Here is a 113,155-nt window from a genome sequence, read left to right on the forward strand (position 1 = left end):
AAGTAGGACTGTCCCACACTTCAGGCTAAGACATTATCCTAGCCATTTGCAAGTCAACAGGGAATCTACATAGGCCACAGCTACATTATCTGGAAGATTGACTAGCTACAGGTCGATCTTCCAGGGTTTGATTTTGTGTGTCTGGTAGGACCATGCGAAATTGACCTATCAGGGTCAGCAGTCAACCCCTGTACTCCTTGCTATTATGAGGAGTAAGGGAGGTCAATGGGAGAAACTCTCTTGTTGGCCTTCCTCAGTGAGGATGGCCAGGTAAGTCAATTTCGGATAAGTCGATTCTAACAATGAATATCAACTTATTTTCCTAGTGTAGACCTGGCCATAGTCGAAATGCAAAGCTAGAGTTTATCCAGAACTCCAGGGTTAATGAAGTTCAGGCTCAGTGACTGAGGCTGAGCTAATGTGATTGCTGCTCTGGTGTCTGTATTTTCCGTAACTGCCTCATGTTGTCATGCACGAATGTTATTTTTTACAAAGGAATATTTGAGACTGGGGAACACTTGACTTGTCTCTGTGGCTTGTGCTCCCTGAGGCACATATACCTTATCCATAGAAAAGTGCGTGCTCTGTATATAAATAAGTTTATTGTACAAGCAGTGTGGAATTAAATGACAGGAAAACTACTCTTTAGCATAAACACTCTGCAGCAGCCTGTTTATCTGGCTTTGTTGGTTCGGTGAACATGTGTGCTCTCTGGGATCCCTTGTGTTGAGTAAGATTTCCCCTTGGACATTTATAGCTGATGAGTCTGAAGGTGAGAATTTAGGCCAATTGTGGCAAGGAAAGGATAATTAATAATTAATTAATTAAGCATTACTTAATTCTGGCAATGGCTGCATGTGAGGTCTCTGTCTCCAGCGGCACTGATGTGGGCTCCTTATGTCAGGCTCTTTGGTCTTCTTCATGGAGATGACGCTTGATCGCAAAATGTCAGGCACCATTCTTGATGGTGGTCCTCAACTTACCTGATCCTTCACCTGCCTTACCCAGGTGTCAGCATCAGTGCTGCATGTTACCCAGGTGCTCTTCAGGACATCTCTGTAGTGCTTTCTCTGCCCACCACAAGACCTCGCCCTGGTTCTCAGCTGAGCATCAAGAATCTGTTTAGGCTGATGTTTGTCAGGCATCCATATCATTGCAGCTGGCTGTGGGCGATTGTTCCTCGATGCTGCAGGAATCGGCCTCTGCGAGGATGCTGGCCCATCTGTCCTGCCCTGTGATGCCCAATACAGCTCCCTTAGAGGGGAAGAGGAGGCAGAGGGGGTTTCTGATGAGCAATAAGCCATATTCCTTTCACATCTGCGTTATTATTTGCATCCTTGCATCCAGTTCAGCTGGGGACACATGTGATATTTGTCGGGTGGCCTGTGAGACTTATGGGTTTGTATTCTGCAGCTTCTGTTCCTGATTGACTGATTATCACCATACGTAGATGCTGTTATTCCAGATTATTTTAATCCACTTCCTGTTCTGGATGATTGTAATCTGCTTTGAAAGTAGATTGAGCTAATTTGGAGTAAGTGTGTCCAGACGTGAAGTGAATCAAAATAGTTAATCTGCACTAAATTCACATTTTGCCTTATTCCCTACTGCCTTTCCTGTGCAACAAGCCATTAGCATTTTCAATTCAAGGACAGCAATATCAATGTTCCAAAACCTGCCACAATGTGGCACCTCCTTTGGATTTCCTCCAGGATTGGCTCTAAAAGCCCTGCCTCTCACATCACTGCTGTGTCCAGCATCTCTGTACTTTTTGTGTATTTCATATGACAGTCTGAATACCTGTGCTCTGAGCCCAACTGTGGTGGCCATTTGGGCAACAGTGATTGTTTTGTGACTGGGGAGACATGGGTGTTTCTGAAGGACAGTCCCTTATCAGCCTGCCCTACACAGGGTGGTCACAGGAGAACCACTCCTTGTTAGTGGATGCTGGCTTTCCTTGCCATGATGCCTGAAGTTATGGCCACATGCTCTCCATTGCCTATTGCATGCCCGCTGCACCCCAGATGCATGCTTCTAAAATGCATTGCACTTGTACAGTAAGTTGTAACAGGAAATACAGACCATGTGTGCTTTCATTGCATTGTACTTATAGTCTTGTTGTTCCTTCTATTGAAGGCAACTTCCCCCTGCCCAGGGGTTTCCCAGTGTGTCACTGATCTTTGCCCATGAAATGATTTCCCTGTATTATCAGGGTTGACAAACTGCGCCTTAACTTATAGGACTGCAAGGTGGTGAATTTGCTTTTCCTAATGAATCTCTTTTCACTGCTTCAGGGAAGCTAGCTGAGTCTTGTGAAATTGACAATGTCTCCTAGTACCCATGTAAATAATAATGCTTTGCTTTGCAGTGAAGTACTTATATGAACTGGCTAATGCATATCGCTGCTCTTTGCTGGATGCAATCAGAATGGCACACTGGTGTGTCAGAGACCCCGCACAGCTCCTGGCTAAATGCCCATGGGGATCCAGGGGCATCTCTTGGAGCTGAAGGCTCTGGAGTCTGACTCAGCTATAGCCCATGAGTAAGCGAGTAGGATCGAGACAGCTGTGAAATCCTAAATGGCCACTGATTCCCTTTCCACGTGGTGCCAGCTAATTGTGGGCTTTGCTCCAATTTTGCAGATGGAACAAGTGAGGCACAGAAGGGTGAAGTGACTTTCCCTGGGCCACAGGGTGAGTCAGTGGCTGAATCAGGGAATGAACCCAGCAGTGGACTCCTGTCCCTGCCTCAGTCCATGGGAGTTTTTCCTGGTGTCTTAAATGGGATTGGGCTATTATCCCCAGCCTGTTGCTCTAACCATTGGGTAATGCTGCTCCCTAGTCATTATAGATGCCCGTCTGCCATTCACATTCCTCCACGGCACAGTAGTGTTCCAAAGTCTGTTCAGCAGGAGGTGTTCCCTTGGACACCCCCTCATGCCCTCTGGCACACGTTGTCAGCTTTTGCTGCTTTATGTTCCTGAGTTCCTCCTCTTCACAGGTCTCTTAAGTCTAGGACAGGTGGTGAGCCTCAGCTGATGGACAGCTTCAATTAATCCAGAGCAGCTCTTCTGCCATTGCCTGGCCTGTGCTCCCAAGTTGAGACATGCTTGGGTCATCGAATGAACCTGCAGGATGGGGCTCGTATCTGCTGTGTATTTTATGCACTGGTCTGGGGCAGACAACTGCTTCCAGGCAGCACAGACACCCTGCATTGGTGCAAAGAGTGAGTCAGACCAGCACAGTGTATTGCGAGGTAAGGAATGCTTTACTTTGTTTGCATTGGGCTTTGCCAGAGTTTAGGGCCTTGTCTACACACAAACATTGTACCACGTTAACTGTACTGGTATCATTGAAATGATAACTACCACCATACACACAGGGTGGAGGCAGTGAGACCTGCATTAAAATGTGCTTATACCTCTACATGAAGTGGAGTGGTTGATATTGTATATAAAACGTCCTCAGGCCTGTATAATTGACCCACACTAGCAGTTGCTTCAGTTTAATTATCTTTGACAACAAGAATTGCATCCCTAATCCACATTTACTCCAGAACAAAAATGGTGTAGCCAATGGTGCTTAGTTGGTACTGAAAGTGGTGCCAGGGCTCAAGTGATTGTTTTATATTCCTGACTGATGGTGCTGGTGCCAGGGCTATGAACTGCCAAGCCTAGAAGTGATGGGGCTGAGCCATGGCAAAAATTAAACATCCAGAACATGCCTTAGAGTGCTGCAGAGGTCTGGATGAGTAGGGCCAGATTTACCAGTACTTTGCACCTAGTGCGTATGTTTGCACTAATGCAAAGTGTGCACAAATACTGCCATTCTGAGCTTGCACTGTCCTACACCCATGTTGCACTTATGTCTAGGATGCCACAAGGTGCTAAGCAACAGTAAATGGCCCCTTGTGTTTTTGGACAAAATGCAATTTTCAAGGCCAGACACAGCTATGACTTACAGTCAACTTGGCTAGGCAAGTAGGTGAGTTCTTTTTGTGGGGGCTAGTTGGTAAAACTGCAGCAGAACAGCCAGTCTGCTCTTGATTCTGACATTTTCCGAAACTGAAGGCTGGGCTGTACCCCCTCAGCCACGAGGCAAATGCTCAGTCTTTTTGAGCTCATCAGCTACAGAGCACAGACACCCACTTCCTCAAATGCAAAGAAAACAAGCCCAGAAGCTGTGCTAGTTATCAATGCTTTTCAGTGAAGCTGGAGGCTGGGGATAAAATGCAGCCGTTACCCCAGGTTCTCTGAATTGAATGTGTGACTGAGGTATTACCAAAGGGGGACCAGCAAAAAGGGCCAACCAAGAGCCTATGCTGAAGTGGGAAAGCAAAAGAGAAAGCTTTGCGAGAAAGAAGAAAGTTAGTAACGTACTTTTATGGGGTTGCTTACAGACCAGCACGGGAGGAAGTACATTGGCAAATCAACCTCAATCGAGACGTCGTTTTTCAAGCAAGCCCAGGAGGGAGTCAAAACAGGGCCCAGGATTAGAAGAAGACAATAAGCGTTTCAGTTCAGAGCCGCTTGGAAAAATATCCCTGTTTAAAAAGCAAAACGAAACCCTGGCGCAAAATGTCCCTCAAGCTGCCGCGGAACTGGGATTTCAACCTGAAAATGGAGGCTGCAAAAATAGGTATGATTATCCTTTCTTTACACCTTTAAATTCCTGCCTGAGTCTGACCCAGTATGGCCGTTCTTATGAGTCAGTGCCCTGTTTGGCCAATGAATCTGATGAAGTGACTTCAGCCTGTGTTACAGCTGGAGGGCATCGGTGTAGCTCTGTGGATGTTAATTCACTCCAGCTTACACCATATGGGGCAAAGCAACCTGGTAGCATGAGAGCTGAGACATTTGAGCATGTTTCTCAAAGTTACCTTTGCTGTGGTTTGGAGATGCTGGCAACACAGCGTTGTGCTGACATTCTCTGAAGCCTGGTGCTTCCTAGATGGCTGAACAAATGAAAACTCATGATGATGGCCTATTAGTCTGATGTAGTTATTAACAGGACTGGGACTGAGGAAACCTGCCCTCTGACACTGAATCATTTTTTGACCTTGGGAAAGTCACTTAGGCCCAATTTTTCCAATGGGCTCAGTGTCCAAATTCATTACTAAACACTCTTATATCTGCCTCCGAGCTCTTTCAAAAATCTAGCTCTGTACTTCTCTGTGGCTAGGTTCCCAGTCTGTACAGTGGGGTTAGCCATGTCTTTGGAAAACACTGAAGTCTGACAATGAAATAAGATTTGTGTATTATATTCATTTTATCCTATCCTAACTGTGGTGCTATGTGTGGTCATATGAGGCTGTGAAAAATAGAAGCTTGGGCACAAGGTGGGGCAGAGCTAAAAGATTTAGATTCAGGCCTAGGCTGGGATTTGAAACCATCCAAAAATGGGTGTCTGTGCTTAGACCAAGGTAGACCAGTTCAGCCTAGGAGAGCACAGAGATTGCTACAAATTCTGTCTGGCTCAGCTTTTGGTTTGGATACAGCTGGTCGCATACCATGGTGACAGACACGGTATAAGTAGATAGGTGGGTAGATCTATTCCATCTCCCCCTGCTAAAGATGGGGCTCTTAATTTCTGGGTTATGTTCAGACTCTTCCTTATGTTGCTGGAAAGGTCCTTTCTCCTTGATTTGCAATAAGGCCATTTGATCCTCAAGTTTGAGGTCAGGATGTTTTAGGCATCTTTTATTCACACAAACCTCAAAGAAACCAGAGTGACGCACTCAATGTTCTTTTCACAGATTATAAATCTGAGCAATCTATAGGAAGGCTGAGCTGGCTAGATCATGGCCTTGTGGCATTGGTCCTCTGGAATTAGGGGAATCTCCTTTGGGGATGCCCTGCATGGTGGAAGGGGGCTTGGGGATGTGTACCCCCTCAGCTGCTTGTACAAACCAGAGTGAGAATGAAAGTAAGAGAAGACAAAGGGTCCCAAGCCCAGAGGAAACAGTGACTGCCTTGGGTTTGCTGATCCACTTGCCTGCATCACCAGACGCCTCTGATCAATGATCAAAGATTTCCTTCATACCGAGAAGCCTGTATAATAGTCCACCCTTATTAGGCAATCTTGTGTCTGAAGGAGCCTTCCCTAATTTCACATCTGGTAAGCACAGTTCATCTTTATTAGAAGGCCGCCCCTGCGAAGGAGGTATTCACAACAGCTTATGCCCCAATGACCTAATAAACTGGTTAGGCTTTAAAGTGCCACCAGATTCCTTGTTGTTTCTATTAAGGAACCTGTTTTCCCAGACCCACTGAGAGTTTGTGCTAAGGGACCCGTCTACCATTGGTTCAGATATCTGCCATTTACCATGGGCACTGGCTCTTTATCAGGGTCACCAGTGGTGCAGCTAATGCTGTGAAGAAATCAATACATCTCTGTCTAAAATTAGTGTCCTAAACCCCATAAGGGATTTTGGGACTTCGGCCTGGAACAGACCTCCTGGGTCATTAAATCCCATCTGCTATCACAGGCAACCATGTCCCAAACCAGCTCACAAATTTATCGTACTCCATCTTGAAACTAGCGATTTGCCCCAAAGGATCCTCTTTAAAGGCTTGAGCCTAGGTCTTCTGCAAGAGATGAGTGTTGTTTGTACCACCAGAGCACCCTGGAGGCACAGGCATGGCCCCTGGCTCTATTGTGTCAGGTGCTGTACAAACCTAGAACAAGAGAACTGAATTCCTGTTGGAATTTGCCAGGGCTAAAAACCTGCCCCATGTCTGTTTTGCCCCAACCTGGCTGCAACAAGGAGAGACAGCAATTTATAGAGACTCTGTTGATGCAGATTATTGACAGATCCCTTTTTGTTACTCTGTGATCACTCTTTATGTTTCTGTTTATCTGCTTTGGTCAGTACTACACAGCAGCTCTGGTTGAGCCATGGCAGGTAATACGTATGCTCTAGTGGTGTGAACACTAGATACAAATGTCTGGCATTCCGAGGGTCCATTTCCAGCTCAGGCACTGACTGTTTGTGAGCCTAGGCTCAGTCACTTTGCCTTTTGTGCCTCAGTTTCCCCACTGGCACAATGGGGGAAGTGATAAACTCCTGTCTCCTGGGATGGATTGAGGGGAAATGCTTTGAGCAACAGAAATGCAGATGTGTGGTATTGGGTAAATGCCACACAATGGTTGTTACATCATACCCTTGATTTCCCTTGTGCTGAAGAGACCTTGTAAAGGATGATTTGGTCTCTGCTGTGCTGTGCATCTCTACCCTGCCTCACTTGGGTCTCTTGCACATTAGGTGAGGTCTGTCTATTCTACATAGTTATCTACAGCTCCTTCCTGGGGATGCCTCGGCCCCCTGCCTCTTTCACTTTAGATGAATGATGCTAGCTGGCCAGACTGGTGGTATAGGCTAGAACCCTGGTGCCTTATTCACTTGGGCTGGAAACTGCAATGAGGACACAGGCTAACCGCCTGAAATGTTCATCATTTCCTAGTACATTGGCTCTCACCCTTTCCTGACTACTGATACCCCTGGAGGAGCTGGATTTGTCTTCCATACCTACGTTCAACCTCCCTTGAAAACTGTTTACAAAATCAGCCATGTGAATACAAGTGTCACAGCAAGTGTACTGAAAAAGTGCTTCCTTTCTCATGTTTGCCACAGGATTGTGAAATAAACCTGTTGGACCATAAACAGTGTGCTTACATGTCAGCGAATAATACATGGAGTAGTATCAACTAGTTAGCGTATGAAGGTTTAATTTGTACTGACTTCACTATAGAGCCCGTTGTAGAACTGGGCACATATCTAGATGTGGTGATGTAGACCTTGGAAGAGCTCTTCCTGTTTCCCAAGGGTACGTGTAGTCTTGCTAGAGAGCCACTGTCCCGGTGGCTTCCTGTATTTCTAACCCTCCCACACTCCCAGGGCTCGCCTTAGGATTTATGGGGCCCTACGCAGGAACGTTAAACTGGTGTCCCTATGCCTATTGCTGGATCGAACTCATGGCTTGCTTGGATCTGGCCTGTGAGGCTCAGGGCTCCCACTGCCAGGGATGTGAGCCGTGGTGGCGTTCCAGCCACATGGGTGGGCGCTAGCTCCAGCTCCCCTCTGGGAGGGAGGGAGCCCCGAACTATACAGGCCCAATCTAGGCAAGCCAAGGCTCAAATTGGCCTGTAAGCTCTGCCTGGTGGGGGGCCACAGGGAAGTGCTCCCCCCCGTACTGCCCCATCATCACTCCCATTGGCTCAGTCACAGCCAATAGGAGTGGAGGGGGCAGTGCAGGCGGGGATGGCACTTCCCTGTCACATGCAGAGCCGCATGCCCCCCGCCCCCTTGGAGCTGAACCCAGTCCCCTGTACCCTCCCTCAATCCTGCACTCTCATCCCCCATTTGCTCCTGCACCCCTTTTCAGGCACCTCCCACCCCAGCCCGCCACTTCACCCTCCCATCGTAGCCTGCTCCCTGGCAGCCCCCTCCTAACACTGAACCCTCCTTTTGAACCCTCCTTTTGGCCCTTCCTCAGAACCTAGGGGGTCCCCTCCACCCACAAAATGTACTAGCCCTGTTCTCACTGGGCTCTGGGTGCAGCTTGAGTATAAAGAAGTGACCGTCTTTTTTTTCCTGCTTTTCATGTGGCTGTGGGGGGCACATCTGTGAGGGTTAGTTTTCTCCTGACTTGTGGCCCCCGATTGATTTTTCTGTGGATCAATGGCTTTGGACTTTAAAATGGTTCCCAACTTCTGTTTCAAGCTAAGTTGCTTTAGACTAACACAATAAATTTAAATACTGACAGGGGTAGGCCCAGGCCTGTGAAATGGGCTCATTGCCACTCAAATGATTCTTTCACAGGTTCTGCTGCTCATAGCTCTGGCAGGGTTTTTCCCCATTACGGTAACGAGCTCTTCCCCAGAGGAAGCAGAGGCATAGAACAGGGTTAGGAAGGGACAGATGGGTGGAACCAGTGGCAGCCCAAATCGTTGGGTGCCCTATGCAGCTGTGTAGTCTGCATATGAGTAAGGACAGCTCTGCATGTGCCCAAAAGGACAGGTAAGTTCTCCCACAATTCACTCAGAAGGAACCACTGACGGACTCAGCTCACTGCCAGGCAAAGACCTATGGGATATGGCAGTGCAGCTGGCTGGACTAACCTGAGGACTGAGCACCTGGTTTAATTCTGCAGCGCAGGCCCACTCTCCCAAGGAGCAGGTTGCATACTCACTGTGTGCAGTTGAAGCAACAGGAAATGATTTAATAACTTGTTGCACATGTTACTGGGCCCTCACTAGGTGCAGACGGAGGGCTGGGTACAGACAGTCTCGTGAAATCAGCTTCCAGCAGAGCTAGCTGTTGCTAGTGCCTCTTCGGTGTTCTTCCCTCCACACTCAGCACCTGCCAGCTCAGCCAATGGCTGCAGTAAGCTGCAGGAACCAAATGGCATCTTCTGTGGTGGAAACTGGGGCGGGGGCTGGTATTTAGAGCAGGGACTTTGCAAAGCTCAGACACTGGGCTCAAACCTTGCACATCATTAGGCAGGACAAAGTCCTATGGACTTCAGTGGGGTCAGGATTTGGCTCTGCTGCCAGTCATCCTTGACATCCAAAATACAAGAAGAGATCTACCAGGCCTTGCTCAGGTCCCTAACTCAGTTAAGGTTTGGGGGGCGGGGACTGGAAGAGAAAAGAGAAATGTACTTGTTTTATTTACAATAATTGTGTTTTTCAAAAAACTACGGTGTTATTTTTATGAAAATAATTTTTAGTTTGGATTTCTTTAAACAGGGATTGTTAAAATTTGCCCATTTAACTTTTTTTTTTTTTTTTTTTTTTTAAAAATGGGAATTCCTTTAAGTGTATTTTTCTTCATCTCTATAAACTCTTAATTGTTCGCTATGTTTTAACAAAAAGTGGCTATGATCACTGTGGTTCTCAGTAACATTGTCTGTGACCTTTCAAACTTTAAGCATTAATTTAGCTGTGACCAAATAGCGCGTTACAAATTTCTCTATTTTATCCTTTTTCTGTAAAGTTTATTGAGAAGCAATCCTATTCCAGGGTCATCCTATTTTTTTCAGGCTCACGTTGTTTTAGTCTCTTTCAATATTCAGTTACGTCAGTTTTGTGGACTGTGCTTAGTGTGGTGATTCTGTCTCCTTTGTTTGGTTTTACAAGAAGAAATACCATTCCAGACAACAGGAAGTCCTGTGGCACCTTATAGACTAACAGATATTTTGGAGCATAAGCTTTCATGGGCAAAGACCTGCTTCAACACGAAAGCTTATGCTCCAAAATATCTGTCAGTCTGTAAGGTGCCCTAGGACTTCTTGTTGTTCTCAAAGATACAGACTAACACAACTATCCCTCTGATACATTCCAGACACATCCTGTTTTCCTGGTGCAACCAAAACCTTTTTCTGTTACTTTAAATTATGATGCAAGGAAGCTGTATACTCTGTTTGGTGGTCCTAGCTGTTACCTTTTAGGAGTTCTTGATCAAAGTCTCTAAAATATACAGGACACTAGAAGATTTACCCAGTGTTGCTCAGGTCTTTAGCTCAATTACTTTTTGTTTTTTAGAAAATACAATGAAAATACACATGCTTTCTTTCAGTTATTGCCCTGGGGTGGGGCTGGGGCTGAGGGGTTCAGTATGCAGGCTGCCCCGGTAGAGAGGACTGTCCCAGCCCTCTCTCACCTCATCAGCTCAGGGCCAGGTGAGAAGCTCCTCTCCACAGCTGCTGCAGCTCCTGTGGGCAGAACTGGGGGTAGGGCTGTACGTCCTCTGACTGGGATAGGTCCAGATTTGCCTGACCCTCCCAAGCTTCCCAGCCAGGATGAGGAAGACAGCAGACTGTGAACTTTCCTCTAGCTGCCTGATGAAGGGGAAGAGACAACAATGTCCCCTGTGAATCAGGGGTAGGGGGAAGTCTTCAGCCTCCTTCCTAAGAGGCACCTGGGGGTTGGGAGACTTGGAGTCAGGGTAGTCCCAGGAGGGGGGCATGCCTCCAGCCAGCCCCTTCACCTGCCTTGTGAGTCTCTCTCTTTTCTGTATGGTTTTATGAGATGCCATCCATTCTGGGCAGAGAGAGACAGACAGACAAACTCCCTCAAATATATAGTAGGCTGCTTGTCCCTTTCTCCACCGCTGCCTCTGGCCATCCCAATAGGCCCAAGTTGTCCCAGTCCCCATCTTTGCCCCCTTGCTGCCTGCTGGGTGTGATTCACTGTCCCATATAGTGGCACTTAGACCACTTGCACAAGGAAAGAAACGGGCTTGTCTACACTTCCGTGAAGATTGACCCTGGTCAGGGTCGACCTTCTGGAATTCGATTTCACATGTCTGGTAAAAATGCACAAAATTGATCTCTCTGGGGTTGGCAGTCGCTCCCTGTACTCTCCAGTATCACCAGGCATAAGGAAGGTCAACGGGAGAAACCATCCCCTTGACCTCCCTCAGTGAAAACAATCACAAAAATAGATTTCTGAAATGTCGATTTGAGCTACACAATTGCTGTAGTTAGAATTTAGTATTTGAAATTGACTTTCAGGTTTAGTGGAAAGCTGGATTGAGTCTCCTCTCTTGCCTTAACTGAGGAGTACCTGGCTTTTAGCTTGCACTGTAGGGGCTCCTACCCTAAACTCCAGGGGTCCCAGGTTTGAGTCTGCGTGTGGGTGGTTACATAAGTACACACCCCATAGCCAGAGTGCAGCTTATCAGGCATTAACTCCTTGTGCTTTTCTTTGTAACACACAGCAACTACCAGAAACATCAAATAAATAGGAGGGAGGTGCCTGGTTTGTCCATGCCCAGAGGCCCATTAAGAGGAAGAATCCAGCCTTTGTGTTAAGGAGGGTTGGTAGACTTCACTCCCGTCTGTAAAGTTGTTCATTTCTTCTTGTGACTGCCCGTTGGAAAATAATTACAAAAGCTCATTTACTCACTGATTTCTCAGCCATCCTCACTGGTTTCCTGCCCATTTCTTCGTTTCCGCTCAGTTCCCTCTGGGCTTCAAGCAGGTGTGTGATTGTAATCACTTTCTATAGGTGGTGGAGAGAGAGAGGTTTTCTCTAAGTCTTGGGTGGGAAAAATGTAGAATCTTAATTTATTAATGAAGCTGTTGTAAGCTGGACTCTTTGTGACTTTAAGAAATGTCACCGGCATTCTGACTGTACATAGAGAACAAACAGTCGAATTTCGGCACACCGCCTCAGAAGGGTTGCTGACCCCTGGGGGCGAGACTCATTGGCAATTCCCCTCTGGCCACCCAGTGTAGAAATCCCCTATGACAGAGTCTAGCTCTCTTGTAGAACCTAAGTGGCACAAAGGGGAATTTGACTCTAAGTGACTTCTCACGTAGTCTGAGAAAAGGCTATAAGTTGTGTTGCTGAACGTGTGCAGCAGTGATTGCTCTGCAGCTTCTGTGACATGCCTGGAACTTTTGCTTCTTGCCTGGATGCTCTAAAATAAAATTTCTTCGTACACCAGCCAGTACCTGACATGGCTGCTACTCCCAGGGTTAAGCCCATGTCAGGAGTTGGCTGCTGGCAAGGGGCGAGAAGGTGGGGGTGTGGTCAGAGGATGATGTTGTATTCTAAAGTCTTCCCTGCACAGCAGAGTTGTACTACATTAACTATGCCAGTAGAGTTAACATGCTTTTTTTATTGTAAAGCTGGCAGCTTTTCATTTTATCCAAGTAATCTCTAAACACCATGCTGGGAAGGGAGGTAGCCCCATTCCAGGAGAAAGCAGGCCACCTACTGACTCTGCAACATCGTGTTTTAAAGTGATTCAGTCACGCAGGTGCATTTACACCAGTATAGATGAGCTTAAACCAGTGTAGCTCATTTGCATATGGGAAGGGGAATGATCTATACTACTGTGTTTTAAGGCTTACAGGTAGGCACATTTATGGCAGTGCTGTTCCATTCTGGTGCCTTCCACAGTAGAAGACAGAGATGGGAGGCCCCAAAGTAGAGAGTTCCCCAACTCTTTAAAGGCAGACCACCCATTTCCTATACTTTACGGCAGTGTTTCTTAAACTGTGTTCTGGGGAAACTGGTGTTCTGTGAACAACTCACAGGTGGGCCATGAATGTTTGGAAAAATACACTGATGGTCGATATTTTATGTTGTTATCAAAATTAGATCCAATGTTGCTTCTTCATTGCTAGGATGCCTGATGAAATTACTTCATTTTGTTTTTGCTGGGTATGTGGCTGTTTGTTTGTTTGGTCTGACAGCAATTTGTTTCAAAACAATTTTCATAAACTCTCCACATGAATATATTATTGTTTGGGGTTTCGCGGTCTCAAAATGTTTAAGAAACACTGCTTTACAGTAACAATAATGGACCTCTTGACCAATGTTGTAGTTCATATAAAAGAGACTGTTTCTTAGCAGCTCCCCTCAAACTCTCCTCTTCTCCCTCTTAATAAATAAATAAATAAATAGATAGATAGATAGATAGATAATAGTAATAATAATAAATAAAGAAATAGGAAGTGTTTATCTACTTTCACCAAGGGTATTTCTTGCTGCTTTTTGCATCACTCAGTGATTAGCTATCTTGTACAGAGAGGAAAAAGTAAGGGATGTCCCTTTTAGTAAAAGACTGTTGTCAAACCTACCGTATTTATAGCAAGTAAATATCAAATGTCCAACCACACAAACATCTGGCCACGTTCCTATCTGTCGGGTTCTCCAGCAGCCAGCAGAGGGAGCTCTGTGGTTGTATTTCCACTTTCACAGGATGGAAGCATTAGCTCTGCTGTTCCATACAAAGCCAGGTGTGAAATGAGCACAGGTGATCAGGAGCTGTATGGCCAGATTTCAGGTTTGGCACTGGAGGCAATCCCTGCAGGGTGTGACATGCAGCAGTTGCTTATATGTGCACAGTAGCACAGTCTGAACAGGAAGCTGGTACTGAACACAGAGGGTGCGTCTACACTAGGAACTAACTTTGAAGTTAGGCACTACATTGAAGTAGCCAGCAGAGAGTCTACACACCTTTTCCCTTACTACGAAGTTAACTTCGAAGCCAATTGCCGAGTGATGCAAAAAGCAGCAAGAAATACCCTCGGTGAAAGCAGATAAATAAAGTTACCTTCGAAGTAGGGAGCCCAACTTCAAAGTCCTTACTTCATTCCTGGGAATGGAGTAGTGCCCTACTTCAAAGTTTAACTTTGAAATAGGGTGTGTGTAGACGCTCTACTTTGAAGTTGTAAGCAACTTCAAAGTAAGCAACTTCGAAGTAATTTTTGTGGTGTACGCGCAGCCAGAGGTACTTTAGTCATTCAAACCACACTGGTGGAATTTTCGGCAGCTGTGAATCGGAGCGGGGCAGTGGGTTACCACCCCTCTTTGTGCAGAGAGCTTTTTACAGGAACGATGGCAGCTCGTCCACCTTCAAAACTGCCTGGAAATACTCAGGCACGAGAAAGAATGCGACCATTTCTTGCAGCACGTCACCTGTGCAAGTCCAGCCCTGCTGAGGGCCCAGGGACTGATGGGGGATGCGGAGTGAAGAGGCTGCCCTGAGGCTTCCTTGCAAGGCACAGCACGGCAGCATGCATGGTCCAGCGCCATCCTTTCCTTGCGGAAGATGCAATGAGGATGTTTAGAGGGAACCAATCAAAGTCAGGGGCATTTAACAAAAGGCAGCAGCTCAGAATGTGGCAAGTTCATAGTTATCGGCTTCCTGTTTCCACAACTGTGGTGGAAAAGCAGGCAGGGCTTGGACAGTTACCAGCCTGCCTCACTGGAACCCTCCAGAGAGAGAAGAGGCAATGGTGAGCTGGCACAGGCAGTTCAAAGCATCGAACTCTCTGCTGAGTGGAGATTGCTCCAGATGGAAACTTTAACCAGGTCCTGCTCACAGACCTGGGGCCTTTCTGCACAGTGGGGCTGGGCCCAGAGGTTGTGAAAGTGGGAACCCAGCGACCAGCTGTGGTTTCTGTTCTGACATCAGCTGTGGGGGGTGACAATCTCATGCAAAGTTCTGCTCCTGGAGAGAAGTAGAGAAGAGTCTCTGTTGTGCCAAGTCCTCCTGGCCTTAAAGGGGACAGCAACAGGCTGGAAAAGTATTCCCAGCCAAGGAGCTCCATAGCCCCGCTGTGGTCCCAGGCCCCAGGCTGAGGAGCACACCAGGAGTTGGGTGGTGGGGTGGGGTGGGGTGTGGTCAGATGACTCTGCACTCCAGCAATTTGCTTCCTCCTGAACAAAGTACTGGCTTTCCATCTGACAACCTGCTGGCGGTATCTACTACCTGCTTCAGAGAGAGTCTTTATAAGGCAGGTCTCAGAGGGGAGGCCAAGCTTGGCTCTAGCCGCACAAACAACCACTTGTCCTGTTGCACCTTCGGGACTCATGGACTGAATTATTTATTTTATGCGTGCATCCGACAAAGTGGGTTTTTGCCCATGAAAACTTATGGTAATCTCTAAGGTACCACTGGACTCCTGGTTGGTTCTTCTGAGGCAGGTTACTCGTTGGTTTTATGAATGAACACATGCAGGAGAGCAGCTGTTTCCCAGCCCTGAGCTCATTTGCAATTATGTAATCACTGGGGAGTCCTTGGAATAAGAGGTTTTAGGGTCAAATTTCTAGATGGTGTCAAAAGCACAGAGATCTTCCATCCCTGGGACTTCTGGGTCCTCTGGGAAATGTATGATTTGATCCATCAGCCTCATGCTGCCTGCAAATGCAAAGATGCATGATCTTTTATGAGTCTTTACGTAGGGGTGGGACTAAAGCAAAACCCAGAGTCATACTTTGTGCTGTACTTTGCAAAGTAGATCTGGATCCAAAACTTCACAGCTGGCCCATCCCTCTGTAAAAGGCTAAATAAAATTCCTGGATCCAACTTCTGGAAAAATGTCCTTTTGGATCTTCCTAAGGACAGGGTTTCAAACCCCGGGGATAGCCCCTCTATGTTCCTGACCAGGACTTTGGAACAACCAAAGAATAGGCTGCCCTTCCACTCCACTCCGAGAAGCCATCCCAGGTTTCATTGTAAAAAGAGTGGATTCTGGGATGGGACTTTGGGTTTGGGAGCACAAGAGACTAGAAACATGAAAATCATGTCGGCAGAAGGGGTTAGCACTGCTGGCCAGAACCCTATTAATTCATTTTGAGCCTTCCCAGCACAGTGATGCCTATTAGTACATAGTCTCAGAGGGGTAGTGGTGCTAGTCTTTAGCTTCACAAGAACAAGCAGTCCTGTAGCACCTTAAAAGACTAACTGATTTATTTGTGACTCAATGAGCTTCTTTTATCTACTCCCATCTGAAGAAGTTCATTTTACCCATGAAAGCTCCTCCTTTCATAAGGGGAGGGATAGCTCAGTGGTTTGAGCATTGGCCTGCTGAACCCAGAGCTGTGAGCCCAATCCTTGAAGGGGCCATTTAAGGGTCTGGGGCAAATGGGTTTAAAAAAACAATCAATCAGTCTGGGATGGTGAGGGGGAGTGGACTCAATGACCTCTGATGGTCCCCTTTCATTTCTATGAGATAGGTGTATATTTCCATATTAAATCAGGCTTTAAGGTGCTACAGGATTGCTTACTATTAGCAGACAATAGATGAATAGATTACACATAGCCAGAAGATAACTGCTGCTGGGTTACCTCTGCAGCTTCTATTGCATTAGCCGCCTCTGCCTCTGACATAAGGCAGGGGAAGCTCGATGACTACCTAGAGAAATGTGAAGGGTTGTAAAGGGGTCGTTAGTCAAGCAGACCACAGCTCATGGTCCAGTAATGGGCTTATTCTGCAGCAAGGAAAATTCAAGTTAAATATTAAAGAGCTGCTATATAACTAGAGAGTGGGCCAATTTGCAGTGGGAGGTTTGAGGAATCACTCATTACTGAAGATTTGACTAGCTGCAGTACCACAGACGGGCTTGAAACGGAGTTTTTAAACAATGGGCCCGATTCTCCGGTGCTTGGTGCAGTCCTTTGTGCCTGTGCAAAGTGAATATAATGTTTATTAAAATTGGCAGCACAGTGGGATCTAGAGGCCTTGAGTGAGGCCAGGATCCAAGAGCATGGCTGCTTTCTGTAGACACAGTGTGAGATAGAGCCTAGGCTATACTCTAAATGGACCAGCCTGGCAAAGGGCACTAGAAAGCAAGTACAGCACCCTCAGGCCCGGACCCATGCCAAACCAGGGAATTTGCCAGACTGCAGGAAGTCAATGTTGTCCAGCAGCATTACCAACATCTCCACTGTTTACTAGGCTCTTAGAAGATATTTAGGGATAAGTTAGAGTTAAATAACAGCCCAGAACACTGAGATCCAGGACTGGTCGCCACAAACAAACTTTATGGGACCACGGGAAACTTGGCCACACCCATGATAAGGGGACATCCAGCTAATGAAAATCATGCCAGATTACAGATGTTGCCAGACAAGAGAGTCCCAGGTAGAGAGGTTCAATCTGTAGTGTTATATCCGTTGTATTCATGGGGAGCTGAGGTGTAGCAAGTGAGTATAATGCTTAGCAGTGAGAAAGGAGGCTCATCCTGCCCAGGTGCTTAGTCCTCCAACCCTATCTGCTATTCCACTAGGGCTGTACTTTCCTAAGACCCTTTGGAATGTCATTTTAACCTCAAGCTTGCCTCCTCCGTTGCTGCTGCTTTTGCACAGGATTTGATGCTATCCAAGAAATCCTTCTCCCTTGCAGGGCAGTCCTTAGGATTCACAGAGCCCTAGGCAGTATTATTAAATAGGTGCCCCAAGAGGAAACCACGCCACCTTACTGACACACACCAAGCATCATATGCAGCAGATAATGCCACAGACCAGACTCATGGACACAGGGCTGGGGGAAGGGGTGAGCACCAAAGGATACTGAGCCACCCAGACCACCTCACAGTGGCAGAGGCACAGCTTCCCATACCTCTCCGCCTCACTCAGAATGTGCTGCATCAGCACCAATGTTCTCTCTAATTTTTTTCACCCATGGACAGAATAAATTTTGTTACGTGCACCAAGGCATGTACAGATGAGCACTATGAATAGAAACACAACGCTTCCAGCTGTGGGTGCTCCGCTAGTCAACTGGGTAGTGACTGACTGTCTCCTGGGTGGCTGTCCAAGTGCTCAGCTTACAGGAAACACTGACCAACATGTTCAGCCATGGCTGAGAAGGCTGTGGCTCTCACTGGGTGGGAAGAAGCTGACCCACTCTTACCTCCTGTCTTGGTGGTGCCCTAAATGTTTGGGTGCCCTACACAACCATGAATGCAGCATATACCTAACATGGCCCTACTCCCATGCTGCAGTGGGCCAGAACTTTGATATCTCTGCCTCATGGTGCAGTGAAATGTCAGAGATCTGTAAGAGCATTACAATAGGAAGGGCAGCGGAGGTAACGCACCACAAATGAATTCATAGACCGCTCACTTCAAATGCACGACTAAAAACCATGGGCTAGTTTCCTAGAAATCCAGCTGGGCACATAGGCTAGTAAAAAACCTTTGTGGAGTCAGCTACACAGGTCTGGCTCAGGTAGAAATTTGCAGTGGGGCCACACCGCTCATGCTAAGTCGGCCTAGGCTACCTCTGCTGAGAGTAATCGTGCATAGACAGCGTCTTCTATATCTCTCATTGCACATTATGTTAGCCTCCCGGCTGACCCCTTTCACACGAGTGGAGCCATCAGCCAGGAGCTCACACTCATCCTATTGCTGCACGTGGGAGTGTGGCTTGTCATACAACAGAGCTGGAGGGGTGTAAAATTTGCCCAGTCCTGTTTTAACACATTAGAAGCAGGTTGTGGTTTTGCAAAAGAAACGTTTGCAGAACGGAGCCTGCACTGGTGGGACTGCGCTCTCCAGACAGCAACGTTCAGTTTCATGGTGTCTGATTTTCACTAAAAATCCCAACCCACTGGGTAGTTAACATCCTCTGTGGCATGGAGCATCGGGATCAGGGAATAGGACTGTTGCTTTTAACTAGCAGGGGCTGTGTTAACCAGTTAGGAAGAGTTGTTTTGGGGCTTTGAGGCTGTAGTTTTCAAAGGAGCTCTCAAGGTGCAGTTAAGAAAAAACCCATGGCACTGCATCTCACTTGGCACTGGATCCCAGGGCTTAGGGTGCAAGGCTAAAAGTGTAGGAGTAGCTGTTTGGGCTCAGGTTAGAATCAGGGCTCCGAGACACTCTTTTTAGCTCCATACCACAAGCTCTAGTCTATTGACTCAGGCCTTGAGACTTGGCACCGTAGGTTTTTCTTTGCAGAGAGGGTATACTGTAAAGGAGTTTGGCATTCAAATCCCATTGAAAGACTAGCTCAGACCCTTCAAATTCAAATCCATATATTAACAAGTCGTCCTGTGGCACCTTATAGCCTAATAGATTTTTTGGAGCATAAGCTTTCTTGGCAAAGACCCGCTTCATCAGATGCATGTCTGGAGTGCATCTTTGCCCACAAAATTTATGCTCCAAAATCTGTTAGTCTGTTAGGTGCCACAGGACTTCTCATGGTTTTTGCAGGTACAGACTAACACAGCTACCCCTTTAATACTCAAATCCATATATTGGCGACCTTCCCATACCAACCCAGCCCAAGAACACCCCCCCCGAATTCTCTACTGTCCCGTACATTGGAGACTTCTTTTCACTTGTGCAAAGTGAGTGTGAAACACAACAGACTGGTAGCAGCGTGCATGTGACTAGGTAAGCAGAAAGACTTGAAAGAGGCTTGCTTCTGTCTTGCAAGGACATAGCAGGTGCCGTGTTTTGGAAGTGTTTAAATGATAAGGCAGGGGAGCCAGGACGTATTCACTTTCCACTGGCAAGCCCCTCAACTGCAACTCCCCCTTAGGGGCTGGAACAAGGGATGAGGGGGATGCTGCCACACCTCATGGTTTGAAGTGTACAGGGTTTACAGTTTGGTTCAATGGCTCTCAGCAGCCCCATGAGAAAAACTGTTGCAGCGCCCCTGACACACCGCGATCACATAAATAACCACAAGGCCCTTTCAGAAGTCAGCACCCCACTCATTCCTTTGGCTCAGCCTCCCCTTCACAAGCTCTCCACCCACGGACACACAGTCACAAGTCCACCAGGCGCACACTCGCATGCGCACCGCACACAGAAGTGCTTGTTTCCTGCCTGCACATACACACGGAGGATGTGCGTGCTCACAACATGCACAAATGGAAGCAAGCCAACAAACAAATTGAGCTGGGTTTGCTACAGATAGGGAAGCACGAGAGAGATAAAGAGAGAGTTTGTTAATTTTAACTTTTAAATGGGAAGCACTCAGCTTGTAGAGGGGGGACCACATCAGTAGCAGATGACCAAAGCAACTGTGTGGCTCTGAAACGATGTGGAAGTCTTTAACTTTGCAGGTATTAACAACCTTGAAACAGTCTGCTTTAGCGTTAGCCAGAATAGTAGTCTGGGCTTCAGTAGACCTAGTTATGTCCCTGGCTCTGGTGCTCGGGTGACAGTCATTTCAACCCTGCATGCCTCAGTTTCCGTATCTGTGAAATAGATCAGTGTTCTTTGTAAGCTGAGCACATGGGTGGCCACCCTGGAGAAAATCAGGCGCTGTACAGCTGATTAGAGTGGCCAGAGCTGGTAGCATATATTTCTGCTGGTGGTGGTGCACATCCCTATACGCCTGGTGCGCATAACAAAATTTATTCTGCTCTTGGATGGAAAATGGTACTCATAATGAAACTGATCTCCTTTCTTAAAAGAACAAGATAATTATTACTGCATCTGTTGCACCGATCATCTTAAAGGAAGGGCAAGAATGTTCCTGCCAACAGGAAATGGCTTTTGAAATCTGACATGATTCAGCAGGCCCAAGGCCTGTGTCACTCACAGGATCTTTACTTTGCTGACTTCAGTGGACTTATTCCCAATTTACACTGGGGCAGTAAGAAGAGAATGACGCCTAAGCTGCCCTAACAATACAATCTGAACTATGACACACAGCTATTTAGGTGTCTGAATGACCAGCCCACAGAGGAAAATACAAGGAAACCATAACCCTGGACTAGTATTGAACAGTGCTGTAGCTCCTAGAGGAGCCCCTCAGGATCAAGGCCCCATTGTGCCAGGCACTTCTCTATATGCAATGAAAGACAGTCCTGGCCCCAAAGAGTTTGCAATCTCATTGGCCTTTCAGATATGTTATGCACTGCGTGAGCTGTTCAAAAAACAGGTATAGGTTGAACCTCTCTAATCCAGAACTCCCTCGTCCATAATCCAGCATGATTTTAGTTGGTCAGACAACCACTTATGGGTGTGGACAAGTTTCCTGTGGTCCCGTAAAGTCTGTTTCCAGGCACCAGTGCTGGCTCTCAGTGTTCTGTACTGTCATTTAATTGTAATTTAACCCTAAATGTATTCTAAGAGCCCAATAAGTTGTGGAAGTGTTGGTAACGTGGCTAGGCAATATTGCCATCTTGCACTCCGGCAAATTCTCTTGACCGGCACCAGTCAGACCCTGAGGGTGCCAGGTTAGAGAGGTTCAACCTGCAGTAACTTTGGATGTATCATCCAGAATAAACAGTTTAAACCATGCTTCTCAACCTTTTCAGACTACCGTTACCTGCTTTCAGAAGTCTGATTTCTCTTGCATCCCAAATCAGACAACAATACAAAAGTGTCACAGCACCTGGTTACTGAAAAATTGTTGACTTTCTCACTTTTACCGTGGAATTACGAAAGAAAGCAACTGGAATACAAACAAAGTACTTACATTTCAGCGTGGATCAGTGTTTCTTGAACTATGTTCTGTGGAACACTGGTGTTGCATGAAAAACTCGCAGGTGTGCCATGAACATCTGACACTTCTTTGATATCATACCCCGATGGTCTATATTTTCTGTTACAAAAAACAGATACAATGTTGCTTCGTCATTGCTGTGATACCTGATTCAATTACTGCATTTTATTTTTGCTGTATATGTTGCTGTTCAGATATTTTTGGTCTGAGAACAATTTGAAGAACAATTCATAGGTGTTTTGCATAAACAATATTGCTTGGTGTTCCGTGGTCTCAAAAAGTTTAAGAAACACTGGTGTATAGTATATGCAGCAGTATAAACAAGTCAGTATATAACGTTAGTTTGTATTGACTTTGCTCATGCTTTTTAACAAGTTCATTGGCAAACAGCTAGAGGAGTTGATGTACCCCCAGATGTGTAACACAAGTTGAGGACCACTGGTTGAAAACATATTTTGAAAGCTCCCCCATTTCTGGTTTTTTTCCTGTTTTGGATGGGTCTAAATGAACCAGTCAGGAGCTAAGTATTTTCTATTTGCACTTGAGACAATAACTCCTACGCAGGAAAAAGGAAGCATATTTTGACAGATACTGCAGCCACTTCCTTTAAAAGCCTCTTGCCCGCTGCCTTTACGCAGGCAGAGGGGACAGATAGCAGCTTCTCATTGCCTCAGTGCAGTTGATTGTAGGTTTTACTGAACTCCAGCTGAAGAGACTCACCTTGTGTAATATGGCAGGCTTTTCCCACATGGGACTACCCTGAGAATCTCTGCCTGGGACCTGCGCTGAATCCCATGTCACTCTGCTACTATGTATCGGTCTTCCTTTCTCCAGCTCGTTCCAGGAGCGTGATGACTGGTGATCCCATGGCAGCCTGCAACTGGATGGCCTCCCACAACCCGCTGGAGCGGCCCCTGAAGATTGGCTGGTTGAAGAAGCAGCGCTCCATCGTCAAGAACTGGCAGCAGCGGTATTTTGTTCTGAAGGGCCAGCAGCTGTTTTACTACAAGGATGAGGAGGATGCCAAACCCCAGGTATTGTCAGCAGCACTTTGTGTCCTAGGCACAGGCCTGTCCTCCCTGGCTCTTGGCCATTTCCTTCTTGTGGCTTGACTAGAAAGTAACTAAGGAGGTGCTGAAGAGATGACAAAGGGATGGTGTTTCTTGGCAGGGAAGATGTAGCACACACACGAGCCTTGGATATCCTGTCCCTGCCCTACTGATGTTATTATTGCATGTGTTTCCATAGCTCTGTGGCATCCAAGTCCTAGACCACGACCCCATTGAACTAGGCCCTGTACAAACACTGACCAAAGAGAAGGCCCCTGCCCCAAGCTGCTTACAAGCTATATATAAGAATTTGGATACATAAAAGTGATGGATACAGACAGATCAGTGGTGGCCTACAAGGAAACAGTGAGGCAGTATTGGTCAGTGGTACAGGATGTGGTCTTGCTCTCAGGTTTTTTTTTGCAGGCATTATAGTAAAGGAGAGTTTTAAGGCAAGTCTGGAAAGAGGATATTGCAGAAGTTTAGGGGGAACGCCTGCCCAGCATGAGGGGCGGGAGGTGAGAAAGCACCAAGCTGCTTGTTGGAAAATTTAACAAGTAGGTGATGGAGGTTGGCAGGGTGGTTGATCCAAGGTGGGAGTTGATATTTAGATGACGGAGGAGAAATGATAGGAAGGATGGGGCTAAGGTGTGAAGGGCCTGGAAGATGAAGTGGGGAGGCTTGTGTTGGATACAATATAGTAGAGAGAGGCAATAATGACTGATATTGTCCAATGTGGATAGGAGAGAGGCCAGATTGTATTTCTGAGTGCCAGAGGGAAGGGCAATGCAGTCTCTGGGTGGGGGCAGCTGAGCACTTGAAGGAGAGGTTTAACAGCGTGGATGGACAGAGAAGGCTGTGTCTCATTAGAGGGTATGCAGGAAGAATGGGACAAGATTTAGACATAGCCTACATGGGAGGTTGGAAAGAGAGGTCGGCATCAGAGCTCATGCCAGCATTACGGCCCAGAGTAAGGGGAAGGATGGCAGTAGGAGCTGGGGAAGTACAGCCTTTCAAAAGCCATGGCTGTACTTGAACAGCCCGTGATTCACAATATAGCCACGTGTAGGCGCTAGATCATACTTCCCCTATATAAAACTATGGTACGCCCACATCTCGAGTACTGCGTGCAGATGTGGTCTCCTCACCTCAAAAAAGATATATTGGCATTAGAAAAGGTTCAGAAAAGGGCGACTAAGATGATTAGGGGCTTGGAAAGGGTCCCATATGGGGAGAGGCTAGAGAGACTGGGACTTTTCAGTTTGGAAAAAAGGCGATTGAGGGGCGATATGATAGAGGTATATAAAATCATGAATGGTGTGGAGAAAGTGAACATAGAAAAATTATTTACCTTTTCCCATAATACAAGAACTAGGGGACATCAAATGAAATTGATGGGTAGTAGGTTCAAAACTAATAAAAGGAAATTTTTCTTCACACAGCGCACAGTCAACCTGTGGAACTCCTTGCCTGAGGAGGCTGTGAAGGCCAGGACTCTATTAGGGTTTAAAAAAGAGCTTGATAAATTTTTGCAGGTTAGGTCCATAAATGGCTATTAGCCAGGGATAAAGTATGGTGCCCTAGCCTTCATAACAAGGGCAGGAGATGGATGGCAGGAGATAAATCACTTGATCATTGTCTTCTGTTCTCCTTCTCTGGGGCACCTGGCATTGGCCACCGTCGGCAGATGGGATGCTGGGCTTGATGGACCTTTGGTCTGACCCAGTATGGCCGTTCTTATGTTCTTATTTCCTGCTGGTCCCTTTAGGCTCAGCTCCCTTGACTTCCAAGGTTTCATTGGCTGGTGCTGCCTGTATTAAGGAAAACAGCTCCAGTGACTTTGATGGTGCTTTCCCACCAGTAGCAGGGTCTTTCCTTGAAAGGAGATGCCTGACTGTTTGAGGCCTGGTGTCTGAACATGCTTAAATCCCCTTTGAAAGAGAGAAAAACGAAACATCACAAACTCCCAGGGTAGCAAAACAGATACACGTCCTTGCCTCTTTCTGGAGCTCCATGTCTCTTTGGGGGACAGTACATAGAGGCCAAGGCTCACGACACCCAAGTTACTGATCACCAGCATGTAGAAAAGCAGTGCTCACCCTTACTGCCACATAAACGTTGTGTGGGCCAAATGGATTCTAGAAGCTGTAAATAAGATTTAAAGTCACCTGTATTGCTTTATATTTTAAGTTCAGCTTGTTTTGTATGTAGACAGACAATACTGAACATAGAAACAACCTATTTCCAAACCTGCATAAAGTAAAATGACAAACATGACGAAACACTAATGAACTGGGCCCTGGCATGGTGTGTTGAAGCAGGTTGCAGGCCTCAGGAAATGTTCTCATGGGCTCTGTTCAGCCTGCAGGTCATAGGTTGGGTTCTCCTGACTGAAAGGATCACCCGCACCCTGCATGGTACCCAGTCTTCTCTCCCCATGTAGATGCAAGGCTTCTTAATCTGTCTGCCTTTAACGTCCAGATGGCCTTTAACTCAGCGGCTGTCTCCATAGCATAATTCCTGGTTCAATATGTTGCACAGCTGCATGATAATGGCCAATCCAGGTACAAGTAAAACTATTAAAAATACTAATGACTGTGGACAAAAAGTTTAAAAAATATAACTTTTTTAAAAAAAAACTCTCTCAAGACATCCTGCAATTCTTGTTGCTTTTTTCAGCAGATTTTTTTTTTTTGGTTTCCAGAAACCATTTTCACTCAACTATGAGCTAATCATTTTTAGCCACTACTGATTTTTTTCTATTGTCTCCTCTTCTTCCCCATTGAAATGCAAAACTTCTGCCTTTTTGGGTGGGAAATGTCAAGGAAAATGAAATTTTTCACATTTTTTGTGTGTCTGATGAAAAACCATTTTTGGGGGATTGAAATTGCTTGATGATGACAAATTCCTGTCACCTCTAGAGAGGAGCCTTCAACTGCTTCTAGCTTGAGCACTGAAATGGGCAGAGCTACTGAGGGACGTAGAGATGCTATTAACTTTAAAGGGAAACATGCATCCATATTTCTGTGGAAAAACGCAGCCTGGGGCAGTAGAGGTTCATTATTACCACAGTTCCTCTGAAGTTCATTCTTTTAGCACTGTCAAGATGCTGGATACAATCTCCATGTGCAGCCTAAGCAAGGCAAGCGATACAAGCACAATTAGCTAACACTCTTTCTGTTTCCATTCATGGCATCACCTTCTACTACTGCCCTCATTCAGCCCTACTGTGAGGCATTTCTTCTGCTGACTCGTGATTATTTAAACGTCTGGGGCTCATGTCTGCCAGTCTGGGTCTCATCCCTTTTTAGGCTGGACACGTGATCTGATGAAGTAGAAGCAAGCGTCATGAGCCTGATGATCTAGGTGATGCTGAGTGACCCAGCTGCTGCAGCCTTTATCTCCACGAAATGCAGCCTGCTCAGTCAGTTTGAAACTGGAGCTTCCCTAAAGCCCACAGTGAGAGAATCAAGGCAAATAAGGAGATGATTCTCAGACTTTCTTGCCTCATTTCTAGCGAAAGGGATATGGTTCTTAAATATCTGGTTGGATTGTGTGGTACTGCCAAGAAGGATCTGGGGGTTACAGTAGTTCATAAAGTGAATGAACATCAACCATTTGGTGCAGTTGCAAAAAAAAAAAACCAACCTAATGACAGGGTGGAGTGTATTAACAGGCATCATAGAATCATAGGGCTGGATGACTTCAGGAGGTCATAGAGTCCAGTCCTATACCTAAAGCAGGATCAACCCCAACTAAACCATCCCAGCCATGACTATGTCAAGCCAGGAGTTAACTGTTTTGTATGTGAGATATGTAAGCTAATTGGCATGCTCTCCTAACCACTGGTGAGACCTCCACTGGAGTATTACGTCCAGTTCTGGGCATGACTCATTAAGAAAGATGTGGACAAACTGGAGAGAGTCCAGAGGAAAGCAACAAACATGATGAAAGGTTTAGAAAAACTGGCCTATGAGGAAAACTTAAAAAAAAAACCAAACAAACAACAAACCAAACCAAACCAAACAAAATGGCACATTTAATCTTGAGAACTAAGACAAGGAGAAGACCTGTTAACAGTCGTCAAATATGTTTAGAGTGGTTATGAAGAGGGTTCTCCATGTCTACCGCAGGTAGGGCAAGAAGTAATGGGTTTCATCATTGAAAGCTTTTCAGCTATAAGGATAGCTAAACTTTGGAACAGGATCCCAAGAGAGGCTTTGGAATCCCCATTATTGGAGATGTTTTTTAAGAATAGATCGGGCAGACACCTGTCAGGGAAGTCCTGGGTTCACTTGGCCCTGCCACAGCGCCGGGGCTGGACTTAATGACTTCTGAAGGTCCTTTCCAGTCCAACATTCCTAGGATCTATGAGTATTATATCCATCACTGCCAGTGTTGTCCGAAGAGGAGAGTTTTATTTTTAAATGGCTGATTCAAGGCTATAGCTGTCTTTGTTTCCAGGGCTGCCTGTTTCTGCAGGGAAGCACTATCAAGGAGGCAGTCAGCAACCCAGAGGAAGCGGGGAAGTTTATCTTTGAAATCATCCCAGGTGAGCACGATGACACAATGCAGAGATCCCCTGTTTGCTTCTTGTTTCCTCAAGCTCGACGCCCCAGGCTTATGGCTTGATATGCTGCTCCAGCTGCAGATGCACTGAGCCTGGGGGAGACTCAGTAGAGTTGTTGACTGAAAATTTTTGGATGGAACGGTTTTCAGTGAGAAAGCAAATTCTTATCAACATCTCAATACGTTGTGGGAACCATTGATGGCTGGTAAATTTTTGAGAGGAAAAAAATGTCAAAATGAACAGTTTTGACTTTCTTATTTCATTTCAGAGCCAAGATATTTTATTAAAACATAAAAGCAGTTTTGTTAGTCTTTCAAGTGCTACATGACTGCTTTTTTGTTTTGTGAAAATACAGACGATCACGGCTACCTCTCTGTGACCAAAATATTTTATATAAGACACCATGTTTCATTTCAACATTGTCATTCCATTTGATTTCCTATTTACTTTTATACTATCAGTCCAGGATTCTAATTATATAGTTATTCATCAGTGTATATTAAAGTGAAGCCTCAAACATCTGCTGACTCAGCGTTAAATGATTGAAACTGCAGGCTCAAGCACCTTTTTTGTTCAGAATCTCACCAGGTTCAAGCATCATGAAGATTTGCAATTTGTGACCTTCCAGATTTTACATTTCCTAGCCAATAGATATTATAAATTACACCCATGCCATAGCACAGGCTTTCGGCTGCTAGCATTGTAATATTATTTTCAATCTTATATTTTATTGATATATTCAGTGTTATCTTACCTTTGAACATTATTGAAACAACATGTTTCCATATCTTAATGTTACAGAATTTCCGTTTCACAAGACATTTCATAATTTTCATTTTGGTTCTGATTCGGAACAAAAGCAGAATTTGACATGTCAGGGTTTGCTGTAGGACAGGAATTCCATTTTCCAACCAGCTCTGATCATGGGGGATGCACTCCAGTGTCTTGACCTGTGCCTAATTTGGGTCTGATTAAAAATGACTACTTGTAGATGGGCATGGGTTCTTCACTTGTAGTCCTAAACTGATAAATAACTGCCATGCTGCACTCCAGAGCTGGCTGCTTCTCACTGGTGGCTCCCAGGGTTTCCTTTACTGTATATACAGGGCCTGATTGTCCTCTTATTTACACCAGGGTGAACTAGGAGAATCTCCCTTAAAGTTGCTGGAGTGACCCTGGTGGGAGTGGGAAGTCAGGTCCAAAATCACTCTGGGAAATACGGTGAGAGAAGCTACCGGGTAACTGCACAGAGGAAATGTTGAGAGAAGATTCCTTCTACTGCGATAAAACAAAACAGCAGAAATGTAGCACTTTAAAGACTCACAAAATGATTTATTTGGTGAATGAGCTTTTGTGGGACAGACCTTGATCTGATGCAGTGGGTCTGTCCCGCGAAAGCTCATCACCAAATAAATCATTTTAGCTACGTCTACACGTGAAGCCTACATCAAAGTAGCTTATTTCGATGAATAACGTCTACACGTCCTCCAGGGCTGGCAACGTCAACGTTCAACGTCGACGTTGCGCAGCACCACATCGAAATAGGCGCTGCGAGGGAACGTCTACACACCAAAGTAGCACACATCGAAATAAGGGTGCCAGGCACAGCTGCAGACAAGGTCACAGGGCAGACTCAACAGCAAGCCGCTCCCTTAAAGGGCTCCTCCCAGACACAGTTGCACTAAACACCACAAGATCCACAGAGCCAACAACTGGTTGCAGACCCTGTGCATCCAGCATGGATCCCCAGCTGCAGCAGCAGCAGCCAGAAGCCCTGGGCTAAGGGCTGCTGCCCACGGTGACCATAGAGCCCCGCAGGGGCTGGAGAGAGAGCGTCTCTCAACCCCTCAGCTGATGGCCGCCATGGCGGACCCCGCTATTTCGATATTGCGGGATGCGGATCGTCTACACGTGCCCTACTTTGACGTTCAACTTCGAAGTAGGGCGCTATTCCCATCCCCTCATGGGGTTAGCGGCTTCGACGTCTCGCTGCCTAACGTTGATGTTAACATCGAAATAGCGCCCAACACGTGTAGCCGTGACGGGTGCTATTTTGAAGTTAGTACCGCTACTTCGAAGTAGCGTGCACGTGTAGACATGGCTTTTGTGAGTCTTTAAAGTGCTACAGTTCTGCTGTTTTGTTTTGTTGGAGTACAGGCTAACACGGCTACCTCTCTGCTACTGTTCTACTACAATGTTAATTTTCTGTTAGCACGTTTCCTTGGTGGAACGCTTTAGCTATGGAGAGAGGCTATACACAACACGTCTCCCTGAGCCACTATTTTCCAGCCAGATAGAGATGGATGGGATCAGGGGGTTATGTCTCCATAGCACTCAGCTAAGAAATCAATAAGGGTATGTGTCTTTGTTCCATCCCCCAGGCTCCCTTTATGAGTAATTATTTTTGCAGGGGTCTCAGGAGACCAGAATCGGACAGGACAAGACTCCTATGTACTGATGGCCAACTCCCAGTCTGAGATGGATGAGTGGGTGAAGTCTCTCCGCAGAGTGGTGGGATCTCTATCAGGAGGTAAAGGGGAGCTGAAACTTCCCTCAGTGTGACTTTGCAGTAACGTCTTGTGCTTCTATAGCAGGCATTTAGGGGTAAATTACAGCTAAAGAATAGCACAGAACACTGACTGCCAGGACTAGTGGGTGGAAACAAACTTTATGGGACCGTGGGAAACTTGGCCACACCCATGATAAATGGACATCCAGCTAAATAAAATCATGCCGGATTAACAGAGCCCAGAAGAGAGAGAGAGAGAGAGAGAGAGAGAGAGAGAGCACTGAACTAGAAATTGGAAGACATGGGTTGTGTTTCTGATTGGCCTGCACAAGTCTCTTCTCCTGTTTGTTTCTTAGTGACAAGAAATACAAATACAAATACAAAAGGGGAAGCCCACCCCAGGGCCCCCATTTATGAGGGGCCCCCAGGAGCCATAAGTCCATTTTGTTTAAACAATTCACTTTAATGGAACAAAAGTAATGTATCATGTCATTCTCATTATAAAATTTATTTAAGTGTAATTTAATTATGCAGCATGAATAACAATAAGCATGAATAGATTTTAAAGTATAAATAATGATGACATTAATATTTTAATATGTTAAGGGGATCCCTTGTGACTATGTTGTCCCAGGGCTCCACCTGTTCTCAATCTGCCCCTGCTGTCTCCCCATCCCTCCTTTTGTCCATTTTGCCTATTTGAATCATAAGCTCTATGGCCAGGGACTGTCTCTCACTACATGACTATACAGCACAATAGAGCCCTGATCTTAGTTGTGGCCTTGCAGTGTCCCACGTGACTCATGAAGCTAATGCAATGGTTTGTTATTTTGCTCCTTGATGAAAAGTAGAAGGGGAGTGCTGAAACAAACCATTTTAAAATGCCTCTGAGCCCAGCCTGAGACCCAAGGCAGTTGCTCTGGGCTGGCTGAGATGCTAAGTGGAAGTCTATTTCTGTCAGACAGAATGACTGATGTATAGAGCAAGGTTGGTAGAGGGTTGGTTTTTATTACCCTCTGGGGTGATAGTTGAATGGCAGATCATAATGAACTACTAAGGAAAAGAAGCCATTTACTTTTACTGAGTCCTATGACAGGTTTATGTTCATTATTTAAAAGCAGAAGGGAGTCTTGTGTCAGTGAAAAAACCACCACAAGGCAGGTGCTGACAAGTCTTGTGGTTCCAGATGGGAGTACTTATGAGCATAATGCTGATGTGCAAGAGATATGCAGGGATTATTTCAGCCTTCAGAACAGGAGGTGAACACGTTACGGGGCTGCTTCTAGTAGGAGCGTGGGACCCTTGGCCATTAAGATTCCAGAGCTGCTGGGATCTGGGACATTTCTGCTGTCATTATGCCGAAAGCCCTGAGGATGAAGAGCTGGGATGTGGGCGGCTGCCTTCCAGGTTTAGGGCTGGCTTTTTGCTGGGAGTTCAAGAGGAAAAAGCCTTTGCTCCGGAAGAAAGGTACTGACCCCTTTTTTAACTAAGCAACACATATGTACTTAGGTGATAATAAAGGACAAACTGGGGCGTAGGGTAGAGAAAGACTCCCAGCCCAAATCCAGCTGGAGCTACATCCATGGCTGTTTTTCCTTTGCCATCTTAGTTTTGAAGCCTCTATTGTGTTAGGGATCTCTCATCTTTGAATGGAAGAAAGGGAGTGAGATCTAATGAACACAGCAGGGGACTTGAGACCAAGAACACCTGAGCTCAAGCCTGGTTCCAGGCCCACTGACATGGGGGTTAAATGGGTGCAGTTGCCCCTGGGTAGCTGTGATGGCTGGAGTGCTGGGACCCTTTGAGAGGTTGCAGTAAAGCTGCTGTGGCTGCCTGTGTCTGTGAGGGAGCTGGGGGGCCCCATGTAACAGACTGGGCCATGCTGAGAGCTGACTGCTCTTGGTCCCACCCCTTCCGGGGTACAGATCCGACCCCACCTCTCACCTCGCCCTGGGGACCATGGTGGCTGGCCACACTGCTGCCTGTTTCTGACTTTTGACTTGATAGCTGCTTGTTCACGGGAAGGCCCAGCTGTTAGGACTGCTGAGCTGCTGACTCCATCGGGAGCTGTGGGTGCTCACCACCTCTGGAAACTGGCTCGTAACTCATAGGCACCTCCTTAGTGTGTGTTAGCAGCAGGAGGAATGAAGAAACAGATCCCCAAAGTAATCCATATATTCTTGTGTCACCATCCCTTTGGAATTTGTTGTGCTACCAACATTTTTCTATTCTCCCCTGGGCTTCCCCCAGCATTTTTCTTATGTCCCCATCTGGGCTGCATTTCAGGCTCCTCATTTATAAAGTTGAGACAATAATTCTTAACACCAGGGCATTGTGTTAACCTTTCTATGGTGCTTTGCAGATGCAAAGTATGAACACTATTTGTGGGGAAGGCTTTAACACAGGTTAATTCATCTGTCCCAGTCTAGAAAAGATGGCCTATGAGAGAGGATTGGAAGAATTGGGTGTGTTTAGTTTGGAAAAGAGAAGGCTGAGAGAGGACATGATAGCAGCTTTCAAGTACCTAAAAGGGTGTTACAAGGAGAGAGAAAATTTAGTCTCCTTGGCCTCTGATGGTAGGACAAGAAGCAATGGGCTTAAATTGCTGCAACGGAGGCTTAGGTTGGGCATTAGGAAAAATTTCCTGTCAGGGTGGTTAAGCATGGGAATAAATTGCCTAGCAAGGTTGTGGAATCTCCATCATTTGAGATATTTAAGAACAGGGTGGATAAATACCTAACAGGGACAATCTAGCTGGCGCTTGGGTCCTACTTTGAGGGCCGGGGACTGAACTCAATAACCTGTCAAGATCCCTTCCAGTTCTAGTCTTCTATGATTCTATGGTTTCTTCAGTGGTTTACATGTTACCCCCTTAGATTTTCTCCTGATGTATCTCCCATGAAATAGTCAAGAAGAATAATTGTAATAAAGTGTTTACCTGTGGATATTGTAAGACAGAGACAAAGCAAACTTCTGGAGGATTGCCACATCCATGGCGTGTTAACATTACCAGCTGGTTGCTGTGCAGTGCTGAGAGCTTTTTAACAGAAACATGCAGAAATGAATAGAAACAGTGGTCTCAAGCCCTGAACTTTGGGGAAGTTGAGCTGAATTTTTCTGCTTATCTCAGGGCTGGGGTTTCCTTTAAGGAAGTTTCAGAAGAAGTTTGCAACAAGCAGGCAGACAGAGTATTAGCTGAGGTGCACATAAGCATCAGGACCTCTCTGTTGCTTCCTTCAGTGTATTGCCTGATGCATCTTTCAGTGGCCACTGATCTCAGGCTAGAGGGACCATAGTGCTGGTGTGGCCAGAAAGTTAAGTTTTCATGATGCTGTGTTCATGATGCTGTGGGCCAGATTCTCAGCTGATGTAAATCGGCATAGTTCCATGAAAGTCAGTGGAGTTTGAGCTGAGGATTTGGCTCCATGTTTTCATCCAGCAACCAAACCTTTCTTCAGCTTTGAAAGTAGGTTTGTGCAATTAGGGTTTTACAAGGGACTAGGTACAAACCCAACAAGCTGCCTCTGGGCCCATTTTTAGGTTTTTATTAACAATACCCTTCTTCTCTCTAGTGGTCTTTGGCCAGCGTTTGGCTGAGACAGTGGCATACGAACAGAAATTCGGACAGCACCCGGTCCCCATTCTGGTGGAGAAGTGCGCAGAGTTCATCCGTGAGCATGGCATGAATGAGGAAGGCATCTTCCGACTCCCTGGCCAAGACAACCTAGTGAAGAAGCTGAGAGACGCATTTGATGCTGGGGAAAGACCATCTTTTGACCGGTAATGTTTCCGTTTCCCGATCCCACCCCACTAAGACCTCTGGGTTCAGTGCATTGACCAATTTTGTTAACTGAAGGCTTTTGGAAATCCCTGGCCTGGTGGATCTTAGTGGCAAAGCAAACCAGACCCTGCCCATTGTGCAAGGAAGGTCATTCCCCACAACTGGAAAGAAGGGTTCAAAAGAAGATGGGGATCCACTGAGAGTCAAAGCGTGAGCTGTGAGAGCAGGATTGGAGGGATACCTGGGAACACTGGGCCAACAACAATGTTCATTGCTTAGGAAAACAATCCCAGGAGACTACAGAGGCACCTAGGCTGGGAAAGGTGCTGGACTGACCAAAATCAAAGTCCCTCTTTACCAACTGAACATGATCAGCAATCAGCCACCGTGCAGATCTTCCCCACAAACTCTGCCTTGACAACACATCCCAATCCTGCCTGGAGGAACCCCTGCGAGGCCAGTGTTTAGTCCTCATGCTCCAGGCAGCCCTGGGCCCATCTGCTGAAACCACCAGTTACCACTGACTGTAATGGGTGGCTCGGTTGATGCAGACAAACCACCATTAATTAAAGGGTTAGGCTGAGACCCACAAACTCATTCCACCAACGTCTCCAAATAGGCAGGAGGTGATAGGAACTTTCAGGCATGGCTGATTCTTTTCCTTTTAAATGTGGAAGATCAGGTTAGAGGAGGAATCCAATGGAGTGTTTCTTGTCCACGGTCACATCTGGCATGTGACTCTGCCATCTAATTTTGGTTATGGAGATTGCTATGGAGAGAGTGGGTTGCTGCGTAGCAGCTTCAAATGTGCGGGATGTCACATGAGATAAAGTGGTTCCTAGTGACTTTAATCTTGAGGATTCTCCCATTTTTAAGACTGGGATTAACAGCAAATGCAGAGCTGAGTTGTTTCCCCCCTGACTGATTCTGTCCTACTTCCATGTATATCCATCCACTGGCTTGCCCTTTTCTATTGCACTGAACCTAGGCTTCTTGTCCTCGTTTTCAGGGCCCTTTTGAGTCAACCATCTCCCAGTGTCCTCTCTCGCTATTGCCCTGTCAACACTCACCTCATCTGTGCAGCATATTCACTCCCATTTGGCCACTTGTTAAATTTTCTAACAAACAATATAGTGCTTTTCCCCCATGCTGCCAGACAAGAGGTGCTCCCTGAACATATCCATTCAGCTACTTTATTGTCCACCTTCAAATCTCATTTTTAAAACTCTCCTTTACTCTGGTGCCTCTAAAAAACACCCCTTGCCATCTAGGCTGTTGGTGGGCAGAGGTGTGCCTATCAGACTGACCAATACTGTCTTATTTTTTCCTTGTGCTCTGCTTCTGCCAACTAATGCAACCACCAACAGAGGGCTTTGTTCTCTGTCTCAGTGTCCTTCCCTGCATATCTGTACTATTGTAGAAATTGGCACAATAGCCTGAATTGCTACATTCCCTCACTACACTCCATTGCATAGGCCTGGCAAAGGAAAAGGTGTAAGGTATCTTAGATTCTTTTTATAAAGCTTCTTGATTTGGCTCATTAATTCCTAATTGAACCCAGATCTGGTTTCCCTTCCCTGCCTCATTACTGCTGTCCCTCCTCACCTGCTTGCAGATTATATTAAACCCTGACTTTGTGATTGCTTCTGATGAAGAATCTCAGTGCCCTATACACAGAGGCCTGGCTCTCAATGCCTTGTGACTGGTGCAAACACATATGTCAGTGCAAAATGCTGCTGATGCAGAATGTGTCACAGGTGTGATCAATACTATGAGGTGTAAGGCACTGGGGAATCTGGCCTGACTTAGGCATGCTGGGCCAGGTCAACTCCCAGTCTGCTCACAATAGTGGAACAAGGAGGTGCATGGGTCTGTGGCACAGATGAACCTGTTTCCCATGCAGATGTAGCAATACTCCTTTCTTGACAAACACCAGCCAGATGTGGGGGTATTTATGTGCCTCCTTTGAGTCCTGCTCCCCACTGGGAGCATGATTTAGGCTGAGCCTTTCAAACTAGCTGCTGATTTGGAGAACCCCATCTTGAGACACCCCAAACCTGATTTTTGAGTGACTGTGCCCTTCCTGCTTCCAGTGACACCTGCACTGTTGCAAGTGCTCAGTCCTTCTGAAAATCAAGCCTGAGGTGTCTTCAAGTGCGCATCCGAAAACAGAGGGGCCCCAAACGAGAGACCGCTTCAAGTTTTGTTTTGATTAATTTCCCCTAACATGAACAGGACAGGAATGGGAAGTAAACGAATATTTCTAAAGCCCCAGTCCATCAACTGAACCACAAGACCACCCTTCCTCTTTATTATTTTCCTTTATACAGAAAAGAGAGGTCACAGAAAGGTAGTTAGGTGAACCACAGCCTTTAACAGAGCTTCTGCGCTGAGCTTGATATCTGAAAGCCACCAGGCATGAGGTGTTTTAAACCTGAGTTCCCTGGGTTTTGCTTCTTGGCACTGAACAGCTCTCTCTGAGCTTGTGAATTACAACCTGGCCCTGTCAGGGCGAATCCTCCTGTTACAACCTGTGCTGGGTTCGCAGGAAAGGAAAAGCTATTTGCAGAGTGATGCTTTGCAATGGGGGCATGGAAGAAAAAGGGTTCACCCGTGTTTTCTCAGTGCCCTGTGATGCTGCCTTTGGATCACAGGGTTTGGGATAAGTCGTGCATGAGTCCCTAGGGCAATGGTAATGGTACTGGATGGAAATAACCCTTTGCATTTAAATTGAGAATCTTTATGCTCATTACTAACTTCAAGAGTGATTTGGCTGCCATTGAAACAATAGGAAAACTCCATTTGACTTGAGAGCACAGGGGCTTGGGCTTGGTTACTCACAAAACTCACACCATTTTAACTGTGTGTAATTAGAATTGTCTAACCCAGGTAACCTCAGAGCCACTGATAGGGGAAGGTGAAGTCTTTGTTCTACAGAGCTGGCTTTTAGCACAGGGCTTTAGTCTCCAAGGTTGCAGGTTCCATTCCTTCCGCTGTCAAACTGGGTGCATTGGCTGTACAGGTGGGGGCTTGTCCGGGATGAACAGCTGGAAGGTATCAGAAGCTTGGGACACGCTTCCTCAGCTGAGGGAAGTACATAACCCTGAGGCACTGTGCCAACTAACAAGGGAGATTGAAGTCTCTACTCTACAGCTTCAGTTGTGAGCTAGCTGGCCTTTGACTCACACCATAAAGCACATGGCTTGAGCTCCTAAGGAACTGGTTCATTCCCTCCTGCTGATGACCTGTCAGCCTTACACCTACATAGTATTGACATCTTTGTCTATGTCTGCACTAGAGAGGTTTGTCGACAAAACTGTCTTTTTATCAACAAACCACAGTGTCCACATCCCCAAGGTGTTCTGTTGACAGTAAATCAAGAGAACGTGGCACTTTTGTCGACAGCATTCTGCTGCTCCCCCGTGGGGCAGAACGCCTCTGTTGACAGATCTCTGTTGACAGAAAGCTAGTCGGGACATTCTGGGACCCTTCTGTCAACAGACAGGGCCTCCGAGCCAGGCACCCTCCCCACCACAGCCAGACACCCTATTTACCCACCCTGCCCAGCCAGGCAACCCCCCGTGCAAACTGTTGATGACTCATGAAGTGGTGGTGGGGGCATGCGCACAGGGGCAGAGGGCACTCCACCTGTGCGGCTTTAATGAGCTGCTTTGCCACACCGTGCTGTCCAGTTCACCACATGTGGCAAACAGACGGTGTATTGGACACAGTGGATGTAAAGCATACTGCCAGTCCAGCTGCAGCCATGTGCCTCCCTCCAGGACTGCGCTGTCTGCAGCAATAAGAAATCAATCCCTCCATCAGTAGGTGTGTCAGCACATAAGAGAAAGCAGGTGTTGCCATTGCTCAGCTGTGATCTAAATTCTGCAAAGGTTTCTTGTCAGATTTTGGTGATGTGTAGGTGTTCCAGTTAGGCCACCTAGACCACTGATCAGACCTATGCCAGGAGGAAAAAGGGCTAGATTTTCCATACAGTGCTTGCCTCTGTTTTTAGCAGAGCTGTGCTCTCCTCTGCCTCCTCTTACTTTAATCCCTGGGACTGCGGAAGATCAGTCCCAGGCTCCCTTTGATATAACAACAACAGCAACAATTTAATAACTTCAGTCTCCTTTCAAAAGTCTACTATTTTTTTCATTGTCATTTCTGCCATTACAGCACTGTGGCACAGTGCTTTTGACGGAAATGCTGCTGCAGAGCAGGCAGGTGAAGCTCATAATATTTTGTTTTGGTAGCATGTACAACAAAGGTGGCTTTTAAAGGATTTCTCAGTAACTGAGTGGTAGGCTTTAAAGAAAAAAGCCAAAAACCTGAAAAAAAAAAAAAGCCCTGATGGATTCTTGGGAGCACATTATAACAGTTTAACAGCTTCAAGGTAGGTCAAAACAGAGGTTAATCTTGACAGTGTCCTTTTTAACCTAATATAAGCTACTCGGTATGCAAAGCAGCAAACATCCGTCCTAGCAGAACATGTTCAGTAATTGCAGTTAGCCTTAAAAACCCAGACAAGCTTTGCCAACTCGGAATGAGAAAAGGACTGCCAAATATCTGAGTGCGAGGAAATATCTGCATGTTAGGTAAATGCATGAAAACATCCATGAATCAAATGTAGGCTGGGAAAACACTACCCTGATGATGAATACTGGGAACCACCAACCCTATGGTAGATCAGTAAGCGCTGCTAAGCATTTGCTTTTCTTCCATTGCCTCCTTTAGTCTAGTTTCAGAGCAGTAGGTGCTTGCTGGGCCTGTCTTCCTGGTGTCCCCCACTGGAGGCCTGTGCCTCCAATTTTGATTTGTGTCCACTCTTTAGTTGTCCTCTGTTCCTTTGTGGCCCTGTTCCTTTCCTGAGGGGGAGGGTACTGTTGCTCAGAACAGGCATGTTTCCCAAATGCTAAATTTACACCACAAAGATGAGCAAAACAGATCTGTGGTTCCCTAACCAAAAGCAGCTTGAATGAATGAATGAACCCTTTTATTCCAATCTCCCCTGTTGTTCTACAGAGATACAGACGTACATACGGTGGCCTCCTTGTTCAAACTCTATCTGAGGGAGCTCCCCGAGCCGGTTGTGCCCTGGTCGCAGTATGATGACTTCCTCCTGTGTGGGATGCTTCTCAATGCTGATGAAATGAAGGTAGTACAGGGAGGCTGGAACTATCTGTGTAGAGGGGGTGCTGAGAGCCATTGAACCAAGCTGTAAAACCCGTATATAATGGAAACCACCTCACGCTGGGGGAAAGGGAGTATGCTGCTCTTGCCCCACTGTTTCAGCACCAATGAATGGCAATGCCCCCACTCTTAAAAAGGCACGTGTTTTAAACCCAGAATGCATCTTCTTGTCTGAACCTCTGTGAAAATAAGAAAACTTAGCTCCCACAATAGGGACACATGGACTTAGGTCTCTTAAGCTGCATCTACACGTGCACGCTACTTTGAAGTAGCAGCACCAACTTCGAAATAGCGCCCGTCGCGTCTACACGCGTCGGGCGCTATTTCGAAGTTAACTTCGACGTTAGGCGGCGAGACGTCGAAGTCGCTAACCTCATGAGGAGATAGGAATAGCACCCTACTTCGACGTTCAACGTCGAAGTAGGGACCGTGTAGACGATCCGCGTCCCGCAACGTCGAAATTGCTGGGTCCTCCATGGCGGCCATCAGCTGTGGGGTTGAGAGATGCTCTCTCTCCAGCCCCTGCGGGGCTCTATGGTCACCGTGGGCAGCAGCCCTTAGCCCAGGGCTTCTGGCTGCTTCTGCGGCAGCTGGGGATCTATGCTGCAGGCACAGGGTCTGCAACCAGTTGTCAGCTCTGTGTATCTTGTGTTGTTTAGTGCAACTGTGTCTGGGAGGGGCCCTTTAAGGGAGCGGCTTGCTGTTGAGTCCGCCCTGTGACCCTGTCTGCAGCTGTGCCTGGCATCCCTATTTCGATGTGTGCTACTTTGACGTGTAGACGTTCCCTTGCTGCGCCTATTTCGATGTTGGGCTGAGCAACGTCGAAGTTGAACATCGACGTTGCTGGCCCTGGAGGACGTGTAGACGTTATTCATCGAAATAGACTATTTCGATGTCGCAACATCGAAATAAGCTATTTCGATGTTGGCTGCACGTGTAGACGTAGCCTTAAGGTTTAGCTGTCAGGCATTGTGAACCTTGGAATCTGCCCAGTCTCTCATATTTTCTTTTTTAGCTGAGTCCCTGCAGTTAATGAAAAGCACGAAACATTGTTATCAGAGGAAGGAAGTGTGACATCCTGCATGCCACCTCTCACTCCGAGTAGCGAGGGTGATCAGCAGGAGCCTCTGGGTTTAACGTTTCTGTCACTCAGACAGGAACATAACAATTACCATACTGGATCAGAATAATCAGTATTGTTCATCACATTAACAGGACTATGATATTGTGTGTGGCATAAAACCTATCTTTAGAGAGAGTCAGAAGAGAGGAGATTTTGTTCCTGTTTTCTGGACAGTTCTACACAAAAGTCAGACACATCTATTCCTCAGTAGAGTGCCCACGAAGAACTACGGTTTCCTTCTTGCAGCAGCTGCATTTCCGTGGTGGCTGATTCCTGCTGGTACAGTACACTCTTTCACGTCTGGCAGCCCTAGGACCGAACGGTTGCTAGAAAGTCAAATATTTTGGATACTAGGGAGGTATACCTAACATTGCATAACAATAAAGAAAAACAAGATTAGTTATTAAGAAACAAACAAACATGCATGCAGAGTACTTTATTTACCAACAACGGTAGCATTGTACACTGTAAACTTATACTATATTCACTATATTTATTTGTGTTTTCTTTCACTATACTGTACTTATGGAAAACATAACTAACTTTACTTATGGTTAAAATGCCAGTTATTTGAGAATTCTGGGTAATAGAATGCCAGATATGAAAGAGTTTACTGTAGTTTCACTTCAGGCTCAAACATGCCATGTGATAAGTAATTTGACACAGTCTATGTAGAAATACAAGGGGTTAGATTCTGAAAAGAGCTCAGCACGTTCCAGAGTGGAGCTTTTGAAAACCTGGCCACATATTTTGCTGTTTGAATGGGAGCTCAGATCTCTTGAAAATATGGCCCCAACTGGTGGTTCAGCATCTAAGGCCAGGTCCACACTAGGCATTGAAGTCAATTGTAGATATGCAATTCTAGCTGCAACAATTGCAAAAGCTAAAGTCAACTTTTTTGCAACTGACTAACCTGGCTGTCCTCACAGAGGGAGGTAGATGAGAGGAACTCTCTCATCAACCTCCCTTAACTCCTCACGATATTGAAGAGTACAGAGGTCAACTGCTGACCCCAGAGAGTTTCATTTTGCGCATCTCTACCAGGTCGATCTTCCACATAATATAGACATACCCTGAGAAAGTCTTGGCCATGTCATATACTGGGGCTTCCAAAGAAAGTAAATGTGTGGATTCAGATCTAAAGGTGAGCAAGCACTGAGAGGAGGTACCATGCCAGGAGATACTGGGCAAATACACAGCTGGTTTGGAAACCAGATGCTTTTGATGAACATTTACAAAGCAGTTTTTAATTTGTGTTTAGGGTCAGCAGGAGCTTGTGAAGCAACTGTCCCTGCTTCCCCGAGTCAATTACAATCTCCTCAGTTATATCTGCAGGTATGTACACTTTCATCGTGGTGTGTGAGAAGTTAAGTTGAGATCTGGGAGTCTTGAGGAGCTAGGCCGTAGTCTCCAAGGGTGACACTGACACTTATGTGGAGGGCAAACAGTAGGCTGCCTTATGCTCCACTCTGGTCCCCCTTAAAACCTCCAAGGATGAAAGTCTTGTAAGTCTCCTGCACAAGTTTGAATTTTGATGTAACAGGACAGATGGACTGTAGCAACCAAACAAAACTATCTACCAGTAAATCCCAAATCATGCAAAATTCACATGCTTTGAGCCTTTTCTCTTCTTTTCTTAATGTGAAATTCAGCTCAGGTGCGCTAAGAGGCTCTTCTCAACCTCCTGGTTCCCCCAGGCTAGAATCCTGTCCTGCACCCATACCCACTTCCAGACCTGCTCCCCAATCCCCTGCCCCAGGTCACAACCCCACTCCAGACTGGGAGAGTCTGAAATCTGAATTTCATCCAAAATATTGCAAATGAGCCTTATCTGTGCAAAGGCCTGAACCAAACCTTCAGATCCAGACAGCCCCAAACATGAGATGGCTTGTTGCCTGAGTCTGGATTCTGTGGCAAGAGCAGAGATCAACAAACCTTTTGCTTTCAGTAAACATGAGCCCATTTAAAGATTCTCACAAAAAAATCATACCCCAATACATGGTTTCAATTAGCTTAATGAGATCTGTTAAAAATTCAGGCGTTCCCACAAATTTTGCTTGACTCAACACTGAGAGGCAAACTGTAGGTTAAATCTAGCCCCAGTGAATGGAGATGTAATTGTATGCACGATGCAGCCATTGTGGGCAAAATTCTCTGGTCACTCTTGTACCAGGAGATCAGAATAGGTGAGCCACAGAAGAGAATTCCCCCTTCTGATCTTCAAACCTATGAATTTACTGACCTCAGTGAGCTTAATTTGGCCCTGTATGTGCAATCCCATGTATCGTGTGTTGAACTCCACAGAGTAAGAATCAAGGCTTGTCCTTGGCCAAACTCTTGCACAATGAAACTGCTGAGTTTCGCCCCATCCCTTCCCTGCTTGAGGTGTCATTTTTCTTTGGCAACATCATTCAGGATCAAACCCATCTTTGTTTCTCTCTGGTTTGGGGAGAATGCAATTCTTTTACCACTTGGCAGATTTGGCTTCTGTGGAAATGCCAAAAAGACAAAGACTGTGTTCTCTGTAATAATAAAGGGCCTGTGTCTATGTTTTTGTTGCTGAGGCCTGGAGCAAGCTCTGGGTGGATGAATAGGTTTTTATAACACCTTTAACAGATTTATCTGCAGCCTGTTTATTTTCCAACTTGGAATGTTTGCCCTTGGATTCTGGCAGGTTCCTACATGAAATACAGCTGAATTCTATCGTTAACAAGATGAGTGTGGATAACCTGGCAACCGTGTTTGGAGTCAATCTGATCAGGCCCAAGGTGGAAGACCCTGCAGTTATTATGAGAGGTACAATGGAATCCCAGAACACCATTGACTTAGGCAGCCCTTGCACTATTTCCATGATCACTGTGTCCAAAGCATTAATGCAATGAACTTCCTAAGTCAGACACAGCAGAGAAGCCCAAACACCATTTTGCTGGGATGGAAAACGTTCTACCTGAGCCATGGCAGGTCAATCTGGCAAAAAATAGCTCTACCATAATAATGCCTAGCCTTTATATCAGGGATGGGCAACCGGAATAGTTGTGGGCCCTCCCTCATCTCAATGGGCCACAGACTGGGGTTCCACCTGTGGCCACCCAGACCGCCAGTTTGCTCCCCTCCCCCCACCACGCCTCTCATGCACTGGAGCCCTGCACTTACCTCCTCCTCCCCCCTCTCTCCCAACCCTTTTGGAGTCACGAATCACCTGATTTGTGCTCTGATCCCACTCTTCCCCTCCTTTCCAGAGCCAGAATGCTGTAAACAGCTGATTTGCAGAGTTCCAGAGCAGGAGGAATGGAGTAGGAATAGGGCTCGAGTGCAAATTAAGTGATTCATGGCTCTGAAAGTTCTTGGAGGAAGGGGGGAGCAAGGAATTGTGGGGCTTCAGTGCCCCAGTGGGTGGTAGGTGTGTATGTGTGGGGGGACATCCGGGGCTCCGTGGGCTGCAGGTGGAGCCCCCTGGTTGGCCACCACTGCCTTATATTGTGCATTCCATCTAGACAGGGGTGGGTAAGCAATGTTCTGGGCCTCAAAAGGAATGAAATTCTTTCATACCCATGTAACCACATCTGGAACTGCAGAAAATAGCCATTCAGGATAGTCCATAGGTCCTGACCCCTCACTGAACTTTGTGATCAGAGGGCAAATGCACCAGAACTAATAAGGAAATTCACTGGGTGTGTAAGATTGGCTCACTCCGTAAAGATACCAATAGATGACCACTGAAGATGAGGCCCATGAATAGCTTAAGTCCCCCTATTTCTCCAGTGGAGAATTTCACACAAAACCCAAATTCCACTCTGTTTTGAAGAATGTGCAGTGAATGCTCGGAAGGAAAAAAAAATTGGGTTGAATGCTGTTTTAACAATAATGGTACGATTATTTTTTTTACGCCCCCACCGCCTGGGATATGACTAAGCTCGATGCATGTCACATATTTCTGAGGGGTAGCAGCAGACCATTTCTTAGGCTGGCTCAGCCAACTGCATTCCTGGCTTGACAGCTGAGTAGGTTCTCCCTGGGTGCCATTAAGTTGTGGTTCTTTTCTATCGCAGGCACTCCCCAGATCCAGAGGGTGATGACTGTGATGATAAGTGACCATGCCAAGCTCTTCCCCATGTCAAAAGATGAGTGCTCTTCATCACCCACACAGAGGAGCAATTCAAAGAAGATGCAAATACCGCGCAGTTCCGTGGGCTGGGATGCTGCAGAAGATCCGCCAGCCTCCAAAGCAAATGCTTTAACCCAAGACCAAACGGTAAGACTCAAGCCCGTCAAATTATTCCGAGCTCTTATTGAGCATGTTTGAGCTCTGGGAATTTCAAAGTGATTTATAAAGGAGGACAGTGTTATTAGCCCCATTGCAGAGGTGGAGAACTGGGGCACACACCGGTGAAGTGATTTGCTAAAGGTCCTGCAGCAGAACAGTGGCAGAGCCACGGAAAGACCCAGGTTTCTGAGTTACAGTCCAGTGCTCTCTCCACTAGGCAACACTGCCTCTGTGGATTGGAAAGATTTACTAAGTAGTGCTGGTCAAAACAAACAAACAAACAAAAAAGGAAATTGAAAAAAACCCAAGATAATTATTGCATTTTTCCCTTTTTAATTCAAATTCTGATGGCACATTTTAAGAATTTGTAATATTTTACCAATCTAGATCTGTGTGTTTTAAAAAGGGGTTTTGGGATGTGGAGGAGGAAGTAGAATTAGTATTGATTTTTTTCTGGTTTTCTTTGTTGTCAAAATACAACACAAAAACATTCAAGAAACTCAGATGTCCTAGCAGGGCAGTTCCATACAACATATGTATTGTGAAGAACCCAAGTGAGGACATTTTTCTATATATGATATTTTTATTACTCTTTGTATTAAGGTACAAAGAATAATCTATTAATAAATGGTAAATACAAAATTAATGGGCATTTTAATAAATGGTTCACCTATAGATCAAGCGGTTACTAATAGTCATCTATAACCCTATCATGCAGATGTGCTTGAGGCAAATACTTCTCATCCTTATAAAATGACTATAATGACCTCTGGTGGGAAAAGAGGTTTCCTTCTGATGAAAATTTAGACCTTTAATTGAAAAGCAGAAAACCAAAACGTGTTCAGTGAAAAAATAAAAAGTTAAATTTTCAGATGAAATGTTTTAGAAGTTTTGGCTGAACACCCAAAACTTTTTTTGTTTGTTTGTTTGTGTGTTTGTTTTTTGTGAAGAAGTCAGAGTTCCCCCCTAGAAAGACAATACTTTCCACAGAAATAAGAGTTTAGTGGAAAATCCACTTTTCCAGAGAAAAAGATTTGAGAGCATTTTTTTACCAGGTCTTCTTACAATAGCCACTCATTTATTAGCAAGTGATACATGAACTTTAACATAAAAGGTGGCTTTTTGGTTACCACAGCGTTCATCCATACTGTGTGCAGGCAAGCTGATGGTGGATGGCAAAGGAGGGCAACCCAATTGTCCCCGGGCCTGGTGTTTCAAAGGGACCCAGAACTCTGGCTGCCACGGACATTAATTCAGCTGCTTCATGCAGCTGTGAGGGAGGGGAGGTGCCAGCGCCATCGTCCTGGTGGTGCTAAGGGTGACTGTCCTTGGTCCATCCCCTTCCGCCGTTGGCCCCACCCTTTCTGGGGGCATGGAGTCAGGCCCCCCTCCCACTTTGCCCTGGGGCCCACGGTGGCTGTTGGCCTCCCTGAGTGCATAAATGAAAGAGAAACTGCTTTCTAATACCCTTGGCTCCATTTTCAGAGAGATGACCTAGATGCTAGCAGTCCCACATCCTCCGGAGCAGCTGTCAGGCTGGGCGTGCTGGTGGAAGATAATGGCATGAACCAACCCAAAGATATATCAGGAATGTGGAAACTACAATCCAGGAAAAGAACTCAGACCCTTCCCAACAGGAAATCCTTCCTAACGGGTTCCTCTCAGGGGGAGAAAGACAGCAACGATAAAAATGACATATTTAGCAATGACTTTTGGTCATCTTCAGGTCATCTTCAGCTCTCACCTAGTTCCCCAACAGAGGGACATAAAAGAACATTGTCTCAGGATCTTTTTAAGCTGCTTGACCTTCACCGGACTTCGACCTATGACAACGTCCCTACCTGCCAAGCACAGAGTGGGGAGAGCACTTGCAGTAGCCCTCTCGGCACAGCCAGCAGCAACTCCAGGGAAGATCTCTTAGCAAGCCAAAGCCCAAGTCTTGTGCAGAAGGAGCTCTTGGATCCCAGCAACAGAGCTGAGGACAGTGGTTCTGGTCAGGAGAACCAGGAGTCCCTTCAACAGGTGATCCTGGAGCTGAAGAAAGAAATGGAGAGGCAGAAAAAAGATTACGAAGAGCAAATTAAAAGGTAAAAGATGGTTTACAGTGTTGTTGCAGCCGTGTTGGTGTTTCTAGCCAAAAAAATTTCATTGCAAAAATACCGAACCAGCTCTAGTTTGGCCCTACTTCAGCGAGCTCCTTTGTGACCTTGCAAGAGCAGAGGAGGGTTCATCTATCTTTGCTCCCCGCTTCCCTTTTGCCCCCTGTGTAAAGCCCAAACACGACTGCTTACCCTTCTAGTGACTCATAGCCCCCCCTCAGTACTTACAGCTCCATGCATACCTAATGCTGCCTTTGAACAGGAGTACATTCTAGGCCAGTGGTACTCAACATGAGGTCCAGCCTCCCTGGCTATTTCTGAAGGGTCCCTAAAAGAAACCTGACTGAACAGAATTCAGCTCTGTATACTGACAATAGATTTCCAAAGCGGACTGCGCTTCCATTGGAAGTTCTAAAGGGCTCTGCAAATGAATAATTGTTGAAAATCTCTGTCCCACTTCTGGTTCTAGACTGTCGTCAATAGGGAGTCTGGCTTAAAATTATGCTGTCAGGGGCTGATACTTGGAAGTGGGAGGGGGGTATTTGTGCTCCCAGTGGTCCTGCCCTCACATACGGGGCACCAGAGACTAATGTGTAAATCTGTTTCTACAGTCTGCCTTCAAAGTTGCATGGCCTAGTGGCCCAGATCAATTATAGTGGCCCTTACTATCAGGGCAGGATGGCCAGAGTCATTCACCATGGCTGTTGCTTTCAAGGCAGCATGGCCTAATGACCAGAATCAATCACCATGGCCTTTTCCCCGCAGGGGCCACCCTTAGGTCCTAGCAGCAGAGGGGTGGCCCACCACAGGATGAGTGGGAAATCCAGCTGCAACATGCTAACTCATTCAAGTGGGACGTACCACTCCATTGCCATCTCTGAGTCACTTCTTACTCTGTGTCTTGAGACTGCCATCCATGGGCTGTTGGGGTTCATTGGACTTGACAAAGTATTATGGGATTGGGTAGCGAGGCTGTGTGTCATTCAGGGCACCAGTGCCAACTGATGTGTCGCACAATGATACAGAGTTACCTCATGACCTTCCCACCCCCTTATCCTTCCTATTACAGCCTCCACAAGGAGAACTACGAAGTCTGGGCCAAAGTGGTGCGGCTGAATGATGAGATTGAGAAGGAGAAGAAAAAGTTTGTGGAGCTGGAACTGAAGCTGCAGAATGTGGAACGTGAGCGGGAGGATGTTGAGAAGAGGAACAAAGGACTGGAGCAGGAGATCCAGGACTTAGTCAAATCCAGGAGTGATTCCAGAAACATAAAAAAATAAGAGAAGGACCAGGATGTGCACACACACAGGGAGTACAGGTGCATGGTGGATTATCTTCCTGCTTCAGAGAAGATAGGAATTGCCAGACTAGATTGAACCAGAAATCTCACTTGTCCAGCGGTCTGTGACCTTGAATGGCCAGTATTAGCTGCTTCAGTGGAAACGGCAAGGAGCCTTAAAGCTGAATCTTCCTCTAGGGAAAGTTCCTTGCTGGCCTCCATTAGTGAGAGGTTGATTTGTGCCCTGAAGCAGGAAAGTTTACATCCTTTTCAAAACTCTCTTTTCTTTTTCATGGCCAATCATGTGTTGAATTCTGCTAAACACTTTGATTGAATAATACCAAGAGGCAGGGAGTTCCACAGGCTATTTGAATACGTTGCCGATTCAGAGTGGCACTGAAGGAATCTCTGTACCACACCAGTTTCCTGGCCTGGAGGGCGACAATGCTTGTCCTGCAAGAAAGGATTGGTGATTTTTAAGTTTCTCAGACAGGAACAAAAATAACATCAAAAAACTGGAACCAGGAATGTGGAAGAGCCTATAGTCATATCATTGCATAGGCTTTTGGCTGTGCATAGTACTACGCCTTACAGTTAATTGCTCTTTCTCCAGCCTCTGCTCCTAGGCTGAGTGAAATTACAGTTTTGAGAATAAAGTCTACATTTTATTATTGCTGTCATAGAGATGGAGAAACCTTATGCACGCCTCTCCCTGGAAGCCTAACATGCAATTGTTCCCCGAGTATAGGGTACCTGTCACACTTCATAGTAAGGTTCCATTTATAAATAATCTTTAAGGGATTAATAAACCATAACTGATTGACAGCAATTTAAGGACTGAATGATTCAGCCCTGAGGCCTTGTGGTATTGGTTTCACTGCCTGTTGCTTTGGCTGCTTCTTTTTTAACTAGCCACCAGAGGGTCTTACACAGGCTTCCCAGCTCCTCCTTACTAGGTGCTCACAGGACTTTGCTTTCAGCGTGGAAAACAAGCCGATATATTAGCAAGATAACCTGTTCTTTCATTGCACATTTGTACATGGGAATAATATACACATAGACCAGAAAAGAGGAACAAGGCCAGAAAGGACAGTGTGGTCCTCTTGTCTGACCTCGTACATAACACAGGCCATGGAACTTACCCACAGTATAACTGTGCTTTAATGGACATGAAAAGGGATGAGGTGCAGTGGTGCAAGGTGCCACTCCATTACAGTCTGCTGGGTGATCCATATACAGAATATTTAATAGTGCTGCTTGGATCTGACCATATAGGCTCCAAAGTTTGGCTCTAGTTCTGTGTGGGAAAGAAAAGAAGCAGATTAAAAATTGAATGCAGAGAGATGGTGTGACAGGGCATGAGGCATGGGAGGAATGAAGACAAAAGCTAATGCAAATTGCAACGGTCTCCCCTGCACCTGTTTGTGTCATCCCAGTTGCTGTGGGACTCTTCTGTCCTTAACATTGAGCCTAAGCACTTTCAGCAGGAAATCACAATAGTATTTCCAACTGAAACAACTGTGTGACAAATATGTGTTTTGAGTACAGGGATCAGAAATGGTTGGGAAAGGAGAATTATTTCTGGGAAGCTTGGACCCCAAATATCATTAGTTGGGTTTAAAAAAAACTTCAGACTTAATATCAAGTCCTCAGTGTGTATGCTCCTGACAGATGGGCTTCGTCAGACTGCAAAACCAAACAGTGTTTCTCCTAAAGCCCAGCTCAGTTCTTCAATTCCCCTCCTCTGACTGCCCCTTGAGAGATGCCCTGTGAAGTAAATGGTCCCATGAGTCATGCTGTGAGGATGAGGGGAGGAAAATGGGATAAAGGCAGAGGTGGGAAAAGTGCCTAAAAAGTTATCTGAGTAAAAATACAGCTGCTTTGGGGGAGAATGTACATAATAGAAGTCACTGGTGTCCCACTGGAAAACTGCTTGAGTAAAAGTACACACAGACATGCACATGCACAAACACGGACCCATCACATCGTTATTGTACTCAAGTCCCCAGAAGTGACAGCAGCTGCACTTCTACTCAAGTAACTTTTGGGGTACTTTTTCCACCTCAGGAAGGGATATGAGGCTCAGAGAGGCTGGAGACACGTGACTCTTTCAGGCTACGCTTCCCTTTCTTTGATAGTTAAAACCAAGCAAGCCTGGTGCAGGCTTTGGAGTCTGTTCCTGGCTCTGCTCATCGCCTGCTGAGTGACAATGGACAAATCTCATCCCCTCTGTTTCCCACAGCTGTAACACAAAAGAGAGAATAATATTACCCCCCTGCAGCAGGGCAGGGAAGAGTGAGTTAACTGCATGTCTTCAGGGGCAAAGGTTGTTCCTCTGGCGAGAGAGGCGAGATGTAGGTTTAGCATTGCCCTTTTACCAGTCCCTCCCAAGCACTCAGGAGGATCCAGCTAGGACATGCTGTCTCTTGGCCTCTGTCCAACAGCTAAAAGTTCCATTTTCTGCTTACCCCATCTACGGCAAGGAGGTCTCAGGTGCAGAGCTTCCTCTCCCAGTGGTGGCCAATCTGCAGCCCACAGACCCCACTGGCTGCTCTCCTCCCTCATGCACTTTGTGCACTGGGTACAGGAGTCCTGCACTTACTACTCCATCTCCCTCCCTCCCAGCACTTTCAGAGGTATGAATCACCTGATTCCCAATCCTTCCCCGAGTCCATCACTCCCTCCCAGTGCTGTAACACCATGAACAGCTGATTTGCAGCATTTCAGCTGTGGGAAGGAGAGGGAGAGGCAGGGACAGAGTACTAATCAGGCAAGTAAAGTGATAGAAAGTGCTGGGAGGAAGGGAGATGAGCAGGTGAGTACAGGGCTCCAGTGCCTTGTTGTGTGAGAGGTGCAGGGAGGCAGATGGGTGGAGGGCTGCAGGTAGAACCCCAGTGCCCCTGGGCTGCTGCAGCCCACTGAGGTAAGGATGGCCAATCATGTGGCCCAGCACTATTCAGTGGCTGCCCATCCCTTCCCTAACCCCTCTGACCTGCAATCAGCAGGACTGCAATTGAGCCTGCAGGGGGCAGAAGGGACAGGGGAGAAGGTCCCTCATGTATATTTCAAATGGCTCCAGTGCTGTGTCTCCCTGCCTGCCTCTTCCCATTTTTGCTGCCTGCTAGGTGGCTTCATAGGCAAAAGGCACTATCTACTAACAGGGATGCCATCCCTTAACCTATTATTCACAAGTTTCCAGGGCTGCACTCTGAATTAGTGTAAAGTCCCTATCACTTACGCAGCCCTTTTACAGTTCAGTGCCTGTTGCACCAGACCAGCCAATAACTCAATAATTCAGGCAGGAGTAGTTGGCCAGTCCTTTGGTACCAAGGACCCATGCTGTGCAATCCACAGCTGCCTGACTACCATTAGTGAAGGCCAGAAGATCCCTCAGAGCATGTTTTGCATTTCACAACTTACAGTGATCAACTGATTCAACTTCAATGGCAAGATTGTTTGGAAACCCCTTCTACATGCTGATTAAAGCTATTTTTTGGTGCCCGCTTTACAAAGACTTTAATTGTTTCATCTCTAACTTCTAGCAATTACAGTTGGAATACTAACATTTTGGGTTGGGGGTTAATCCCATTTTTATAATTATGGCATCCTTCATCTTTTGTCATTCCTTAAACTAGGGGAGTCAATTTTTTTTTATCAATATCCAAGTTTCTTGACTAAGGTACAGTCCTGACTCCAGAGAAAATAGATATTTTAGGGTACACTCAAAAGCAGTTGGAAATCAGATTTGGATGTGATCCACCTATTCATTACCCCCCATCTTAAACTTTTTGTACAATGAGTGATCACCTAATATTGAGTACTTGCTTTCCAAATTCCCCATTTTTGAAGAGTAAGTCACAGGGCAAGGGTTATAAATCAAAAGCACACCCCCATACTTATTTCAATCATACTAAAAGTACCTGGTAACGAGGAATGAATTAACAAATACCAAGAGTGAGAGACTGTTTCAATTCATTATTTATCAGGATAGTTTTCTTCACAGGATTAGCATAATTAATACTTAGTGAATTATATCTTCATTCACCCTTGCTAAAGATTATCTTGAGTTCCCTCCCAACCATATGGAATCTCATTTTTAGTAAAAATTCTGTTTAGTGCTTTTCTTCATTAGATCTTAAAACTTTTCACAACAGAGGAAAGTATAATCCCCCCCCCCCCGCCCCGCATTTGAAATAGATGGGGAAACTGGCATGGGTAGGTGAAGTGATTTGCCCAAGGACAGCCAGTAGACCAGCTGAAGAGCCAGGAATAGAAAGCAAACCTGCACTCTAAATCATAAGACCACACTACCTCATATGTAGCAGTATATTGAAAATGTAGTACACCTTAAAGTTACTTTCTGAAAAAAACGTGAGATGGAACTAAATATACAAATGATTTATTAATCCTCTTTAAAAAAAAATTCTGAACTGGAATGTCGCCCAGATCGAAGGACCCTGCCAGTTTTAGGACAAATTTAGTGTAACCCCATCATATAGTGAGCTCGGGGTCCTGCAGAACTCAAGCTAACTAGAAAATTTGTGGGCAGTGAAGGAGCCTACTGAAGTCCCATTCTCCTGTGCCTTAGTAGAAGCTCAAGGAGGGCACCTAAGTAGTAATGAGATCTTCATCCACATTTCAAGATCATACTGCTCTGCAGTCTGTCAAACAACATGTGATATAAGAGAATACTTGCAACCTTGCAGGGTAGTTACTTCCCACAATCACACAAAAAAGTAAAACGATGATAATTTAAAAATAATGAGACCAACAATTTTCATAGGTTTACCAAATTTCTTTTTATTTAGCCAAAGACAGAACTGAGACTTTCCCTGAATTTATACATTTAATTACAGAAATATTAATAAATATGTTACAGAAAGTGAAGAAAGGTGACATGACAAAAGTTAAATCTATGAATTTAACATGAATTATTCCAACTTTTATCAAGCAGGTATAATAAAACGTAAGTAATTCATTTCACACATCAAAAAGTGATGATATCAGCAAAATCATTGTAGTATAAAACAGAATTAACTATCAGCATAAATCTCTTAACACAGGTCATTCTTCAACACAACCTGTGGCAGTAGAATTTTTTAACAATTATAACACTTTGAAAAGCTCAGAATGGTTGCAGGGATCAGCTAAAGCTGCAGAAATGGTAATTTTTAAACATCTCTGGAGATACCTTTATTCTGCAATGTCATCTTTATTCCAGATTTTGGCATTAGGAATCAATGTCAGAACTGAGGTGGGTCCTGGAACCCTGCTGGGTTTAAAATTTAAACCTCAGTGCTTTCAAACACCTACTGTAAATTAACTTTCACATCAGTAGAATTGCACCAAACAACCAACCTCAACTTTGCCCTCGAAGTACAATGAACAAAGAACATACACAAAAACATCTGTTTGTCAACAGGCCACACTAAATCAATACCTGAAAAGAGTCATCATCACAAAATACTATACCTCTACACAAACACTAACTGAACAGTAAAATGCCTAAAAAAACATCCACATCATCACCCTTAAGCATCTACTTTATTCAGAAAGCATAAAAACCTATTAAAATACCACTATTACCTCTACCTCAACATACACAAATACCAAAATTCCTCTAACTGTTCTGACACAATAGGTGCAAAGTTAAAATTGAATGTGTGGCACAATTTAAGTAGTGTGATTGTTTAAGTAGAGTAGGTGTTTCAAAGCAGAAGTAACTGCCAGTTTTCAGGTTAGCTTTTTAGGTTGTTTCTTTTTAGCAATGTGAGAGAGAGCCAGAATTTTGAAATACGAAGGTAAGTACTACCTGGAGTAAATGTTAATCTGTTCAATCTTCAACTTTTTTTTTAATGTTGTTTGGGAGGAGTATTTGGAGGTGAATGAAGAATTCAAATGTATACCTTCCCTTAAAGTACATCTTTGCACTTGCAGCAGGAAGTTATAATATATTATATTATATAATAATATAAGAGTGTGTGCTTGTTTGAGGTCTCTGAATTACAGGTCTACAATTATTCCTTGGTACCTGGAGATGAAGCTGTCAGTAAAAACAAAAAGTACATAAAGTATTTGTCACTCAATTATACAGATGTTACACATTTAAGTCAAAGGAACACATTTTGTAAGATGTCTGTAACTTTTTTACATAAAATCTGGTGGTCACTTTGTTAACACACATTTTCAATAGCTGGTTACATAGCTACATGAAATCAACATTTACATGCAAATAACCAGTTCTACTGACAATTTCTAATTGGTGATTCCATATGGCAGCATAGCTGTGATACTGTTTTGACATAAAAATGGGCTTTCTTACTCTGACAGCATGAGTTATGGAATTATTAGTAAAAAAACAGTTTGAGAGGACATAAATGATTATAAAATAAGATAACATAACAGTTATAAGTTGGCAGATAGTTATTGAAAAGAAAGCTCATAGCAGAAAACTGTTTTCCAAGTCTTCAAGCAGTGCTGTGGTGCCACAATTAATTGAGTTTCAGTTGTAATACAGTGGCTATTAACATTAAGAGGAGAGATGCGAGTCAATTTGTTCCGTTTATCCTTCCTCTGCATTTATATACCAAGGTTCTGGACATGGTATAAACAAACCTGAGGAAGAAACAAAAAATACTATTTTAAAGACATCCTATGCAAGAAAGATTTTATATTGCTCAAGAAATTTATAAAAGAATTCCATAAGCTGAATGAATATGCATTGTGCGACTTTATAGTTTGACTTAAGAGGATGTAAAGAATGTGCAAGACAGTTAAAACAGACTGACAATGCAATTTGAAATTCCAGATTAAAATAACAGAAACATGTTGCATATTTAAAGACAGGGCAAAATAAATTTAAAATAGAAGTAGACAAAGGATAAAGCGCAGTCTGGTTATTCAAATAGAAATCTAATTTCCAAATTAATGGTATAAATTTTGAGCTCTGGAATGTACCAGTGAAATACACAGGAAACAAAATAACAGATGGAAATGTACACTTGCAAAGAGCACTGCCTCAAAGATAAAAGGAGAAAAATTAAGAGAGAATATCAATATATTTTAAGATGAGTAAATCTGAATCACTCACTAAATTAGCACAATGCAGAGACAGCAAAAAGGTACAGGAATGGTTATCAAGTGAATATAATCTCAGAGCCAGTTCTACAAACTACATGTTACACTTGTATAAACCACTGCACCAAAGAATTTAAAAGTCTTCATCAAGCAGCAGGAATTTGATGAAGAGCAGCATGTTATTTAGAGACAAAGACACCAAAATTAGTAGAAAAATGAAAATGTACAAACAGATTTGTTACAAAAGTTCCATTGAAAACTCTCTTTCTGATGTTACTGGTAACAACAGAATGATAGATGGCAGAGAGCACAGTAAGCAGGGCAAAAAATTCAAGAAACTTGACTTCACAAATACAGGTAAGATGGAAGCACAGAATGGAGAGCAAGGATCCATGAAACAATTTGATAGGGAAAATGATAAAGAGAAGATGATTAGCCCTGGATCTTATTTACAGCGCATCGTTCAGACAAACTTACAACAAAATTGTCTCAGTACCTTCCCTTTCTGGACTTACCAGCAACAGCAGCAGAAGGTCGGATCTCCAGGAGCACAGGAAGCAGGGCAGAAAGCTGGAGACTAGGCCGCAGAATCCCAGGCAAGTTGGAAGCGCAGAGTGCAGGGTCAGGAGGACTCCGGACACAGTTTGATGGAGGTACCATAAACATTTCCTGTTGAGACCTGTGCCCTGTTTACAGGGCGTTCATTCAGGCCAGCTAGCTGCTCTTAGCCTAATGCCAAGAGACTGGAGGGTCAAGACCAGATTCCCTGATTACAGGGATCTCACTGGCCTCGGGCTGGGTAGTCAACACAGCCCCAAGGGACCTCCAGGGCCTCAGAGACTCAAATCCTAGTTACAGGAAGCCCAAGAGGCCCGAGTTTCTGAGACGTTTCTCATCTCCCAGAGTTCTAAAGAGAACTGCAACCTGCACCCCGATTACAGGGTGGTCACTGGGATTAGCCAACGAGCAGAGACGGCAACCTGAATTACAGGAAGGTCAAGCTCCTCAAAGCACCAAAGGGCGCACTTTATCCCATTCTACAGACACCTGTGACATGCACCCTAATTACAGGGTTGTCACGCTGGCCGCTCGAGCAGAGCACAGCATAGTGCCAAATGAGCAAGTGGACAAAGACCCGGACCCTACTTACAGGGCGGGCACGCTGCTCAGGGTTCCACAGAGCTCAACGTCCCCCAGGAGCCAAAAGGACACAAACTCTCCCCTAATTACAGGGCCAGGACTCAAACCAACTGGCTGCAGTTGGTGACAAAAGAATGAAGGACAGAGACCTGAACCCTGGATACAGGGTGGCCAGGCTGCCCAAATAGCAGAGGATACGGCACGAGCTGTGACACTCAGACTCGCGACCTAAATCACCTCCCTTAAGGGCCAATCACTCTCATCAGCCTCCTAAAATGGAGCTCAGCTTAAGCAGAGTGGAAGGGGTGGACCAAGTCCCCATATGAAGGGGTCTCACAACGTCCGAGGCAATGAAAGATGACACCCGAGCCCTTACCCTTCCCTTTGGTGAGGAGAAAGACGATCATACGTTAATATGCTTCGAGCTCCTTTTCTGATTCTGAGAAGAATAAAGAAAAAGCGCTGCAGCGGCTTAACTTAAAAAACTTAAAATAAACAAATTATAGAGTAAAAAGCTCTCACACCCATGCGTATCACAGGCTCTCGCAAACATGTTCGTACAAAACAAAGGGGGACTTCCCAGAACAGAAAGAGAGCTCGTGGCAGAAGGTCACTCGACCAAGGCTTAACTCGATCAATCTTCTTGCCCTCAAAAACACAAAGGGAAAAGGGACAAGACCTGCACCCTGATTACAGGGTGGGGTCAAAGTGACTAGCCCAACAACCCAAAGGAGCCAAAGGAGAAAGGACCCAAGCCCTTCTTACAGGACGGTCCCTCGGGCTAGCCGATTAATGGGAAATGCATTTATTTATAAGAGAAAAGGAGGAGACCTGAACCCTACTTACAGGGTGGTCACTCAGCCCAAGGCATTCAGGGGAATCTGGTCCTCCCTTAAGAGAAGGCACGTGACATGCCCCCTAATTACAGGGCAGGCAGTCAAATTCAGCAGGCTGAGGATAGGACACAATTCCAAATGAGCAAAGACCTGAACCCTGTTTACAGGGAGGTCACGCTGCTCAAGTAACATCAGTCTCTTTCAAAAGCAAGGGCAACGTGACTCTCACCCTTCTTACAAGGCGGTCACTCCGACTAGCTGTATTAAGGAACATAATTACGTCAGACAACTTTGGACCTGAACCCTCAGTACAGGGTGGTCACGCTCCTTTGGACCCTTAAAATAACCCTAATCTACGAAAAGAGAGAAGGATTGGACCTGCACCCTAATTACAGGGTGGTCCCTCTGATTAGAAGGCTAAAGGAGCGTAACTCCAGAAGCCAAAGGGCAGAGACCTAGCCCCCAAGTTACAGGGCGGTCATGCTCCGCAAGTTATCACAGAGCTCAGGATCTCTCTTACTTACTTCAGAGTGATGTGAGTCACACCCCAATTCCCATTGGCCACGCTCACGAGACTGCCATCAGGATATGATGCCAAAATAGCAAGAGGGAAGAGAACTGGCCTGTATTCCAGGGGAGGTGAATCCCATTGCTCTCGGTTCCAAAGAGCCCAGTATCTCCCAGAAGCAACAAGAATATGACTTGCACCCTGATTTACAGGGTTGTCGTCCTGAGTGGAGACCACAACAAGGTATAATGCTAAATGAGCAAGTGGGCAAAGACCTGGACCCTGGCTACAAGGCGGTCATGTTCTTTAAGTTACCCAAGAGCTCCAAGTCCCTCCAAAGTGAGGGGGAGGTGACCCGTGCCCTGATGACAGGGTAGGCACTGTGACTAACCCTCTTAACAGAGCATTATGTGAAATGGATAAAACTGAGCAGACCCGGACCCTGCTTACAGGGCGGTCAAGCGGCTCCAGGTGTTAGCGGTCTTGACATCCCCATATGGTGGTATTAAATGACCTGAGCCCTGATTACTGGGATGGAACTGTGCCCGGAGTCCCCTTCCTTCTCTCCTCCGTCTTCAGTGACTTCTCTTCTTTCCTCCTCTTCGCTTGATGTTCCTGATGCTTCCTTCTGGACCTCTTGTGCTTGGAGCTGCCTGAAAGGGAGAGAGGGAGCACTCAGGCTTGTGTAAGTCAGACGCCCTGACGACAAATGCACCTCCCCGATTCAAACTGACTGTCAATTACTGAAACAATGTGGTTGTTAGCGTCTGCAAACAACCTGGATATTCGTCCCCGAGACCATGCGTTCCTCCAACCCTGGCACAGGGAATTGCCCCTCTTCCCAAACCACACTGGGTGGGTGAGAAAAGTACCGAACCCATCTGACCTCGGAGCCACAGTCTCCCCTTGACAACTATTTTACCAGGCAGTCACCATATAAAATCAAGAGGAATTAGATGATTAAGGGTAGTAGCGCGTGAACCAACAAGCAGTGCAAAATCAGTGTCACAAAGTATGCTGCCTGGGTTGACTTTGTCCAAAACTGTCTCAGTACCTTCCCTTTCTGGGCTTACCAGCAACAGCAGCAGAAGGTCGGATCTCCAGGAGCACAGGAAGCAGGGCAGAAAGCTGGAGACTAGGCCGCAGAATCCCAGGCAAGTTGGAAGCGCAGAGTGCAGGGTCAGGAGGACTCCGGACACAGTTTGATGGAGGTACCATAAACATTTCCTGTTGAGACCTGTGCCCTGTTTACAGGGCGTTCATTCAGGCCAGCTAGCTGCTCTTAGCCTAATGCCAAGAGACTGGAGGGTCAAGACCAGATTCCCTGATTACAGGGATCTCACTGGCCTCGGGCTGGGTAGTCAACACAGCCCCAAGGGACCTCCAGGGCCTCAGAGACTCAAATCCTAGTTACAGGAAGCCCAAGAGGCCCGAGTTTCTGAGACGTTTCTCATCTCCCAGAGTTCTAAAGAGAACTGCAACCTGCACCCCGATTACAGGGTGGTCACTGGGATTAGCCAACGAGCAGAGACGGCAACCTGAATTACAGGAAGGTCAAGCTCCTCAAAGCACCAAAGGGCGCACTTTATCCCATTCTACAGACACCTGTGACATGCACCCTAATTACGGGGTTGTCACGCTGGCCGCTCGAGCAGAGCACAGCATAGTGCCAAATGAGCAAGTGGACAAAGACCCGGACCCTACTTACAGGGCGGGCACGCTGCTCAGGGTTCCACAGAGCTCAACGTCCCCCAGGAGCCAAAAGGACACAAACTCTCCCCTAATTACAGGGCCAGGACTCAAACCAACTGGCTGCAGTTGGTGACAAAAGAATGAAGGACAGAGACCTGAACCCTGGATACAGGGTGGCCAGGCTGCCCAAATAGCAGAGGATACGGCACGAGCTGTGACACTCAGACTCGCGACCTAAATCACCTCCCTTAAGGGCCAATCACTCTCATCAGCCTCCTAAAATGGAGCTCAGCTTAAGCAGAGTGGAAGGGGTGGACCAAGTCCCCATATGAAGGGGTCTCACAACGTCCGAGGCAATGAAAGATGACACCCGAGCCCTTACCCTTCCCTTTGGTGAGGAGAAAGACGATCATACGTTAATATGCTTCGAGCTCCTTTTCTGATTCTGAGAAGAATAAAGAAAAAGCGCTGCAGCGGCTTAACTTAAAAAACTTAAAATAAACAAATTATAGAGTAAAAAGCTCTCACACCCATGCGTATCACAGGCTCTCGCAAACATGTTCGTACAAAACAAAGGGGGACTTCCCAGAACAGAAAGAGAGCTCGTGGCAGAAGGTCACTCGACCAAGGCTTAACTCGATCAATCTTCTTGCCCTCAAAAACACAAAGGGAAAAGGGACAAGACCTGCACCCTGATTACAGGGTGGGGTCAAAGTGACTAGCCCAACAACCCAAAGGAGCCAAAGGAGAAAGGACCCAAGCCCTTCTTACAGGACGGTCCCTCGGGCTAGCCGATTAATGGGAAATGCATTTATTTATAAGAGAAAAGGAGGAGACCTGAACCCTACTTACAGGGTGGTCACTCAGCCCAAGGCATTCAGGGGAATCTGGTCCTCCCTTAAGAGAAGGCACGTGACATGCCCCCTAATTACAGGGCAGGCAGTCAAATTCAGCAGGCTGAGGATAGGACACAATTCCAAATGAGCAAAGACCTGAACCCTGTTTACAGGGAGGTCACGCTGCTCAAGTAACATCAGTCTCTTTCAAAAGCAAGGGCAACGTGACTCTCACCCTTCTTACAAGGCGGTCACTCCGACTAGCTGTATTAAGGAACATAATTACGTCAGACAACTTTGGACCTGAACCCTCAGTACAGGGTGGTCACGCTCCTTTGGACCCTTAAAATAACCCTAATCTACGAAAAGAGAGAAGGATTGGACCTGCACCCTAATTACAGGGTGGTCCCTCTGATTAGAAGGCTAAAGGAGCGTAACTCCAGAAGCCAAAGGGCAGAGACCTAGCCCCCAAGTTACAGGGCGGTCATGCTCCGCAAGTTATCACAGAGCTCAGGATCTCTCTTACTTACTTCAGAGTGATGTGAGTCACACCCCAATTCCCATTGGCCACGCTCACGAGACTGCCATCAGGATATGATGCCAAAATAGCAAGAGGGAAGAGAACTGGCCTGTATTCCAGGGGAGGTGAATCCCATTGCTCTCGGTTCCAAAGAGCCCAGTATCTCCCAGAAGCAACAAGAATATGACTTGCACCCTGATTTACAGGGTTGTCGTCCTGAGTGGAGACCACAACAAGGTATAATGCTAAATGAGCAAGTGGGCAAAGACCTGGACCCTGGCTACAAGGCGGTCATGTTCTTTAAGTTACCCAAGAGCTCCAAGTCCCTCCAAAGTGAGGGGGAGGTGACCCGTGCCCTGATGACAGGGTAGGCACTGTGACTAACCCTCTTAACAGAGCATTATGTGAAATGGATAAAACTGAGCAGACCCGGACCCTGCTTACAGGGCGGTCAAGCGGCTCCAGGTGTTAGCGGTCTTGACATCCCCATATGGTGGTATTAAATGACCTGAGCCCTGATTACTGGGATGGAACTGTGCCCGGAGTCCCCTTCCTTCTCTCCTCCGTCTTCAGTGACTTCTCTTCTTTCCTCCTCTTCGCTTGATGTTCCTGATGCTTCCTTCTGGACCTCTTGTGCTTGGAGCTGCCTGAAAGGGAGAGAGGGAGCACTCAGGCTTGTGTAAGTCAGACGCCCTGACGACAAATGCACCTCCCCGATTCAAACTGACTGTCAATTACTGAAACAATGTGGTTGTTAGCGTCTGCAAACAACCTGGATATTCGTCCCCGAGACCATGCGTTCCTCCAACCCTGGCACAGGGAATTGCCCCTCTTCCCAAACCACACTGGGTGGGTGAGAAAAGTACCGAACCCATCTGACCTCGGAGCCACAGTCTCCCCTTGACAACTATTTTACCAGGCAGTCACCATATAAAATCAAGAGGAATTAGATGATTAAGGGTAGTAGCGCGTGAACCAACAAGCAGTGCAACATCAGTGTCACAAAGTATGCTGCCTGGGTTGACTTTGTCCAAAACTGTCTCAGTACCTTCCCTTTCTGGGCTTACCAGCAACAGCAGCAGAAGGTCGGATCTCCAGGAGCACAGGAAGCAGGGCAGAAAGCTGGAGACTAGGCCGCAGAATCCCAGGCAAGTTGGAAGCGCAGAGTGCAGGGTCAGGAGGACTCCGGACACAGTTTGATGGAGGTACCATAAACATTTCCTGTTGAGACCTGTGCCCTGTTTACAGGGCGTTCATTCAGGCCAGCTAGCTGCTCTTAGCCTAATGCCAAGAGACTGGAGGGTCAAGACCAGATTCCCTGATTACAGGGATCTCACTGGCCTCGGGCTGGGTAGTCAACACAGCCCCAAGGGACCTCCAGGGCCTCAGAGACTCAAATCCTAGTTACAGGAAGCCCAAGAGGCCCGAGTTTCTGAGACGTTTCTCATCTCCCAGAGTTCTAAAGAGAACTGCAACCTGCACCCCGATTACAGGGTGGTCACTGGGATTAGCCAACGAGCAGAGACGGCAACCTGAATTACAGGAAGGTCAAGCTCCTCAAAGCACCAAAGGGCGCACTTTATCCCATTCTACAGACACCTGTGACATGCACCCTAATTACGGGGTTGTCACGCTGGCCGCTCGAGCAGAGCACAGCATAGTGCCAAATGAGCAAGTGGACAAAGACCCGGACCCTACTTACAGGGCGGGCACGCTGCTCAGGGTTCCACAGAGCTCAACGTCCCCCAGGAGCCAAAAGGACACAAACTCTCCCCTAATTACAGGGCCAGGACTCAAACCAACTGGCTGCAGTTGGTGACAAAAGAATGAAGGACAGAGACCTGAACCCTGGATACAGGGTGGCCAGGCTGCCCAAATAGCAGAGGATACGGCACGAGCTGTGACACTCAGACTCGCGACCTAAATCACCTCCCTTAAGGGCCAATCACTCTCATCAGCCTCCTAAAATGGAGCTCAGCTTAAGCAGAGTGGAAGGGGTGGACCAAGTCCCCATATGAAGGGGTCTCACAACGTCCGAGGCAATGAAAGATGACACCCGAGCCCTTACCCTTCCCTTTGGTGAGGAGAAAGACGATCATACGTTAATATGCTTCGAGCTCCTTTTCTGATTCTGAGAAGAATAAAGAAAAAGCGCTGCAGCGGCTTAACTTAAAAAACTTAAAATAAACAAATTATAGAGTAAAAAGCTCTCACACCCATGCGTATCACAGGCTCTCGCAAACATGTTCGTACAAAACAAAGGGGGACTTCCCAGAACAGAAAGAGAGCTCGTGGCAGAAGGTCACTCGACCAAGGCTTAACTCGATCAATCTTCTTGCCCTCAAAAACACAAAGGGAAAAGGGACAAGACCTGCACCCTGATTACAGGGTGGGGTCAAAGTGACTAGCCCAACAACCCAAAGGAGCCAAAGGAGAAAGGACCCAAGCCCTTCTTACAGGACGGTCCCTCGGGCTAGCCGATTAATGGGAAATGCATTTATTTATAAGAGAAAAGGAGGAGACCTGAACCCTACTTACAGGGTGGTCACTCAGCCCAAGGCATTCAGGGGAATCTGGTCCTCCCTTAAGAGAAGGCACGTGACATGCCCCCTAATTACAGGGCAGGCAGTCAAATTCAGCAGGCTGAGGATAGGACACAATTCCAAATGAGCAAAGACCTGAACCCTGTTTACAGGGAGGTCACGCTGCTCAAGTAACATCAGTCTCTTTCAAAAGCAAGGGCAACGTGACTCTCACCCTTCTTACAAGGCGGTCACTCCGACTAGCTGTATTAAGGAACATAATTACGTCAGACAACTTTGGACCTGAACCCTCAGTACAGGGTGGTCACGCTCCTTTGGACCCTTAAAATAACCCTAATCTACGAAAAGAGAGAAGGATTGGACCTGCACCCTAATTACAGGGTGGTCCCTCTGATTAGAAGGCTAAAGGAGCGTAACTCCAGAAGCCAAAGGGCAGAGACCTAGCCCCCAAGTTACAGGGCGGTCATGCTCCGCAAGTTATCACAGAGCTCAGGATCTCTCTTACTTACTTCAGAGTGATGTGAGTCACACCCCAATTCCCATTGGCCACGCTCACGAGACTGCCATCAGGATATGATGCCAAAATAGCAAGAGGGAAGAGAACTGGCCTGTATTCCAGGGGAGGTGAATCCCATTGCTCTCGGTTCCAAAGAGCCCAGTATCTCCCAGAAGCAACAAGAATATGACTTGCACCCTGATTTACAGGGTTGTCGTCCTGAGTGGAGACCACAACAAGGTATAATGCTAAATGAGCAAGTGGGCAAAGACCTGGACCCTGGCTACAAGGCGGTCATGTTCTTTAAGTTACCCAAGAGCTCCAAGTCCCTCCAAAGTGAGGGGGAGGTGACCCGTGCCCTGATGACAGGGTAGGCACTGTGACTAACCCTCTTAACAGAGCATTATGTGAAATGGATAAAACTGAGCAGACCCGGACCCTGCTTACAGGGCGGTCAAGCGGCTCCAGGTGTTAGCGGTCTTGACATCCCCATATGGTGGTATTAAATGACCTGAGCCCTGATTACTGGGATGGAACTGTGCCCGGAGTCCCCTTCCTTCTCTCCTCCGTCTTCAGTGACTTCTCTTCTTTCCTCCTCTTCGCTTGATGTTCCTGATGCTTCCTTCTGGACCTCTTGTGCTTGGAGCTGCCTGAAAGGGAGAGAGGGAGCACTCAGGCTTGTGTAAGTCAGACGCCCTGACGACAAATGCACCTCCCCGATTCAAACTGACTGTCAATTACTGAAACAATGTGGTTGTTAGCGTCTGCAAACAACCTGGATATTCGTCCCCGAGACCATGCGTTCCTCCAACCCTGGCACAGGGAATTGCCCCTCTTCCCAAACCACACTGGGTGGGTGAGAAAAGTACCGAACCCATCTGACCTCGGAGCCACAGTCTCCCCTTGACAACTATTTTACCAGGCAGTCACCATATAAAATCAAGAGGAATTAGATGATTAAGGGTAGTAGCGCGTGAACCAACAAGCAGTGCAACATCAGTGTCACAAAGTATGCTGCCTGGGTTGACTTTGTCCAAAACTGTCTCAGTACCTTCCCTTTCTGGGCTTACCAGCAACAGCAGCAGAAGGTCGGATCTCCAGGAGCACAGGAAGCAGGGCAGAAAGCTGGAGACTAGGCCGCAGAATCCCAGGCAAGTTGGAAGCGCAGAGTGCAGGGTCAGGAGGACTCCGGACACAGTTTGATGGAGGTACCATAAACATTTCCTGTTGAGACCTGTGCCCTGTTTACAGGGCGTTCATTCAGGCCAGCTAGCTGCTCTTAGCCTAATGCCAAGAGACTGGAGGGTCAAGACCAGATTCCCTGATTACAGGGATCTCACTGGCCTCGGGCTGGGTAGTCAACACAGCCCCAAGGGACCTCCAGGGCCTCAGAGACTCAAATCCTAGTTACAGGAAGCCCAAGAGGCCCGAGTTTCTGAGACGTTTCTCATCTCCCAGAGTTCTAAAGAGAACTGCAACCTGCACCCCGATTACAGGGTGGTCACTGGGATTAGCCAACGAGCAGAGACGGCAACCTGAATTACAGGAAGGTCAAGCTCCTCAAAGCACCAAAGGGCGCACTTTATCCCATTCTACAGACACCTGTGACATGCACCCTAATTACGGGGTTGTCACGCTGGCCGCTCGAGCAGAGCACAGCATAGTGCCAAATGAGCAAGTGGACAAAGACCCGGACCCTACTTACAGGGCGGGCACGCTGCTCAGGGTTCCACAGAGCTCAACGTCCCCCAGGAGCCAAAAGGACACAAACTCTCCCCTAATTACAGGGCCAGGACTCAAACCAACTGGCTGCAGTTGGTGACAAAAGAATGAAGGACAGAGACCTGAACCCTGGATACAGGGTGGCCAGGCTGCCCAAATAGCAGAGGATACGGCACGAGCTGTGACACTCAGACTCGCGACCTAAATCACCTCCCTTAAGGGCCAATCACTCTCATCAGCCTCCTAAAATGGAGCTCAGCTTAAGCAGAGTGGAAGGGGTGGACCAAGTCCCCATATGAAGGGGTCTCACAACGTCCGAGGCAATGAAAGATGACACCCGAGCCCTTACCCTTCCCTTTGGTGAGGAGAAAGACGATCATATGTTAATATGCTTCGAGCTCCTTTTCTGATTCTGAGAAGAATAAAGAAAAAGCGCTGCAGCGGCTTAACTTAAAAAACTTAAAATAAACAAATTATAGAGTAAAAAGCTCTCACACCCATGCGTATCACAGGCTCTCGCAAACATGTTCGTACAAAACAAAGGGGGACTTCCCAGAACAGAAAGAGAGCTCGTGGCAGAAGGTCACTCGACCAAGGCTTAACTCGATCAATCTTCTTGCCCTCAAAAACACAAAGGGAAAAGGGACAAGACCTGCACCCTGATTACAGGGTGGGGTCAAAGTGACTAGCCCAACAACCCAAAGGAGCCAAAGGAGAAAGGACCCAAGCCCTTCTTACAGGACGGTCCCTCGGGCTAGCCAATTAATGGGAAATGCATTTATTTATAAGAGAAAAGGAGGAGACCTGAACCCCACTTACAGGGTGGTCACTCAGCCCAAGGCATTCAGGGGAATCTGGTCCTCCCTTAAGAGAAGGCACGTGACATGCCCCCTAATTACAGGGCAGGCAGTCAAATTCAGCAGGCTGAGGATAGGACACAATTCCAAATGAGCAAAGACCTGAACCCTGTTTACAGGGAGGTCACGCTGCTCAAGTAACATCAGTCTCTTCCAAAAGCAAGGGCAACGTGACTCTCACCCTTCTTACAAGGCGGTCACTCCGACTAGCTGTATTAAGGAACATAATTACGTCAGACAACTTTGGACCTGAACCCTCAGTACAGGGTGGTCACGCTCCTTTGGACCCTTAAAATAACCCTAATCTACGAAAAGAGAGAAGGATTGGACCTGCACCCTAATTACAGGGTGGTCCCTCTGATTAGAAGGCTAAAGGAGCGTAACTCCAGAAGCCAAAGGGCAGAGACCTAGCCCCCAAGTTACAGGGCGGTCATGCTCTGCAAGTTATCACAGAGCTCAGGATCTCTCTTACTTACTTCAGAGTGATGTGAGTCACACCCCAATTCCCATTGGCCACGCTCACGAGACTGCCATCAGGATATGATGCCAAAATAGCAAGAGGGAAGAGAACTGGCCTGTATTCCAGGGGAGGTGAATCCCATTGCTCTCGGTTCCAAAGAGCCCAGTATCTCCCAGAAGCAACAAGAATATGACTTGCACCCTGATTTACAGGGTTGTCGTCCTGAGTGGAGACCACAACAAGGTATAATGCTAAATGAGCAAGTGGGCAAAGACCTGGACCCTGGCTGCAGGGGGGTCATGTTCTTTAAGTTACCCAAGAGCTCCAAGTCCCTCCAAAGTGAGGGGGAGGTGACCCGTACCCTGATGACAGGGTAGGCACTGTGACTAACCCTCTTAACAGAGCATTATGTGAAATAGATAAAACTGAGCAGACCCGGACCCTGCTTACAGGGCGGTCAAGCGGCTCCAGGTGTTAGCGGTCTTGACATCCCCATATGGTGGTATTAAATGACCTGAGCCCTGATTACTGGGATGGAACTGTGGCCGGGGTCCCCTTCCTTCTCTCCTCCGTCTTCAGTGACTTCTCTTCTTTCCTCCTCTTCGCTTGATGTTCCTGATGTTTCCTTCTTGACCTCTTGTGCTTGGAGCTGCCTGAAAGGGAGAGAGGGAGCACTCAGGCCTGTGTAAGTCAGAGGCTCTGAGTACAAATGGATCTCCCTGACTCAATGTGATCCCCCCCTCCCTGGCACAGCGTTGCCAGGAGCTGGAGCCGACACCACAGCTCTGCCCGGCGGACAGGAGTCCCATGGGGAGCCAGCATAAGGAAGTGGGCGGCTGGAGGCTGCCGACCCCGGGTTTTCAGACGGACAGACAGCCCTGCGTACGGACTTAACGCCCTGCCGCGCTGCTGCGGGAGGCAGGAGCGTGCGGGCAGTGGGCGGGTGCAAGGTGCGAGTTGTCCCAGCGCTGCCCCGACTGTTTCTGCGGTTCCCGCAGGCCGATTACCGGCGCTCGCTGAGCTCCCTCCGCTCCCGGCCCTTCTCCGCGGCTTTGGCGAGGCAGCCCCGGGCTGCGAGAGGAGCCCAGAGTCATTGAACGCCCGTGTTCTCCCGCCCCGAGCCCGTTGTGCGGGTCGCTCCTGTCGCTGGGCCACAGCCGTAAACCCAGCGCGAGAGAAGGGCGCGTGCAGCCCGCCGGGCACCGCGGGGTGTTTCCCGCCGTCGGGCCGCGGCCCCTGCCCCAGGGTCCGTACGGGCAGTCACGGGCGTTGTCAGAGGGGCCAAGGACCCGATTAAGTCACTGAGACTTCCCCGCGCGCCCCGATCCTCCTCCTGTCCCGTCACCTCCGCCTTCCCCGCCCGCCCCGAGCCTCCTCCCGTCCCCTCACCTCCGCCTTCCCCGCCCGCCCCGAGCCTCCTCCTGTCCCCTCACCTCCGCCTTCCCCGCCCGCCCCGAGCCTCCTCCTGTCCCCTCACCTCCGCCTTCCCCGCCCGCCCCGAGCCTCCTGTCCCGTCACCTCAGCCCTCCCCGCGCGCCCCGAGCCTCCTGTCCCGTCACCTCCGCCTTCCCCGCCCGCCCCGAGCCTCCTGTCCCGTCACCTCCGCCTTCCCCGCCCGCCCCGAGCCTCCTCCTGTCCCCTCACCTCCGCCTTCCCCGCCCGCCCCGAGCCTCCTCCTGTCCCCTCACCTCAGCCTTCCCCGCCCGCCCCGAGCCTCCTCCCGTCCCCTCACCTCCGCCTTCCCCGCCCGCCCCGAGCCTCCTCCCGTCCCCTCACCTCCGCCTTCCCCGCCCGCCCCGAGCCTCCTCCTGTCCCCTCACCTCCGCCTTCCCCGCCCGCCCCGAGCCTCCTGTCCCGTCACCTCAGCCCTCCCCGCGCGCCCCGAGCCTCCTGTCCCGTCACCTCCGCCTTCCCCGCCCGCCCCGAGCCTCCTGTCCCGTCACCTCCGCCTTCCCCGCGCGCCCCGATCCTCCTCCTGTCCCCTCACCTCAGCCTTCCCCGCCCGCCCCGAGCCTCCTCCCGTCCCCTCACCTCCGCCTTCCCCGCCCGCCCCGAGCCTCCTCCTGTCCCCTCACCTCCGCCTTCCCCGCCCGCCCCGAGCCTCCTCCTGTCCCCTCACCTCCGCCTTCCCCGCCCGCCCCGAGCCTCCTGTCCCGTCACCTCAGCCCTCCCCGCGCGCCCCGAGCCTCCTGTCCCGTCACCTCCGCCTTCCCCGCCCGCCCCGAGCCTCCTGTCCCGTCACCTCCGCCTTCCCCGCCCGCCCCGAGCCTCCTCCCGTCCCGTCACCTCCGCCTTCCCCGCGCCGCCTCCTGTCCCCTCACCTCCGCCTTCCCCGCGCGCCCCGAGCCTCCTCCTGTCCCGTCACCTCCGCCTTCCCCGCCCGCCCCGAGCCTCCTCCTGTCCCGTCACCTCCGCCTTCCCCGCCCGCCCCGAGCCTCCTCCTGTCCCCTCACCTCCGCCTTCCCCGCCCGCCCCGAGCCTTCTCCTGTCCCGTCACCTCAGCCTTCCCCGCCCGCCCCGAGCCTCCTCCTGTCCCCTCACCTCCGCCTTCCCCGCCCGCCCCGAGCCTTCTCCTGTCCCCTCACCTCAGCCTTCCCCGCCCGCCCTGAGCCCCCCTCTGGCATTACCTCTGCCCCCCCCCACGCTGATTTACCTCAGAGCTTTCCTGCCTCAGCCGAAGCCACCTTCCCCAAGTCGCCACCTCAAGTCTTTGCCCAGCCTGAAGCCTCAACCACCCTCCTGACCCCCAGTGATGTGGGTATTTCCCAGCTTAACACGAGTCCCCCTCATGCCCTGACCTCTCCGTGCCTGGCTGGGCCATGCCCTGCTCACAGTCGCTGAGCACTTCCTGCACCAGTCCCCTTCCCTCCCTCTGCTTGTACCCTTCTGGGATTGCCCCCAGTCTCCACTTACCCCTTCCCCGCCTCAATTCCTGCTCCCCAGAGGGCTCTGCGCCTCCGGCCTCCACGCCCCCCACATCTCCGTTTCCCACCCAGCCAGGCTCGGGCTTCCGAGCTTCCCACCTGAGCCAAGCTGCTTCCCACCACCTTATTGGGCCTCCCCTTGTCCCTCGTGGTGTGCCTCCCAGCCTGGCTCCCTGCTCCTCTTTCACAGGGGGTGCCCATCAGACCCCTCACAACACCTCTACCCTTCCTGCCTCAGCCACAGCCCCTGCTCTGCCGCCTTGGGGAAGCCTCGTCTGAGTTCCCTGTTCAGCCTGAGAGCTTGTGCCATCAGGCCCCATCTGTCTGACACTCTGGAGCAGCCAGGGAAGGGCTCCTGCATGGTCCTGCTGGCTGCCTATTACTGGGGCAGCCTCTGTCTGCTGCTTCTCCCTATTGGGCCGCATTTCCTGAGGGCCTAAAGCAGCATCAGTGCTTCAAAGCTCAAGGCCCCTGCCTGGCCTTGTGGCCATCTGCCCCTGCACCCTGCCTCCAGCTCATGCCGCCTCAGAGGCCTCCTCTCAGTTCTGCCTCAGTCAGTGCCCACTGGCTTCTCAGTGCAGCACTGGGCTCAGACCCATTCCTGCCTTGTCTCTGCCCCTTCACTTGCTCTGTCCAGCTGTTTTGGCACCTGGTGCCGTGGTGGCAGAGGGGCTAATGCTGAGCAGAGCTGCCTCCAGAGGCACGATGGGCAGAACGCACCTCTCAGGCCAGTTTCCACTGCAGCCCCTGCATTGAGCCTACTCTGGCCTTTTCCTGTGTGGAGGGAAGTTCACAGAGCCTTCCCGCCCCTGCTTCCCCACAGCTTTCAGCCTGGACCCAGCCCTCCTTCCCAGGCTCGAACACCAAGTTCTCCTTGACTTCCCTCATCCCCAGTAGCATGGTCCTACCCCAGGCACTCTGACAGATCCCACTGCCAGCCCTGGGAGGAGTTGGGCCTCTGCCAGCCATAAGCAGTGGCTTCCTGTTTGCACTGCTCAACTCCAGAGATGGAAAAGAGAAGCAAAGAGCCAGTCACCCAGATCCTCAGAGGGGTTTGGGCCCCTCATTCACTAAATATTTTTCAGGATCTTTGCCTGTATGGCCAAATGATGCAGCAAGTTTTTTGTGTAAATAGGTATCCCCTGCACAGCCTTCAGAAAGTGAATTACCTGCTCAGTGACATGTGCTAAGGTGCTACCTACACATCAGTATATTAAGTTCTCAGAGCTATTATTTTTATCCCTCGAGGTTTAAATGAATCTTCAAGGCAAAAGAGTTTCAACTTTGATTTATTATATAAATGTGTTTTATAATACACAACAATAAAGAGTAACAGAGAGAAAGCCGTGCTTGTCTATATACTATCAAAACAAAAAAGCAGTCCAGTAGCACTTTAAAAACCAACAAAATAACTTATTAGGTGATGAGCTTTCATGGGACAGACCCACTTCTTCAGATCCTCACCATACCAGAACAGACTCAATATTTAAGGCACAGAGAACTAAAAATAGTAATCAAGGTTGACAGGTCAGAAAAATATTATCAAGGTGAGCAAATCAGAGAGTAGAGGGGCAGAAGGTGGGGTGGAGTCAAGAATTCGCTTTAGCCAAGTATGCAAAAAAGCCCCTATAATGACCTAAAAACAGGATGGGAATTTTTTAAGTCATTATAGGGGCTCTTTTGCATACTTGGCTTAATCTAATTCTGCCCCTCTACTCTCTGATTTGCTCACCTTGATAATATTTTTCTGACCTGTCAACCTTGATTGCTATTTTTGGTTCTCTGTGCCTTAAATATTGAGTCTGTTCTGGTATGGCTATGATCTGCAGAAGTGGGTCTGTCCCATGAAAGCTCATCATCTAATAAATTATTTTGTTAGTCTTTAAAGTATTACTGGAGTGCTTTTTTGTTTTGATAACAATAAAGAGCTTATAGTTTTACAATTTTATTTTCAAGACACAAAATGTCATAATATGCTACCTTTAATTTTAAACCATATTAAAGTTACATGGAAATTCTGTTATTTATTCTCCCGTAAGAAGTAGAATATATTGGATATGTGTGCAAGTGTGTGTGCACGTGTTTGCGAATCTTTTGTGATCACACAAAATACTATCATCATAATCCCATAGATAGCAGGGAATAATTGTTTACAGAGAACAACAGCTGAATGCTGCCACAGCTGCTGCTTTGAGCTCTTTCATCTAATCTCAGAATGACTGTTATGTTTAGCTTGCCTACTTTTTCAGTTACAGTACCACGCAGAATTCATCTTGAATTACAAGCTGATACAGTCATTTGTTTGGATTTATGGAATGACTTATTATACTTGCCTTCTGCTCAGTAGTCTTTCGAGTTACACGAGGATTGCATTCCCATGCACCCTCGCATAACTCGAATTTCACGTAAACAGGAGGGGAGGCTTTTTCACATTCTGCAGCCAGGAAAGCAGCAGGCGCACCTTTAGCTCCTTTTGAAAGGTAAGTAAGTCCTAGGGTTGTGGGGAGCAGTCAGGGAGGGTTAAGCCTAGCTCTGGGTTGGGGCTGTGGGAGGGGGGCAGACGTGTTAAGCCTGGGGCAAGTTAGGGCTGCATGGTGGGCAGGGGGAGGACTTGAGATGGAGCTGCGCACAGGGGGGTGAGCTGGAGCCGGCCATGGGCAGTGGAAAGCTGGGGCTGTGTGGAGTGGGGTGAACTGGAACTACAGGGTATTTGAAGCAGGGCCACATGAGGCCGGGGAGGCGGGTTGAGCCAGGGCCGGGGGAAGCGAGATTTTGAGTTGTGCTTAACTCATGTTAATGTGAGTTAAGCGCAACTTGAAATTGCACATTTTGACAGCTTACTGTATTAAAATTGCATGATATTAGAAGGACCTGAATTCATATTCTATCCAAAAGGCAATTGTCTGAATTCTCTTCTGTTCCCTTCTAACTAAACTGATCATTTCTAGATCCCTGATTTATGTTTTGCCTTTCTTGGGCATGTTGATCAATGTCACAGCCTGACAAGGAAAAGGAAATAAAGACACTTATCACACTTCACACTGTGAATTGCACAGTATAAGTCACATTAATGCTTCAGGGATGTTTTCTGGTGCAAGGTAAATAACAACCATGTATCTCTATTGCAACCAGGCTCAAATATATCTTGCTTTTCTCTTTTGGATGACAAAAAGTCAAAATGGCAGGTGACCTTTGTGAAAAGAACTAGAAGGTCCTGGTGCAGTTCCTCATGAAGAGGTGTCCAGATCACAGAAGCCATAGTTGGATTTGTCAATAATAAGTATTTTTGTTAACAGTTCCTATATATGACAACATGACACATACAGGAGACCCCCAAGTTATATGAAGATGGCATTTCTGGGCAACCTAGTGTAACACCAATTTTGTGCAAGTCAGGAGGCTCCCCTGAGCTTGTGGGAGCCTGGAAACCGAACTATGCTGGTGTGCTGTCAGTTTCCTGGCTCCCAGACCACCTTGCTGCTCAGTTTTCCTGCTCTTGTCAAGGGCTGGGAAAATGACCAGTGCAGCAGCTGGTCAGTTCCCTACTCCTCTGAGTGATGGGGAGGTGGTGCATGGCAGCCTGAAGCCAGGTGCCAGCTCCCCACCACTCAAAGTAGCATTAACCCGAGATACGTGCAAGTCAAGTGGGTGTATCTTGGGTTTCTACTGTATATCAGAGGGGAAGCCATGTTTGTCTGTATCCCCAAAACAGCAAGAAGTCCTGTGGCACCTTGTAGACTAGCAGATTTATTGGAGCATAAGCTTTCATGGGCAAAGACACACCATCAGAATGCATTTGCTATAAAAACTCTATCCCCCTTAAAATAAGCATATTAAAAATGACAACTACAGGGCACTTTTTGCTACCCTCGTGACATCCAAATTATTAAACAGCTGTGACTTATATCCCTCTCTGAAAAATGGGTGCCATCTAGTGTCAGGTATTCACATCACAAAGTTTAGCTTCACAACAGGCATGAATTTCTCGTGGCTTTTGACAGTTTCAGCAGAGAGGCCAAGAACTGAATGGGCCATGGAGTCTGAACTTGCTCTCTTTTCTAGATCTGAAGACCAGAAGAGACCATCTTGATCAAGTTCTGCATAACACAGAACCTCACCCAGTAATTCCTGCATTGGAGCTGTAGCTTCTTGTTGTGTTATGGGATAGCTTTAGACACCCAGTCTTGACTTAAAAACCAAGCCACTAGGTCAGTTGCTCCAAGGTTAATTACCTTTGCAATTAAAAATTTGCCCCTTATCTAGCTTTAGCTTCCAATCATTGGACCTCATTAAGATTTTTCTGAGAGAGACTCATTTTCCTTGTTTAGAGTCAAGGCACCTTAGTTGCTTGGGCAGAATCTTGATGGACACATGGGAACTGACAGCTTCCATGGGCCCTCAGGCAAGGTGTGTGTGTGTGTATGTTGGGGGGTCCAGCTCTGTGCTCAGGGTGGGACTTTTGGCAGAAGGGAAGGGACCAGGATAGCCACCCCTCAGCACTGCACAGGCCACAGTGTGCCACCCCCCAGCTCTCAGAGCTGCCTAGAACACACGGCTTAGGAGTGTAAAGCCACTGCTGGAGCTTGCAGCCACTGCTGCTTTTACTGAGGCACCGGTGGCAGCTGGGAGCCCCAGCTCCCTTTGAATCACTAGGCCAGGAGGCCCCCCCCGCATTAGAAGGATTTAGTTTAATTAACATGAAATAGATTGATGGGAAATATTAACATTTGTGCTGGCCATGTCACAAGCTCCCCTCTGTGATCAACATATGAAGAGACAGTTAATGCTTTAATAGACCAGCAGTAGACCTTAGTGACGTGAGAAAGCTTGGCTGGCTCTCAAAGGTCTCTGAGATCAGGACAAGTGGCGCATTAATTTCATATACACTACAAATTCCACCACTTCCTTTGCAGATAGGCTAGAACGAAGAACCTCTATTCCACCACATCTGTTTCCAAAGACTCAGAAAAACCCTCTCAAAGATTTTCTGGCTATTAAAATTTGCAAATAGTGATGCTATTTAAGAGAAAAAGCAGTCAAGTAGCACTTTAAAGACTAGCAAAATAGTTTATTAGGTGAGCTTTCGTGGGACAAAGCTCACCTAATAAACTATTTTGCTAGTCTTTAAAGTGCTACTTGACTGCTTTTTGTTTTGATAGTGTATAGACTGGTATGGCTTCCTCTCTGTTGCTATTTAAAAGATGCACAGTCTAAGCTGGAGGTTGGGTTAGGTGGAAGCACCTGTATCTTCAAAAACAACACGAGTCCTGTGGCACCTTATAGACTAGCAGATATTTTGGAGCATAAGCTTATGTTACAAAATATCTGTTAGTCTATAAGGTGATACAGGACTTTAACTGTTACAGAAATTACTATACAGGAAACTCAGTTTTTACTGGCATTCTGTCATCCAGAACTCTCAAATAAGCAGCATTGTAACCCTAAGTAAATTTTAGTTACCTTTTCCATAGGACAGCATTGTGAAAGTAAATACAAATAAATACAGCAAATTCAGTATAAGTTTACAGTGTACAATACTGTTGTTGTTGGTAAACAAAGTACTCTGCATACATTTGTTTGTTTCTTAATAACGGATCTTGTTTTTCTTTCATGTTATGCATTGTTAGGTATACCTCTTTATTACCCAGAATATTTGAATATCTGCCAAACTCCCAGTTCCAGCGCTGCCGGATATGAAAGAGTTTACTTTATAAGCCTGTGGGGTCTGATTCACCACTCATGGCACTTCTTTAGACAGGTCACCCCATTGCTTGTTGGCTCAGTTTCCCCATCTGTAAAATGGGGATAATGATCCTGGCCTCCTTTGTAAAGTGATTTGCAATATATCAATAAAATGTGCTTGATAGGAAAATAATATTATTGTTTCGACCTGTGCAAAGCAGGAGAAAAATGCTGCAACATCAAAACATCTGCTTTTTACATCCACTTATCCCTCCCATTGCACAGGTATAACAAGGTTCAGAGCCACAGAGTACTAGGCCCATTGAGTTTAACAAAGAGCAGTCTCTTTTTAAAGATGTTTTCATCCTCGGGAATCCTGAGGTAGGAACAGAAATCTGTCTTCAGTTCCATAGAATATTTTGAAAACAAAGTAAGTTCTCATATTCTGTTAGACTCTGTTGGAGTTGTCTATACTTGGAGCAATTAGGAACTTGGTGCATGTACTTGAACATCTCTATATACCTTTAACCATGCATGGATGAGCAAGAGGACATTACATGTACTCGGCCAAGCATTTGGCATATAGGTCTACTCTCTCCACCAGACATTGTCTGATTAACAGAGGCAATCCATTTTCCATTGTTCCTTTGTACCCAGGGAGATGTTCCTATCTGGCACACAGGGAGAGGATATAAAATCCTCTTTCTCACACGATTCTCTTTGGATCTGAAAGCAGTCACATTTAGGCTGCCTCTTCCCCTCTATTTTATCAATGTTGCATTTTTGGCATGATGGTAATGTTTCTTTTTTAAGCTTGGCTGCTGTATTAAATAGAAAGTGTGTGTGTGTGCGTGTGTGTGCGTGTGTGTGTGCAAGAAAGGTTAGAGGGACACGTGGGAAAGTTAGCTAGACATTAACCAGGGCTTGTCCATAACAGAATGAATGTGTGTTTTATTACAAGAATAGCTTAAAAACTAAAACCTGGGGTTCCAAAATGGGCTCATTTTTAAATTAGAAAAAATAGCACCAGGTTGGGCTACATGCAGTATTCCCTGTAAGTGGAGAGCTTGAGTGGCCGCCCAAGAGACATTCAGATGCCGGCTGATTGGAAGAGTGCCCATAGCTGTCCACTGTGGGCAGCATGTGCACAGCCATATGTGGCTTGGTGCACATAACATTTATTCTGCTCATGGATGGAAAAAAATGGAGGGAACTCTGTCTACGTGTAAGTTCTCAGCAATGTGAGTAAAGAATTCATAAGCTCGTCCTTGATTAGCGGACCCACTGCTCTCGAGACCCAATTGGAATTGTGTAGCTATCTCATATCTGTGCCTTTGAAACCCCTGCTCCTTAATCTGAGTAACCTCTTACTCTCTGATGTTTGGTCTACGCGACAGATTAATTCATATTTCTAAGGAATCAGTCTGCTCTACTGGGTTTGTTCAGTCAACTTAAGGGCTTCTACGATCATCTTTTGTATTCCTGCTTTTCCACAGAGCTATTGTCACAAATTTCTGAGCTGTTAGAACCAGTCTCATTTTGGTACTGCAGCACTTCAGGGTGGGGGAAAGTAATTCACGAAGTTCCATGAAAATGGCCTTATGCTTGAAGAAGTTTTGTAGCCGCTGCAGCTCGTCCCATACCTGCAAAACAATGTGGTCCCATCAGTTGGAGCTTGTTTCATGGCACCAGAGCAGGCGCTCCACTGTGTACAAAGCATTCAGCACAGCCAGCATCGCCCTGTTTCTCCTCTCTGTTGTCTCACATTTGTATATGTTCATGTCCTCCTCAGAGTCTTCATTGCTCTCATGGCTGGTTAGGCTCTGCCCATAGTGAAGCACAATGCGTGAGGTGCTCAACAATACTTGCCACAACATTTTTAAGCTGTCTGAATTCCAAGGTAGCCTTGTAATGGCAGCTGCACCAGTATGAAAAATAGTCGTGAAAACACTTTTTGCCATTGCTTTTCAAAGGGGAGCGAGAAGAAAAGTGCACTTTGGGATGCAGACAACTCATACCCACAACCACCCACGGCACATTTTTGTCCAGTCAGACAATGGGACAGAAACCCACAATGCAATGGGGTAGCAGGAGCTGTGTGATAGGTACGACAGTGCACTGCTGACAAAGTTGAAGCTGGCAGTGCTAATGGAGACAAACTCTGTTTACTTAATGTGCCAGTGTGGACATGCATCCTCCATTTTGTAAAACTGGGTGCTAGAAAATCAACCTTAACATTCAACCTAATTTCATAGTGTAGACGTAATCTAAATAGTTGTCTGTTTTCAGGGAAGTAAAGACTGGTGCAATGTTGCCCCTTACCGTCACTCAGTGGTACTGCCTGTAGTAATATACAGCTTGAGCTAGGTTCTTCCTGACCATATACTTCCACTGTAGCATCTGAACTGATCACACTTGTTAATAAATTTATCCTGACAGGCAGGGAAGTATCACCATCCCTCTTTACAGCTGGGGAGATGAGTCTTAAAAATGGTGAGGGCCAGACTGTGTACCCCTTAGTTATTCACACAAGCAATCCTAAAAGGATTGTGTGTAAGTTACTGCTAAGCAGTGGTGCTTCGCAGTGTGAAGCTTTTACACTGCAGATTGCTTACCCAATGGGTAATGACTGTGCACATAATTTACATTGCTGTGATCTTACACCTTAGGGCTGTGGTTCCTAACCTGGGGTCTGCAGATATTGTAGGGGATCTGCGAAAAAATAAAAGTAAACAAAAATACATTTTAAATTGCAGTTACAATCAATTATTATTTTAAAATTAAATATATTCCAATAATGTTATGAATTGTTGTCCACAAATCTATGTCGTGGTTTCCTTTTTCATTTACATGATGGCTAGAATTGGTTTTGGAGGTGATTTAGGGTCCACGAAGAGTTTATGGGGAGTGATTGGAAGTTGGCACTAGTGAAAAGGTTGGAAACCACTGCCCTAGGGAACTGAGCTATGATTTCACATGGCAGGTAGCTTACACCACAAAGAATCTGTATTGCTGATAGGTGATACAATATGACCATGTCTACACTTGCACAAATCTTCAAAATCCATTTTGAAGATTTGTGCTAGTGTAGACGTAGCCTATGTGTAATTTGCGCCATGAATAGTTTCCACTTCAAAGAGTTTAAATTTGAAAGAGTGTACATTGCAGGTAGTTTACTTTGCAAACAATTCACCCCATGGATAAGGGATTGTTCTAGTGTGGAGTAAATGCTGTGTAGGGGATTTTTCAGTCCTGGAGTTCTCCATGCCCTCCCAAACAGAGACATTCAGTATTCATACGCAGCCCTGTCAGAAACTGTCTCGCTATTTTGTCTCCACCCAGCATATCTTTGTGACCCTCAATTAGAAGCAGCAGAGCACACTCTTATGTACAGTAATATCATCTGCAGCTGCTGGTGTGGCTTGTGCAAATTTGCCTTATCATGCGTAAAAACACGATGTGATATTTAGACCCTCTTAACACAATGTTCCGATAACAGGAACTGGGAACAGGGGAATGTTCCTTTAATCTCTTCAGCTGGCTGGGCTGCTATTGCTGCGTCCAGAGAGCTATTTTCAAACAAGTGCATTTAACTAGAGGTAAATCAGCTGCCGGGGGGAGGAGAGGCATGGGAGGCGTGTTAGTTTTGTGTAAAGAAACTAGCACAGGTATGACAGTGTTTGGCTTTTGCTGCTTGAGCAGTGAATGGCTGCTTCTTTCTTTCTTTCTTTCTCCCATTTATATTTCCTTTATAATTCCTGTGGTAATAATTGGCACAAGGTCTGATCCAAGACTTCCCCTGACTCTGGTGAGCTTTGGCTGAGGCTCCTAGTCAATATCTCTGCTGAGCAAAGTTTTAACTCTCTTAACATTCTTTTACATGAGTCCCATGTCCTACTGCCATTATTCATGTGAGTAAATCTCTGAGACATCCAAGGCTAAATTTCAACATTCACATGTGCAGCCAGATTTTCTAAAGTGCTCAGTGCCCAATATAGGCCCAGTGTGCTGATGTTTACTGCACACCTGGCCCCGTTTCTGCACAAGGAGCTCTACTGAAATTCTAGACCAAGGACAGGATTATTTTCCCAAGCGATGACAGCCAGATTGGACTCTAAATATGCTTGATCATTAGTTAGTCTCATAGTTAACTTTGGCTGGCAGATGAGACTCTGTGTGGAGATTTTTAATGGTGTTAATGGGGGACCTTGGTCAAGTACCTAATAGACACTTGCCCAGAACACAACATCTAACACCCCTGTTGGCAGGCGTAACAGAGAAGAGAAGGATTGACTGTCCTATGGAGCTGAAGTATTTTCACACCTTTAGAGATGTTCTTTCCATAGCAGGGTGATGGGGGTTTATTGCTGTGACAAGCAACACAGGGAAAGTTTGCTCTGCAGCTGCCTATGATCCTGTCCAGTGATCTGTGATTTCTGGGGCTATCAACCTAATGCATTCCTTGAGCACTGTATTTGCTGGAGAAAGAAAACACAGAGAATGCCTTTCACACAGCCATAAGAAAACTTAGCTCTTGTACAGAATTTTTCATTTATGGCTCACGAAGTGCTTTACAAAGGAGGTCAGTATCCCTACCCTATCCCTACCCCATTTTATCGATGTGGAAACTGAGGCACAGAGCGTCAAAGGTTACCCAATGACAGACTGGGGACTAGAACCCACTCCCAGGTGCTACTAGCAACACTGCTTTTTTTGCTATTTAGTTATTGACATCAGTTTATTGCACAAAAAACCTTTTGTGTTGCTCAACCACAAATGCCTGTGATCCTCAGAACAGCCTGTTTGGTATGAGTTCTACAGTGCAAATAACATTCTAATAGATGTCCTGGCTTTCCTCAGCATAGAGTTACACCAGTGTAAGTCTGGATCAACTCTGTGGAAGAGTGGGCTTACACCAGGACATGGTTCTTTCTTTCTTTCTTTTCTTTTTTGATATAAGCTCTCACTTTGCAATTTTAGAAGGCCAAGTAGTATTACATAGAAATTTCAGAAGAGAGATAAATATCTATGTATTTATAGCAATCTCTTTCTGCTATGACAGACTTTCTCGATTTTTAGCTCACTGAATCCTGTGCTTGTCCAGAGCCTTTCCTGATGCACAAATAGTTCCATCTGTTGTCCATTTATCTTGAGATCTAGCTCATAATTTACCTCCTCATTTTTAAATCCCTCCAAAAACTTGTTTGTAAATGTGTCATAGGCTTTTATTAATTTAATTTTCCACAGGTTATTTTGATCAATTTTTGAGTTCTGCGGAGATGTCCAAAAGTGGGGTTTTTAGGTTTTTGTTCTATGTACATATACAGCACAAACAATGTAACACGCAAGTGTATTAGGGAACCTGGAATGCACAATAGTAGGGTCAACATGGACCAATTCATGTGCATCACTTTAGTGTGCTTTAGAAATCATGCCCCACCACTGTCAGTATAACTTCTCCATGGATAAATCTTCACTAAAGGGAAGATCAACCTTGCCACAGTTGATCTTCCAGAGTAAGGCTGATCTTCCAGAGTTTGATTTAGCGCGCACCTGGTGGGGAGGTGCTAAATTGAACTTATAAGGCACCCTCATCGACTGCAATGCTCCTGCCCCCTCATTGACCTCCCTGAGTGGAGTTGGCATGGAAGCCCACACGAAGGTGCGTCCCCTCTAGCCACGTAATTCGAGTAGCTGGAATTGTGTACCGTAATTTGACCTTCTGACCTGCCCAAAGTGTACAAAGCAGGGACATCTCCTGTTTAATCAAAACGAATTGGGAAATGAGTGAAGTCAACCTGAACTGATTAAGCATTTCTGGTGATTTCCTGTGTTTATTGAATAGTCACTGGTTTCATTTATTTGTTTATTGGTGTTTTGTTGCTTAAAACCTAATATCAGAGGCCCCAAACTTGGGCCTCTCTCACTCTTTCTCTCTGCTCCATTCTGTACCCTCTCCCTCTCCAGTGCAGGCATTCCTGCAGTTTGGCTACCCTTGGTTGAAATCAGAGCCTTCACTAAGCAGCTCTTGAATCCCTCTGTCCCTTTGACTTTCCAGCCCCTTTCACCTCACAGTTGATCATATCTCCTTTGCCTATCCTTCCTCACTCTCACTCTGCTGGCATTTACCATTTAACTCTATAGTTCAGTTTCCTAAATCCATGAAGCATTTTAGGATACCATTTGTGTGAGAGGCACTGTGTCAATAAGATCCTCACTCCTGAAGATCACTGCACAATGCATCACAGCATCTGGACCGAACGCTGTATTGTATTGGTTTGCATTTACTCTAAAACCCGTTTGTAGACTGCTATAAATTACATTTATACCAGAGCATTGTAAAGCAGCTTTGGTCTAACAAAGAATTAGGTCTAATGGCTAAATCATAACAGGCGACGTCTCACTTCATTTGTATTGAATTTTTATTTCCTCCTCTTTATCCTGTAGCTGACCCATTGTGTCCCAAATATGCTAGTTTCCCTGATACATGTGAAGGCCTGCTTCTCCTCTCATTTACACCTCACAACGGCATATACTTTAATGGAGCTGCTCCAGTCTGTTGCATGTGCGAGTGAATGTGTTAAGTGTTTATTCACGTAAGCATAAAAGTTTATGAGCCTTAGTGTATGATCGCGGTTCTCCTATCTCTACAATGCTTGTGAAATATACATACCTTCCAAAGTTAGATATGCTGGGAAATGTAAATTAGCAATCAAATATTCACTATAGACCACTTTGGAGGCAAGACTATAATTCACATTCACTACACAGCCAGAGCTGGCCCTAGGACTGCCCATTGACTCCCAAGGAGGCACTGCTCTGGTTCACAGCATTCCTCTGGAGGAAAGCTGCACTAAAATCCATTGAAGTCTCACTTGAGAAGGCTGCCCAGTAGAAGTAGCAGACCAATCCATCCCTGCTGCACATACTTAAGAGGTAATTCTTGCCAGTTCCAACAGAATAAAGTTGCTTCACTCCATTAACTGCTTCTGGGAGACTGCAGCTTGTGTTCCACTAGCTGCAGGTGTTCTGACAGGTGGGGGGCAAAAAGGACTGGAGCCCCTTTGAACTGCTGCAGCAGCACAGCTCCGCATGCCTGGGAGGGATGGGAGGGACCAATCTGAGTGGTGCTAAGGTCTTACAGCCTTAGGCCATTCCCCTCCCACCATTGGCCCTGCTGGTTCCTAGGCCATGGAGTGGGCTCCCTTCTACCTTGCCCCAGGGTCCATGGTGGCTGTTGGTCCCGCTGACTGGCTGTCCAGTTTGTAGAGGCTGAATCCAACCCTTGTTCTTTGTGGCATTTAGATGGAGGTTTCCCTTAGCTTGTCATGCCGAAGGAGGGGTAGCCTTGTGCCCCATGTCTAAAGTATATGTGAGAGCCTAGATCCCCAAGGTCATAGATTTCTGGATTTCAAGGCCAGAAGGCACCACTGTGACCATCTAATCTTACCTCCTGCATAACAAGAGTCAGAGAAAGCCCCCAGACTATTCTTAGATTAGCTGATTGTTCAGGAAAAAAACCAATCTTGATTTAAAAAGGGCCAGTAATGGAGAAGCCACCACAACCACTGGTAAAGTTTACCACTGGTCAATTACTGCTTAACAGTTAGGTGCCTCTCTGGCCATTAGCATTTTACATTCCAGTCATTGCCAAGTCCACTCAGTTGAACTGGGCACCATCAGGAAGAGTTCTTTGAGGTGTGACTTCATTCAGGGGCAGTCTGCCTACTGTGTATCCTTAGTCATGGTACCCTTAACTCAAATCCCTTCTCACGTCCACTGCTGTTCCATACGTTGCCTGCTTCCCACCATTCCCAGAGGATTGCACATTCCAAGAACGAATGAATTCTGTATGTGCCGCTCGAGACACACAGCAGGATCTGACTGGGACAATGGCTGTATCTCCATATTTGTATGATGCTGCATTGTGAACAAAGTGCAGGGGTTAATGCATCTCTGGGGAGTATGGTGGGCTCTCTGTCTAAATTGTTTGCCTGTTTTGCAGCTCATTAGCGTTGCACACAGGGCCCTGAACAATGTCACAGAGGAATGTGTGCGGCAGACCACGTAGAGAAGGAGATTATATTTCCAAAGCATGGCTCATCCCCTGTTCCTTCTCAGTTCCACCCTTAACAGGGGTGAGGTCCTTGCTCAGAGAGCACGGTTTATCTCTGACATCCTAATTAGGGATGAAAGAGGAAAGCAGAAGAGTTCTGAAGCCCAGGAAATATACATATAATCAATACTACTGGGGTAAACTCAGAGCTGGTGGAAGCTCTACCTTGGTGTGTGACAAGGCAGTGAGACATGGAGTAAACAGGTATAACTTAGAAGGAAGCAGGAAAAGAAATGCTAGTTGGACACAGACACTTTCACTGTTTTAAACGATGACTTTATTTTAAACCCATTTATTTGAACTGAAGCACTTCATTTGTGGCGACATTTCAATCACTTTTAACGTGGATTCTGTTGGTCTCACTTGGACCTATAACCTAATTAAACTGCTGCTGTAAACCAGTTAAAACTGGTATAAATCTGTCCATTCTGGGCTTTGCATCTGTTTAGCTAAATTGGCTTGAAAACCGATTCAAGTTAGACTGCAGCAAGGTCTGTGTGTAGAGAAGCCCTCAGAGAATGGTGCTGGAAGCAAAAGAAAGAGTCTGTCTTTGGCTTTTACCTGATGAGGTCACTGAGCTAGTAGGTCGGCCCAAGGAAGTGCCCAGCCTAACTTGGCATGCTGCTGTCATGTGGTAAAATTAGTTTATTTTCCATAGAAGCCTGATTTTGTTCCAGTATTCTGCTGGAGTCTGGGTTCACTTCCTGCTCCCTGCTCTCACGCTTCCCTGTAGTGTAGTTTGGATGTCACAGGGATCAAGAGTGCAGCCCCCATAGAAGAGTGCCTAGTGGTGGCGATGCCAGGGAGACTGAAATGGGAGGAGGTGATAAACACTGGCAACGGATAATTACCAGCAATGACACTGGCATGGTTACTGTCTGTGAGCAACTGCTTGCAAAACTGATAAACCCTCACTGGTGGGGCATAACGTTCATGGTGTTTGCAGCATAGGCAGGTAAAACTGTAGGCGGCACAACAGCCTGTGGCTGAGTCTTTTGTCTGATGTTCAGTGAACGGCTCTCACCATAGAAGCTATCTGAATATACTCTTTCTTCGAGCGTTACCTCTCTATCCTGATGGTCCACGTTTTGACTTGGCCCTCTTAGCCGACAGTGACAGCTCGCAAAGCAGATCCCATCAAGTCCCCCAGCTCCTGATCTAAAATATTCTAATCTCCCAAATGATAAGGAGTTGCTACAGCAAAGCCAACATAAACCTGAGAGCTATGGATGATGGGATTGTTGTTTAGCTGCGGTTGCTAGTGAGCTACTGTACTTGCTTTCAGAGACCACCCTGCATTTAAACCGTCTCACTAAACACAACATGTAGCTTTTCAACACCAGCTTGCATCCTGGTTAGCCTTATCAGCCCACAGCTCAATGATATTGTTTGGGAGGTCCAAAGAAAGAAGCCACGTTGCAAATGTTTCTATGGCAACTCATATAACTTATGTATTGCCTGATCCCTATCAAAGTGCCAGGAATTCCCTTGAAAGGACTTACGGTCATTATTTGTATTTTAGTAGTGTCTAGCAGCTCCCATAATGGACTTGTTGTGCTAGGGTCTGTGCCAGCATAGAACAAAAAAAAGATATCACTGATGTTTCAAGTGCTAATTGATAATAATGATCAATAAAACAATGGGTGCTTGTGTGCATGTATAAAATGGACTAGGTCTCTATATATATCACTTGATGCTGGAAACTTGTTTCAGACAAAAGTGCCTCAACTTGAGTGGGAGTCTGTCTGCATCTGGACTGCAGGAATAGATCCATTACATGCATGTTTGAAAGTCCTCCCTGATGCTGGAGCGCTGGATATTGGGTCTGACAGCCTCTGTAGGCCCTTGGGACAAGGTGGGAGGGGGGCCCAGCTCCGTGCACTGGAAGGGGTGGGCCAAGGGCAGTCAGCCCGCCGCTCTGTCCCAATCATGGTGCTGCCACCCGCCCACTTCCTCACAGCGGCATGCAGCTGGAGCAGTGCTGCTGCAGCACTTGTCTGCCGCAATGCTGGGGCTGGGGGCAACTATCCCCTTTGCCCCACCATCTGTGGGCCTGGAAGTGGCTAAAGGCATGAGCTAGATAAGTTGTGGTTTTTTAAAATGAATGCATTGCTTGTGAAAGATTCTATTTCTGACCCTCTCTGGAGAATGATCCCCACCACCCCCATGGCTGTGCCAAAACACAGATATACTTGGTCCTGCGGCGGGGGGAGTGGGGGCAGACTAGATGAATTCCTGCTGTTCCTTCCAGCCTTGCATTTTTAGGATTCTAGGATTATCCACATCTTTTTGCTGCCTAAAAGCTGAGCAACCTGATTTTAATTTGAAAGGTGCATCCGTCTGATCTAAAACTCACTGAAGTCGAGGGGAAATCTCCCCACTTGGGGCATTTTGGGCGTTGCCTCCTCTTAATATCCAGGGCTGAGAAACCACAGTTCTTCTGGAAGCTAGAGAAAAATGGCTCATCTTTCCAGGAAGCATTGGTTACTGGTTTAACCTGCACGTTTCCTTTGATTGTTGGACAGGAAAGGCAATCAAAGGAGCTGTGAAGCCCTCTAAAACATTGAAAAGGTGGCTGATCAATATGACTCATGAATGAAGTAGGCATGGGCATGCTGAGGGGGAAGACAGGGCCTGGGGCAACCCCCCATCAGTGCCTCAAGAGCGGGGCTGAGGGAACCCCCTCACCACAGTGCTCCAGACCCCACCTCTTCCCTGCTCTGCCCTTGACTCACCCCTTTATATGTGCCCCCAGCAATGGGTCCAGGGCATTACCTAGGGCCAGGGTTGTGCACAGTGGTATAGCAGCAGTAGGCGGACAGCCCCCCACCCGCACTCATCACGGAGTCAGCAGGTGTGGTAGCCTGCTCCACTTTGCCACACTTCCCACGTGGTGAGTGTCAGGTCAGGGGGAGGCAACTCCCTGCTGCTGCCACTGCTGCCGCACACAATCCCCAGCCCCAGATAATCCCCTGGCCTAGGTAATCCTCCCCTCTCCTGTCTATAGGACAGCTGGGGAAGCTGATTCAAGGCCCCCAAAAGCACAGGGCCTGGAGTGGCTGCCCCACTTCATCCTAAGGATGGGAGGGTCCTGGAATTAGGAACAGGAATATAGCCTTTATCTTTATGGAAATCACACATGGAAGCTTTTTCTATCCTATAATGAAATTCCTAGGCTAGTACCCTAATCACTTAACCTTCCTTTCTGCATTTGTCAGGGGCAAGATGAAGGGAAGCTCTGGGCCAGATGTCAAACACAGGGCAGGGCCAAATTTACATAGGTGATGATAGAGCCAAATCACAATGCCACACACACAGATTTGGCTGCTTACGCTGCCTCGTGTCATGACAGAGAGGCAGGTGGGCCAAGATTCAGTGAGTGGGTTTGTGCATGGAGCTGTGTCGCTCATGCTTGGAGCAGCTAGACATGTACCTTCTGCCCCCTCCTTAACAAAATTTTGGTCGTTCTCTTCATTTATTAAGCTAAAGTTAAAGAAGGGATGAAAACAAGTGAACAATCTCCCATGGTTATGAGTGAAGGTGTGGTTTTGCCTGGTGCTCGCTAAGACATAGTAAATAACCTAAGGCAAATCTCAGGGAAGACAAACTCGTTAGTAGTTCTGACCCAAGTTAGTAGGTCAGTGGTCAAGATTATGGGATTGCTGAGTATTTAACTTGTGGAAAAAGCTACACTAGAGTTTTACCTCGTTAGTTACATAGGACTGTGTGGGACCACTTGATTCATCAAGCCCTTGGGACTGCAGGTAACCCTGTCATATAATCCTGTAAACTGACATGAGGTATGAACATGCATTTTGCTTGATGAAGCAAAGCCAAGGTTAGTGCCTGCTTTGAGGGCTCAGCACTGCTTCCAGAGATTTGCTGAGTGTAAGGATGCTGTGACTGGAGTGAGGAGGTCACAGCATTCAATGGGATGTCTACTTCCTGGGCAGTACTTAATTTGTAATGAAAGAAGTGTTGGTACTCAGGCAGTTAGGTGCTGGGGCTCAAGCAATTTAATTTCATAACTGATGCAGCAAGCCCAGAGATATGGGGACGATGAACTGCTGGGCCCAAAGGGGGCTGGGATTTCACCCAGGCACAAGTTAAGCACTGCCCCTCAAAGGTATTTTGATGGTTAGCTCCTGGTAATTTCACTAAGCACCTAAAGACCTTTGATTATAGGCAACGTGTGGGAGGTGCGCAGGGGGGTCATGTGCAATCCCAGAGCTGCCCCCTCCACACTTACTGTCAGCATTGCATCACTTCCAATGAGTGGGAAGGAAGCAGTCCCACCCCTCCTGCCAGAGCAGTGTAGCCCAGAGCAGCACAAGCTTCCTGGCTTGCGCTACCCTCAAGCTGTGCTGCTCTAGGGGAGGGGAGGGACTGCCCCAACTCACTGGAAGTGGTGTGGCACTTCTGCAGAAAGAGGTGGGTGGAGGCAGAGCAGGGGCAGAGAGAGGGTGGGGCATGGGCAGAGCTAGGGTGGGATGGGGAGAGGCATGAGTGGGGAGGAGGTTGGGCAGGTGTGCATGGCTGGTGTCCCCCCAGAATTCCTTCACTGGCTGCTTCTGCCTTCAAGGATCTCGGCTTCTGTGCCTAGAAATGAGCCAGTCTTGGTTTAAATGGCTGAACCCAGCTCTAGAAAACAACAATAACAAAATTCCCAAAATAAACAACTCCTCCTTCCTAGTGATTCCATTTTTAGTTTAAGGGCAAACATCCCCCTTTGTCTCTTTGTTGCTGTTGCAGCTAAAGATGGAGCAAAAGCTGATATTTTTTAAACTTTTCCTGTAAATAGCATTAATGAAGACAGATGGATCAGCAATATAAACAAAACTTCTAGCTCAGGCTGGTTTTTGTTCTGGCTTTGTTTCCCAACATAGTAAGAAACTCAGCACCAACACAGTTCCCATCCTATTAACCGCGCTTGCTACCCCAACTTTGAACTGGGTCGTAAGGAAGTTTAAATTATCACTGGACTGCAGTTTTTCAAACCCTTGGAGCAGATGTTATAAGTGCCAGAGAAAAACTTTTTTTAACAAAGGCATAGCAAGGAGTTGACTATGTTGTTTTGTGCAGACAAACCTTCATGGCAGCTTGCTTTTTATTGGTGGCAGAGGTTGGCTTTGTCAAAGGAGCAGAGGGAAATTAGCGCCTGATTCTCACTGGTTTTCATAAATTCTAGGCTCATTTGAAAATTCTAATCTATATCCTCTTTTTCAGATAGGGAGAGCGCATGTGTGGATCTCTGTGCATGTTAAGTAGGATTGTCTCATGGTGGGAGCAGGAGTCAGGGCTCCTGATTTCTACTTCTGCCTGTGTCTTTGAGCAAATCACTTTGGAACAAACTTTCAAAAATGGCCTTGCTCTTTGGTTGGTCTGCTCAAGAAACATAAGCCTTGATCATCAGGGATTCTGTTCACCTAAAGATTTCATTAGCATCAGCAGGAGCTGCATAGATTTCAACTTGGGTACTGAGAAGCCAGGTTTGAAATGTTTGGGCCTTCATTTTTTGGGCCTTCATTTTGCCCATCTGTAAACCAGAGGTAACGTGACAGGTAGTGAGTCCCTGTTTGTAAATTGCTACCAAAGGTGCTATAAAAATACTGTGTCCTTTCCTGAGTCATCTTCTGTTCTCCCCTCAGCTCTGAGTGTTACAGAGCTGTCCAGGTGATTGGTTTGAAGACACAAACTCCCCTAGCCTGTGCTCAGACCTCCTATCAATGCCTAATTCCAAACCTGGGTGCACTTACCGTACAACTTCCTCTTGCTTCACAGACAGCTGTGTGGGTCAGATTCCTTAACTCCACTCATTCCATGCGCATCCTCACCTCCTTTCCTCAGGCAGCCAGATCAAGGGACCCTCAGCTGGAGCATGTCCACAGCTGGATCGCTCTCTGCCTAGGATTTACAAAGAGGGACAAAAGGTTTCAAAGAACCAAGGTGCCACAGACTGCTTGTGGGAGGAGGAGGGGGAGTCATTGGGCTGGGAGGATGCTTGTAACTGGATTTATGTTTTGTGAGCTGAAGCAATGAGCAGGGCTGGGTTTAGAGACAGACAACCCAATAGACTGCCTGAGTTGCAATGGACTTTGGGGAGGGGACTGTTTTTGTGGTTAGTGGCCAGTGGCAATTGATGAAGAGGGCTCTGGGGTGGCACCTGCCACATGCCTCCTTCAGCACCCCCAACTCCTACCCTCCCCATCCTTGCTCCACCCCTGCCCCTGCTCTGCCCACGACATCTTCCTGAAGTCCTGTGTCATTTCTGGTGATTGTAGGAGAGGTCCCTCCCATCTCTTGGAGTGGTGCAGCCCAAGAGCAGCAAGAGCTGCTCTAGCTCGCACTGCTTGTGGGCCACGCCACTCCGGGGGAGGGGCGGAACTGTCACACACTCACTGGAAGCGGTGCAGGGCTGATGGTGAACGCGGGGGAGTAGGCGCTGGAGGATACATGTGAACCCCTGGGTACCCCCATGCATTGCCCCTGTTAATGGCAGTAGAGAAAATAGAATATTTGAAATACCATATTTGAGGAATGCCAAGTGTAAATGCTTTTTTCACTGACCTCCTAAAATGTTCCAGACCTGTGTAGAATCTTGTGGAACCTTCCAGACTTTCTGAGAATGACATTTTCCTCACACCTGCTAGAATGTTCTCAGTCAGGCCCTGGTGGCTGTGTGACTTGGTGGCTGCGTGAGGGGCAAAGTGTTTCCAGTCAATCAGGGAGACAGAGTATGCAAGTATATCCTCTTACAGGACAGGGATAAATTATGCATGCAAATCATGTTATTAATTGCTGTCCAGTAATTATGTTGTGGTTTCCTTTTTCATTTAATGAAGTGTTCATAGTGGTTAGTGGCTTTGCTGGGGGTCTGCGAATGGTTTGGGGGGTGATTAGGTGTCCACAAATGGTTTGAGGAGGTGATCGGGAGTCTGCACTTATGAAAAGGTTGGGAACCACTGCCATAGAGACTACAAAGGAATAGCTACAATGTGGTATAGATGCATCCTAGAGCAGTGAGGGGCAACTGAGGCTAGTGAGCGGGTGGCATGAGTGGCCCTCTTTCATCTTGGTGGGCTACAAGATTGTCATAGCCAAGATAGTCTCCCAGGATCAGGTAGTTTTGCTAACTGCACTTGTGTACCTAGAATCTGTGGTATGTGCTGAGTCACATGTAGCTGTGCTTTGACTGGATGCTTCACACTTCTCATAGTCAACATTGTGTGCAATCAGCACGCACCTCACTTCACGGGCTCTTGCTTTACATGCAGGTCACTTTAGTCACAATGGTATGAAAAACTGACATGGGCAGAAACCAGCAGAATCTGGCAACCTCACACATGGGCAACAGCAAACAAAATGTCTCTTAGACCACACAATGGGCCTCATATGGCCTGCAGGCCACAGATTGCCCACCACTGTTCTAGAGTGATGGAATAGGGGTTTTTCTGTTGCTGTATGAACCGCACCTCCCCAAGGCTACATCTACACAACAGCCTAAACTTGAAATAAGTGCAATGCAAATATACCGAGGTATCCCAAAATAGCTCTGCCATGTAGACATAGCCCACGTGATGGTATCCAGGTCCACAAAAGCCCTCTTTTGTTCATATAGCCTCATCTGCAGCAGGGATTAGGTGAGTCTAACCATGGCATTCAGAAGTGTGTGTTATTCCCACTCCTGAGAGCTGTAGCTATGTTGATTTAAATTTTAATTATAAGCCAGGCTGTAATGTACATACTACTCTAAGATAAATAATAAACAGACAGAAGTAGGAGTCTCATTAAAGTTCACAGCTAACGTGAACAGAGGCTGCTGAACAGCTAGTTTATAAAGAATATATCTTTTCATACTAGGCAATATTTTAGGGGTATTTTGCAAAATGTATTAAAAAAGAACTCTCCAAAACTGAAAATATTTCCTTAGAAATACCTCTTAGTTTTCTTTTTTATTTGGCTTTAAAAAGATAAGAGTGAAAATCCATTAATAGTGACATCAAGCAGGTCAGAAAAGAAAAGAAAACCAGTTTAGGTTCCTAATTAAAGTGAACAAATGTGTAAAAATGTAAGAAGCAGAAATCATAAATTATATTTTTATTAATATAATTAATCTCTTAATACCAGTACTGAAAAATACCTCCAGAGGTATATATTTGATTTGTTAAAATAATGCATTATATTGCATTGTTTTTAGCAATCAAGGCCCTAAGCCTCCAAATTTATTGTTCTATGGTGCAATATACAGTATGTACTCAGTGAGATAAGGTAACTTTAAGTTAAACATGTACGTGTTTGCAGGCTTGGGCTTAGTTAATTAATTTAAAAATGGCACAAAGAAAAACTCTTTAAAAATCCTGATCACATGTTCCCACTGCATTCTGCATGGCCTTAATATAAACAATATTTGTATTGCAGTCTGAATCCACGAACAGCCAGCAAATTAACTGCCCATTTATCTTTTGCACTGGGTTGAAGTCATTGAGTTAAAGCAAATACCCTTTTTAAAAAACCAGAAACATTATAATGAGATCAAATATACTGATCAGTTAAAATCTCAGCGCATGAACACTATGAAGCATGAAGAAATGTGTAGTTAAGAGATATGGAAGTTGTGGTTGAACAATGTCAGCCCAAAGAACATCATGATATGGGGCTTCTTATTTTTTTACCACTGGCCATTTGAAAGTTTCTTGCACATTCCACATAAATACTGGCTGCAGTCAGGCTGTGTCTAGACTGTGGGGAACTGTCAGCAAAAGGTATTCAAATTGTGGCACGCGATTTGTGCATCTTTTGCTGACAGTTCTGTCAGGAGAGGTTTTACCACACGGGGCCAAATGTCGGTAACCCCCCAACTCAAGATGTCCCTTCTTCCTTGTGGAACAAGATGTACAAGGATGTCAACAGAATGCTCCCAACTGGCAGATCTCTTCCAAGAGATCTCCAGTCTGGATACATGCTCTGTTGACAAAACTTCTATTGACAGGAGCCTGCAGTCTAGACATAGCCTCAGAGACAAAATATAGCCACTATTACCCAGGGCTAGTGCCTCCAGAGCCTACCAGACAATGTGCTTCCAGCTTTTGCACCTGAATCATGGCTAATTTGGCACTCTATTAGCACCTTAGAGGTTTGGGGTACAGGTTGGACCTCTCTAGTCTGGCACCTTTGGGACCTGGCCAGTGCTGAATGAAAGAATTTTCTGATCACAGAAGGTCAATATAGTTAAGCAGCATTACCAACTCTTCCACTACTTACTGGGCTCTTAGAAGACATTTGGGGTAAATTACAGCTACATAACAGCACAGAACAGTGGGAGCCAGGACTGGTGGCTGTAAACAAACTTTATGGGACTATGGGAAACTTCGCCACACCCATGGTAAGCAGTCATCCAGTTAACTAAAATCATGCCAATTACGGATGTTGCTGGATGACCAAATTCCAGACTAGAGAGGTTCAGCTTGTGTTGCAATACAAAGATTAATTAATTAGGCTGGATGAACCATTATGAAGGTTTGCAGAATTGAACACTAGTTTCTTTTTTCTGTTTGTGTGTGTGTGTCATGTAAAATATATCTTATCCTGCATGTATAGCATAAGCAATGGGACTTTTCTTAACCCTTTTTTGCAGTAACATAACAAATCAGTGACAGTTTAGGACATTTCTTGTTTTACTACATGACCCCTTTTATGGTGCTAGTGTGGGAACATTGTGATTGAGCATTTCTGATGCTATTCAGTACAGGAAAATAGAAAAGAAATGCTAAAATAAATAATTGTTATACCAAAGACCAGTGTTCCCTTTAAGCTGAGCCCTTGGGCAGCCACCCAGGACAGATTCAAATGCTGCTCATAGAATCATAGAATTCTAGGGCTGGAAGGGACATCAGGAGGTCATCTAGTTCAGCCCCCAAGTTTCCATGGTCCCACCAAGATGCCCAGATGACTAGCAGAGTGCCTGCAGTGCCCACTGCCAGCAGCATGTGTTTGTAATGGTGGTGTACATCTTCTGCTTTGGTGCACATAGCGAAATTTATTTTGCAGATGGATGGGAAAAATTAGAGGGAACATTGCCAACGACACGTGACTGGATTGTACTAGTTTCATGTGAACTGCTGAGCATTTAGGCATGCTGTAGGAAAAGAAATTTGTGAGCAATCTCACTTAAAATGATTCATGCTAGTGGAGTATGATTTCACGCAGATTACATGTTTTTAACCTGCCATTTAGCCACGGTTAAACCTATGAAACTGCACAGGGGAATGGTCCATAAAGCAATGACAGTTGTTTCCCCCTTGTTAGGGCCAGCTGGTCTAATTCTGTGCAGCTCCGTTGATTAAGCTCACTAGTTGGAAACCTGCACCTACGCTGCACTACTTTATAATGGGACCACATAATGAGAGTACTTAAAGCAATTTTATCCTTGAAAAAGATTATGTCTATCAGACAAGGCTAAGATGTTTTCTTAAATCGCTATGGCTGATAGTCTGAAGGATGGGGAGATAATAACAATACACTATATTTACAAAGAACTATAATAAAAACACTTGGACAGCTGGAGGCCTCAAAATATAAATTGTTCAGTACAAGGTTTTATCAGAGTGGGAATACATATGAGCACAAAAATAAAACATTTTGTATTCCACAGTATATTACAAAGGCAGACAGTCAATAAATAGATCAATAAATAATGGGAAGCACAGAAGAGTTTGCACGGATGGAGTGAAACTGGTTTCAGTTGGTGTTTGTTAAAGTCCTTTGTGTTCACTCCCATGAAGTGTCAGAGTCAATTCTTTCAAAGACAAGTCTCTTATCACTTCCACTGAAGATAACTTTGCCTTAAAAGTGTAGAACAGATGCAGGACAGTACAGTAGGCTCTGGCGGAGGCTAGGGGATTCAACGTCACTTACACTTTCCCAAGAATCTGACAAATTTGCAGCTTAATATAAATAAAGTGACGGGTCTATTGTTTCTCAGCTCTGACACCTTCTTATCACCAAAATTTGTTGCAGAAGAGTGGTGGAAACATGGCATGTGACTCCATCATATATAGTTTAAGTGTGTATGTGCAGGAGCAATGTTTTTATGAATTAACAACTTCCTCACGTATGAAGAGGAAAGATCATCTTGGTGTAGCTGGGGTGGAGGGATTTCCTTTTCTGCCTAGCTTTAACTGGATCAAGCTTTGTGTTACTTTGCAATTTCAGTTGAAGTAAATAGTTTTATTATACATATTGGATACATGGGGGGCAGGCATCCAGTCGGGGTGGATTTTAATCGAGATTTCAATCAACATTTGTGCAGATTTCTCCCAGCTATGGTCCTGGCACTTGATATACAACTTGCATCAAATGTGGAAATTTACATCCAAAGTCTGCTATATTCACTGCTACATGCAAGGGATTGGATAATACACAAACGATAGAAACATTTCTTGCTTTGTGTAATATCAGAGGGGCAGTCTGCCAGAGCTTTGCCCTTCTTTTCCCTTCTTTTCGTGGCTTCCATCTCTCTCTGGATACTGCTAATGTAACCCTGCTAAAATGACTTTATGTTAAATCCCAGACTGCTAAAGACATTCCATAAAAACTAAGGGTAAAATTTTGAAAAGTAACTAAGTGACTTAGAGGCCTGAGTCCCCCTGTCTCTCAATGGGGACTGATGCTCTGAAGGGTTAGATTTCCAAAAGTATTTAAGTACCAAAAGAGCTAGATAGACTCTTTTGAAAGTCCCAGTAAATCAATGGTTTAAATGGGAACTAGACACTAACTCCTTTAGGTGCTTTTGAACATTCCAGCATCTTTAGATTCCTAAGTACATTTGAAAAGTTGTCCCTAGGTGCCTACACCCCTTTGGCAAATGGAATTTAGGTGCTGAACTCACTTTAAGCGCATTTGACAAATGGAGGTGATTTTCCAAAATGTGTCATGGGATAATTTACAAGAGACTTTATCTCTCGATCTCAGCCAATTTTTCTCTCCAAATATTCAAGTGGGTATTACTACCAGGTTCACAGTGGGATTGACTACAAATTTTAATGTGAACATAGTCACTTAAAAACTGTTTTAGTTGACTCCAAGTACACCTGCAAGGGGTTGTTCTCTATTGAAATGCAATGAAAAGATAGGCCATTAATACACAGGAACATTCCTGAGACTAAAAGGCTAACTTGGAGTGGTAGGGAGAAGGGAGGGATGGGAAGACACCTATCAGAATATACCATAATGTAAAGCATGTAACATATCACATTATTGTGGTCTTTCAGTCCATGTTATAACCCCTGCAGTTGGGGTGTATTTCAAATAATGTCCTTCACTTCAACACACACACATTTTTTTAAGAAGTAAAATCCATGAATGATACTTCATGGCATTAAGGCTCTATGTTTTGGGGCAAACAACCCCAACAACCCAATGATCTGGTTTTCCTTCTTTATTTTATTAATGAAGGAAGCCTCTCATATAAGAAGCAAAACAGCAAGAAGTGAGTGCAGAGCAAAATATACATTCCATACAATCATATGACCTGCCCGTTCCCTATGGCATGAAACATACAATTATTTGTATACACCTCATTAAATAACCTTATTAAATAGGAAATACAAAATGTACACATTTACAGACTGGATTATTAAATACTCTCCTAGTGCCATGCAGTGTGCTGGCATTCCTTTTTACTATCGGCAACCACACTCTGCAACTACCATCCCTTCATATTTGAATTTGTAAGTTACCACCCCAGCATCTAAGTAGAGGAGGGAGATGGGATCAAGCTTGGTAGGCACACAGCAGGCTTTGGAAGCTTTCTGAGAATTCTTCAGGTGGACCAAAGTCTGGACGATGGCATGTTTAGTTGGCGTGACGTGCTCAGTTAAAGGATAAGAACACACTCCACGACACTCATAGGCTTCATATCCTGTTGGGGCGATGATCCAGGAATCCCAGCCAATCTCCTTGAAGTCTATATAGAGCGAAGTCCTTTTGCAGTAGTTGCCCTTGGCGTTCCTTCGGATCCGGGCAGTGGAGTCATAAATGATGTTGGAGCGCATCTGGAGCAGCGCTTCTTCACCTGGCCCGTCAGGGAAGTTGTTCAGGCCCAGGTTCTCCAAATCCAGCAGCTGCTCATGGTCTATCATTTCATCCAGTTCTTCCTTCTCCTCTTTTTTGTCATTGCTCCGGTCATCTGAGAACACAATCAAGAGAGGAACGTGCTTGGCCTCAAGATTGATGTCAATATCGAGTTTCCCCTCTTTTTTTGGCTCCTCCCCTTCTCTGCTCTCTATCTGCACCTCTAGCCTGTGGATGGTTGACTCAGACCTATGCCAACGCCTCATGGCATCTGTGATATCAAAGGTCTCCCATTCACTGTTGGTGCCATAGATCTGCTGGGATGCAAGTGCCACTATTTTTCTCTCGTCTCCTTCCCTCACTGAACGGTTGTTCTCCAGGATTTCAAAAATGGTGACTTTCCTATCCAGCCCATCATAGAGTATTCTGTCCCGTTCCACCAGTGTGTAGAGTCTCAGCTGTGCCATGGTGATCTCTTCATGGTGAGGGATAGAGACGTTGAAGAGAAGAGGGTATTTCCTGATCCCTGTGACACCAATGGGGTGGAAAGTCAGATCTGGAAATGAAAAAAATCAATATAAATAAACACGTTGGAGCTGCAGATATTTCTAGCAGAAATATGCACGCAAGGAACCCAGCCCTGCTTGCCTTATTTTCCTTAGTTGCTGTGTGAACAGGTACAAGAAAATGAGAATAAATAGAAATAATGGGTTGTCAGTGAGATGGCAAAAACAAAAGTCCTGTGGCACCTTATAGGCTAACAGATTTTTTGAGCATAAAGCTTTTGTGGGCAAACACTCACTTTGTCAGATGTGTCATGTCATGCATCTGATGAAGTGGGTCTTTGCTCACGGAAGCTTATGCTCCAATAAATGTGTTAGTCTGTAAGGTCCCACAGGACTTCTCATTGTTTTGTGGATACAGACTAACACGGCTACCCCTCTGATCAGTGAGATGAATGGTTTATATTGGCTCTTAATGGAAAACAAGGTCAGAACATGATAATAGCAATGAACTGAGATTTATGGCTCACTTTCTTCCAGTATGGTTTCCCCAGTGGTTTATAAAAGATCCTCACTGATTGCACAAGTTATATGTATGGTATATAGGAATTGGTTTGCTCAGCACTGAAATGAAGCCATCACTGGAGTGCAAATACAGCAGCTTTCAACAAGAGAATATCAACATTGTACACAATTTAGGACAGGAAGTGAAGATGAGTACTATATCCAATTGAAGGAATATAGGGTATTGAAGATGGGTAGAATGGCACAGAAACTGTTTCTGCAGCAACGGAAGGCTGCATTCATATTTGTTTATCATTTTACCTATTTAAAAGGGTAACTTTCAATGTAGTATCCACTAGATCTCATCATAAATTTGTGATTTCCTTCAACTGGTCCTTGTTACCATCCCACACTCCTCATCTAAATATGGTGAATTTGTATCTTCACCGGTGATTTGCTATAACATATCAAAACCTCTACTGCTGGTCTGCTGTCTTTGATGAAAAGGAAACAACTTCTACTGTAAGCTTCCACCAGTTTCTGAAAGGTACAACAAGGAGTCCTGTGGCACCTTAAAGGCTAACAACTTTATTAGGGCATAAATTTTCATGAGATCCATCTCACTTCTTTGGATGCTTGAAGAGAGAAACCGGTAGGGATATAGAAATGGAATTGTAACATGAGTGCTAATAAAATCAGGGAGGATCAGGCTCACCTCCAACAGAGGTGAGAAGGTGACAGTACCTGAAGGAGAAATTAGTTATTGTAATGAGAGAGCCATTCCGTGTCTCCACTAAGACTCATTTTGATGGTGTCAAGTTTGCATAGGAAGTCCAGCTCAGCAGTTTTGCTTTGCAGTCTTTGAAGTATTTTTGCATAAGAATGGCAACTTGCAAGTCAATAGCTTGTTGTTTAGGGTGATGCAATGGCTTATGCCTAGGAGGAATGGGAAGTCGGATCTTGATCCAAAGCCCAGTGAAGCCATGGAAGTATTCCCATTGGCATCAGGGTTTTGGATCAGTCTTGAAAGGACAAAAGAAAACTGCTGTAGAGCTTTTGCGAGTATTCAGATGTATCACAAGCATATAATCTTATCTATCTAATATGTTTACATGTGCCCCATCTGCATTTCTTTGTACATATAGGTAATTTAGTGCACCTTTTCCCTAATATCAGTAAGAACTCTGAAACCAGCTGAGGAAATATCATCTTAGTGGACATGCCTACAAGGATTGAAGTGACAGACTGTATGGAACATGTTCATTTTCTCCTTCTCTGATTTCTATGTATCCAAGTTTGATATATTTATGGAAATATTTGGTTGACAAAGCTACAAATACAGGCTTGGAGCTAGCAAAACATATCAGACCAGGAATAGTCCTGTTTACTTTAAAGGGACTTTGGGGTTTTCTGATGCTCACAAACCCATCTGTTGTTCAAAGAAAAAAATCAAAGAAACCAGTCATGAGAGGTCTGTTTGCCCTCCATTCCCATTGACTTTAGTTGGGAGCTTGAAAACACTTAGAATCTGCCTGTCAAATGAGTGTGCCCCCTTCAGAACTGGAAGTGGCTGGAGAACAAGTGCACTGTTATGGTGATATGTACAGTCTTGGGGTGGGGCAAGTCAGCTGATTGCACAGAAAAGGGACATGAATAATTCACTGGAAGCAATGGGGAAGCACCCTTATGGGAAACTGGGTGTCTTACTTCCTGACAAGAGAGAATAATAAATCAGAATGGGCGTCAGACCACAAGACTGAGCAGGAACATTCAAAAGATCAAATACTCCTTCCCACCAGTCTCTGAACATCCTCACTGATGTCAGTCCGGATGCACCACTGTGGGGGATAGCTTAGTGGCAGGAGCACTAGCTGTGTAAACTCTTGGCTGTGTGCCCAGCCCTTGAAGGGGGCCTCCCAAGGGGCTGGGGAAGGTTAGATTTAAATATATATAAATATATTTATATTTATATTATTTATTTATAAATATATATATCCTGTTAGGGATGGTGCTTGGGAGTGCAGGGGATTAGAGTCAATGAACCTCTCAAGGTCCTTTCCAGTTCTACAAGATATGTATATCTCCATGTTTCAATTTAATCCAGAAAACATCACATTAATTTTTAAGTAATGACTACATTACAATCACAACTGCAATGCAGCCAGATTGCTCCATGAGAAAAAACTGCTAGTGAATAACTGTCATAAAGTACTACTGCTTCCACCAAGGCAACTTCCTTTGTCACCTTCTACTACCAGAAGCGGATGAGTATAAAGATCACATTATGTGTTCCATCTCTTTTATAAAAATAAATGCAAACACTTTATTTTTACTATACAAAAGGCCCATAAGCCACAAAAGCCAGGTTCCCTAGTTGTTGTTGACTTTCTAGGCATACAAAAGAGAGACAATTGAAACAGACCCTTGGTAGTGTACATGACAGCATTTGCATTTGAATATGAGTATCTGAATTTATGCTTCCAGTTGTGGACTAGAAGAAAGGACAGAAGCCTTCTGAGAAGGTAATAAATTACTCTGCCTTTGACATGGCCCTTGCAGACTGCATGTGTTAACGAACGCACTGCTTAGAATCTTTCTTGTGAGCAGAACTTTGAATTTTTCGTTTACGAAAAATAAAGGGTCAGATTCTGATGTCACCAGTAATAATTTAAATCTGGAACAATACCTTTGTCATCAATGGCATTACTGCATCTTTACACTAGTAAAATTCATAGCACCCACCACCCAGCACACTGGTCTTGCCCAATTATAGTACATTTATTTTGCTGTTTCTTTTGCAGCTTAAAATGGCAAGTGTCTGAAAAGGGTAAGACTCATTATTTCATGTTCTTTCAGGGCCAGATTCTGTATTCCTTCTCTATGGTCATGAGCAGTCACTCACAAGCAGCCCAATGGTCTTCAGTATGAAAGTGGCTTGCAGTCCAGCACTCACTGAATTAAATGCTATCTATAGGTTGAGGAAATGCACAGTTAAAGTGGAGTTGAACTTTAAAGCTTTAAAACCAGAAACAGGTAGCTAGATAAAAATGCCTACAGCTGAGTGAGTTAGAGATTAATCCATAACTTGATTTATAATCTAGCTGAATTGTCAAATTTAGGAAACATAGTCTCAGTCTTTGCTCTGTTATCTTGTAGTTGGGGACTTCATCAGTAAACTGAGACTGACATGATAGAAGAGACATTTTTATTTGACCTGTCACACGTAAAACTGTGATGTTAAAAAAACCCCAACAACTCATTCCTTATTTGTAGATTTGGGGCATAAATAATTTGTTGAAAAGCCTTTTAAAAACGTATCCCACACTTCTAGTCATGCATGAAGCATGAAGAAATCATCAGCAATTAATATGTAAACCTTATATTCCCCCTATTACATAGTCATTGCAGAAAAATGTTGAATTGCACAATATCTGTAATTGTCTAAACTCATGATTTTTTGCATTTTTAGTTAAAAAATTGAAAAACAGAAAATACTTTTATTCTCTCAAAAAAGAACACTGTCAGTTAGCAAAAATCAGCATCAAGAGCTGCTAATCACATACATTTCTATATAGCCTACTGACTTTACTTAACACACCAAGCCATGAGACCCATTAGAAACTAAATTGGAGAAATATTACTGGAGAGTTATTCGTTGTTTGCAGCTGGGCTTCCCAAATGAGAATTGGTACCTTGCATGGATCGTGAAAAAGGCTTTTTTCCCTGTTAGTTAAACACAGAAGATAAGTTTCCATCTCGCTTTGAAAATCTGATGCTTGTAAAGGTGACATACAAGTGATGGATCTGCTTCCTCAGACCATGATGATTTATTTGTACTACACACCCACAATATGCAAACAGAAAAGGAGACATTGCCCCTGCCCCAAAGAACTTACTGTCTCAAAGATACAAAATAAGGAGGGGAAGATTACATCAGACAAGCAATGTGAGCTGCTTCATTATAAGCATATGCCATGTTAGTTCCCTAACACCAGTTTCATCTCTATGTAAACTCTGCAAACTCCTTTTCTCCCTCCTTAAAACTTCATGCTCCATGCATTATAAACAGGTTCCTTGCTGGTTATAAGCTGTATCCAGCCATTCTCAGTTCACTCAGAGGTGCTTAGTTCTTACCTTCATTTTTGAAGCTTCTGACAATATTTGCTGATGGCATTGAGGTCTTGTCAGTGGCAAACCTGTTGTACAGCTCTAACATGTATTCTGGGGGCTCCACCTTGGCCGTTTCATGCAGGGGAATATCAGAGAGATTCAACGTCTTCAGGAACTCATTTTTCATGCTCTGGAGCAGCGTGCTGAAGTCAACACCATCCTGCTCTGAAAGGAGCTCATCAAAGAGGGGCATATCTTCCTCCAAGGAAGACTGCTCCAGACTTGCGATGGGACTGCAAGCAGCAAGGTGCACCAACAGAGAGAGGGTTGCCCACAACTGAATGGCAACGGTATCCATTCCTTCGCTTCCGCCTCCCAACTGTACTCAACAAGGGTTAGCTCTGGTGTGGGCTAAGTGGCTATTTTATCCTCTGGGTGGTGCACGGCTTGTGTCACAAGAGTTGACAAGTTTGGAAGTCCTTGCCTGAAGCTTGTGATCAGTCCTCACTCCCTCTCCCGCCTCCCCACACGCCCTCCAAAAACCAGGTCTCAGTAATTGGATAGAACATGCTCTCTCCTATGGTAGCTCTGCCTCTCTTATCTCTTCTAGTGTAAGCTGTCCACCAGATTTTCTGTTGTTATCTCACCAACCCCCTCTCCCTTAATGAGCATTTTGTAAACATTCTGCACTTGGACACACTGAGATAGGACAATTTTCTCCTTGGACAGGATCTGCCCTTTCTTCACCCACCCCCTCCACCCCTTGTAGCTGACTTTCTTTGGCATGCGTGGCCAAATTTTATCCATGCAGCTTTGATATGATTTCAGGCAAACATGCAAATGACACGGAGTCTAGGCCTAGGATTTTGTATTTTATACCCTCAGTAAATAAAAACCCCCTTAAATATTAAGCGATACACCTGTGTCCTTTGTCTCCTATTTCAGAGCTAAACTGTCTAGCCAAGTAAATGCTTTACTTACATGAAAAGAACTTTGAGGCAGGGGCCATCTTTTTATGCTGTTTGTACAGCCCCTAGCACAGAGGGGTTCTGCTCCAGGCCTACTGTTCTAGGCACTTTGGTAATACAAATAATAAATAATAATAACAATAATAAGACCATGGGAGGTCCTAAATGCAGTGAAACTGTTATACTTAAGTGGTAGGATTCAGAGATTTTGCACTCCTTTAAGCCAGAGGTGAGCAAACTTTTTACATGGGCCCTATTTTTCATCCATGCAATTAGCAGGGGCCCCCCAACCTGTCTGATGAAATCCAAACCAATGGAAATTTTGGTTTTGTTAAAATGAAAAAAAAAACCACTTTCAGCAAGTGTGAGAAAATAAGTCTATAGAGTGTAAAAACTATATTAATATATAAATATGAATACATAAACATAAAAACAGTAACATATTTCAACATTTTTAATGAGTTGGATGAGCCTGAGACTCAGCAGCCAATCGTGCTGCACCCCCCTCTATGAAATTTCACACCCCCACAAGGGGGCCCAGCCCCTCACTCTGCTCACCCATGCTTTAAGCTGTGCTGTTATGTGTTATGCAGGGGCTTCCTTGGGGAAGAGAGTTCTGGGGACAGGAGAAATGTGGGCAGGGGATAAGGTTGGTCGTGGCCAACCAGTCTGTCCCTGGTCCACATCTTCTGCATAAGACCACTTTTTTACTTGCGCTGCCACCACCATTTTGGCCGTGTATGAATAAAGGGTAATGAGCAAACGTTTTTAGTTATGAAATAATTGCAAATGGTTTTCTTCCCCTTTCTGCCTCTCATGTGACAGGGTAACCTCCCTCTTGTGCTGTGTTACATCTAGTTCTATCATTTCATCCCCTCCACCAGACAGCTTTGCTGAAGCTGGCATGAAACTAAACCATAAGGTGCCCATAGATGGCTGCAGAGCCACCAGTATTATTTCTAGCTGCATCAATGCAGTGGTGGCTCAGGGGCATTATGTTGTGAGTGGAACGGGTAGAAAATGACGGAGCAGTTTTCATGGAAAATGTTCAATACGTTTTCAGAAAACAAATTTCTGGGCTGGGGCGTGAGGATGTTTTGAATTATCCAAAAAGTTTGAGGACTTCTGATAAATAAAATAAACTAAACAAAAAAACGTTAGTTGAAAAATTTGACAAGGTTTAATTGTGACAATTGCCTGCTGGAGATTCCATATCTGTCTCTGTTCTGTGCCCAGTGTCCACAGGGAGCTTCTCCACAACAGGAAAATTAAAACCCGTTTCCTGTTGCTCCAAACACCCAGCCTTTTACGACTTGATGCAAAGGCGAATCTTTATTTGTCAGTAGCATGAGGCCTCTAACTTTATCATGAGTTATGTCTGCAAAAACTAAAGAGTGTGTGGTTTGATCAACATTGTAAAGCTCTGTTGTTGTATTGAGGTTTCCCAAATTCTGTTCCTCAGTTACGACGGTGCATCGTGTACATTGGTTACATCTATTTATTGTGACTTTCTATCTACTGGACCTGCTATTTCTTCTCAAATAGATCAACTTCAGTTGTGGCATAAAGGACACAACCCAGGTTTGCTTCGCTAATGTTGCACTCTCTATGCAATTTTGAATAAAGACAATTGTATTTATTCAGGTTATATGAACAGAGAGGAACTTTTCTTATGCATACTGAGCCATGTATGTATGAGGCTCTCTGTTTTGCTTCATTCAGACACTCTCCTTTCAAACATCTTGCCCTTTTACAGTGGCAGTTTAACAAAATAAATGAGCAAGCTGATGCAGGCACTCCTGAACCTTTGAGAAACAGTCATAGCAGGATTCAGATTTCATGGCTGTCTATGAGTTTGTGGTTTTGTGGAGCTGACCAGCCAAAAAAACTTTGAGGTTTTGGATCTCAACCCAAATTGTCGCTATTTATTCAAAAAGTGAAAGCGTAACTCTCTTCTCTGAATGATTTATCTCTTGGCCATGTTGCATTGGGGAAGTGACCTTAACATTACTCCCTACAAGATCTTCATGGTTTTCCATCCCAGAGAGTCTGTGTCACAGTTGATCTGGTTCAGTTATGGAACTAGGGTAGCTGAAGTCAACATATTTACAGTGGTATCTTGAGTGCAGTAAGGTCGATAAGGCTGTTTTCCTGTTGACTCCAGCTACTCTTCTCATTTTGGTGAAGTACCAGCATAGATGGGAATGAGCTCAGAAATCAATTTATTGCATCTATAGTAACACAATAAATCAATGGTCGGTGGATTGACTGCTGCCATGTCTATCCATGTAATGGAGCCAAGGCCTCAGACCATTCCAAGTGGGAACGGAAGGCCTCTAAACTGTTTTAGAAAAATTTGTTTTGACACAATGTATAAGGCTGTAGATTTGCCACAGGAGCTGAAGACAGAGGTGGTTTCAAACCAAAAGGTCCTGGCTTTTGACTGACTTGATTTATGGCTCTTTGCTCCATGTAGAACATAAGGCCCTCACATTGGCTCTTTGGAAATTTCTTGAAGCAGTCGTAACTTCTTGTAATGTCCTGTTTTTTGCATCAGTGTTTATTTCGGATGTACCATGTGTTGGGAACACCAGGGGCCATACATGCAACTTGTCAAACACCTGAAGGTTGCACTGATTTTGCATGTAAAGTTGCACATATTTCCAAGTAGGTGAGCATCTGCTAAGAAGTACAGAATGATCCCAGTTTTCACTGAAGTCAAGGGTATGAAAATTACTCTGCACCTCACAGGATTTGACCCTCCTGGCCCTTATTAGTGGTGCGTGCTCATATCTGTCTCTTCCTTGATAGACGGAAAAGTTCACAAGCAGCGAAATGCAGATTTGCATTTCAGTACTGGGAAATGTTTCAATCTAGGGTTTTGCTTGGACTCATTACAAAGATTTAGAGATAGAAGTGGGTTTTGTCTATGTGTTTACTTGTTAGGAACCAAGGTTTTGGTTTATCTTTCATGCCATGGCTATGAGCTGCATTTTATGATTCCATGGACTATATTTGATCCTTTGCCACATATTGGGACAAATTCTTCTCTCAATTAAACCAATGCTAATCCAGAATAATCTAGTGGAACCATTGAAGATTCACACTCCTGTAGATTAGAATCTCTGCCCTGCAGCATAAATTTGGTTTATTTGGCTATAAAATCATAAAGCATTACAATGATTGGGATGTTTTGTAGCCAGCAGACACTTTAGACTGGAGCACACCAGGTAATCTGACATATATCTTCAAAACCTAGAACTCTTTTGTCTTCCATGAGTATCTTGTTACAAGCACAATTACAGGCCAACCATTCTCATTTTGCTTGCATTTCCTTTCCTGTTTGATAACTCATAGAATAAATCTCCTAAGGGGAACACAGTCTACTGCCTTACACAAACAAGTCACTACTGAATATCTTAGATCATGTGGCTTAGCCCCTGCACAGCTGTTGGGGGGTGTTGCCTGATGTACAGTACCACTAGATGACATCTGGAGTAAAAGCAGTTTCCTGTTTCCTTTACTTTGAAGGATGAAGAATTTAAACCATGCAGCTTTCTTGCTGAATTAAAAAAAATTGGATTGCACAGCCTGAAATAAGGCAGTATTTTATTCCTTTTTCCCACTAAAACTCATTTAAAATAATTGTTTTGCTTCTACACATTCATGTTACATGTGTGATAGCGAGTGAGCAGAAAAAATAACTTCCTTTAAGCTAAATGCAGAAACCTATGATGGTTGAAACAGTGTAGCTGAAGAAGGAATATGTCTGATCCTTGCAATTGTTATTCGAATATAAGAAGAGCCATACTGGGTCAGACCAAAGGTCCATCTAACTCAGTATCCTGTCTTCTGACAGTGGCCAATGCCAGGTGCCCCAGAGGCAATGAACAGAATAGGAAATCGTCAAGCAATTCATCTGTTGCTCATTCCCATCTTCTGATAAACAGAGGCTAGGGACACCTTTCCTACTCATCCTGGCTAATATCAATTAATTAAGTCTCATACTTATTCTGTGTTATTGTTGCATCTGCTCAAACTTTTCATTGCAAATTACATTCATTGTGCGTAGAATTCTTTTGAAAACTCCTCCTTTTGTTCTGCTTGCAAACTGCTCAGTAACCGACCCACATTTCTTCTAGTGTATCTATTATTTATAAGTATTCACCATATGAACAAATATTTTACATTAGCATTTATATGATAGTAGTGTCCAGCATCCCCACTCGAAATCAGCACCATATTGTGCTAGGTGCTGTACACATAGGTCGTGTCTACACTACAGTGATCTTTCGAAAGATGATACTCTGGAAGATCTCTTCTGGAATATCTTCTTTCAAGAGAGCATGTCCACACACAAAAAAGCAGATTGAAAGAGTTACCTGTTCTTTCGAAAGAGAGTGTCCACACAGTCCCTACTCTTTCAAAAGACCACACCAGGGGTCGAAAAATCCAGCACCATGAGGATCTCTCTTTCGAACAAAGGGCCTGCAGAGCATCTCCACATGCTTGTTTCCAAAATAATCTTTTGGAAAAAGGAGCTCTTGTTTATTTGGGAGAGGAAGAGGGCCTCTGGAAGAAGTGCCACCTTCTTTCGAAAGGAATTCAAAAGAGTGCATTTTGTGTGTGGATGCTCCACTTGTTCTTTTGGAAGAGGGTCTGATTTTCTGAAAGGACTGGCTAGTGTAGATGTGGGCATAGTGGCTATGTCTACACTACGGAGATCTTTCAAAAGAAGGCCTTCAGGAAGATCTCTTCCAAGAGAATTTCTGTGGAAAGTGTGCATCCACACACAAAAAAGTGGATCAAAAGAGTGATCAGCTCTTTAAAAAGACAGCGTCCACGCAGCCCCTGCTCTTTCGAAAGAATGGGCCAGGGATTGAAAAATCGGGAGCCGCGAGGATTGCTCTTTCATAATAAAAGGGCCCACTGGGCATCTACACACGTTTTCTTTTGAAAGAAGGCGCTCTTCCTGAAACAGGAGTGGGAGAGCACTTTCGAAAGAACTGCTGCATTCTTTCAATTTAATTTCAAAAGAGCGCTTTTTGTGTGTAGATGCTCCGCAGGATGTTTCATAAGAGCCCCTTTTTTCGAAAAATATTTTCAAAGAACTCACGAATGTAGATGTGGCCAGTGAGAGACAGTCATTTTCCTGAAGAGGTTCTGAGGTGAAATATTACTACCCCCATTGTTTATATGGGGAACTGTGGCATAGAGCGATTAAGTGACCTACCTGAAGTCACGTAGCATATCTGTGGCAGAACCAAGCATTGAACCTAGCTCTTTTGCCCCAGTGCCCTTCTTTAATCATTAGCAGATATGTCTTATGTTCCCAGTTCTGCAATTTATTTGCCTTTTGATATGAAACACATTGGCCATGTCTACACTAGCCCAAAACTTCGAAATGGCCATGCAAATGGCCATTTCGAAGTTTACTAATGAAGCGCTGAAATACATATTCAGCGCCTCATTAGCAGGTGGGCGGCCGCGGCACTTCGAAATTGACGTGGCTCGCCACCGCGCAGCTCATCCAGACAGGGCTCCTTTTCGAAAGGACCCCAGCTACTTCGAAGTCCCCTTATTCCTATGAGCAGATGGGATATGTATTCCTATGAGCAGATGGGATATGTATTCCAGTGCTTCATTAGTAAACTTCGAAATGGCCATTTGCATGGCCATTTTGAAGTTTTGGGCTAGTGTAGACACAGCCATTTTGTTTGTGCATTAGGATGTAGCAGCTCTTTAAAAAAAAAACCTCTCTTGTCTCCTTTTCAAGAGTGAGTGCCTTTTCAATGATTAACAGAGTGCTCTAGCTCCCAGACATACCCGGACTTTTCCATGCAAGCAGTGTAAGATTAATGAAAGTGAAAAATGAGTATTTTCATGGAACAATGTGCATGCCTCTTGCTTTCTGAGTCAGCATGTGAAATATTTCATAGCCCATCATACGAATCATTGTTTGTCCTTACAAATCCACTGATAAAACTCCTTCTGGAAGACAAATATATTTCATCCACAGCAGGGTAAAGGTAGACAGAAGTTACAATAATTCAGATCCAATATATCAGGGTACCTTATTCTGACTAATATAAAGACAAGAGCCATTAAAATGTTCAGATCTAGCAGATTTTTGCGCATTTCTTTAAATTTGGCAGTGCTGAAATGCAAAGATTTTGGTTCCAGATTCCTGTCTAATCAAAATGACAATGCCCGTGCACAAGTCATTTGGGGAAGTGGTGGAGCAACGCAACCCGTGCTAGTCTAGTGACCGCAGTGATATGCGGTAGGACATTTTCCAACGCATGGGCAGAAAATTATTAGGAAAATTCCCTACAATGGTCTCCATTGGAAGATGGCTGCATCATGAGGTAACTGTCGGATGCGATATGGGAGATAAAGGAGAGTGTGACACTGACAGTGTGATGAGCTTGCTGTGGGGGAATAACTAAAATTAGTTTCCAGTCCCACATTTCACTAAGTCCTTACTCCCATCTATCTTGGTTCATGGCTGCGCTTAGGTTCCTTTCCATAAATGGACGTTCCCAGTCAGTTTCTGATATCATTAGAAATGCGTAAGATGGTGTTTAAAAAAAAGTCCAGAGTAAGAGAATGTGACAATACCTTAGATATTAAGGATACGCCCTAGCCATGTGCTGTCATTGGGCTCAGTACAGGGGTAACTGGCTGAAATTCTATGGTCTGTGTTATATAGATCAGGCAAGATGATCTGATGATCCCTTAAACTCTGTAACTCTGTAAAACAGGAAGGCAAGACATCCCCACAATCCAGGGAGATGAAGGAAAGCCTCTGTGTGGCCATGCTGGCAGAGAGGGATTCATGCAGGTTGCTGTATAATATGATCTTGTGGTGTCCCTTGGAAGAGAACACTGAAATGTCCCTTGCTAGCTTTATGTGGGGAGTCTGTGGCATGTCCTTATTTTACCCGGGGACTCTTTCTTCCTCTACCACCTAGTTGCATGACTGTAGCCAATTTCATGTCTTTGTTTAGACTACGTTTCTTCAAGTAGGGAACATCTCTAACTACATATTTGTGCAGCAACTGATACAACGGAGTCCTCCTGACCTTCACGGGGGACTAGAGTGCCCCCCGGCTCTCCAGTGGGGTGAGAGGCCACTCTGCTGTGGGTTTTGTCCTCACCCCTTGGGTCACCATGGTGAGGCTGAGGTGTCAGTAGTCTCCAGTTCTAGGCCCATCTGGCAGAGCAAAATGCACACTGCAGTCTGGGTGGGCAAGGCCCAGTGGGAACAGTAGTTTGCAACCCTGTAATAGATCTGCCAGCAAATTACTGGCTGTCAATTAGCATTAGCCCCTGGAGCTGGGCAAACCAGGGATGAGGCTTTTATCTGGATATCTGGCTCAGGCAGCCACCAAACACACACAGTGTAGAGGAACAGTTAATAGGGGGCACCCATTTAGTCCAGAGCAATTGGAAGCAAGCAAGGGAGAGCACCCATATCATCTAGGAGCACAGACAGGGGCTTGCACACCTGGCAGGCGGGCTAGGACACTAATAATGTTTTTGTCCCAGAGCACAGGCCTCCTGGTGAAGTGCCAGGAGTCAGACAGCCCAGGTTGCTTAGCGGTTAGATACAGAATCCCAGGTAGCTCTGTGATAGTTATTTGGAAGAGCAGCTGTTTTCTGGTCTCCCTGGTTCTTTTTTAATGATGTCAGTAAAAGGCCACATGTTCTATTGCTGCATTCGAGCACAGAAATCAGCCTCATGTCCAAGCCAAGCCCTTCCCCTCCCTGCCCTTGTTTCATCCCTGCCCCTCCACTCCTGGTCTTGCTCCACCCCTTCCTGCCCTGTCCCACCTGCCTTTTCCTCTGGAACCACCACACCACTTTGGTGAGTGCAGGGGTGGTCCCACCCCTGCCCTGGAATGATGCAGCCCAAGAGAATTGGAAGCTGCTCTATCTTTCCCTGCTCTCAGGCCACGGTGGTCTGGAAAGGGGTGCAACCACCCTGCACTCACCAGAAGCAGCACAGCAGAGGGAGATGGGCTCTGGGGCGGGGTGCATGTGAAGTTATCTGAATCCACTAGGTGCCAACCCAGGGCTCCATGAGACTCAACAGCATCTGACACCCTGAAGTGCCCTTGGAAATAGCCTCCTTGGGTACAATTTTATGATTAAACTTGTGCCCCTGTACACAGTGGAAGCCCCTTGTGGAGTGAGGGGATGATCATTTTTAGAGAGATGATTTTATAGTCGTCAGCAGCACACTAATGAAATATTTTTAAAGGGAATTTTTAACTAAGGTCCTGTAGACTAATGCCGTGAATTCAGAAACTGACACTATGCACCAGAGACTGGCAAATGCTTGTTCAATGGCTTCATTACCTCTTGGATGTCTCTTTCACAGGTTTGATGTCCTGATAAAGGGTTTGGCAGGCTATTCAGTTTTAAGTTAACTAGATCCTCTCCAGAGGAAGCCAGAGCCACAGAACAAGGATAGGAAGATGGATGGACTTTAAGACCCAGTGGTGCCCCAAACTTTCAGATGCCTTAAGCAACTGCCTATTCTGCATAGGGGTAAGGAGGGCCACTTCCACTCCACCTCTCTGTGCCAGTACACAGCTCAAAAACAAATTTTCTCCTTCATCTTCAAGGTCTTTCATTATAACTGTGGTATTAATTTGGATGGTGCATCAGACAAATCTGTCGGGAACTGTTTGTGACATAGAAAAAAGCAAGAAGACAGACCAAAGTCTTTTCACAAATTCCTAACTTGGTGCCAGATTCCTCTTTCTCTATATTCCCCAGCTGTTTTCCTGGGGGCTATTTCAAGAATGCCATACTTTTCCTTAACAGGAATTCCATTTAAATATGAACTCTAGAAGGACAAAATTCCAAGCTGTGATTGCTGAATCCATCCGGTCTTTTCTATACAGCTGTGGATGAAAAGATATGAATGGGGGAAAAGACTGTAAGAGACTAAAGGTCTAATAAAGAAATTATTTACTTGCTAACTGTTATCCTTGGAAGTTATTTAGGTGATTACTTTGATTCTAACCCAGGGTATGATCCTGCTTGCACTGAAATCAATCTGTGGTCCTGGATCTGGCCATGAAGCAATGACTACAAATCTAACAGCTCACAAACAACTCAATTAAACCAGAAATAGCAAAAGCAGACACATTTGTCTAATGCTTATTATATTTATTTCCTGTTGGGGTTGGGAATTAAAAACACAAGAAGTAAATTTTATGGGGCTGGTGTAATACATTGATCATATATATACAGTAGCCAGATCTGAATTTGTGCTCTAAAATCAACCAAAAGGCACTCACAGTGAAGACAGTGACACTATAAAACTGAGCTAACTGCCTTAAAATCAACTGTGTCATAGTGCAGACATAGCCTTAGTTCATGATAAACTAAGGGTGTAAATGTATTGTGCACTAGCAAGCATGCACTGTCTGCATGGACCACACCCGTGCCACACTCTAACAATTCTGTAGTGTACTTTGAGTTAGCCCAGTTAAAATTGAAGCAGATGAAAGCACACTAGTGAACATGTAGTGTATAGCAGGCAAGACAGAAAGGTTACAGAGAATTTTCTTAACTCTTGCTTAAATCACAGAAGTGGACTCAGATGTTACATGGAGCTTTTAGAAAGGACTCCAATGTTATGCTGAACTTTCAGAAATTATTCAAATGTTACGCTAACTTTTTATCCATCTTAGGTTCACCGTGTTGTTTTTTTATTTTCTCTTTGACCTCAACCCATGGTTAGAGGATCTAATTTGGTGTTCCGTTTATTATCATGGGAGGTGAAATTAATTATTTAATATGTTGCAAATGAATGAACAAGCTGGTTTTTGCTGCTTATATCACAAAACTGAACGTAGAAAATGATAGAAAACTTGACATTGAAACTTTTTTCAGTGACAAAGGGCTCTTGGCAGAATGGAAATATATTTTATTTTGTCAAAGATATTGGGTTGTCGGAACCTTAAAAAAACCTTTATAACTGAAAATGCTGAGTTTCTGGAAATGGAAAAATACTCAGTTTAAGGAGTTTAATTTTTCTTGTCAAAACTTCGAAATATTGTCAAGAAAATATTGACAAAACTATTTTTTATTGTTTTTGTCCACATTTTTTACAAAACTCATTTTCTCATAGTGTAAGTTTTATTTTCATTCCTGATTTCAGAAAATCTTCAAAGTGGTCCCCTCTCGAACAATGGAACTAATGGTGACCACAAAGAATCTATACTATTCAGCATTCCTGTGCTATGGGGCCAGTTGGCTAGTTATATGTACATTAAGAATTTCCTCCATCATATTTTTCAGGACTTTTTGGAAAAATCCTAAAGAGAGGTGGATGTGTATACTTAGACTTTAGTAAGGTATTTGATATGGTCTCACATGATCTTCTTATCAATAAACTAGGTAAATACAGCTTAGATGGGGTTACTATAAGGTGGGTGCATAACTGGCCAGCTAACCGTTCTTAGAGAGTAGTTATTAATAGTTCACAGTCATTCTGGAAGGGTATAACAAATGGGATTCTGCAGGGATCTGTTCTGGGACCAGTTCTATTCAATATGTTCATCAATGATTTAGATATTGGCACAGAGCGTACGCTTATTAAGTTTGCAGACGATGCCAGTCTGGGAGGGGATGCATCTGCTTTTGAGGATAGGATGACAATTCAAAATGATCTGGACAAACTGGAGAAATGGTCTGAGGTAAACAGAATTAAGTTTAATAAGGACAAATGCAAAGTACTCCACTTAGGAAGGAACAATATGCTTCATTCATTCATACAAATGGGAAGGAACTGTCTAGGAGGGAGTACTGCAGAAAGAGATGTAGGGGTCACAGTGGACCACAAGCTAAATATGAGTCTACAGTATGATGCTGTTGCAAAGAAGCAAATGTGATTCTAGGATGCATTAACAGGAGTGTTGAGAGCAAAACATTCTTTCACTCTACTCGGTGTTGATTAGTCCTCAGTTGGAGTATTGTGTCCAGTTCTGGGTACCACA

General features: G+C 45.6%; 2 protein-coding genes and 1 long non-coding RNA gene across 6 annotated transcripts; 1 reads left to right on the forward strand and 2 right to left on the reverse strand.

Moving 5' to 3' along the window:
- Nucleotides 1-4,561: 4,561 nt before the first annotated feature.
- On the forward strand, nucleotides 4,562-48,391 carry ARHGAP25 (Rho GTPase activating protein 25). The gene is made up of 11 exons (XM_074981710.1): nucleotides 4,562-4,637; nucleotides 22,543-22,742; nucleotides 27,222-27,309; nucleotides 29,738-29,857; nucleotides 33,409-33,616; nucleotides 38,640-38,772; nucleotides 41,192-41,265; nucleotides 42,605-42,726; nucleotides 43,980-44,182; nucleotides 45,680-46,281; nucleotides 47,363-48,391. Exons 1-11 carry the CDS (start codon nucleotides 4,577-4,579, stop codon nucleotides 47,571-47,573), a joined length of 2,022 nt encoding a protein of 673 aa, XP_074837811.1. The 5' UTR covers nucleotides 4,562-4,576; the 3' UTR covers nucleotides 47,574-48,391.
- Nucleotides 48,392-52,346: 3,955 nt separating this feature from the next.
- On the reverse strand, nucleotides 52,347-67,335 carry LOC142004155 (uncharacterized). Of its 4 annotated transcripts, none has more exons than XR_012642932.1 (7): nucleotides 67,267-67,335; nucleotides 64,291-66,912; nucleotides 63,732-63,870; nucleotides 61,249-62,312; nucleotides 58,207-60,828; nucleotides 55,165-57,786; nucleotides 52,347-54,187 (listed from the first exon to the last, which is right to left on the reverse strand). It is a non-coding gene; the product is annotated as an uncharacterized LOC142004155 (long non-coding RNA). The 4 variants fall into 4 exon arrangements; XR_012642934.1 differs by having other exon boundaries at nucleotides 58,207-59,270; nucleotides 60,690-60,828; nucleotides 61,249-63,870; XR_012642933.1 differs by having other exon boundaries at nucleotides 55,165-56,228; nucleotides 57,648-57,786; nucleotides 61,249-63,870.
- Nucleotides 67,336-93,562: 26,227 nt separating this feature from the next.
- Nucleotides 93,563-101,607, reverse strand: BMP10 (bone morphogenetic protein 10). Its single transcript, XM_074981742.1, has 2 exons — nucleotides 101,194-101,607; nucleotides 93,563-96,608 (listed from the first exon to the last, which is right to left on the reverse strand). The coding sequence occupies exons 1-2, from the start codon at nucleotides 101,525-101,527 to the stop codon at nucleotides 95,662-95,664; spliced, it is 1,281 nt and encodes a 426-aa protein (XP_074837843.1). The 5' UTR covers nucleotides 101,528-101,607; the 3' UTR covers nucleotides 93,563-95,661.
- Between the last annotated feature and the right edge of the window lie 11,548 nt (nucleotides 101,608-113,155).

This window comes from Carettochelys insculpta, chromosome 31 (genome assembly GCF_033958435.1).
Source record: "Carettochelys insculpta isolate YL-2023 chromosome 31, ASM3395843v1, whole genome shotgun sequence".
NCBI lineage: Eukaryota > Metazoa > Chordata > Testudines > Carettochelyidae > Carettochelys > Carettochelys insculpta.

Excerpts from the sequence above, each read along its gene's own strand:
- ARHGAP25 (XM_074981710.1), top strand. The coding sequence starts at position 4,577 with ATGTCCCTCAAGCTGCCGCGGAACTGGGATTTCAACCTGAAAATGGAG. Across the intron at positions 27,310-29,737 it reads TATCTTTGAAATCATCCCAG|GGGTCTCAGGAGACCAGAAT; the intron begins GTGAGCACGATG and ends TTATTTTTGCAG. Across the intron at positions 33,617-38,639 it reads GAAAGACCATCTTTTGACCG|AGATACAGACGTACATACGG; the intron begins GTAATGTTTCCG and ends GTTGTTCTACAG.
- BMP10 (XM_074981742.1), bottom strand. The coding sequence starts at position 101,527 with ATGGATACCGTTGCCATTCAGTTGTGGGCAACCCTCTCTCTGTTGGTG. Across the intron at positions 96,609-101,193 it reads CAGAAGCTTCAAAAATGAAG|ATCTGACTTTCCACCCCATT; the intron begins GTAAGAACTAAG and ends TTTCATTTCCAG.